Source organism: Electrophorus electricus, chromosome 7, assembly GCF_041902795.1.
Source record: "Electrophorus electricus isolate QZ-2024a chromosome 7, ASM4190279v1, whole genome shotgun sequence".
In the NCBI taxonomy this organism is placed as follows: domain Eukaryota; kingdom Metazoa; phylum Chordata; class Actinopteri; order Gymnotiformes; family Gymnotidae; genus Electrophorus; species Electrophorus electricus.
The window spans coordinates 5,193,046-5,337,224 of record NC_137503.1 but is presented as its reverse complement, the minus strand read 5'-3'; the positions used below and the strand labels follow the sequence as shown (position 1 = coordinate 5,337,224).

At 41.3% G+C, this 144,179-nt stretch overlaps 5 protein-coding genes and 2 long non-coding RNA genes across 42 annotated transcripts in view; 3 read left to right on the top strand and 4 right to left on the bottom strand.

Annotated features, from left to right (window-relative positions):
- Positions 1 to 2,166: 2,166 nt before the first annotated feature.
- kank4 (KN motif and ankyrin repeat domains 4) lies at positions 2,167 to 48,685 on the bottom strand. Of its 4 annotated transcripts, XM_035524436.2 has the most exons (12): positions 48,460 to 48,684; positions 33,406 to 33,523; positions 21,399 to 21,480; positions 18,269 to 18,337; positions 15,629 to 18,055; positions 13,924 to 14,017; positions 11,192 to 11,449; positions 9,673 to 9,757; positions 9,157 to 9,376; positions 8,761 to 8,903; positions 7,957 to 8,157; positions 2,167 to 6,605 (listed from the first exon to the last, which is right to left on the bottom strand). In XM_035524436.2, the coding sequence occupies exons 4-12, from the start codon at positions 18,285 to 18,287 to the stop codon at positions 6,510 to 6,512; spliced, it is 3,543 nt and encodes a 1,180-aa protein (XP_035380329.2). In that variant the 5' UTR covers positions 18,288 to 18,337; positions 21,399 to 21,480; positions 33,406 to 33,523; positions 48,460 to 48,684; the 3' UTR covers positions 2,167 to 6,509. The 4 variants fall into 4 exon arrangements, with proteins under 4 accessions (XP_035380329.2, XP_035380328.2, XP_035380330.2 ...); XM_035524435.2 differs by lacking the exon at positions 33,406 to 33,523; XM_035524437.2 differs by lacking the exons at positions 21,399 to 21,480; positions 33,406 to 33,523 and having other exon boundaries at positions 48,460 to 48,685.
- Positions 48,686 to 50,659: 1,974 nt separating this feature from the next.
- Positions 50,660 to 57,166, top strand: usp1 (ubiquitin specific peptidase 1). Of its 2 annotated transcripts, none has more exons than XM_027026697.3 (9): positions 50,660 to 50,828; positions 51,437 to 51,658; positions 51,756 to 51,879; positions 52,000 to 52,101; positions 52,363 to 52,529; positions 52,730 to 53,448; positions 53,819 to 53,983; positions 54,266 to 54,467; positions 54,638 to 57,166. In XM_027026697.3, exons 2-9 carry the CDS (start codon positions 51,492 to 51,494, stop codon positions 55,383 to 55,385), a joined length of 2,394 nt encoding a protein of 797 aa, XP_026882498.3. In that variant the 5' UTR covers positions 50,660 to 50,828; positions 51,437 to 51,491; the 3' UTR covers positions 55,386 to 57,166. The 2 variants fall into 2 exon arrangements, with proteins under 2 accessions (XP_026882498.3, XP_026882497.3); XM_027026696.3 differs by having other exon boundaries at positions 52,360 to 52,529.
- dock7 (dedicator of cytokinesis 7) lies at positions 56,484 to 98,221 on the bottom strand. 23 transcript variants are annotated; one of them, XM_081716915.1, is made up of 52 exons: positions 97,914 to 98,221; positions 95,063 to 95,165; positions 94,230 to 94,411; positions 92,929 to 92,997; positions 91,861 to 91,990; positions 91,506 to 91,718; positions 91,002 to 91,087; positions 90,837 to 90,903; positions 85,969 to 86,118; positions 85,718 to 85,798; positions 85,372 to 85,534; positions 85,027 to 85,169; positions 84,497 to 84,590; positions 84,104 to 84,266; positions 77,171 to 77,288; positions 76,848 to 76,918; positions 76,109 to 76,247; positions 75,891 to 75,992; positions 75,628 to 75,714; positions 75,273 to 75,504; positions 74,996 to 75,160; positions 74,721 to 74,890; positions 73,663 to 73,755; positions 71,747 to 71,836; positions 71,175 to 71,270; positions 70,736 to 70,876; positions 70,418 to 70,531; positions 70,107 to 70,274; positions 69,866 to 70,017; positions 69,394 to 69,563; positions 68,898 to 69,052; positions 68,160 to 68,342; positions 67,834 to 67,990; positions 67,641 to 67,737; positions 67,242 to 67,259; positions 64,383 to 64,479; positions 64,157 to 64,291; positions 63,878 to 64,030; positions 63,558 to 63,716; positions 63,367 to 63,467; positions 62,980 to 63,172; positions 62,745 to 62,888; positions 62,462 to 62,593; positions 61,766 to 61,780; positions 59,425 to 59,550; positions 59,166 to 59,255; positions 58,777 to 59,013; positions 58,403 to 58,546; positions 57,859 to 57,965; positions 57,609 to 57,776; positions 57,111 to 57,130; positions 56,484 to 56,961 (listed from the first exon to the last, which is right to left on the bottom strand). In XM_081716915.1, the coding sequence occupies exons 1-51, from the start codon at positions 97,949 to 97,951 to the stop codon at positions 57,115 to 57,117; spliced, it is 6,417 nt and encodes a 2,138-aa protein (XP_081573041.1). In that variant the 5' UTR covers positions 97,952 to 98,221; the 3' UTR covers positions 56,484 to 56,961; positions 57,111 to 57,114. The 23 variants fall into 23 exon arrangements, with proteins under 23 accessions (XP_081573041.1, XP_035380511.2, XP_081573034.1 ...); XM_035524618.2 differs by lacking the exon at positions 57,111 to 57,130 and adding an exon at positions 64,843 to 64,896 and having other exon boundaries at positions 94,236 to 94,411; XM_081716908.1 differs by lacking the exon at positions 57,111 to 57,130.
- Positions 78,184 to 83,140, top strand: angptl3 (angiopoietin-like 3). The gene is made up of 7 exons (XM_027026686.3): positions 78,184 to 80,400; positions 80,721 to 80,831; positions 80,951 to 81,068; positions 81,191 to 81,304; positions 81,458 to 81,553; positions 81,946 to 82,215; positions 82,339 to 83,140. The coding sequence occupies exons 1-7, from the start codon at positions 79,888 to 79,890 to the stop codon at positions 82,503 to 82,505; spliced, it is 1,389 nt and encodes a 462-aa protein (XP_026882487.2). The 5' UTR covers positions 78,184 to 79,887; the 3' UTR covers positions 82,506 to 83,140.
- A 1,307-nt stretch (positions 98,222 to 99,528) lies between the features above and the next one.
- On the top strand, positions 99,529 to 111,614 carry atg4c (autophagy related 4C, cysteine peptidase). 9 transcript variants are annotated; one of them, XR_014124613.1, is made up of 13 exons: positions 99,529 to 99,902; positions 100,077 to 100,200; positions 100,417 to 100,500; positions 100,656 to 100,889; positions 102,811 to 103,135; positions 103,403 to 103,473; positions 103,936 to 104,090; positions 105,782 to 105,860; positions 106,625 to 106,701; positions 107,252 to 107,371; positions 107,851 to 108,008; positions 109,922 to 111,290; positions 111,442 to 111,607. XR_014124613.1 is itself a non-coding variant. In XM_081718091.1 (13 exons), exons 3-13 carry the CDS (start codon positions 100,125 to 100,127, stop codon positions 110,238 to 110,240), a joined length of 1,698 nt encoding a protein of 565 aa, XP_081574217.1. In that variant the 5' UTR covers positions 99,529 to 99,706; positions 99,838 to 99,902; positions 100,077 to 100,124; the 3' UTR covers positions 110,241 to 111,609. The 9 variants fall into 9 exon arrangements, 8 of the variants coding, with proteins under 8 accessions (XP_081574217.1, XP_081574218.1, XP_081574219.1 ...); XM_081718091.1 differs by having other exon boundaries at positions 99,529 to 99,706; positions 99,838 to 99,902; positions 109,922 to 111,609; XM_081718092.1 differs by having other exon boundaries at positions 99,529 to 99,706; positions 109,922 to 111,609.
- A 14,834-nt stretch (positions 111,615 to 126,448) lies between these two features.
- On the bottom strand, positions 126,449 to 138,195 carry LOC113587814 (uncharacterized). The gene is made up of 3 exons (XR_003411782.2): positions 138,095 to 138,195; positions 127,097 to 127,169; positions 126,449 to 126,991 (listed from the first exon to the last, which is right to left on the bottom strand). It is a non-coding gene; the product is annotated as an uncharacterized LOC113587814 (long non-coding RNA).
- Positions 138,196 to 142,138: 3,943 nt separating this feature from the next.
- LOC118241071 (uncharacterized) overlaps positions 142,139 to 144,179 on the bottom strand; it is a 21,328-nt gene continuing 19,287 nt past the window's right edge. For both annotated transcript variants that reach the window (XR_014124729.1, XR_004775836.2), the window contains one exon: positions 142,139 to 144,179. This exon is cut by the window's right edge and continues 834 nt beyond it. This is a non-coding gene — a long non-coding RNA (uncharacterized LOC118241071).

Genomic DNA, 144,179 nt, shown 5'->3' with positions numbered 1-144,179 from the left:
ATGCTTGATAACCCTTATTTTCCAACCATAAGTGTGGGACTTATTGTCAAACACAACACCAAGATTTTTATCTAACTTGTTACCAGTTGTTACCAATGGGTTTTTTTTGTCCTCAGGGGAACCAAAAATCATTTATACCAGCCTTATTCTCTTTGGACTGGGGTATGTTTTTAGCTAGCAATTTAACATTCAAAAACAGTCTGTAAGGACTATCCAAAGGCTTGTATGGCAATTATGTTACATAGCTCAGCAGCTAAGGTATTAGACTGGTAATCAGAAGGTGGCCCCACTAACACCAAGTTACCACTGTTGGGCCCTGAGCAAGGCCCTTAACCCTCAATTGCTCAAATTATACTCAGTCACAATTCTAAATCACTTTGGATAAAAGGGTCTGCTAAATGCCATAAAAGTACTGAAATTCCATATATCTGAATGATTCAATCCATTGGATGCATGCATAAAAAGATTAAAATTGCACCTGAGGTTGAGGTCTGAGGTAAGCCATATGTAATAGGAGCTGGGGAGTAAATAAACCTTTATATCTGAACAGCTAATGCGCAATCTTTCAGGGAGGAGGAAATCCAATGTAAGGCATTTCCTTAAATGCCCACCCCCCAGAAAAAAAGACTGATCTTGTGGTCGGTTGATTTGAATGTAGCAATGAGGTTAAATGACACAATTATGAGAGTTAAATGAAAGCAATAAATCATTACATCATTCAACAAACTTAAGAAGAGTCCACTCTTCAGGGTACTATAGTGCACCCTGAAATGTCACCGAACCTTTGTCATGTAAACTTGAAATAGCTTTTGATAGAAACAAAATTTTGAAATTAGTTTGTAATTATTAAAAGGTGTTGGGTCCACATTTGCATTTTTGATGAGAGGCACAATCACAGAATTGTCTAAATATTATGGGAAAACAACACCAGTATGGCTACAATTTATAATAGTCAAAACTGTTGGCTCTACATCACCCCAACTTCTTTAATAATATCCAAGTGAGAAGTGGTAGACATTATATATAGTGCCTTTTTAAACACCATATCGGTTAGATGAGATGGTGATACAGACTCAAACTAAGACAAAAAAGATTATAAAATCCATTCACAGACTGTGAAACAGCAGATCTGAGGGCAAAGGTGTAGCGTACTTTATTATTAGTTACAATCCGGGTTCACAGATTAAAAATTGCATAATAGATAAGTTAAATTAAAAAGGGACTCTCATGCTTACCCATTTCTTGATATCAAAATGCAGGACACTTGGCCTGTGTCACACTGCGTTGAAAAAGTAGAGTTCCACTGTCCTGTGGAGCTAGCTCAGCACTGGAAGTACACACACTGCTAAAAGAGCAAATTAAGCAGAAAGACAGTTCATAAATATTCATATCGAAATAATACACTTCATTGCAAAACATTTCTTAGCTTTTATCCAGCATATTCTACATGTTGTCTCATTGAGCAAGGCACAAACTTGGCAACACTTGGGCTGGAAGGAGCATTGCCTTCTGCTAAATGGGGTGGGGCAATAATTAGATTAAGTTAGATTTATCCTTTTAATGAGCAGTGCTAAATGGTCCTCTGCAAGTGAATTCTGTCAGGGAATGGAAAATATCTATCATGCCTGTTAGGCCGGGTCATCGTTACAACTATGGAAGAGTGATGTATAAAATCTTTATTAAATGAGTATCATAGCAGCCATTCTACATTTTATCTAAGCAAAAGTAAGAAGTTAGAGAGAGACATGGTCTGAAGCAAACTCCTCCTGATGGATGGGTACTTACTGACCTCAGCTCTGAATGCTGCATACTCTTCTGGGATTAATATTGTTTAGTAGTAAGGGTATAGATATGAAAAAGGACTCGAACCCAATATATTACTCTGTTACTTCCTGGTGTGTGGTAATAAAATTATGAGGATTAAAAAGTAATGTTACCGATGTTAAAAATTGCTGCAGTTTGCCAGAGATTAATTATTATAGTCAATTTAAGTCCAGGAGGATAAAAGTTTTATTAGACCTTTTTACATTAGACTTTTACTGCAAGAAAGAAACCAGGACTGTAAAGCATTCGGTAAATTGTAAGCCTGGGTTTTAGGGTTTCTGTTTGCCACATGATTTTAGAGGAAATAAGCAATAAGTAAAAAGATCCAAAAACCATACACAATAACATTCACAGTTCTCTGCTTTATTGAGAAGGTTTCTTTTTTTGTAAATGGTTAGAACATCATAAATACAGATTACATTTAGAATAATATTGATATTAAACTGAATATACTTAAAAAAGAAAACTCTTTCAGTTTTATCCACCTTTCATTCAAATAACGCACAGCTAACTCTCTCCTTTCTTAGGCAATTATCAAAATAAAAATGTATTTATCTGCTTTTAGCATATAATATGCTGTAGGCCTTTTCAAGTTTCCTGTCCTTGTGTAGCATTTCAGGACACAACGGAAGGAAACATTCCAAAGATTATGATGCATTTTGACAAATAAAATAAACACCACAAATATTTAGGCAACCACATTGTTACATTCTCTTCACATTGTTATTCTCTTTTTTTGTGTTAATCTGTATTTAATACTTTTTTTTTTAATGACCAAACTGATTCATAGGATATGTGGCAAGGATGTGACTTGCATTACTTGGGCACAGCACTTAAGGCTGGCTGCATGTATGCAATGATGGATCAAATTCCCCACTGTCTGACGGGAACCCAGGGGGACAGAAAGGAGAGAAATGTTGGCGAAGTAAAGACACAGCGTCGTTGCTGCGAAGCCCTACTCTTAGCACTTCTACTGGAGTCCTACTAGCGCCCCCTTCTGGAACAAATAAATGAATGCGTGAATTACAGCTCACCTACATTAGAGGCGCTTTGCATTGAAGAAAAAAAATCTTCCCACATATGATCAGTTTACCAAAAAAACCAAACAAACAAACAATCAAAAAAAGCATTAAAGGCGACGTTTTGTACAAACAAACAAAAAAAGACACAAACTCACATTCACTTCTTTGATATTGATTATTTTGTCCGTGCATATAGCGGTATGTAATAAAAATATAGCATTTGAAATAAATAATTATTATACTTCAGGGGTTTTAGGCTTATTTATACTGATTTTCACAATATAGTACCACTCTATATTATCTGAAGACATTATTAAATGTCTATCAGTGATTTGTCCTTAAAACATATTTGGTTCACTGTGTCTGATGCCTGTGGATTATTCTACAAGCCAAACATTATGTCAGCTTGCATTTCACAAATCCAATATATTATATCAGATTCCATAAATGCAAACTAGCATAGAAACAACTTTAAACCCTGTAAATGTGCTTTTCAAGTCTATCATATTACTTACCCCTACCATTACTGCCTGCCAGTGAAATTCATATCTGTGCATCGCTATCTTACCAATATGAAGTGGTATGAGAGTATTTGGTGTTAAGTAGCAAGACATATACCATTACCTTAACATATCCCTTCAGACAATTAATACAAATCTGCTCCATCTCAAACCTGACTATGCATTTGATGCTTCATCGTTGCACTTACATGGTTTTTACTGGTGCATTCCTAGTCAAATCTTCTCCATCAGGGAATCTTTGGAATCCCCAGTGCCTTGGAGCTAATGAAAGAACCCACTGTTTTAAGAGTCACTATAAGAGTCCTACACCCACATAACTTTGAGCTGCTCCAATTAAAGTACTTGCCATTTTGTGATAATGTTCTCAAAAGCCAATAGCAAATTAAATTAGATGGTTTTGGTATATTCCAATTTAAAAACTGTTGTTATTTCCATTATTATGCTCATGTAATACCATATCCCATTTTTCCTTGAAATCAAAGCAATCAGATTTCCCTCATAATAAAAGCAAAATAACCATCATGCAAACTCATGTACTATATTATCTAGTTTCCACATTGCACAAAGGTTACACTATTTTCCATATGATAGAAATAGAAGAAGCTGTGTGGGTGCTCATAGCAATAACATTTTCAGACACATAATGGCAGAACGTGCTAAATCTTATTCACAAACACCCAACAGAGGTTTAAGTCAGTCAGTAACACCCATTTCAGATATGTAAGTCCTTAAGAGGAAGACCCAGCACTGCTCCAAACACACCTGAGAGTTACAAAGAGTCAAAGCAATCAGGAGAATGTGAATATTAAAACCAGGTATGAAGCACAAGGATTAGACTTCAACACTGAAGTTTGGACATTACGACAAACAGCAGTTAAAACTATTTTAAATGGTAGAGTGAGTATTACACGGAACACCTTCTCTCTCATTTAAGATGATCTTAACCCTAAAATGATTTTGGGGAACAGGGACCAGAATGGTTCCATTTTGAATGGCCAACTGATGAGATATATACACACACACACACACACACACACACACACACACACACACACACACACACACACACACACACACACACACACACACACACACACACACCCTGCCTGGCCAAAAAAAAAAGGTCACACACTATTTCTTTGGACCGCCTTTAGCTTTGATTACAGCACACATTTGCTGTGGCATCATTTCCACAAGTTTCTGCAATGTCATATTTCATTTGGCCAGGAATCATCCCAAAGATTTTCAATGGGGTTCAGGTTTGGACTCTGTGGTGGCCAATCCATGTGTGAAAATGATGTCTCATGCTCCCTGAACCACTTTCACAATTTGAGCCCAATGAATCCTGGCATTGTCATCTTGGAATATGCCCGTGCCATCCGGGAAGAAAAAAACCATTGATGGAATAACCTGGTCATTCAGTTTATTCAGGTAGTAAACTGACCTCATTCTTTGGGCACATAACATTACTGAACCTAGACCTGACCAACTGCAGCAATCCCAGATCATAGCACTGCCCCCCAAAGGCTTGTACGGTAGGCACTAGGCATGATGGGTGCATCACTTCAGCCGCCTCTCTTCTTACCCTGATGCGCCCATCACTCTGGAACATGGTCAATCTGGACTCATCAGACCACATGACCTTCTTCCATTGCTCCAGAGTCCAATCTTTATGCTCTCTAGCAAATTGAAGCTGTTTTTGCCGGTTAGCCTCACTGACAAGTGGTTTTCTTAAGGCTACACATCTGTTTTGTCCCAATCCCTTGAGTTCCCTTCGCATTGTGCGTGTGGAAATGCTTACTTTCACTATTAAACATATCCCTGAGTTCTACTGTTGTTTTTCTGTTGATATGATTTCACCACATGGTTAAGTGATCGCCGATCACGATCATTCAAGATTTTTTTCCGACCACATTCCTTCCTCGAAGATGATGTTTCCCCACTGTCCTTCCACTTTTAATATGCGTTGGACAGTTCTTAACCCGATTTTAGTAGTTTTAGCAATCTCCTTGGATGTTTTCTCTGCTTGATGCATGCCAATAATTTGACCCTTCTGAAACAGATTAACATCTTTTCCACGACCACACGGTTGTTTATCAAATGAGAAGCTACTCACTGCATCAGTTAGAGTTAAATAACGTGTTGCCAGCTGAAACATAATCACCCATGCAGTAATTATCCAATGGGAGGCTCTTACCTATTTGCTTAGTTAAATCCAGGTGGTGACCTTTTTTTTGGCCAGGCAGTGTGTGTGTGTGTGTGTGTGTGTGTGTGTGTGTGGGGGGGGGTGTATTTAGTATTATTGCCCTGCCACATGTACTTATAATGGAAGCAAAAAAAACAAAACACAACAAAAAAGGTTACATTGGGTTTTTAAATACCAAAATACAAATTTCTAAAACTCGTCCAATAAGATAAAAAAAAACAAAAAAAACAATAAATCATTTTGTTGTGTTAACATAGCCAAGGTTAACATATCCAAGTGTTCAGGGGACACCTGACTAGAAGGTGTGAGAACCAACACAGGACCAAACATTGGTCCATGTTTCTGTGTACTGAGTGAACATATTTGGTATGGAAGCTACCCTGACATTGTATTTGTCTTATATTAAAATCACGTTCCATTTCTATTGCCTGGGAGTCATCGTGACTTGAGCATTACCTGACAACCTTTATGTTGGAAGACATAATGGTGATGATCAGGGTGTAGTCTGACAGGCCTTATACTGTGCGTGTAATATTTGAGAATAAAACAACTCAATACAGCAAAGTGCGATATAAAATAAATATAGTGTATATCTGATATATTTTGGAATATTGCATGTATAACACTCTCTACTTAACAAAAATATAATATGCTGGAGAAGAGGACAAAATATGTAACAGACGACCACGCTTGATCCCCATGAAGGCAGCTGCGCTTCAGAGGAAGTGAAGAACTTGATCTGATGTTTAGCAGAGTTCCGGGAAGTTTGCCTGATTAAAGTCCATTTTTCACAGGCCACTATAGTCAAAACTTTGTTTCAAATAGAATGTTGACAGCTAACTGATCCATTCTGCTGCTGAAGTCGCGCTTGTAGCCAGTGTCCAAGGCAGTGGAAGGGAATATGCTGGCCCCTGGAAGTGTGGGAGCCAGGCAGGCTTAGAGAAGAGCAGCCTTTTCAGCGCAGGCTTTCAGAAGGTCAACTATCTCTGAGTGGGAGGCCCTGATGGCCTTAGACAGTGCAGTGTGCCCGTTCTACAAACAAAGCAGATCACACACACACACACACACACACACACACACACACACACACACACACACACACACACACACACACTTAATTCCCCATTCTAAATTTTCAGGACTCTTGATTCTGTAAGTTAAGTGACATTTTATCAAAACATACTTTTAAAAGGTAAATTGTGATCAAGCCCATGTTAAAAAGACAGTAAAGAAACATCACTTAGATCACCTTTGCACTCTAATTGCCAATAGTTTTAATATTAAGAAACTCACCTCTCCGATGCAGCTTTTCATTGTGCTTAAAATGTGTTATCAATTACACCTTCAAAAATCTCATTTTCAAAAAAATGCAAACTCACACTTGATGTAAGATGTTGAATCAAGCAATCAAATAAATAAGTAAATAGCAATTACATTTCCACAAATCTCATGGCTGCATCTGAGCTGAAATCATTTGTGGTCCAATGAGATATTACTGATATTAGTGATATTCAGGACATGTACTGAATATATACAAATACACAAAGACAAATGTGTCTATAGTGTGGGTTTCCCTGTTTTTTAAAAAAAGGAGATTAATCAGGGTTTAAAGGCTTAAACAACTGTCCCAGTGGATTGTTTTAAACCCAGTGAGGAACTGCAGATAAATATTGAGTTTCTTAGTACTGAAGCTACTATCCAGGCAGTTATTAAGGACAAGAGAGAGCCAAAAGTCAAAGCTGTATTTTAAACATCTTCTGAGTGCTGTCTGTGTAGTTATAATTTTATTTTTATACACTTATCTTACCCTAGCTTCTTTACATAGGTCTACATTTTGCCTTAGATTAAATGAAGAATTTAAACCAATTTAAATAAAAGTTATTTCCATTAGCATTTTCTTTTACTATTCTCAGTTGTCTAAACATAAAAAACTGAGGGTTTGCAAGTACCGATGCATAGACTTACACACTCACCGCCTGCCAAAAATTATCGTTAACATTATCTTAATATTAAGATTAAAAGTTAATAATTATTAATTAATTATTACAAATATGTTTAGTATTGTAATTACCCTAAGTAATTTGAAAATTGGGAAAATAAACAAAAAAATAAATAAAATTTAAATAAATTAAAAAATACAACAGTAACTCCATTAACTTCATTAGAGCACATCAGGACACAAATCAGTAGCAATGAGAGAAAAACAAAGAGGACCTCAATTCTAAGGTTCTTCTTCGTTCTACTTCCTGAATCCCAAGGTGAACATTACAATAAGGATCTTCTTGTTATTTCAGCCTACTAGACCAGGTTACATTAGTCAGTTTGAAACAAGGGATTTATTTCTTGTGGGTGGATGCTGATGACAAGCTCGCCTACCACTTACCTTATCCATGAGGCTGGTGTCACACCCAGGTGTGTCCAGCAGCATTGTGACGATCTCAGTGTGGCCGTGCTCACAGGCACTCATCAGCGCTGTGGAGCCCTCGTGGTCCTGCACGTTCGCGTCAGCCTTGAACTTGAGAAGGACCTGCACCATCGCTGAACGCCCATGACTCACCGCCAGCATAAGAGCCGTCTGGCCTGACTGCAGGAAGAGAGACGGACATGCAGGTGAGACAAAAGATGAAAGAGACGAGACAGGTTCGTCAACATCACAACCAGAACAGACGGGCAATCCACCCATCCACTGAGCGCTTGGTTTGGGTCAACACTCATCCCCATGGGCCTGAGTTCAGTACACTGGGACAGTTCACTGGTCCTCTAAGCGAAACCTCCCAAATTATCAACAGAATAGTTGATCCTTTTACCTTCGTGCTTATATGTGTATAGGCTTTGGAGAACTCTCTCTGATGTCGCACATGAGCTGGAAACAGGACTGAACGCCCACTAATTCTAATGTTAAGAGTGCTTGATTTGTGGGGTTGTTTCAGCACACTTAGTCAGTTTTCATCTGGGTTAAGGAGTCCACGCAGCATGATGTCGAGAAGCGCATCCATGCCCTGCTGCAACATGGTAGCTATTTTAAATCTGGGAAACAATCGGAGACATGCAGAAGGAGCGACATGACACAAGGCAGCGGGGAGGGGTTTCCATGCCAGCAACACAGAGAGACAGATTAAGCCCAGCCTGGATGGGAGCTTAATTTAGCTGGCTCTCGGAGCACAGGATGTTGCCGTGCGGGATATACCTGGCCGGCGCGAGCGTTGATGTTGCCCAAGCTCAGGAGCTGCTGCGCCACCTCCATATCATCTGGCCCCTCCGCTGCAGTCAGCGTTGCCAACATTATCGCAGTGTAACCTGCCTTGTTCTGGTGATCCACCTCACACAGACCTTATGAAAACACAACATGCAAGTAGCTCTGCATTTACCCACTTATTTGGAAAGAGAAAGAGGTCTTTCATAACAGCTTCAACCACTGAGACGAACAACCAGTGTTCGAGATTAAACTCGATGTGCCACTCCTCTTGTATGCGTACGTTAGCAAATGTGTCAGTGTTATCTCATAAGTGCAGGCTTCGCTTACCTTGCTTGTGTAAGTATTTGCGAATATCTGAAATGAATGTTTGCAGAACAGATAACTGACCTGTATCCAGAAGCAGTTTGGCCACAGGGAAGTTGGAGTGAGAGACACTGTAATGCAAGGCCATGTTGCCATTTCCATCTGCCAAGTTTACAACGTAGCGCAGGAGAGTTGGCGTCTGCATCCCCACCTCCCTCAGGTACAGGGTAACTGTATCTGCCTTAGACTCCTTCTGACTGGACACACGGAACCACTCCTGATAGAGCATCATAAGAACCTGCCTCTGAAACGCAGCCAGCGGGTGGGAGGGACACGAAAACAGGATTCTCTGTAACGTCTAACAGCAAACAGTTTTTTTGTGAAAGGGAATTTGAAGTGTCCGAACTGAAATGATAACATTAATAGTGCGAAAGAAATTCAACGAAATATCATGTGTCTGCGTCGATTTCTGACGTTCTCCACAGTGGCCTGCTTTTCAAGGGCTTTTACGTAGCTATTCCAAACCCCTCTAGTTTTTGGAGCCTTTATGCTAGGCGTACCTACTTCTTCAAAGTACTGTACCTACATGTATTTTCTTACCATCTCTTTGTTTGGGGCAGTGACTTCTGCCATTCGGTCCTTCAGGTAGTGACAAGCAGCCATGAAGTTGTTATCAACACATTCACTGCAAGAAAACATTCAACAAAACATACAAACCACACTTCCGCAATAGCTACATTAAGGTCCACATGGAAAGAAATGAAATTCTAAGGAGTTAAACATAAAGTAGCTAGTGGATGGTTTACAAAAATGCTTACAAAAGTGCTTTGTATTTTAAACTTGATGTAACCAACTTGATGTCACCAACACTTATAAAACAGAAGGTCATGCACCAAGAGCACAAGTAAAAGGAACTCATCTTCTCAAATAGAGATTTACTGTAGACCCAAGCCTACAGGACAAACCTCTGTTTGATATTTTATCATTCAAGCATTCAAAGAATGAAATTAAAAATCTTTGGTAACCTTGGTTGAGAGTTCCTAATTCAGGTCTTGCTCCTCAAACCAATTACCAGCATCTCAAATGACACATGGAAATCTTCATCCAGCTCTCGAGCGCAACACATGCTCAACACATGTGTTAGTCAGCTGCTAACTCTAGGTCACGCCTAACCCCAGTCCTGTGTGTTCATACCTTTCTAAAGGGATCATTGTCAGGTCTTATTCATAAGTGGTGAGACACCTACACATATTTGCTTTATCTAACACCTAACTCATCGTCTTTATAGTCAACGTTTATCAAGATATTCTCTTACTGAACATATCAAGACAAGAAAATGTAAAAAAAAAAACAAAAAAAAAAAACCGCAAACTGAATACACTTGGTGGCAAGAGTGTATGCAGTAATTAAAGTGTATGGTGGAGAGAGTGTCCATGCAGACTTAACCTCTTTTTTAAATATAACATCTTACCCTCTCAAGTGGGCTGTGTGTATGTTAGCTACACTAAAGCCTGTGTGTGATTCATAGCAAAGGCTCCCCTCTCAGGGTATATATATATGTGCCATGGTATTGCTGAGAGTATTATAATACAATATTGCATTTTTGTAATGTTTATATATATGTGCCATGGTATTGCTGAGAGTATTATAATACAATATTGCATTTTTGTAATGTTTATATATATATATATATATATATATATATATATATATATATATATATTATAATACAATATTGCATTTTTGTAATGTTTCTATATATATATATATATGTATATGCCAGGGTATTGCTGAGAGTATTATAATACAATATTGCATTTTTGTAATGTTTATATATATATATATATATCTCACATAAAAATATGGTGGATAATACAGTTTAATAAGCATTAGACCTAGCAAAATGTGATGTTTTCAGATTGAGGCAGGAAATGTGATATGTGATAGGTAGAACCTACTTCTATCTACACCTTTGGTCTGATGACACCTTCCTACAGGGATATGGCACAGAGCGAGTGACTTTTGTTCTCTTTTGTACTGGTCATGGTTTGTACTTCCAGAAAGCTGTTCAGCTGTTCGTTTGTCCACCTCTCTTTGATTCTTGGCCCGTCCATCTCACCTGACAGGCTGCTCCTCCTGGGGACCAACACTGGCCAGGAGGCCCTCCTCGCACCTTGCCTCCTCCTCCTCCTCCTCCTCCTCATCATCATCATCATCATCATCATCATCATCATCCTGTTCCCCAGCAGCAGCAGCCTCTTCCTGGGCCGCTCCACTCTCCTCCCCCTGCTCCTCCGGCTCGGAGCTATCCACCTCCTCCTCCCCCTCGTCCTGAATCTCTTCCCCACTGGACTCCTCACTGGAAGTGGACTCATAGCTGGACAACACAGACAGTCTAGGTCATGGAAATCGGTCTTTTACGACAAGCTAGTTTACATTAGCACATGTTTTGTTTGGGTTCCCCCCCCCCCAGTGGCTTAGCCTCAGACTAACTAACTGTGGAGCATAGCTGCAAAAAACACACATAAATAAACAGAAATATGACCAGGCTGGTGCGCAAACAGCTTGGCTTATAATTTTAATTATAATAAAGAAAGCTATTCACATTCCCTAGAAGCACTGCCAGCACTAGCAGACCACTGTGATTCGACAAAAGGAGTGGAGGTGTGTATTAGCGACAGGAACTCTTGAGGTGTGTATTAGTGCTCCATGTGTGGTAAGAACACAGCTCCTTCATACATGTTGTTTTGATCAGGAATAACAGAATTTCTCCACAAGGACACATGAGAAGTACTGTATGTTCACGTTGTGTTTAGCTACGTAACAATGTCATCTATAAAAATGGACAAACTATGTAAATCTTCCAATCATTTTTTTTCGCAAAGAGAGAGAATGTTTTGACAAAAAGAGAGAATAAGTATAGATATCCCAGACTGACTGATGTGGAGATATCTGAATTTGACTGTGGTGTGCAATGTTTTGGTCGCTGAACTCTGAAATAACCAGCTGCCAGCTTTAATAACAGCACTGCAAAGCTTCTCTTAGGATTATCACAGCTGTTTCTGCACAGGCACAAGAATACAAATCTGTTACCACTGCACCAGGACATAAGCGCTAAAACTACATTTTTCAGCCAAACACTATGCCACATGTTTTTATTTATAATTATATGAATCAAAATCATCAATAAATTATTTCACATATGTCTCTCATTTATATATGTATCTGTCTTTCAATACAGTGCAAAAATTTCACTGCCTATATTTGGTTATCATTCTAAACCCAGACACCTTGATTTTGGGGATGTTGAAGTATTCTCCATATCCTGCACCACAGGGTTAGAGAAGGAGACCAGGTCCGCTGACTGTCTTGTCCTCTTCACATCATAGAGCGAGAGAGCCAACTGCCCACTCTGCTTTATCAAGGTAATTATCTTACTGCTGAGGGCTGAGTAAACACAGCTGGGCTACAGCTTTGGACGCTGTCCCATCACTTCTCACTCACTGAGCTTTCACCTCTCCTCACCCACATCTCATCAGCATCACACTAAAACTGACTGGGCCAACACAGGTGCCACCGTGCAAAAGCACTGGGAATGTCAGGAGCACCAGGAGCCACTGTGCCCAAGAACTGGGAACGTCAGGAGCACCGGTAGTCACCGTGCCCAAGCACCAGGAATGCCAGGAGCACCGGGAGCCACTGTGCCCAAGAACTGGGAACGTCAGGAGCACCGGTAGTCACCGTGCCCAAGCACCAGGAATGCCAGGAGCACCGGGAGCCACTGTGCCCAAGAACTGGGAACGTCAGGAGCACCGGTAGTCACCGTGCCCAAGCACCAGGAATGCCAGGAGCACCGGGAGACACTGCTCTCAAGCAACAGGAACTCCCGGATAACAGATGGAATACAGAGAGCACTAATGTCACAGACAAAGATCTCCACTACACTGCCAGTGATGGGTGTGTACCCCTTTAAAATCAATTCCATGTTCTAATCCACTGTAGTTACACTAAGAAGTAAGATGGCTTACAAGGTTAGCCTTAGCACCAGACAATTGTCATTCTGTCCTGATCAAATAAATAAACCCTATGAACAGCCCATACACTCAACCCTTTGGCACCAGATGACTTAGGAGGTGTCTTTGGGCCATCATTGAGTATCAATGAGTCTTTCATGGATGTTGCAGTGGTGCTAAAAACACACACTGTGTAAAAGGTTTGACAGCCCATTACGTACAGCTGTAGTTTAGCAGTACATAATAAACTAGCCAATGAGCATAAAAAAGATCACTAAAACTGGTTGTGATTTACACTGTTTAAAATACATTTGTTTATTTATTTTTGTTTTTGACTAAAATGACTGGATAGGAGTAAATTGTGGCAAACATTACAATGTATTTTAGTTTAAGACAAAAATACATTGATTAAGACTAAATAAAAGTGGCTGGCAAAATTAACCCCGACACAGTGGAAAGACAAAGACAACACCATGTTATTAAAGGATGTGGCTTAAATAGGAATGTAAAGACTTCACATTAAAACAGCACCTTTAAGAATTTAGAGGTACCTTTAAAAGCTAATAAACATGAAGCACTGTATAAAGACTATGTAAAATAATCCAAATTGACATTACAAAATGGACTTCTGCACGTCTTTGTAAAAATGTTCTGGAGCAATAATAGATTTCGTTTTATCTAATAGCATTATAAAATTCACCTCAATCATTTTAAAGATGGTGAAATAATGCAAAGTGTTACTATTTAAGAAGCACATAAGTTTGCAAATAAGTGTGTTGAAAGTGCTGAGAGACAGCAAGTGTGTTGAAGAGACAGTTGTGAAAATAAAATATTTTACCCTCCATTTACGCCAACAAACTTGAGGTTTTTTTTGGCTCCTCCATTCCCCGGCTTGTCAGGACAGCCGTTCTTCTTCATGATGGACTTCAGGCCTGAGAAGTGGAGAGTGGTCAGATGTGGAGCTTGTAGCCAGCCCTGCACCTTTGTCTCTCTACCCAACAGTTTTCATTTTTAAACTTGCTTTTGTTCCATTTTCAAACAAATTTTTAATATCCTGTTAACAATATTGTTATCCTGTGATCCAGTCAAGCAATATTAATATAACAGAAAAGGCTTAAAAAGCTAAAATCACATTTAAAAGAATATTAGAACTTTTATTCAAAAGTATGTTCCTGTATAATATTCTTTGGGAATGACCAGAGACGTAATATGACTGACACTATATGACACCATAACAATTCATAGAAAATGGAGAAAGGGTTGCATTCTTCTATAATTGAAGATCTCAGACAGCGTATGTGGCAAAAGACCACTAATTAGGAAAGACTGCCAACAGGACAACAGTTTAGCCCAGGCTGCCTCTAGAGTTTCTCTTTAGTCATGCGCTTTTAAAGGAGCATAACAACAATGGGTTTATTCTTGTCATTGTTGCTTTTCCTTTATCGTCCGTGAAGTGTATAATAGTACGATTGGTGCTGTTGGCAAAAGTTGGCCCAGTAGACAACCCACTGCCTCTAAATAAAACTATGACTCATCTCAACCCAGTAGACAGAATGGACAGAGAACTAGCAGAGAACATACCAACTCCCATGTGGCTGTCTGTGTTCTGCCAGACATAATGAGATCAATTTGGAAAACAAAGCTGGAGAACTTTACTTTTGTCTATGTCAAACCGAACGCTTTTATATATACATAAATTGCGCTATTAAATAGAGTTTGCTGTCCACAGTGGAGAACTTAACTGAGAAGGCTTGAAGAGGAATCCTAATTGTCAATGATTTTGGTTGAACACATGTATACTGATGCCAGTCTTTTGAGATCATAGTATTTTGTTGGTGCTGTAATTTCAGCCAGATGTTGTAAAATGTCAACATATTCTACCACACAAACAATAAGCAAAGCTTGAAAAGCAGAATGTTTCTCATAGTCTTTGCATGGCAAACAGAGTGAACATGCTCTCTTTTCTCAAATTCATTCCTAGGCAGGGGAATTTAGATTAGATCCCAAAGCCAGCATGATACCATTAGTTGTTTTTTTTAAAAAAACAAAAAAAAACATGTTTTAATTCCTCTGATTGTAAATACTGCTTTGTCAGACTCCTCGACTACAGCACAGCAAATGCACTCTAGAAAATACAATAAAATTCCTCTGAGCTTCTCCTCACATGCCACAGATTTTTTACAGGTGGACATTTTCATGGAGAAATTGCTGGTAGGATCAAGAATATCTGCTTGGGCACAGCTGGGATCAAGAAATCTCAAGCAGTACATCCATCATTGCCTTGTAAGTATGGAGGGATTATTTCACCTTTCACTGAGATAGCAAAAAAAAAATGGTGGCAAAATACTCTCACTAAAAATGACCTTGTCAGATATAATCTTAAACAGTAGTTAACAAACACCTGCCACATGTGATCAAAGTAATCAGTGACTTCAGATTAGCTGAGTGACTCAAGGGAGTTACGTTGTACATGAGCTCTGTGGGAAATAAGCGTGTCTAGCATGTGCGTGTGTGCTTATGAACTGAACAGATTGGGACCGTACCTGACTGTTTAGTTGCACCTCCTTTTTGAACAGGAGAATAGAAGGCAGAGAGGGCACTGAGAGAACCTCTGAGGTGGCTCTGGATGGAGCTGATCTTCGATACCGGCTGCTTCTGCGAGCTCTCGCCTTTTGCTTCCTGGCTCCCACTTCCCAGGCTGGCCCACTGCTCGTTAAGAAGGCCCTGGATGCGATTGACCACATGGCCTATGGCTGCTGGTGATGCTGCAGTTTCGGCGGGTCTCTGAGGCGGTGGTGGAGACTGAGGTGGAGGCTCAGGTGGAGGCTGGTGGTCTTGTCCTTCCCCTATGTTTTGACTTTTTAGTGATGATGGTGTGTCTTGTGAGCTTTCTGTTACCACGCTTTCGACAACCACACTATCTCTCAACTCATTTCTTGAGGATTTGATGCCTATATCCTCCCTGGTTACCATCTCAATTACATCACTTTCTGTCTTTTCTACTATAACATACTCTTCAGCTACATCACTCTCAATTAAGCTCTCGTCTTCCATGTTCTCGTCTTGCGGCGTGTACGTCACAGCAATGGTCTCACCATCTGCTTCTACAGAGTCTTCTCCTCCTTTAGTCTGCTCACTGTCTTCATGCACATGACCACTAGGACCCGTGGGGAAATCAGTCTCGACCGCACGGTGAGACAAGGTAACATCCACACCCACAGTTTTCTCAGCTGTCACAACCTGTGCCAACACCTCAGTGTCTCGTGTTTCAGCTACATCTGTCTGAGTGCTTGAGCACATTAGGTCTGCTTCTTTGGGACCATCAAGAGGTTGAAGTTCAGCCTCGGTTGACACGGCTTTGTTTGAGACGGTCGTGCTCTCTGTGCTGACTGATGCATCGCATGTAATGATGAGTCGAGGAGGTGGCCCAGACTCTGGTGAAACTTGGGTCTCTTGCTCTACACTAACTGAAATGGACTCCTTTATTTTCTCACTAAGTTCCTGAATTGTTATGTCCTTTAGTCTGTTCTCCTCCATCTGTGCTGCAAGTAAGGAATTTGTCTTTTCTATCTCACAGCTGGCCTCAGTTAATGTCTCCTCCAAAGTTTTTACTTTGATTTGTAGCTCTTGGATAATGAGCAGCTCTTGTTTGTCTGTGTCGGAGGTCGTTTTTTCCTCTGCTACAATTGATCCTTCAGAAGCTTCTGTTTTGCGCATTTCCCCTTGGGATGATTGACACTCAGACACATCTACTTGTTCTTCTGTGGCTGACATACCTTCTTTTAGCTCCAAATGTTTATCTTCTAATGAAACCTCTGCTCTCCCCTCTTGCGTTCCCGGTCCTTGTTCTGAAGGGGTTTCTGATATTTCTGTTTGATGTTCAGTTTCCTCTAACAGTCTGTCTGATCCTTCTGAGTCAGTTGGGCTCTCAGCTTTTTCAATGAGTATCACTGGGACAGAGACCACGGCTGGCACTGGTTCTGCTTCTGATATTACAGGGTTCTGTGTCACTAAATCTTGTCCTTCACCCTGCTGCTCTGCCACTGTCTCTGCTTTCGGTGTCTTGGTTTTACTTTCAGCACCCTGAGAAAGTGATGGGGCTTCCTGCTGTTCACTTGCTGTAAAAAGCTCAGTGCTGCCTTGGGATTCAGACTGGGGCTTTTCGGCAGACGCCTGCAGACCTTCTACTGCAGACTGCTCTTGAATCCTCTGGAGCAGTTGTTCCTTCTCCTCCTTTAGTGTGCAAATCTGAGCCTTCAGCTTGGGGATGGTTCTGACCTGTTCCTCCAGCTCTCTTACCCGCTTCAGCGCTGCCGTGATCTGCTGATGCAGGCTGGCCCTGTCCTGGGGAATGCTACCTCTTCTGTCACTGCTGTCCACAGGCCGAAACAGTCGTTCGGTTGAGCCATTCTGTGAATGCAGGCTCTGCTCATCGCTGGAGTCTGAGGCTTTCCTGTGTGGGACGTTAACAGGCATACTGGATGCCCGGAATAGGTGCGGCCTCACGTTAAGGCTCATCTGTTGCTCTTGGGAAGGCTGAATATAGACCTCATCCACATGCTTGGGGGAAGTGAGGTAGCTGCCACCTTGTGCCTTCGAGTGATTTGCAGAAGAGCTTCCACTGCTACTAGCGGCACCACCATCGCTGGCTCTGAATTCAAAAAGCTGCTGGACCTCAGTAACACGTGACTTGGGTTTGGAGCCCAGGGTGGATGTGTAGGCCCATGTGTCCCTGTCAGCAGGACGGGATCCGTGTCCGGGAAGGCTGAAGTTGCGAGGCAGTGTGCTATATTTTGGGCCCCTCGTCTTTCGTTGTATATGCACCCTCTTGATGGTATTTCCCTTCTCAATGTCATCTACATATTTCAAGAAGTCCAGATCAAGGTGAAAGCCATAGGGTGTCTCCACAGAATAGGGCAGTTGTTTTCTCTGTCTCCCGCTCTCAGAAGCCTTGGAGGGAAAGCCATTTGCTGAAACACAAATCATGTTCAATCGGACTTAGCATTTTGTGCCTGCCATCTGGATGAATTCAAACTCTAATTACCATGGAGAATATTTTAACTTTGACAGGAATGAAGCTAAACAGATTACAAATAGGTGGTTGTCATCAAATGCAGGCATTTTTGTCAACTTGTGAAATTATGTTACATTGATAGAAAGATGCGTTATTTGTTGTTGTTTACCACTTTTCTTGTCCATCATTTGGGTTTTTCAGTGTCATGGACTCTGTCTTTCTTCTGAATGCTGGCAGGCTGGCAACAGAAAAATGATATCACTGAACAATGTATAAATGTTTGGCCATCATATAATTGCACTTATTTGGTGAATCAGTGTTTAATAACTTTAAGGATACATGAGGTTTGATGCTTATGCACAGCTACTTTTCCTGGATTTTTAGTATCTTGTCCTGATTGTCAAATATAATAAATACTTTACAACACAGCAAATCACAACGACATTTGCTAAAAATACAAATGTTCCTTTCGGGTGCAACGCAGCTTTATTTATTCCAGATGGGAACGGAAAGAAACTGGTTCAGAATGTAAGCTTGTGTGAAACAGGCAATGGAATACCACTCAGCCATTTCACATATTCATAGATTCTTATCTAATGTTACTACAAATTGCTTACAACCCTATGCTTTTACTCTGCATTGTAAATATGGAAAGCAGACATAATATGCATCCAAATTTAATCTTGTGACAAAGTGGAAAGTAATGTTTATTACAATAGCTTTAATTTTGCATAATTAACAAGAGACCAGGAATCTCTGCAACTTGTGAGAAATGTTTTTAGCTTTATGCATTTGCAAAGCGTTACATTTCTCTAAGTGAAGTTTCCGACTGAATTATCAAATAACCTCAGCTCATGTACACTGTGTAATTTCTACAGAGATGTAACTGCATTGCAATTATTAATACTGACTTCATTGTTAGGAAGGATATCCATCAGTGCCCAGAACATGCAATTATTTTCTCTAATGAAACATAAGATACGAACTTTCAACAAGTGAAGATGATTACATATATAAAGGTTGCTGCAGAGAAACCATGGTGAAAATGCAGAGGGCACGCTTGTGAATTATAATTACCTCCTATGCAGGCTCATGCAGATGTGGCATATGGGACCAATTCTGATTTTGCAGTTTGGGTCAGAGCCTTGGAATCTGAACTAAATTCCAAGGTTTGATCATTTTTTAATTTTTTCTACAAAGCTACAGGATAACAGTGACTGGATCATAGAACAACTGTGTGAGGTCCTGTCTGGAGGCACTGGTTTAGATATAAAAAAGCTATGGCCCACGTTACAAATCACGCAATACTCTTGACCAATCCAATGAAGTTTTCACAGTTTGACATAGTCCATTATCAAGAAAGATGATCTCGGGAGCAGGGTAACTTCTGCGTGCCAGAGTGGATGGATTTCAGAAGACAAGAGGGGAAAAAAATCTCCTAAAAAAATATGCTTTGATTGCATTTTAGAAATGGGCACTATGTCTCAGATCCACGGACACTTCCAGCAGCCTTTCAGGCATCCCGCAAAGAAGCGCAGCTGGTGACCAGGTCATCAGTCATAGCCACAAGACAGCTGTCTCACACTGCAACCAAACATGCTGAAGAAAAATCCAAACTGATAAGATTCCAAAGCAATCACCCCCAGCTGCACATCAGAGAAAGAGCAACGGTGCTTTCAAACTAACGGATAATGAATGATTTTCCATGTTTCAACAGTCAGTATCTTAAAATAATTATGCTTAAGGTTATCAAATACTTCGAAATAAATGTGCAAATGGGAGTGAATATGCATGTTCTTTTTACTTCATCTTAATGCGGTAACCTCATAACAGCAGTGCCACTGCCTAGTTTAATTAGACGCTTCAGCCAATAAACAGTCTGCATTCATTCTGCTGAAAGGGCTGCAGGCAAAACCCTGGAACGGTGTGATTCTGAGATTGACTGACAGCTGAATCCCGAGAATCTGACACACCGCAGCAAGCACAGAAAATGTACAGCTTCTTAACTCGCCAGGAGCGTGATAGTGAAAGGGAGAGGAGCAGGAGCATTCCCTGCCCTGCCACTGCTCAGTGCTCGGTGCCACCCCAACACAGCGCCTGTCCTTGAGGATTAATTAACCGCAACAGGAACACAGCTTGTAATTGCTGACTAAAGTGAAGCTGTCCCCCTCAGTCAATTATCCACACGGAACCATGCATCAACGCATTGTCTCGTTAATTAGACTGGGGGGGGGGGGGGCAGAGAGAGAGAGAGAGAGAGAGAGAGAGAGAGAGAGAGAGAGAGAGAGAGAGAGAGAGAGAGAAGGAGAAAGCAGGTTGTATTTAATAAGAAAGGAAATGCTTTACTGAAGTTTATTTCACACTGAAGATGCCAATTTGTTTCATCACTGATAAAATTAAAAAATTATTCTGAATGTTAAGCTCAGTGCAAAATATCTTCATCATACTGTGGCTAATATCTATCACAGTGGAGCACATAAAGGTGAGCTATAATTGAACGTTACTGTTTATTTAGCCGTTCAGCACAGCCGGAATCAAACTAATGAAACACTGTGGTACACTGAGGAAGCATGTGTGTGTGTGTGTGTGTGTGTGTGTGTGTGTGTGTGTGTGTGTTGTGGGGGGGGGGGGGGGGTTGATTTGTCTGCCCATGACTGCATACATGTCATACAAACACACACACACACAAACATACACACGCACGCATACACACACCAGCAGTCAGGTGCAGAGTCTGTAGGCACAGCAGCAGCAGCAGTGACCGCTGTTCAGCAGTGCTGGGCAGAGGAGAGAGGCAGGTGCATGCAGTGCCGCAGACAACAGCACAAAGCGCATCTTCTGAATGCCTTTCGTGAGTCTTTACTCCACTGTGGCCCTGACATTGACATACAAGCACCTGCTTGTGGGATTCCCAAGGGAATGTGATGTGAAAAATCGCATGCTTAATGTTGCTGAGCAAGTGAATCTCAAATTTATAAATATATATATATATATATATATATATAAAATATATCATGGCTACGAAGAATGCATTATATACATTGAATGATCAGCTTTCGATTTTCGATTTCATTCAAATGATTAAGTTTATTCTATTTCTACTGTGTCAAAAACTTTTATTACTTAGAATTACATTGAATCCTCCTTCTCTTTTCCACAGAGCTTCTCTCTCTCTCTCTCTCTCTCTCTCTCTCTCTCATTAATTTTCTCTGTGTCTCCCTGTCTGCACTCTTTATATTAATGGCAGTAAGGGGGGAGAGGCACTGGTCTGTCTTGTCTGGTAGGAAGCGAGTGCTCACCGTTAACTATTGTGCAGAGCTCCAGACATCTGGAGGAGGGAGATCAATACAGAGCATCTGTTCTTCAGAGATGAGAGGAGCCCTGAGAACAGAGAGCATGCACGTGATAGAACCACCAGGAAGAAGACGTGTATTCAAAAACATGGCTTACGCATCGTATATATGTGAAATATACATGGATACTGCTACATGGAACACACGTGTCCACACATATGCATACACACATAGGCAGACATTAAAAAAAATTAAAAATGAGGCAGAGAGTGAAAGAACAACAGAGAGAAGGAGAGTCAGACAGGGTGAGCGAGAGCAAAAGACTGTCTACAAGTTTTCATTAAACATGTCATGTGACTGGCTATAAATTATTTAGTCTAGCCCTGTGGCAAATGCTACTCCAGCACCGACAGTAAAAAATAACCAGTATTAGCTTCCTATTCATACTCTATAGTTGAGGGAGAGAGAGAGTGAGGGAGAGACAGAGAGATCTCTGGTTAATTAGTACAGGAGGCTAGCAGAGCGTGTGAAGTCTGAGCTATATTTACAAGGTGTTTTCTCTACAGGCAAAAAGGAAGACGGAAGAAAGGGGGTGGAGCCAGAGAGATGTTTGGTGATGACAGGTTGGCTGACAGCAGCCTGAGAGTGGAAGAGTCTAGATCTCATGTTAGAGAGTGACAGCCGGCTCTAGGCTTGTGGATCAATTACTGCACTGTCACATATGCGAGACTGACAAGACACAACAGCAGAGGTAAAACACACACACACACATGCACAATTTTTACGTAGCTAACACGTATGCACTGCACTGATACCCACTGTGAAATCCCATGCCTTGGAATGACATGTTGCATAGAGAAAAAAAAACAACAACAACCCTCCTCTGTGCAAAGCTAAGCTTAACCACTTCCTTCTCACACACACACACCCAGTCATGCACATGCACGCGGCTACCGCTGAGCACTGCCTTGATTCCCGTTATGCACTGAAGGAAAAGGAAAGCAGCTCAGTAAGAGAGTGAAAGTCTGCATGGTAACAACTGCAGCCTACGACGCTTTACTGCCACACAGACAACGCTAGACAACGGAGAGAAGAGCCAGCAGACTACACATTCACACATGGAGAATCACATTACATATATGCTAAATGCTGGTTGCATGATCCAACGCTAGCACCCAAAAACACAATTTCACACGCACACACGTGCGTGCGTGCACACTCACGCACGCGCACACACACAGAGAGAGAGAGAGAGAGAAAAAGAGAGAGGGGGGGGGGTGAACTGGTAAGTGGGTCTAGTGCCATAGAGAATGGGCGTCTTCTGCAGATGGGCTGAAGAGAAAGCCTGTCCATTATTCCTGCACTGCAGCAACAGCACCAACCAAGTCATTCAAAAGCAGAATTGAAAGATGAGAGGGCAATGGGACAAGTCTCATGCACACACACACACACACTCACACACACTCACACACACTCACACACACTCACACACACTCACACACACTCACACACACACACACACACACACACACACACACACACACACACACACACACACACACACACACACACACACACACACACACACACACACACACACACACACACTCACCTGGGATGTAGTAATGCAACCTGCTCTTCATGTGAGGGGGAGGGGGAGAGAGTGAACAAGAGAGATGGAGGATGAGGGAGAGAGAGACAGACAGAGTGGTAGACAGAGAGAGAGAGAGAGAGAGAGAGAGAGAGAGAGAGAGAGAGAGAGAGAGAGAGAGAGATGGGAATTCTCACACCTGGCATGCGTAACAAATGTTCAGTGACTCTCCTCCCACCCTATCCTCACTGGTTACCCCCCCCCCATCCTTCTGATTTCAACCTGACAAAACAGGAAGAAAAGGAAAACAGGGGGATATCATGGTGGATTCTGATTGTCACATTCATTGTCACAATGAAAGAAAAAAGACATGGAGGGATAGAGAGGGAGACGGACACATAGACAGAGAGCATGACAGACTGTGCCGGACAAGCGACTGATAGACACAGCTGACCCCGCTGGATGAGAAAGACAAGAATTGCAATAAGAGGAAAACAAGAACTGCAAAGTACACCAATATCTGTGATCAAACTAGAGAGGGAGAACCCTGGTAAGAAAACGATGCTTACATTCTTTGCAGAGCCTAAACCACTATTGCAATCACATACCAACATCCCCACCCTTGGTGTTGGAAAGTTAAACTCACTAGTGGTGATGCCGCAGATGAAATGACCCAGGGAAAGGTGGACTCTCTGTGCCTCCTTATTGCTCTAGACCTCGTAAATACGGTCGAACTTTGAGTGAACTCCCTCTGCTCAACAGTGTAATCATTATTGCTGGGCGGGAGTCAATCATTAACTGTCCTGCGATAGGTCTCCTTTTCACAAATGCACCTTTATCTCCCCCTCGACACCAAGCTTTGTGAATCTGACCTTCCTTCACTATCGTGTGTGAGAGGCTGGCAGTTCTACAGTACATATTCACCATATTAAACTATTTATAAATATATATAACAACACTTATACAAAAAAAGGGTCCGTATAAAATAGAGATGGCACCAATCCGATATCACGTATTGGAACTGTATCGATATCAGCAAAAAATGCTGGCTCAGATACCGGGGGAGAAATTTTTAAAGGAAACCGATTCGATAATGTCACAAATCAAGCCTGAACAAAACATAGCAGCGCTTTAGAGCAGCACATAGCAGGTCAGCAATGTTAGTTGTAGCAGATCACATAATAACTGTCGGGTTAGTTTGTGCAGTTTATACACCAATGTGGAGTTTAACTGTAGCCTTTTCTTCACATTAACGATTAAAATCATGTTTGAATGCATGCACTCACAGACGTGTGATGATTTGCATTTCGAAAACTCTGTGGGTAACAGGGTATTTGCCTTCTAGTGAGAACATTAAATAGAAAAACAGTGTTTTAGAACTGTTCACCATCATAGATCTGAGACCAATGGGGATTTGTTTATTAATCCGTTCTTTAAAAACAAACAAACAAACAAACAAAAAAACTATGTTGTTTCCCGTTTGTCCGTGAAGTTAAGGAAGTTCATGGTTGGGGGAAAGAGACAGAGCAGCAGAAATCTGATAGAAACTGAGACAGAGAAGATTAAGAATCACCGAACGAGTAAAGCACGCCTCTAAATTCATGAAGCTAAATAGCCTCCTTAATTTCTTTAGTATATTCAAAGCACAATAAAAAGTGGAAGAGCTGCTGAGTTTTAAGATGGACTGGAAACTTCAGCCATGTGCATATATTTTTTCAGCTAAAAGAAACAGACATCTTGTAAAGGTTATCAGATTAAAGTTCTTTTGGTTTTAAGCAGAGGTTGAATGAAGAGAGACTTTTAGCACAGGTAGTACTCCTGGTGTGTTTGTGGGGTGTGTCAGGGGTAGAACATCGATTTACCACTGAAATTCACAAGAAGAGTTATAAATCACTATTAAATTGTGGAGTTACAGTTGTATTCAATAATGAGAAAGAAAAATGAAGACCAATTATAGTGTCAATTTCAGGAGTCAGTATTGATATCAGGTGACATTCAAATGCAAGATATTAGTATCAGTTCATACAGAAATATTGGCCATGTCTAATAGGGTTAGTATGTCTATACCTAATGATACTGTATACAAAGCCCCACTTCACCATATTCAAACTGTGTACATTAGCAGGAGCTCTGGAGTCCTATTCAGTCCAACATGGCCTATTCCAAAAGAGCCTTATCTGGAGCAGTAGTTGAGAGATTTGCCAATCCCAAAGCTGAGATGGCCTTGCCGTGGTTATATTTCACAGCGGTACAGAGTAAGTCACAGGCCTGTGTCAGGGCTATGCTTTAAGAACTAGACAGGAGAGCAGGATGGATAGCGAGCATAGACCGGACAAAGTATGTAGAGCTCCCCCCGTCTGGTGCCTTGATGATGTAGAGCGGTTATAGGCATGGATTACTCACAAACGCCACACAACGCACATGCCCCACAGGGGTCTTGTTGAGGTCCTTTTGCATGTACTGTATTTTCATTTGGATGATTTATTTGCCTAATGAAAGCCCATTTTCATTCTTCTTCTGCTCCGGCTGGCTGGGCGGAACTGGAATTAAGCCAGCTATAAATACCCCCCCCCCCCCCCCCAACCATGGCTCTCTTTTATTTAAGAGATGGAGCACCACACATGTCTTAAATAACACACACAAACATAACCCCTTCCTCCACAAACAGGCAGCGGATTTAGCCTTCTTTCCTAACAGAGGCAGAGAACATGGAGAGAGAATGCAGGCAGTCTACAGCATGGCACCGTTCAGAAAATAGGTCATATGAAACCCCAGCACCAAGCACAAGCATCTGCATCCCCTCCAGAAGCCTGTGGCCTCATGTAACCAAAGAACCATACATTCACATATATGGAACATGTGGCCCCATGTGTGTCCAAGCGTTAGTAATGCAGCCTGATAGTATTTCTGCCCATTTCCTGCCCAAGTTATAGATTTCCATACATAGCACTCGATTCCGCTGCTATCTTCAGACCTTTGCTTTATACACTACACCAGACCTCTGTCATATATGTTGTGCTAACAGTGATATGTCCTCTGTTAACTAAAACGTCATCTTGGCCAAGACTGGAATGTGCCCTACATCCCCTCTTTTGTTCATTTCAAAATGGTGGAGAGAACTTTGCCGGCTGTTCCAGCATGAGAAAAGCTACACTAGGCAAAAGAGACGGGAATAGCTGGATCGTGTGTTCCCCGGCAGCTGCAAAGTCATGAAGCTCAATATAAAATGGATATACAGGATGGAGAGTGTATTTGCTCCCCTGAGGGGAAAAAACGCTTCAGTAAACACAATGCAAAGCAGCGTTCTGGCACTTCCACGAGCCTGAGAAACATCTCACTAACCATATATAGGAAAGGCCTACACATTTATCACATTTCAGACTCTGGAATGACTGTTTTTTTATTTATTTCTGCTCTATCTTGCTGTCTTATGTTTCGTCCTTGTACGTGTTGTCAGATATTGCTAGCAGATTGCTGGAACAGAGGTAAAGGGGACACACCAGAATGAACCTCTAAGAAACTTTCACTCTTAACTACTGTAAATCCCCTGTCTTGGTTAGAAACCACAACAATAGCTCTTTCCTCATGCTAGGCAATTGTGTGTTGATGTACAATAGTAACAGCAGGAGATTTTGTTACATAGAAACTTTTGCAGAATAACAAAAAGTTAAAAAGAAAAATGTGTGAATTTTTCACAACAAAAGTGTCATGACTGCCATGTTTTAACCAGAGGCATATATGAAATAAACATCTCATAGTCTGTTCTTCCAAATGAAAAGTGCAATGATATGCAAGATGTAGGCTACATTGTACTACACTAGATTGTATCAGCAGGGAGCTTAGCCTATATTCATAATTCTAAGGTGTATATACTGTCATTCTGGGGAAATTCAAATATATCCACATTTGATAGCATGATTGTGTATACCAGCAGATTGATGCCAGCTGGTTGGTACATTAAAAGTCCAACCATAATGTGAAAAATGTCATGTTACCAAACCACAACCGTTTAATGGAATTCCACTACAAATCTATTAATGACTACCACACATTTAGCTTCATCTCATCCCAAGTGACAGCATACACTGGGAATGTACTCTGATGGCTTTGATCAAAGTCCAGCATCAGGTTCAGCTCAGCCCACATCACAAGGCTGCACCAAGCCTTGAGAAATGCTGATATTAATTGCCACTCAGAGCCATCTGGGCTATTTAATCACAGTGGCAGATAAGGTGCCATATTATATTGCATTGTCATTAAACAGCATCGCCCGCTACAGATATGAAATGCTTAAGGGGTGGAGCAAACAGAAACTAATATCTCTCACACCAATTAAAACTGTTTCCACATTACAAGTTCAAATGAAACACATTCCTTAACAACCTCAAAAAGCTTAACAGCCAATATTTTGAGAAAGGGGAACAATAGTATAGCTCTGATTTAATTAAAAATACCGTTTGGAAACAAATGGGTGGCATGTAGAGAGAAGGAGAGGTGAGGACAGTTGCAGTGTGTGGTTAGTGTGAGGCCAGCCATCAACTCACCAATGACGAGACAACTGGGATAAGAAGAGCCTTGAGAATGTAAACATGGTAGGAAGGATGGAGGATTAATGGGGACATGAGTGCATGGCACCAGCCTCAAAGAATTCAGAGGACATAGAAGAAAGAGGGTAGCTGTAGAGTGACTAGCACAGTAGAAGAGCGAAATGTTGTGAGGCGAAGCTGCAACACGCATGAGAACCGATGAGTAGGAGGGAGGAAGAGATTGCGTGGAACTACTGCATGTAATAAAGTGAATGTTGAGATCTACGGTTCCTCCGGTATGTTCTGTCAGGGGAAGACGCCGCTGTGTCCAGTTGAGAAAGGGGAGCATGGAGAGAAGTGGGCTGGAGGGGAGCGTGAGCGCGATAGAGAGAAGTCAGACCAGGCTTACTAAGGCAGAGTGCAGTGTGAGGGAGGCTGATAAGGCCTTCAGGGTGTTTGTGTTCAAACTGCCACCTCTGAACCAGGCAAACAGGCCTGCTGTGGGGAACACCAGCTAACGGAAAATTTTACCCTCCATGGGGGGAGAGGGAGGGATAGAGAGAGAGAGAGAGAGAGAGAGAGAGGTGCCCCACTACTGGAAGATGAACTGAAATGTGAGATTTCATAGTTTGTGAAACAGAACATGTTTTAGTGCTAAGCTAACCACAAAAACAAAGCTTCCAAATATACCTCATCTAGGATTTCTGTTTGAAATACCTGTATTATCTTGCAAAATTAATTTTGTTCATTCACGAAGAGATCAGTCCTCTGAAACATGAAACGAGCCAGTGCTGACCTGATGAAATTGCAGCTATAAAGTACACCTGACTTGACCAAAAAAATCAATCAATCCATAAAAATAGCTTTCATTAAACAGAGCTACATTAGAAAGATCGTCTTTAAAGCAGATGAAACTATGCTTTGTTGACCTTCCCTTTAAGGCCTTCTAAAGTTTCAACAAATCACACACATTCCCATCACCCTCATAGCACGGCATTTAGTGGCGATTCACCTTTCCCCTTCACACATGGATGGAGTGTGTGTGTGTGTGTGTGTGTGTATTGGTGTGTGCCTGATTTATGTATGGGTGCATATTGCTAAAGTGGTATTGACATATGTAACGGATACCATCACCCCCGAAGAACAGGGTAGCCTGACAGAGAGCGTCACCGCTGAACAATAGGACAGTGTGATTAAGGCTGTCACTCAGAAGGGTAAGCGTGTGCTCTGGGCGGCCCAGGGAGCCGATTCGGTCTAGTGGTCAGAGCACATCTGTCACCTGGAAGACCTCCCTCTGCCTTTGCTACAACATGATTAAGGGACAGTGTTTGCACGTTTGGAGTCATGGGAGTGTTAGTAACAGGAATATCCACAGACCTTAAGATTAACACCAGTGCTAATTCTAACATGATATTTTAACACAATTCTAGTGCATGTGGATGCACACAAGAACACAGCTAAAAATGAAATCCTTTGCTCGTCGTGCCTGCTCTATAGACTTAGTCATGCACTCTGCATTTCCAACCCCTAAAGATTTTTCTTGCTGTTCATCATTATCTTGAGAATCAATATTATGTGTACAGCACTCTCCAATCCAGCACCTCATTACCTGCCAGACAGCCAAAGGGAGCCGTTTAGTGAACCCGAACGTGCTGATGCCTGGTGGGGGTTGCTCCTTTAGCAGACCTACTCCTGCTCTGTATTGGAGGTCCGCTATTGTGTAAACTCCTCCCACCCTCCTGAACATCTGAGGAGGCTAAATTACTCCCACTGTCTGTAATCTCTGGAATCTATTGGACAAGTGTAAGGAGAATAGCAAAAGAGGGGAAAAAAAACTTGATACAAACCCAATAAAAATCTAAACACCACTTTGAATCCTTTCAGCAATGTGGTCTATCGTGACACCAAATAAATGTGTGCAGAGGCCAACCAAACATGGGTCCTGATGCACATGTATATATATTTTTTTCTCTATGCACCCCTGGTTCTCTTCCTCAGTTTGGACAGAGCACTCTCCACCATTTCACTGCGTGTTATACTGTGTATGACTATGTATGTGACAAATAAACCAAACTTGAACTTGAACATGAGATGTTATGCGCACGTTATGTAAATGCTGCACTGATTATATATATATATTATAATTTCTGATTGTTGATTATTAATTATAATTAGCATGAATGATGTTAGTGACCATGTACCATATGTTCCCTGTTTCAGACAATTAGCTGCACATTTCAATCAATGTAAAGGAGGATCAGTTGATTCAGAGCTTAATGTTGTGTAACTGGGCCATATGGCGCTGGGAGGCACAGTGCCTAGCATAGGTCTCCCAGTGTTCTGGTTACTGGGTTTAAACGAGATTAGACTACAGAAGAGACTATAGATGAGACTATAGAGACTAAAGATATAGACAATACTATAGATAGGCCATATGGCGCTGGGAGGCACAGTGCCTAGCATAGGTCTCCCAGTGTTCTGGTTACTGGGTTTAAACGAGATTAGACTACAGAAGAGACTATAGATGAGACTATAGAGACTAAAGATATAGACAATACTATAGATAGGCCATATGGCGCTGGGAGGCACAGTGCCTAGCATAGGTCTCCCAGTGTTCTGGTTACTGGGTTTAAACGAGATTAGACTACAGAAGAGACTATAGATGAGACTATAGAGACTAAAGATATAGACAATACTATAGATAGGCCATATGGCGCTGGGAGGCACAGTGCCTAGCACAGGTCTCCCAGTGTTCTGGTTACTGGGTTTAAACGAGATTAGACTACAGAAGAGACTATAGATGAGACTATAGAGACTAAAGATATAGACAATACTATAGATAGGCCATATGGCGCTGGGAGGCACAGTGCCTAGCACAGGTCTCCCAGTGTTCTGGTTACTGGGTTTAAACGAGATTAGACTACAGAAGAGACTATAGATGAGACTATAGAGACTAAAGATATAGACAATACTATAGATAGGCCATATGGCGCTGGGAGGCACAGTGCCTAGCATAGGTCTCCCAGTGTTCTGGTTACTGGGTTTAGACGAGACAAGTCTATAGATGAGACTATAGACAAAACGAGACTACAGATGAGACTATAGATGAGACGAGGCGAGGCAAGACTAGGAAACGCAAGGCAAGGCAAAACAGAACAAAACAACAGTAGTCATATATTTATCTTCCTTAGGGGAATTCCCTTTATTTGCTCAGTGCTTTTTAAAGACCAAAAACAACAAAATAAGTTAAATGTTCTAAGCACACATAAAATAGCTAACTATTTAAGGGTTCCCACATGCCCACATGGATAAACCTCAATTTGTTTTTTGGGGTTTTTTTGTATTTAATTTAGATGTGGAGTGAAGCCATGCACAGGAAGAAGATTGATGGATTGGGCATGGTGCAATAATGAACCCAGCCTCAGGCACCTGAAGTACTCACAGTACTGCTAAATCTACACAGACTGTGCAGCTTGTCCACAGTGTATGTTGTACATAGAGCAAAAATCTTTAGACATTTTAAAACTTCACTACATGCAGTTTACTTTAGTTCACTTCTTACTATGTCTATTTTTGTAAGATAAAAGAAAATGTATTCTGATTCTATAGAAGAATGGCAGATAAATAAAAAGAAAACAATAAAAAGACAGACAGAAAATAAACTTGAACTGAACAACAAAGAAATAGCCTATGTAAAGGAAAGAATGTAAATAAATCACAAAAGAAAAAAAATGGCTGAAAAGAAAAAGAAAAGAAGAATCTTGAGAAGACTTCAGAAGAATCTTTCCAGATGTACGACTAAAGAACGCCCTATCTACCCTTTCCTAGTGTTTGAACTTTCCTCCTTTGATTTTTAGTCCCAAAACAATGTGGCTACTGTTACATCAAGTTCACTACAGATTTGTAACGCGCACACACACACACACACACACACACACACACACACACACACACACACACACACACACACGTGTGTACATGTGCAAAATTCACATGCAGACAAACTGAAAAAGCTGTCTGAGAGAGGGGGTTGTCAAATGTCCAAAATAAATATATATGTGTTTGTTTATGATGTGGTCTGGTCTGCCCTGCAGCTAGGAGTAGATGGAACTTACTCTGCACAATTTACACTATTATGCTCCTGTTGCAAATCATTTTCTCTACTGGCCCATGAAAAACTCCCAGTTTCCTACATATATACTGCTTAGAAATATTATTATATTTACTCTTGATAGGGGTCACTGCTGAGCATAATTAACTGTGGAAGTACAGAAGGACGTTTACATAAGAACACTTTTTGCATTGACTTAATGCTCAAACTGAAAGAATGGCAGGTAAACCGCTCTGCACCCCAGTCCATCTCAGAGTAGTTTATATTCAATAGTTTACATGCCTTTCAAACAATCAATAGTAGTGTAAAAAGAAAGAATGAAATCAATATGTGCTTTACTCTGTACATAATTATTAGGAATTATAATTATCAATGTAATTACAAGTATAATAATTAGTAGAAAGTACGTTTGAATGTGTGACTATGGCAGGGAGCAAATAAGGAGTGTCTCCATATCGAATAACGTCAACAAAAGAGCACAGTGGTGAGCTAGACAGTACAAAAGAAAGGCAAAACTCGCTAGCAGTACTGACGCGAAGCGTGAAGAAGCTGAAGAGCAGGCTACGGCTCAGAGCGTCAACGATGGCGCTCTATGGGAGCACAGTGCACAGCACTAGAGCAGAATACCCGTGGGCTTAAATAGAAGAGAGAACAAAGCAGACAAACAATGCACAGGTGCTTGTGTTCAATACTCAGGTGATTGGGAGCAGTGCAGGTGTGATGTGTGTCCTTCGTGCTTGATGCACTGTGACAGAAAGTAAGCAACAGCTGTTAAATTCTATTGGGCATATATCACATCTGCAGCATTTAGCCAAGGCTTTTATTGAAAGTGACTTATAATTCTGACTAAATGCAGCTTGAGGGTTAAGGGTCTTGCTCAGGGGCCCAACAGCAGCAACCTTGTGGTAGTGGGACTTGAACTGATAACCTTCTGATTACCAGTCAAGGACCTTAACCACTGAGCTACCAGTGCCCCCTATGTAGCCCATATTGGTTATGGACCCACAAACACAGAAAAAAGGACACTGCATAAAACCACACGCAGTACACAGTGAAATCATAGACTCATACTCTAAAAGACACCCATCAACTGACAAACACATATCCTACGTGTAATTTCTAACCTAAAATTAGGGAGTAGACATTCAAAAGATGTTATTTGCATACAAATACAGTTTTTTCATACAAAGGCATAAATCCATAACCACCTTTGCATACCAAATATAATTTGATTCACCTACTTTGAAGCCTCACAGCGACAACGAAGTTTACTGCTAATTCACAACTTTCACTAATTTGGACACGAGAGTGAGAAAAAAGAAAGAGGATTAAAAAAAGGATGAGATGGAGATATAGATAGACAGAGACAGAGATAGAGCTGCTTTGGCCTCCCACTCTAGATAAGATAATCTACCACTTGGATTTGGGCTGGTGTCTACACTGCCAGCAGTGCAGTATGTGACTGACGTGCTAATAACAAAAGCAACGCGTAAATGCTAGCAGAAGACACAACAAGCCTTTACTTTGTGACGCTTGTCAGACAGTAAAAGTCTCTTAAGGAAAACTTGATTGTTTTCTTAAAACTAATAAATAAATGTATTGTAACAGGCGCTGTACTAAAACACTTTAGATATATTGTGTACAGATCATTTGTAAGACAAGGTATATATCGTATGGCATAAGGAACCTGCAGGACATGTTCTCATCCTCTGTGAAAGCAGTATGGTCGCTATGGAAAGTTTTAGCTGAGGGTATGACAGGGTGGATTAGGACCTTTGTAAATACCTTGCATGCATCAGGCAATAGGCCGTAAAAAAAGCCAGAACAGCTCCTTGGTTTCCATTCTTCCATTCCAAACACCCAGTCTCTTGTTCCTTTGGGCATCAAAGGCATCAGAGCGCCTCTAAACGATAAAATATTGTCTCAAAAATAATGTCACCAATGAAAATATGCATTAGGTGACATCTACACACATATAAACACACATGATCATGGGACGATAATAAATAATATGGATTCTGGTGACTACACAGTCTCTGGAGGTTTTCCCCGAGATGAAAAGCACATTTTAAAAACATAATTAGATTGGTAAATTATGGAAATAGTCAAATTGTAATTGATCACCCCTAAAACATTCCATTAGATTTGTCTCAGCAGTTAGAGGTGATTTTTCATGCAACTCCATTTCTATGAAATCCAACACAACTCCTAGAAATTCTGAGTGATATCAACGAATGTTTCAAGAGCCTTTGGATGCTCCACCATGTCTTTTGTAATGGGATATATTACTGGACAACAATTCATCTTATAATTTCAACCAAAAATGGGTTGCTTCTTTCTCCTTATTCAATATACTCTGAACAAGGGTATTTTCACTCACACCTGCATGCATACACCTCAGCTAATTTCTATGCCTATTGACAAATGTATTTTAGTTAATGAATAAAGGGTTACATGTTTTAGAGACAACATGTGCCTCTTGCTTCTCTATGTGACCTACTGCAGTCTGCCTAATTCCTCTGGCAGATAGACTATACTGTGTTAAGTTTTTTCTTTGATCTGCCTCATTCTTCCTATTGCTTTTTATGGCTATCTTCAGTTTTTCCACAGATGTAAACCTGCACCAGTGAATCTCTGCATCCTCTGGAGCTCAGAAAAAGGCGAATGTTTCAGCTGGGAAATGTACCAGCTGGTAAAAACAGCCACCGTCTAGCAGTTTTGGATTAATGGAATGTTTTTTTCTTTTTCATTTTGTTATATGTAGTTTAAACAGAACTCACCAGCTTTTTTATCAGACATGAACGCATTCCTAAGGAATCTGGAAATCTGATAAGGAACAGAGCTTTCAGAGAAAATCCTGTGGATAAATACTCAATAGATATAATACATCTAGTACCCAGTATTCTTTAGTCTTTAGATTAGTCTTTACATGGCTTTCTGAAGATAACACATTCTTGCATTTACATCCCAAAGCCTTTGGTATACGGCTTTAGCTTTTACTATGGGAGTGAAATGCAACAGAAATTTAAAAGATAATCCTCAGTTTTGAGTAATTTGTAAAGTGAAAAAAAGGTTCTGTTTAAAACTGTTTTAAGAGATAACAATAAAACATTGTAATCATGTATTAAGTCTGTACGTTCTTAACACATCCTTAGGTCTTAATTCCATGAAAACCTACCTGACTGTGACTGTCATGAAAATGGTAAACTGTCATGATTTTCCTTCAGACAAAAACAGAGAAGATAAGAAAACAAAGGGAGGCCAATCAAATGCACAGCCAAGATGCGCCTCACTCCAATACGAAAGAAGCAAAGCCCAAGGTCACATGCTGACAGCAGGAGCAGCCTCGGAGGTGCAGTGGGAAAGGCTCCTGTTCCATTTCTCCATTTCCCCTGCACCGAGGGCATCTTATTCCCCCGGTGAAGGACAAGCTGAGCCTCACTAAAGACAGCCTCGTGTGTTCCAGGCTCTGAGCCACGTGTTATGAAAGAGGATAATAATGAGATATGATGCTATGTAGATTCATGCAATCAGCTACATGTATGCCATTCATTAAGGCCCCTGAATGGGCCCAAACAGCGTATGGTATCGAAGCACATGGCATACCATTGCTCAAAGCAAATATGCTAACTCTATAAAACTTTCTTTTCATGAACAACTTTCTTAGCAATGTTTCATGGCCAGCTTGTCTCTTCTTCTGACGACAGAAGTTCACCAAAGACACAATCAGTGGTTGTACAGTGAGAGAGAGTGAGTGTGTGTGTGTGTGTGTGTGTGTGTGTGTGTGTGTGTGTGTGTGTGTGTGTGTGTGTGTGTGTGTGTGTGTGTGTGTGTGTGTGTGTGTGTGTGTGTGTGTGTGTGTGTGGCGAAACACAATTGTTCAAAAGGTTTGAAAATCAGCCTACTGAGCATATCATGATGGACATGCATTCATTTTTCTAAGAGATTAATTTCAGCTGAAACATTTGGCAGGAACCAAATGACATTCTGACTTTAGATTGCCTTTTGTTTGCTAGCTCTGAAAAATAAGGAAACACACCATCAAATAACTCAAGAGATGGGTGGCTCTTTATTGCCTCAATGCTACTATGTTCTTAATTGAGCCCAACCTAAACAGCTGTAGAGGGCATTCATAAGAGTACATATACTGATAAACTGTAGCAAGGAAAAAGCATTGCCTTGGAACCTGATGGATGAAACAAACCTCCTAATCAAAATCATGCTGGTCTATACACTTACAATTTAACATCTTTTTTGAATGTACAAGTCCACTTAAAGTCTAAGCTCAACATTTCCGTGCCCATTAGCTACGCAATCATTAGGTTTGGTACAATTTCCCTGAAGAAGGAGTGGGCATAATTGGTTGCACACAGCATGCGGGAAAGAAAACAATAAATTCCACCTGGCCACATTATTATTTGATTCACTGAAGCCTGAGAATATGACTGACTTCTAACTGAGACATGTTGCTTTCCCCAAATGCTGTGTGTTGCACAGTGGCTCCGCTTGCCTAGACAACATTGTCACCTAGAAATCAGGGCTAATGTAGGCCAAATAAAAAGGCTCAACATCGATCACTAGAGGGAATCAATACATTGACATTCAAATAATTAAAAGGAACTGCCCCATTGAGTTCAAATGTTCAAATATTAAACTGGTGGCTTCCATTTTGTACTAGTCACAAGTCCTGTACAAAGGTATGACATACAGAGCAATACAGAGTCAGCAACTTGTACTTTGGATTAATGACAGAGATTTATTAAGTAATCTACAGCAAGACATGCTTCTTTCATATACTACTACTACTACTACTACTACTACTAATAATAATAATAATAATAATAATAACAACAACAAAGACAATAATAATAATTTTTAAATTACATAGCTCTTTTTAAACAAGGTTTATAAAGTGCTTTACAGAAATAAGATTGACTTAATTAAAGATAAAAGAAGATAAATCAAAAGAATATAAATCAAAGAACAACAAAAATGAAATTAATTAAGATAAAACAAGGATGAAATGAAGCTAATGTAAACAGATAGGTCATAAACCTCCTCTCAAAGCGCCTAGATCATCATGAGTAGAATGCCAAGGGTAGCGCTACCTTTCTAAACATATATCTCCTCCCTCAGAGACATATCCACATTTCCTGAATTATTGTAAGCATAGCTGTTTTCTTAAGTGCAGTCTTGGCTTGGGATTCTTACTCTTTCTGCTTTATTGTTGCTCGATTTTGCTTCCCTTGCATTCTTTCCTTTAGCCACAGATTTGTTTTTAAGCTTTGACAGGCTCAAGCCATTGCTAACTCATTCAAGTAGGCAACTCCACCAGCAATTGTTATTCTTTAGTAGGTTATTTGCTTTCTGAATTCTGACCGAAATCTGCCCAGTGGAAACTACTGGAGGAGAAAACACCGTGAGAACGCTGAGAGGTATCAGAGATGTTCTGCAAGATTCAAAAAGTATTACAGTGATACGATCAACATCATTTAAGAACAGGCTCCAGGCTTAACGAACAGTCTGTTATCACTATGGCCATCTTTTGGATGGAAATAATTGGAAGGGCAGCTATGTTCTATTATTCATTCTTTAGCCCTTTAGTCCCTGCATTTCCACTCTCTTTAATCTTCCATTACCTCTTCTCTTTGCACAGAATAAGACTAACGGCTGTGACGCAACTACGACCTGCTCCGTAAGAATCACCTCTGCTTGCTTGAGAGTAACCATGCAGCAATATGCTGTGGGATTAGTTTCTAATCAGTGACAGTACTGGTCCCTCCTTCTGCAACCACATCAGCCTCAGTGTGTCACTTCATGTCAGTGATGTCATTTAGGAATGCGCAGGGTTTTACAAGTTTAATACCACACACACCTCTGCCAGCGCCGTCTTGGCAGAAGCGTCACGCTGTGCAAAACACTGAACAGAAGCACTGACCCGGGGCAGCTGCCTCTGTGAAAGCTTATGAGCATGTAGAGCTTCCCTAAAATGACGTTCAAAGACACTGTGAATATTGCAGAGGTGCTGATTGCCATTGTGAATAAATGCCATGTGCAGCACATCACTGGCGAATTTAGCCTGAGCTGAGTAATTATTGTAATAAAAACTATTTGAATTCCTACCTATGTAATGTTAATCTAAAACTTTGCAAGTTGTGCATTAATTCTGAACTTCAAGACAAAGCTGTTTGGGTAAACTCTTACCGCGAACAAGCCATCAATGTGCTGCTTGATAGATGTGAGAAAGTTTAGACTCGTGAAACAAACAAACATCCAATCAACGAATATAAATTTTAAAAATGAGTCAATTTTTGTTATAATCCACAAAAGTTTCTACATCCTTGTAGTACTTTCCCGTCTTATGTATATGCGTTAAATGCTACCCAGTGTACAGACTATGTATTGTGTAGATCGTGACAAACATAAATATGGCTCAAACACATAGGCCCCTAATTGTTACTGGCCGTCTGACCATAATAAATAAAATGTATTAATATAAGGAGCCATAAACAGTTTTCATCCAGTCAATAATATACAGTTCACAAAAAAGAGAAATTCTTCTCAGGTCAGAGGTCATCAGTACTTGACCCTGTTAGGACATTGGCTTTACCACCAGATCTTATCTAGCTATACCTCCACCAAAGGGCAGAGCTTCGTTATAGCCTGTTCCAAATTACTGGTTTTAGTCTGGACCTGTACTGAATGCACAAAACCCTTGCTATCAGGACAAGTCTCCAGCAGTCTTCTAAGCAACCACGAATCACAATGTGCTGTTGTTGGGCCAATATAATGACAATGTCACTGGACACAAAACACTTTCATTCTTTATTTCACTTTTTTCCTGAAGGTAAATACTCTTGCACCCATCCTTTCCAGAAAAGGTTTGAAATGTACTGAACTTGCTTACATCTGCACGTAAGGTGAAAATCATTCTTCTCAGAGAGTCCAGGTGGTAAAATAGTCTTACCCGTCATATGGAGGATGTGATTGGAAGTGAGAGCTTTTGGATCACCTGGACCATTTGGATAACGGGACAGCTTGGTGACGGTACGATCATTTAAAATGGCTTCTGCTTCACACAGGACAGCGTGGAATTCCTCAGCCATCGATGTCTGCTGATTAAAAACTACAGAGAATGACTGCAACCATCCCTATGATATGTGCTCACACACCACTGCACTGTGAGCCTGCTGGTGACTTAAACGTCCACTGAATCCCTTCCCAAAGTAAGGCCTCATTAGATCTAGCTGTTATTCAAAGTGAAAAGTGCTTTCTTTTTCAGCTCTCACAAAGTTGATACCATTATTAGACAATGTGGGACACAACCTCTCTGACCGATGAAACTGCACAATGCATTAATACATATATCTGTTTCCAGTAAATAGGTTACTTTAAATTAACTGCTCTACTTGACATTCAAGTGAATATCACTCCATAACACTTCACCATGCTGTGTCCTTTTTTTTTTTCTTTTCTTTTTTTTTTACATAAACAGGCCCAAAATAATCTACTCTGACGTTGGTAAATGGAGGTAGCTCAGGTATAACTCTTTCCACAGGTAAATCTGCCATTTTTATGTTCAAGTACCTTTCCTCTATAATGCCTAGAGACGACACAAATGGAAATGATCCTTGTTGCAACCGAATTAGCACCTGTGATGCAGTACTCGGCTCATAGCCTAGACAACACCTGCCTTCTCCCACCATGCCCCAATGTTTCATGAATATGATATAGGAGAGATGAAATGTACATATCTTTACACAATATGACTGGTTGGTTGTCTCTATAGGCACTGCTATCTTTCTGAACTGTCTTCCAACTCTCAACACTCCATCTTCCAGCCTATAATAGACCCATGCTTCTTGACACTAGAACTGCCAGTCATTAATGCCACAATCTCCTCTTTATAGTGCTCCTGTTGATTGAAACGAATAACAGAACTCTCATCTTCTACATCACCAGTAATGGAGAAATGTGTTCCTGTAAAGGCTGCATGGCCCTCTTCCATCTATTATAGTTCAAACTATAATGCCCATCTTGGAACTGCCCTTTATTTGCATGAACTTCAGGTATTCTCTGAACATTTCCTCTTGATCGCTGCATGTCCTTTTCTTAAAATCATGAATGTACTGTTCAATAAGTAACTCCAATTTTCTTACTGAAATTTTGTTAGCAGTGACAGAGGAACGTTCTCATTTTTCAACTACTTGCTTGCAAATTACCATTAACATCCCTTCCTAACAAGATTCTTATGACATATGCTCCATCATCATGGTCATTGAACCCAGGGTTCCATTACACTGGTGGCATTCAACAAGTCAATATTGGCTTGTGTATGTGGAATTTGCATACAGTCTACATATGGCCACCTAGAGGGATCCTCCTGAGAGACAAAACACTCTGCAGTAAGGGGCATCTTCTTCTGTGTATACACATGAGGGAGAGAGATTTAAAAAAAAAAAAGTTTATGCCGCTAACCTCCAAGCCAGTAACCTTCAAGATGCTGACTTCTCTTGCCCCATTGTGCATAGAAGGATGGCAATTTTTCTTTTTTTTATTACTCTATTAAATATTCTTAACAAAAACTCCCAGGATTTCAACCGGACAAGTATAATTGTCATAAAAAAGTTGTCGCTCCTGGCCACTGCGTAGCCACATGTCTGAAAAGATACAAACTCAATTACTGAACATAACTCCTCTGACTACTATTCAGCAGATTTGGTCTCACCACATTTGGTCTCATCTTATGAGGGATATGTAAAATTGTAGGTTGGGTATAATAGCACATTTCACGAAGTAAACAATTTTCACATGCCTTGCTCCTGTGGCCCATAAGAAAGGAGCTGAAACCGATTCCCTTTTCATGATGAGATTTCCCTTGTAATTTAAAACATTTCTCCAATAAATGTTCACCTGAACAGAACAAGCAGGAACCCTTCTGGATTTCCTAATATCTTTGAAATCTTCACCTATATTTGAAACAATGGTATTTACTAAAGTCTTTCCTCTTATATTCTTTGTCAGTTGATCCTTATATTTGTCTGCAACTTTGTGATTCACTATTTTAATTTGTCTTTCAATGAACTCCACCAATATCTGAGATGCAGAAGACCTTTAGCAAGTGCATAGCCTTTGCTTGGTACTAGATGTAATCTCTTTTGTTGCTAGTCTTGTCCTCTACACCATGTCCAAACACTCTGATGAGGGCTTATTCTTTAAAGGATCACGATCAAAAACTGGTATCTTTCTTTTTGGCACGGTATGAGAATGAAGTGCCGTTAATTCACCTTGCCTATCAATTATCTTTAACAATGATTCAGATTCAGACATGGTGCTCTGAAGGCCATTATCCTCCTCAATATTACCGCCATGCATGTGAATCCCATAACTTGATCTATAAGGTTCGGGAACCTGATGTCTATGAACCCATGTTATTATTTGCTGAGCAGTCACATCCTTTACAGCCATCAAACTCATAAGGTTGCATGATATGAGATATGTTATTGATCAGTAACTGATCAATATGCATTTTTGACATCTTTTTGACATATCTGCAGAGGATCAGCAAGGGATCCACTTCATCCACTGCAACAACTATGTTTACTACATTTGATTGCAACATTTAAACACACTACTATCAGGACTTATTTCTTTACCCGTTTCCCACATAATAACAGCTTTAGATACAGACATTCCCATGGTTAATGATGAGTAGTTCCTCAAACGAATCAAAATGTTAAAAATGAGTCAATTTTTATTATACTCCATAAAACAGAAAGCTTCCATATCCTTGCAGTACTTTCCCAGGATGTGGTCAAAAAAACCTAAGAGCTTCCCCATCAAGCAACACTTCATTTCTTGCTCCCATGTGCTGCCTCACGTGTACATGTTAAACGTCACCCAGTGTACAGACTGTGTGTCACAACTTACATAATAAACATATATGGCTCTGACAAAAGGTTTACGCAAAAGACCAAAGGCTCATTTATGACAAGTGCACGAGCTCTTCAGCTACTGTGCACCTTTCATCATACAGCAGCCCTAATGGAGCTCATGAGATGAAGGACTAAATTACATACTAAAGCCTGAATTCAGGAAAACCCACCAAACACCACTGTTGTTTCACCACTAGCATTACAGCCTTAAGATGGGTAGATATGGTTTGCTAAGTACTTGCAATAAATCACATCAACCTTATGACTCAGCATGAACCCCCCCCCCGCCCCCCAAAAAACAAATAATTACACCAAAAGATGCACTGGCTGCAACTGAGAAAGAGAGCAGTAAGTTTATACTGAATACCCATTTTATTAGAGACACTTATCTATTAAACACATCTTAGGCGTCCAATTAGCAGCTATAGTCCATCTGGAAACAGGATTAATGAATCCTCCAACTCTTCGTTAATGATCATGGGTGTTTTTCCTGAAAGCTTTGTAATGTCAAGATGTTCGTTAAGAATAGGTGTAAAGATAAGCTTGTTCTAGGCATGAAATCAACATCGACAGCAAAGATTGAATACCATGTATTAAATGCATTGATCTGATAAACATATAACAACTTGATAAGTCATCTTTACCAGGGCAGCGGTAGCTCGGTGGTTAAGGTACTTGACTAGTAATCCGAAAGTTGGCAGTTCAAGCCCTACTACAGCCAAGATGCTGCTGTCGGGTCCTTAAACCTCAAGTTACAAATACAAGAAGTGCATGTAGAAAAATAGTGGCTAATGAGTATAGGCAGGGGTGACTGCACTTCTCAAGCAAGATGAGAAACTAATTTGACATTTAAATAATTATACATGGTTATGCATATCTAGATGTAGACATGTAAACCTAACATTACGTGAGTGACACATACATTACAGTCATACGCTCAAGTTCAGGATTAACTTAACGCTGAACTAAGACGTTTTTGGATGATAAGTTGATATTTAACAAACACGAAAGGACCATACCACTGTCACCTGTCTAGTGGAAGAAGGTGCTAATGAGGAGTTTATGACTGCAGTAGCACAGATCCCAACCCAGAACCAGACCGGGAGTCAAATTCAGCTTCGCCCGGCTCTGCTGCCATTGTTTGTGTTTTTATCAGTGATTGGTGAGTTGTTTATGTTTATTTTACAATACATTGAAGGCACAAAGCACAGAGGGCACTGACTCTTCTACTGGTTCGTACTTTTTAGATGGCTTGCAAGAATGTGTAACCTGAGGCGCATCAGTTCATTGTTAAATCTAGAAAGGCATCACATCAGATGGGGGTTTCTTTTTTATTAATGACTTCTTACTGTGTCCAACTCTAAGGGGGGTATAAATCATACGAACAGACATAAATAACATGGGGGAAACAAGGGAATAGGACAAAGAGGGAAAAATAAGACGGATAGAGAAGAACAGACAAACGCGAAATGTATATAGAATATTTTTAAATATTAGCTACCTGCACCATTACAGGAATTGTGTGTGTGTGTGTGCGTGTGATATATATATGGGATTTCTAATGAAGTAGTCAATGTAGATGTAGGATAGGGGTTTCTAATTAAAGGGCTGCTGAGTGAATATTCAACAGAACCTTTCAGAAAATTGACTGACTAGGCCCCTGTAACAAATCAACCAAGATGCTTACAAAGAATTATAAATGAACAAATCTTTAGCCATCTTTGTGAGGAAAGTATGAGACATCAAATGACTTAACAGTTCTAAATTCTGCTTAATCTGTATCACTCAGTCAGCAGAATGATTAACTACTGGCCCAATTCAATATAATTTAACATGATACATCACACGCATAGTATTGGCTCATTACCGCAGCCAATGGTAGCAGAGAAGAAAGCCTTGATCCGTCAAAATGAAAAAAAGAACTACAAAACAGGCAAGATTGTAGGTTTAGCTGTTTTCTAAGCCCATACTATTTTATGAACATTGTAAATGAGATACACTACCCCTTATGATTGCATTTCAGTGTACTGCTGTAGGGAGGAGGGTCATGAATACTGCTTACACAAACAAAAATTTGAGATGGTAATAAGGACAACAAACAGCACGGTGCCTGTACCACCAGACTCTCTCTCTACCTCTCTGGAACAGATATCTACATCGGGAGGCCATTGTACTCTGAATTTTAATCCATATAATTATCAACTGACTTTAAAATGTTCAGTTCAATAAGAAATGTTCAAATGTTCAGCATGAGTACAAGTGCACACACTCAGAAACCAAGTAGCCATGCACCGGTGATTGCATGCATGCCAAAGCAAACACACACACACACACACACACACACACACAGACACACACACGATATACTGATAGAGAGCAGATGATCTGCTGATATGCTGCACAATTTATCTGCATTCCTTTACAAACTAAAACACCCTCAGCTCACCTACCCACACATTTCCAGTTCATCTATTTCACATTCTTGCTGCCATGTGGAATATTCTTATGGTATCCTTCAGGTTTCACACATACTTTGTGGATAAAAACAAAATTATATTGCTCAACTAGAGACATGTGAGAGGAAAGAAAATGGCATCCTCTAGTTCTGTGTGAAGAGAGGGCAATAAAAACAGCTGAGGATAGTAAGCAAATTAATCTGAAAAGCAAGCCACAGTTTGTGTGAGTGAAGTTCGACTGAGCCCTTTATGGTCTAATGAGTTTAATCAGTGTCAAAACACATTCGTGCTAGAAGTGACAGAACTTCATGCTGAATCCATCCAAAATTCCATGCCAGAATGAGCAGCACCAACTAATTTCTCATCACACTTTCTACTGGATATTTAAAACAAAATACCCTAGAGTGAAAACCAGATCCTTTCCAAATAGTATGCCAATAAGACATGTGCTTAACACTTCAGCCAAACAAAGCACAGCAGTTCATCACCAGTATGGTGTTTAGTTTTCTGGAACGTCTAAATTGTAAACTGCATTTCATGATGGCCAACATAAACGTCTAATGGTTTGCTGTCAGTGGGTATCCCTGAGGTACTCCTTTTACCTGCACACTAAAAGCATTTGAAGCACCAAATCCTGTCCTGTGAACCTCTGCAGAACACCTTGTTAGCTCACACCATTCTCCTATGACACAAAGAGCAGTCAAAATGACTATCCACAATAAAGATATTTCTTTGTCTTCTGTCTGGCTAAAGTTCTTCTACGTGAAGTTGTTCAGCTTCTCCTTGTTTTCTTAAAGGGGACCTAATATTCATCATTTTCAGTGTTCATAGTTTTATTTTTGGAGTCTACTAGAATAGATTTACATGATTCAGTGTTCCAGAAATATATTATTTTTCTCATACTGTACATCTATTTTACCCTTAATCTGAAACATCCTGTTGGAACTCATATATCTTTAAACTCCCCCATCTTGAGGAGCCCAATCTGCTCTGACAGGTTAGCTTGCCCATTCTGTTCTGATTGGTCAACTGCCAGAGTAGTTCCGCCCCTACACATTCCACCTATCTTGCAGTCTGAAGAGTGCACTTCAAATGATGCAAAATTATTTGTTAGGTTTATCCATGATAATTTATCCAAAGTTTATGACTGAAGAAGGTTTAGACTGAAAATTGGCATACTTTTCTAAAGGCTTTTTAAAATAACTTTTGTGTGTGGTTTCTTTATAGACACAATTTATTTCTTAGTGATACTTTGCCTTAGAATTCATTAGTGTCTAGTGGTTTCCAAGCTGTTCACAGCCTCACAACAGTGGATTGTGACCAATACATTACAGCTTCTAATCATAAATCCTCGACATTTGGTGACTGAAAAAGAAAGCATATTTCAACACAAGTTTAGGGAAAAGTGAGCCTGCAGCTGATTAGTAAGTCTATCATCACACACCAAGATTAGTTGTCAAGTTATTCTTGTTAGCCAATAACTCTAGCTGAACACTGGGTCTACAGCTTAACTACATCTGAACACTCATGGTAGCTAGCATGTTTGGTTTAAACATCACAATCCACAAATAAAAATGTATAATTGCAGGTTGTGGATCTGAACCTTCCTCTGGACCACACAAAGTTGACTGCCCCTTCCTTCAGGAGTATGAGATGTAAAAATCCAGCACTGAATTTGCATAAAACAGTTCTCTAAAAAGCAGTCCTCTGTGAAGTGTAAAAGTAAGATCATTGGAACAGTGGAGTTAACAGTGGTCTTTGTGATTCTACTTTTGGGAGAGCATACAAAAGAGATTTCCCTTCACAACACAGAACACAGCATCTTATCAACAAAATTGAACAAACTCTTCCCAGCCTCCAGAACTTGCAGTGTGCTGCATGAGGGAATGCCAAGTTTGCTGGTAAGTGGGCAATATGGGAAGTGTTACAATATTGCGTCAACTTGTAACAAAGAAAATAGCTGACATTTCAACAAGGCATTTCAGGCAGCTAAGATAAGTGTTTTCTTTGGGAGAGTGTTGCACACTCTGGCATGTACTTTGGGCTTTGTAAGTTTGCAGACCATTTACATGCACAAAAAGCTATACAAAACACTAATAGAAAGAGAAAACTGGAAAAACACAATAGGTTCCCTTTAATAGTCGCAAGATAGATGCATCTAAAGGGTGGGTGTATGATCCAGTTTTCCTGTCTCCGTATTTTGAGAAATGTGCTTTAGCAGGAAACAAATGACAAGGAATCGCCCCCACAGCAACTCACATAACCCCCAAGAGACATCGCATTCCCTACTCCAACAGAAGTTCTGCTCAGTGCCTTAACACCCACTATGGTCTCATTTCCATTCTGGAACAAGAATACATAAAACTGCCTTTGTCCACTTTGTAGAATTGAAAATGCAATTAGCAACGGAGAAGAAAATGAAAGCATATTGTTGTTCACTATGATGTCATTCATAGCATCAGTCCTTCCAATGAGGGCATGTCAGTGAACTGAACCACATGGAACCCCAGTTACAGAGTAACAGGGTATGCTGGCTTTGATGCTACAATAACAATGAGATCCACATGAAGCCTTGCAGGCAGACAGACCTATCCGGTCCCCCCTCTCTCAGACGTGTGGTGGTTTGCTACATAATGGAAGGAAAAGGGAAAACATGCCTAATTCCACAGATGTAAATGATATTCCACACAAAGCCTCTCCATTGGCTTGTGGTCCACAGGTTCATGAAGCCAGATCACACCGATATTATGGACTGTGAAAGCGAAGTAATACTACTTAAGATATAAAACAAAAACAATACAAACTCATTCTTTTCTAACATAATCAAGTTATAATCAATTGAACTGATTGTAATGCTTCTTTATGGCATGTGTTAAACATGGACATCAAAAAGCCAAAACGTACAGATGGTCACTGAACGGGTAAAAGTTGCAGTTTGAGTACCAGTGTGTGCCTTCATCTCATTGGGAGAAAGAATGGGAGGGTTCTGCAATTCCACTTCTGCCCAGATGCCCAAAAGAGATGTGAAGTATACCCAAACAATGCTGCATCACCAAGTTTGGAAAAATGCAGTGAAATATTACTATTAAAGAATTTTAATTTAAAACCATTAAGCCAATCTGGCTCTCCAGACATAAAACTCTCAATGTCCATCTGCATCTAAATGCTGTGACGTAAGCAGTAGTGAGGATCAGAATAAAGGAGTTTGCACAAGTAATTATCAGAGGGCTTTATCGAGTAACATTTCTTTTACTTTAACAGTATATTCTACAACCACTTAGAACCATACCAGAATGTGCTATGTGCACGGAACCTGCTAAATACAATCACGCTAGATAATACCAATGGCATATAGCTAAATATGTGAGCAAAAAGTCTCACATATGGCTAAAAGCATTACAAATGGAATTAGAAAGGAAGGGGAATATTCCTGGTATGTTCAGGATAAGACAGCAGCATAGACGAGCCCAGAATAGTCAGCCGTCACGCTGTGGATAACATCAAAACCCCTGCGTGGCCCCGTGAATCACATGCCTTACAACCATGTGCCCATTAAACTGTTAACCTGGAAGATACAATACATTTGCTTGCAGATATGAACTATGGTCAGACTTTTAGGATTTAATTTAGATTATCCGAATGGCTGATGAAATGTCTCATGGAAAAAATAAAAAAATAAAAATTTCATTAGAATAAAATGGCTGAAAAAAAGTCCATTCCACCACCCGACACCAATTTAGAACCTGTCTGCCTGACATGTTGCTTTTCTCACTGAGCAACCAGCTCCAAAGCTGCTACAGGAAACCCCCTCTGCAGCTCTCCCCTGCACAGTCTCAGGAGAGCAGCGCGATCTCAGTTAGCCCCTCTCCCCTTCCACAGCGCTCTGGATCCAGTGGGCACTGCGGACGGAGCTGTCCATCAGCTAGTGAGCAGCAAAGAGTGTCAACATGTGAGGAAGCAGTCTGGCAAAAATGACGATGACGCTTCCCTAAAGCGTGATGAAAAGCAGCTCTCCCCACAGGGGCGGCCCTTTGCTCTGGCGGCCTGACACGAGAATGGCCAGCTGGTCGACATTACCACAGCCCGGCAGGGGCAGCAACCGAAACACGGTACAGCTAAGCATGAAACAAGATTAAATATGGAGGCTAAATAACATTATGAAAATAGTGAATGAGGCACATGGATAGAAAAAGACAAGGTAGAGACTAGGACTTTAATTATGGCTGTATGGTGAACAGTGTATATGTGTACATATATCAGTGCATGTGTGAGTGTGGTTATCAGTTGGCTGATAACATAAATATACTGTGCAGTCATCCCGATATGTAGCCACAAAAGAATGAATATAAGACAAAGAAAGGAAAGGAAAAGCAATGCAGGGAGGTGACCACAATCAGCAAGGCAGGGAAGAAGCCAAATAACGGAGCAAATAATGTCACCTGCCTAACCTTAGTCTCGGAGGAGCTCTTCTTTTCCAAGCCTGCTGCAGAGGCGAGGCAGACTGTCAGTACAGCGCAGCTCAGAAGTGGATCAGCAGTGCTAGTCGCGTCCCTTCCTTCTCCTTTCGCTTGTACACACACGGCATCTGGAGCTGCAGTACAGTTGTTGTCGAGGAGCATAGAGGGGGATGGACGAGTGTGCTCCCATAACACAAGCACTACACTGTGAAACTGAACACACCCCCTCCCTTAGCATTCACCCAATGGGAGACAGAGGGTTAGCTACACATACATACATACACGTGTGACCACCACTCCCTATACCAGCGCTAGCATACCTAATGCACATTTTGGGGTTAAGAAAACATGGATACGCTGAAGGGAATTTTTGAAGCTCTTGAATTTCAACATAGTGGACTGCCTCTAGAATATAAAGCTGTTGTCCACCTTTTGATATCAGTAATAATTACTCTTAGAATGTGTAAAGGTGACCTGGTCAATAAATATCCTGTAAGAAAGAAGGTTCTACCATTCTACCTAATGAAACGCTGCGCTGGGAGAGTACTAGTTTTGACTGAAAAGGCAGCACACATCTCAGTGGGGGCTGACAGATTCCAGAACATGCCTCTCATTCTTGGAGCATGCTGGTCTATTTCGCTGCATTTCCTCACTCAAACGCTCCATCCCCGGGGCTCAAGACTAGCCAATGCTACTTTGCCTCACACACAGCATATAGAAAGGTCCAGTCTTAAGCAATAGGAAGGGGTGTGTATTTCCAACAGCCATTCTCCCACAAACACAGGCTACGTGATAACATCCGTTTCCTTGAGTCAATGCGTGCACACCTTCCCTCACATCGTATGGAGGCACAATTCACGGCTATCCGTTAACGGTTTGAGGGGGAAAATAATAGGCACACGGTTATTTTTTTTGAGGCGCTGACAAACCAAAAGGTTTCCACTCAGCCCCACGAGTTGTACGAACTGTTAAAAAAGTGTACGAACAGCATTTAAATAATACCATTGCTTAGAATAAAGAAGCAATATTTATAATACGATTCTGCACCCATTACATCTTTTTAATACGTCAGGCTATAAAAGGCGAGTATGCAAATAATCCAAGTGCATGCTTTACACAATACACCATTCGGAGCATGCTTATTACATTCGAGACTAGGGTGAAATATTTCACATCGCAAGATAAAAGAAATGATATCAGCTGGGCTTTACAGGGCCTGTGTCCTGAAGAAACAAATCAACTAGAAAAATCTCTCACGTTACATGATCAAATAAAAGGTACGGGGTTGCAATCTTACTTGCTTCTCTTCACAGGATGCAAGTATTTTTCATGCGAATACTGGGACGTTCGAGAAATAACGTTACAACCCAAGGCGAAGGAGTAATCATTTTCCTCTAATACAATTGCCTATATCAACAAAATACAGACCATTGTAGGCTGTTGCAATTTTACCATTTAAAAACCTTATTAGATTGTTTTCATTCCTTGCGCCTTTGCTACGTCTACGGATGCTGAGTCCCCCTGCTGGAAGGAACACTGCATTCGCCTTATTAGAACATTCATTACATAAAAGCGTAGTGAATATACTTATACCCCTTTACAGCTAAACGGTGTCGACCGTAACCTAGTTCATGACCAAGTACACCGCTTCCACCGTTCCTGCAACACGTTTTATACGGTTTTAAATATGCACTTTGCTTTTAGTTCATAACATACTTTAGGCACAAACAGAACCAGTTACGCCAGCAGAGTTCAAACTCGATTAAGGCAAACGGACTCTGTATAAAATGACATCTTTTTTTAAATCAAATCTCAGTCTTCTTTGTGTTAATTAAACCAATGACAAAATAAAATATGGAGAGGAAATAAAAACATCTAAAATGGTTTAAATGTATAACAAATCCTATGCAGAAATAGTAACCTAGAACACAAAACTGCAGACACGAGGATCAAGCGGGGTTTACCCCCGAGTAGATCACGTGGCAACTGGTACGCTGAAATTTTGCCTGCAGAAATTGCATTCACCTTACCTGTTTTATATTTAAACATTTAAAATGGTACATGCCGTGACTACGGCCATGTATTTGAATTCAGAAAATGCAGTTCTAGGGTTTAAAAAAAAAAAAAAAAAAAAAAACCTGAAGTCGCTAATCAAGCCAACGCCGTCTTGTCGAGAGCTGACGACGGCCAGTGGGCGTGTAGCTTTTGGAAAAAGCGCCAAGTTCTACGTCGAACTCTGCTCGACGAAGTTGTCCGTCTGTTTACCGTTTACTGTCGAGCCCTTAGACGTGCGGTTGGCACTGCACGAAAAATGTAACCGACGTCGTTTAAGAGTCGTTAGCGCGAACATTGCGCTGCAGGTTCGTAACCATGTTTGATACGCGTACTATTTAGCTAGCAAGCAGCGTGTACCGGTGCTGGTGGTTGGCTAGGTAACCGCTAGGTGAGCTAGCATAGCTAACCCAGTTGGACTGTGTTTGCCAAACGTACCGATGTGTTAACGTCGTGTTAGCTACTTGTATGTCACTACTGACTCTCTCTTGTGAGTATAACCCTGAGATAGATAGATGGCCAGCTTGCACCCATATGGGCTTGTTTAGCCTGGTCAGTGGTGTTGTTAGCTGGCTAATTGCTGACTAGCATATCTTTCTAGTTTATAGGCCCGGTTGGGCAAGTTATTCGGCTATCTAGCTGTCTAACGCTCCCAGTAAAGTCAGATCCGTCGTGACTTTAAGTAACTTTAAGCGCTCGCTGTTTTTTTGGGGTTTTTTTTTGGAGGTTCGTTTTGATAACCGTTAGCCAGGTTGTTAGCCTAAGTTAGCTAGCTAGCTAAACATTGTCTAGGGTTAGCTAACGAATTATTCTAGACTGTTATCATTAGGAAATGTCAGCGGAGACAAACATTTGGCATTGAGTCTTAAATGAATTGCAGTTCTGCTAAAGCTCGATTGCTTTCGCTTTCTCAAAGGATTGGTATTTCAGCCTGATTTCGCTCCGTTTTGGCGTGGGCGGGGCAAAAAAAAATGCCCGGCCTAGACGGCGAGGGAGTCGTGGCTGCGCTCGGAAGCCCCTTCAAAAAGAGCCGCCTCTCACTGAAGTTTTTTCAGAAGAAGGAAGCCAAGAGAGCGCTAGATTTCTCCGAGACTCAGGCTGAGGAGCCCATTGCCGCAGAACCCGAAGAAACCACAAGGTGGTGCTTTTGGAAACTAGTATACAAGCATATACCAAAATTAGTGTTGTAGCTGCTTTGCAGGATATCGTTTGATTTTTGTTGTTGTTGTTTTCAGTTGTGACCACGTTGTCCCAGTGCCTTGTCCCTCATCGATTCCTTGCGGAAAAAGAGAGAGTCTTGTCCCCTTTGTGGGTCTTAACAATCTGGGAAACACTTGCTACCTGAACAGCATTCTTCAGGTTTGTTTGGTTTAATGATTTTAGTTAAAGGCTGTGCATAATTTAGTATTGAGTGATATTACAAGTATTATTTTTGTTTTTATATGTTTGTGACCACTTGCTGTTTCTTGCACATGGCAGGTCTTGTATTACTGCCCTGGTTTTAAAGATGCTATTAAAACCTTGTATCATTTGTCTAAATTGAAAGACAAACAGAAAGATGATGATGCTAAAAGTAAAGAGGTATGTTTTTCCTGCTATTAATCACAAGTTACTATTGCTATGTAAAAATTTGACTAATTAATTAATAGCAAAATAAAAAGCTATTGTTCAGTGTGCAGTTTCTAAGCATCATGTCTGTCCCCCACTGTGTCAGCACTGTAGTGGGTAAATCTGATAGATGAGGTTCATTGTGAACATGACTTTCATGGCAATTTCAAAATGGTTGCTCTGTCATATTGCATCGTAACCATGTTTAAATGGCACTTGATTTGATCTTAGCAGGGAGACCCTCATGTTGAGTCCATGCGTGTTCAAATGGAACTCCTGAGCAGTTTCTACAGCCTAATCACCTCAGTGGAGCAGCTGCAGTCCAGCTTCCTTTTTAACCCAGAGAAATACAGTGAAGGAGAGCTGGCCACACCACCACGCAAAGTGCTCTATACACTTAGGTACTACTGGCAACTGCTATCACAGGTTTTTGTAGAGAATGAGTGCTATCTTTTTTTTTTTTTTTAATAATTCAAGATGACAAGTAAGATTTATCTTAATACTTACACAAATCTTAGTTTGAATTTACCAAATAACCAAGCAAAAATAGGTAATTATGGATTACAGATGAACAAAACTAAACATCCTATACCTACCGCAGGCAGCTGAATCCCATGTATGAAGGCTTTCTGCAGCATGATGCACAGGAGGTTCTGCAGTGCATTCTTGCATACATCCAGGAGGCCTGTGACACCATTAAAAAAGAACTGAATAGCAACCAAGATAAGCCCAAAAAAAACACTGGAGAGGGTGACTTAATTAGCACAGGAGACAAAAAAGCTGATCTGCTCACAACTACCCAAGAGGAAGAAGAGGGTTCTGACAGCCAGCTGAGTGGGAAAAGAAAAAGTGATACAGAAGCGGGCAACGCCAAGAAAAAGCCCAAGTCTCAGAGCAAACAAAACAAATGTGAAGAAGGGAGCAAGCCTTTTACCCGGTCAAAGAGAAAGTCTTCTGGTGATGTCATGAAAAACCCTGTTGGTGAGCAGAGGACCGAGGGAGAGGGGGAAGAGAAGGAACAAGGCAAGGAGAGAGCAAGCAACACCGAAGAGGTGAAGAGTGAAGGGACCCTGAAAGAAGTGAATAAAAGCAAAAAAAGAGCAAAGCTGAGCTGGCTCAAGTCTTCAGGCAAGCAGCCCAGCATCTTCTCCAAGTTTCGCAGCATGGGTAAAATCAGTTCTCACATTGCGGAAAGAGCCGATGGAAAGGCAGATTACCCCAAGCCCAGTGATGATCAGAGACCTCAGGGCCAGGAGAAGGCTGCCCCTGAAAAGGAGAATCCCACACCCATGACACATCAGTATGGTGCAATGAGAGAAGGTAATTTTTCACACTGCAGTGCTTTTATGGAATATGTCGATAAACATACTTCTGATAATAGTGAGCAGTTTTAATTCCAAACTGAATTTTACACACTTTCTTCTAATACATACTTCTGGGGGATTTGTGTAGATTATGGAGTTTTGACCTGTGCTTATTATGTGGCTTTTAAGGAGCATCATTGTGAAGCCATGGTTTAGATTTTTATTTTTTATATATATATATATATATATATATATATATCTATATATATATATATATATATATATATATATATATATATATAATATAAATGCAACTATTCCTATTTAAAAGCTGCAGTGATTAAGTACATGAGTTACACCACTCTTTTTCTTCACCAACTAAACAGAACTACATGCCTTGGACATGCTAAAGCAGCTGTTTCAGGGTCAGCTTGTGCTGCGGACACGCTGCCTGGAGTGCGAGTGCTGTACCGAGAGGAGAGAGGACTTTCAAGACATAAGTGTACCAGTCCAAGAGGATGAGACCAGCAGCTCAAATTCCAGTTCAGAAAGTGAGTGGTTTCCATGCATGCTCTTAAACGTGTATCGATTAAAATAAATACGGATATCTCGGTAAGCTTTTAACTAAAAACATCTGTTGCGAGACCAGCGGTCAATCAGCAAAAGTGGCCAGTCTCATAATTAAGCCAAGTCTTAATTACATTTATCACTTGTTGGGGGCCTAAACTATAAATATGTGTCAAAGGGTTAATCAGCATTTGAGAGCATTAGACACAGTACTGAGGGCTTGGAGGAATGTCCCTGTCATCTTCTCAATATTCTCCTTTTCTCAGTTTCTCCAGATCCTAAGCCTGACCTAAAGACGCTAAAGTGGGCCATCTCTCAGTTTGCGTCAGTGGAGCGGATCGTTGGGCCAGATAAGTACTTCTGTGAGACCTGCCGTCACTACACAGAGGCTGAAAGGAGTCTGCTGTTTGACAAGACCCCTGAAGTGGTTACAATTCACCTGAAGTGTTTCTCGGCCAGTGGCTCAGAGTATGATTCTAAAATTCTATTATTATTTACATGAAGTTTGGGTATGATTTAGTATCATGCCTTGCAAACCTAACTCACCAGTACACGGGATGCAGTTACTGAATTACTTGTTCCTGAATAAGTCGTATTCATAAACGCTGTCACTGCTCTCCCACTACCCTTTTCGACAGGCTGGACCCATACGCTGGACTGTCCAAAGTGAACACTCCTCTCCAAACTCCTCTCCAGCTCTCGCTGGAGGAGTGGTGTACACAACCCACTGCCTCAGACCAAGGGCACCAGTACAGGCTTTTTGCTGTAGTCATGCACAGTGGGGTCACCATCAGCAGTGGACATTACACCACCTACATCCGCATGACAGACCTCCATCACACCAACCTCAAGTCCCAGCCTGCGGAGGAAGACGACAGAGACGAGGGCGGAGAGACAAAGAAAGAGGCTTTTGAGCCAGACTACGACGATGGGGAGGTGTCGTTTTGCTTAAGCCGAAGACTGACAAACGCGACTAGTGAAACCGCAGCGGCTGCCGCAGCTAGCAAAGCAGGAGGGAAAAGGCTTTCAGAAGGCGTGGGCCTCTTGGGCGGACAGCGGAGCGTCTCCAGCTACGAGCTTGGCAGCAGCAAACAGTCCGTTTCAGAGAAGCCTGGTTGCTCAAACAGTGCTTCTGTGCAGAATGAAGGCCTGAAAAAAGAGGGAGTGGAAGAGGAGGGAGATGCCAGGAGACAGGAGAGCAAGGTGAGCTTTGACTCAGCTCTGCAGAACCTTGTGCACTACGAGGGGAAGTGGATGCTGTTTGATGACTCGGAGGTGAGGCTCTTCGAGGAAGAGGACTTCCTCAGAGCCTGCTCTCCTGAGACCTGCTCCACCTCCACACCTTATCTCCTCTTCTACAAGAAGATTACAGGAGAAATAAACTGATGGCTTCAGTCCATAACCATGACATTGTATTAGTCACTTCCGTCTGTTATTGAAGATTATTAATGCAGAAGAAAGTTGTGATGGGTTTAATGCGTAATGCACAGAGGTAGACACATGCCATGACAGCCTCTTTTTGAGGGGTTCTCTTTCAGGCATTTGTATATCTTATGTTCCCCTTTCTTTGTAACCAGTCTGACATGAAGGCCACCGACGTTTGGACAGCCCTCACAAAATGCACCTTGCTGGCTGTAGTGTACTTATTGTTTCTGCAATTCAAGCTTTTCGTGTTTGACTGCCTGCTACAATTAGTTTGCTTATGCACTGGTCTTTATTTTTTGGAATTTCTTTTAAAGAACACTTGTATATTTCCTTTTAATCCTGCATTATTGCTTCAGGTTATTTGTGAAGGGTAGTTGAGAGTAAACAAAGCAATGTATTGTTTAATCAAGGGTGGATGTTCTTTGATAAAGCAAGAAAACAAACCCAGCTTGGAGTGTTCCTGCTGCTTGCTGGACTGATTGAAAACAGACCAATTGAGTTTAGATTTGTGTTGTGTGTGCATTGTCTAAGAGTAATGGCATAACTAACCTTTTCAATACCTCATTCCTGTGAAAGCTTTTTTTTTTTTTCTCCTTCTTTTCAATGTGATAATTAGGTATTATGCCACAGAGCTAAACCACTTACCTTTAACTTTTAATAAGCTTGATCCAAGTCCTTGAGCACAAAAACAGCAGATTGACTATTAGATATATAAACAAGTTATATAGATTGGAAGCAGTACTGCACCAAGAGACAGCTGTGTAGCTATTCAGTAGGATGCTCCAAGGAATTAGTCCCTGGTTTCCACTGCAGTCATTGGTGTAAAAGCTGAAGCCATTGTAAAAGCAATAAAACCAGACTTTATATTATTTTATGGAGAAGGAACTACTGACTCCATTAAAGCTGTTGCAGTACATGTGGGGAGAGGGAAATGAATGTAAATGTCCTTGACTTTTCTATTTTTTCCTATTTCTGTAGATTTTCTTATACCTCTATTAAATGTTAGCATCTTTAAAAAGCTAACTAGTATTGCTGTTGACTACATTAAAATAAAACACATTGCATTAAAATATTTATTTAATAAAATACTTAAAGGTAAACAAAAGCTACATAAAAATTCAAGAATGTTTAAAACATTTCAATAAGAAGTGTAACCAAAAAAGATAGTGGTACCTTTTTTTGCATGTTTTTCATTCGGATTAAATAGTAAACTTTCAAAGTTGTACCATGTGTTGTAAAATGCATTAGGACAAAAAAAAAAAAAAAAAAAGTGCACACAGGATATTGAATACAGTTTTGACACATATGCTTTCAATCTGAATGACGAACAGGCCCTTTTTGTAAATGCATACAAAATTGGAATGACATTCCATCTCAACACTTTAGCTTTTTCACTTTGTGGGAAACACTGATTTTTTTTTTTTTTTTTAATGATCATTGAATATTTACAAACAAATAAATAAAAATCAGGGTCTCTTTAGAATTTCCTCTTCTTCACATTTCAAATTTCCGAAGGCTCATTCTGCTGAAGGAGTCCCTGGGGGGGAGGGGGTAAATAGACATTTCTGAATAGGACAAATTACAATGATCAGATTTATAGTCCGATCTATACCTATGCCTGATAAATGGTACACTCAACATTGATCAAATACTACAGTAAGCACTAAATTATTTGGATATGGATACCTTTTCAAGCTGTCCGTTTGCTGCTTGTCAAAAATAAAGGTTTATCAGACACAGTACACGATGCAAGAATGGGTTTGTTATTAACTTATGATGTAAAAGGAAAAATATTTATCCAGTCAAGATTTCCAGTGTAATCTACATTAATTATTAAGTGATATGACCATTATTTTCCAGTTGTGGCTTGTTGCACAAGTGAAACTCTTGAGCTTCAGAGTCGTAAACACTAAGCATGATGCAGTTTTTGTGGTCATCATTTCATGGAACCTGGGAGTCTAATCAGATTTCGTGTCTGCAAACCCTTCAAAAGTGGACACGCCTTTCTTTTTGCCACCATCAACTTGTCATTTTGGATTTTTTTTAAACGCCCCTGGCCCCTAAGGTCTGCTTCCCTTTAGTTTCCCGGATTCTTTTTTTTTTAAATTACCGCATATAGTACATGTTGCCATAAAACCTTGCAAAGAGAGTGTGTCCAGCTGCTGTTTGGAACTGCCTGCTCACCTATGAGAGTTGACCTGGAGCACAGGTTTGTAGAGTTGGGGAATCTTCCGGTTAATAAGAGGCTGAAGAGCTTCCTTCAACCTGTGGTAATTCCGCTCCAGCTCCCTCTGGTACTCCTTTTGATCGGGACCTATCAAACTCTTATTTTTGCGAAGGGCATCTTCACATCTAATTATGGCAGGATAGAATAATGGTGATTAAAAAGTACCCAAAGGCAACAAAAACAAAAGACGGAAATTATTGTTTTTACCTCTTGGTAAAGTCTTTAAAGCAAAGCCTCAGTTTATTATGGTGCCTATAGAGTTTAGGATCACTTGGAATCTCAGACAGGAACACCTGGGCAACCTCAAGTGGACCCTGTGGAGAAACATGAAGCAAGTAAGTGATTCTTACAGGTTTTGCATCAGGACATCAAAATCCACACACTGGTAAATCTGAGTGACAATATGTAGTAACGGTTTCTAGTTGGAATGGTATCCAACATCCAGGTATTCGAAACTGACCTTTTCCAATCAAAATCACACTGCAAAAATAATCTGAGCAGTTTCACACACCCATGGGTGCATCTTGGCCACACGTTTGAATACATTTTGCATCAGAAAAATGCAATTCTCAGCAGCAGAGCAAAGAACTGTACTCGAGTTCAGTTCCAAGAGAACTGTTAGCACAGGTAGAAATGCAGCCTGCAACACTGGCTTGCAATCATTTAGCGAGCAACACGGCCAGTAAACGCACTCGGCGTGAAAGCCACCTCATCCGTCCCTTGCTGAGTGAACGCGTGCTTTGCCCGTCACCTGGTTGACAGTGGTGCCCACAGAGCCCTGCAGCACCATCTGGAGCATCTTGGCGTCTGCCGGGTCCTGGTGCGTAGCAAAGGCCAGCTCCTGGGTTTTCTTTTGCATGTCCTCAATGGCCACCTCAATGGGCATGGAGATGATCTGAGCACAAAAAAATAGCTCGTTTAGACAACCTGTACTGCATTTTTCCTTCTTTGGCGCAACTTTCTGGTGAGGGGCCAGAAGTCATTTTTATTTTGTGACTACCCTTTGCTTCAGAGCAGTCTTAAGCACTCTGCACCACGCATGGATTCTACAGAAGTATGTGCGTTCTGCTGACAAAATTCAAGCTTTGTTTCACAAAGAGGAAAGCCCTGCTGTATTCCGGTTACCTCCTCCTTGTGTATGATGTTAATGCGGGTCTTGATGTATGGGAAGGCATGGCTGGTGGTGAGGATGGTCTTGCGCTTGTATTGCTCGTGCAGGTCACCGTGTGCCCGGCCGTCCAGCGTGAATGGCGTGCAGTAAACAAAGCGCCGCAGGTTGTAGTTCTTGTCAAAGTACGTGATGCGATCTTTCATCTCGTACGTGTCAAAGTAGGGTTCCACGTAAGTGATTTGAATGAAAGCCTGTCCCGGAATAGCACAGTCACTTCAGATTATTTATTTATTTTTTGTAAAAGACACACGCGCACACACACACACACGAAAGACTTGTGCCGTATGCTAGATTTATTACTTCCTCAGTCATGGACCAACTCAAATATAAATTAACTAGCTACCTTATTTGGATCCAGTTTACATTTGTCCACTGGATTGGAATCCTTTATGACTTCAACTTGATCTTCCCCAAATCTCTCACCATAGAAACCCTAAAAATAGCAATATACAGTTTGTGGGGCAGTGTGTGTTGACACACACACACACACACACACACACACACACACACACACACACACACACACACACACACACACACACACACACACACACAAGAACACAAACACAGAGTTAACTGGATAGCTTCAATTAACTGTGTACCTCAAGCCGATGCGAGATTTCAGCCAGCTTGGTGATGGCTGGCTCTTTGTACACAAACTCTTGCTCATCCAGGTCACCAAATTTAGAACCATAAAACCCAACTCTGAAGTAAGTACCAAACATCCGCTTTCCATCCTACAACAAACAAAGTCACCTTTCTTAGCATCACTCCAACTACATACCTACAGAAGAAGTGTCAACATTATTACCTTTTTTAAAGCTTTTGGTTTTTAATAACATTACTAAAGAATCATTTTTATGGCATTGCAAGATTACTATAGTAACTCTGAAGTACTTGGTTTAACGTGAACTTGACAGGAAAAAAAGTTCATGTTGACTTGGCAATAAGTTATTAGATTAAAACAGCAATGTAAACACTCCCTGGTAAATGAATACATGTAAGCATTTAGTGAGACGGCCTGCAAACGCAATACAGCAGAGATGCAATAATGAGCTGAGAAGAAACAGGCACACAGTAAAGCAATCCTAAAACGTTCAGCATGCAGTCTGATCACTACTCTATGTTGCCATGTATACTGAATTGTTAGATATTTTCAAAAGGTGAACATGTGGAACAAACTGTAAATGAAACATGGCATCAGGTCTGCTGCCAAACACTGCTAGAGTTAGACAATAAATAAATAAATAATTAAATTAATCAAATCAACCACACTTGTCTTAGAACAGATCTGAGCAGAGTGAGACTAAAAGTGAGTCTGTGATTCGAACTGCTACATACATAGTAAACAGAATAACGTTACCACAAAATAGAAAGAGCAGACTAGAAGAGAAAAGGCTTGCACAAGACTCTGTATGATGGTTCGTCTGAATGGCCTCCACCTCCTTCAGACCAAACCAGTTTAGTCTTAGCTATTGGCTCGGCCCAGCACGACTCAGTGCGATGGTAAGCATGGAGAGGAGCCAGGGAGCCAGTGTGCTCGGGTGGCATACAGACAAGACGTCTGCAGTGAAGAGTAGGAGTGGGTGACATTTTGTGTGCCAATCAAATGCAACTCCATACTGAGCCAAAAGCAGGCCTACCTTCCATGGACTGGATGAAAATACTGACAATTCACTGTGTGCCTAAAAAACATGAGTGGCTCAGCTGTCCGAAGCGCCCCAGCCCAGCTCTGGTTCATTGCAGTCAGTACTCTCATTATCAAAGCAAAAGGAATAAACCCTAAAACTAGAAACTTACCACAAGACACAACAATTAAAGTAGGAAGAGGAGGGGTCAGCAACCAGGGCAACGGGGAAAAAAGGAGAGAACAAAAAAAAACACATTTAATCAGGGAACCAGAAACCTTGCCAACATACAAACAAAAACAAAACCCCACACACAGACACAAACAGAAAACAAAACAGCAATATGACTGAACACAATAACTCAATTCCAACATAAACAGAGACAAAACATGGAAGAACCCCCAACATTGCACACATGCATTGAGGTAGGAGGGAGAAAAACAGAAGAGCAGGAGGGAGGAGTGGTGACAGGCCTCCCCGTCACCCCACAACGCAAGCAGTTATGGGAAAGGACGGCTTCATGCTATACAGTCCATTTAGGAGGAAATGGCTGGTTTGTATCATGCAGTAAACAATTAGAGAAATAAGCCACACACGACAATTCAGACACAAAAACTATAACTCAGGGGTCGATTTAGTTCTAGTTAAAAAGCAAGCGGCTAGCTCTGCTGAATTCCAGAAACATCCTGAAAGAGCACGCTAACTGATCTTTGTGAGATCTTGCACCCAGAGAAGAGAGAAAAAAAAAAAAAAATGTGGAATGTATTCAACTACTATAAATTAAGAGTTCAAACAGGCTGGACAGAATATTCCCAATTCAGTATCCAATCTTCACTTGGTGGTGGGTATTGTTTAGGCTGTCAGTAATAAATCGAACCCTGTGCATTGTGATGACTCGCGTCGAGGCCAGTGCTAATGGAAGACAGAAACAGACGGAGAATAAATGAGGACGATGAGGCAAATTAAGTGATGCATTCCTCAACAACTCATCATTAGTGTAACATGGCGGATCCCATGCATGTCCTGCCAAAATCAGCAATGTTAACAGCACTGCCTCTCCTCGGGCGAGAAAGGAACTGAGAGAGAAAACGATGAAGAAAAAAGAGAAAACGGTAACGAGGGGACGAGGTTGCTGCCGGCAACACGCGCCGACAGCGGTCCCACGGGCGGAGAATGAAGGGGTGGACAGAGTAACAAAAAAAAAAAGGTCCATAAAAAAGGTTAATGGATCGAATTCACAGCAGAGAGTGCCAGGATAAAACGCCCACAGCTTGCACACGTGGGCTAAGCATTAACCATGAGGTTCGCCACCTACCTCCCAGCCAGTGCTCTGTATGACAGAAAGGATACAGGACAAATCAACAAACAAACAGACACAGTCAAACCCTGCAGAAGCTCAACACGGCTCTCCGCTATGGGCAGTCACGGATATACTTTCCCATAGGACATTATTCACAACACCCCATGCAACACCCCTCCAGCTGTGCCTGCACGCAAGGCCTACTGAACGCGGTCATGGGAAGCACCGTTCCACACTTGGGAACAAGTTCCTACACATGCAAAGCACCTTTCATTTAACACCTGAGTGTGTTAAATATCAGCTGTGGGTGCCAGTGGAAAAGGCATCGCAGGCAGAAGTGTACTTTTACAGTGCGCCTCAGTGAGAATGAGAATGTGTCACATTCATATCCAACCACGATGTTTAATTCCTTAAGCACGTGTAATTCTTTAATTGACTACACAGTCTGGAAACAGGTTAAACATTCAAGTGCACTGTTGTGTACATAACCATCTTTTCCCGTGTGTAAGTGTACGTATGTACAGACAGGAGACAGAATGAATAAGCTCAAACATACAGTGAATTTGGTAGATGTGGGTCATTAATAATATCTCAATCCAAAGCCCTAATGTCATCTGTGACAGCCAGCCAGTTCATTGACCAACAAGGGTTAAAACCAACAATGGTCCCACTAGCACTGCCACAGAACAATCAGACAGTCTGAGCATTTACCTGGTGCACGATTTTGCCAAAGGCTTCTTGCAGTTTACCATGAATGGTGGCCAGCTTCTTAGCGTCCCTGTTGGCTTCGTGAATGGGGATGAGCACTTTGTAGACTTCGTTCACCGCTTCATACATGCCAGCCTGCAGCCAGAGCGAGTGAGTGAAACCAAGGTCACTTAAATGTAGCCCACCAACATGAATCATTGCCTGCTGGGAACTGCAGTATTTCTTTAGTAAGCCACCTGCGCAGTGCTCATTAGGGCTCGAAAAACCCGCACTGCGTCTTCCTCACCATGGAGAAAGAAGCTGCAGCTTGTTCAAGCAGCCCCACCAGGCCAGCCTCGGTGAAGTACTTCCCTGAGCAGATGCCCTCCTCATCTGGCGAGACCACGTCATCAGACACGGCGGACTCCTCCAGCACGTTGGATGAAATGTTCTGAGGCCAAGGAAAGAGAGAGACGTGGATAAACGCGAGTCGTTTCTAAAGAAAACCAGCACGGATCGGTGACTGCGGATAGGCCGGGTACCTGGAACGTGACACAGCCCACAGGCAGGTATTTGCGGTCCTCCAGCATACTGAGGTACTCTGCCACCAGGGCGGCGCTATGGACCAGGCACTGGGCCGCCTCTGCGTGGTTATTCCTTTCAGAGTGCTTCCCTGCCATGTTCTGCAGCCACGTCAGACGCAGGTCAGGAGACGTCTGATAGCCCTTAGCAATTCTACGTTTCAAAGAGACACTTGACTGTTATGGTATGTACGTGTAGATGACTTTTTTAAAAAAAATTTACATTGTTTTATGACAAACTCAGTTATTTGCAAATTGTCTGCATTACAACACACAAAGAAGCTCAAAAATTAGGACTGAAAGTTACTGTGTGTTCTTTTTAGCACTAAAGAAGTCTGTAATCTGTACCTATACATTAAGTCAATAAGCATCTCTGGATCCTCTTGATGTTCCTTCATTTTTACTGTGTCTGATAAAATCATATGTAGGTTAAAAACCAGGTCTTGCACCTGAAATGGGGAAAAAATTAAAAATTAATAATTGTCAAATAAAACCATAGATAAAGAACATCTCAGATTCAAAGGCAGTCTGGGACTGACCTGGTCAGGAAAGGTGGTCTCTCGGAGCTCTAGGTCCTCCTCAGCGTAGGTCAGGATGGTTTTGAGTGAACGTCGCAGGAACTCCTCGTTGAAGTTCTGGGATGTGCCCACCAAAGACGACAGGGACATAGTCACCTGCATTTTCACTCGGGCAAAATTCTGCAGGCGCAGACAGGACACCCACACATACACACAAATGTGTCATACTGTCTCTCTGTCTGCCCGAGGAGAACACCTACATCAACTCTTACAGCCCAAGATAAAAATTTATTTTAGAGAATGAAAAAAACGAGCACTTGAAGTGTGTTTGCGGAACTCACGTTCCCGATCTCAAAGTTCTGCCGCATGAGCAGGTAAAGGGAGGCGCCGGCATGAGAGCGGATGGTGCTGATGCAGCTGCTACAGTTGCGGAGCAGACGGAGGCACAGGTCAGCACACTGCTCCGTCTCCTCTTCGAACAGCAGCTCGGGGAACTGCGCAGAAACAAACCAGTTAAGCAACACGCAAAGCTTTTAGGGGTTTTGTATGTAATGGCTCACAAAATGTGTCCTCCGAGAACCGGTGAAAAAGACCAGGCCACCGTGTGAGCACGTGCTCACCTTTGAGACGAGAGCTCTCTGCGTGGCAAAGCAGTGCTGCAGATAGAGGGCGCTCTGGTTGCACGCCATACTATGAAGCAGGACTTTGAGGACTCCTCCCAGAATGCTCTCCTTTGACTCGGTCACAGACACGGTCTAAACAGAAAGTAGCGATTGAACAGAACCATGTTTAATGCCCACTTGAACCATCCATGAAAGAGTGTGGTTCAGCTTTTGAAATATTTACCTGCACTATGATTTCCAGAGTGTCCAAGATGACGAGGTTGGCCTCGGTTGCCAGATTGCCATCTATAAGTGCCTCATGCTCGAGCTCAGCCCTGGTTCTGCCAAAGTGAAAAGGGCACTTTTAGAACTGTTTTACGTTACATTTACGATAAAGTGAAGGCGCCCCTTGAATGCAATAGCGTGTTCTGCACAGACATTCAAGTGATTATACGAAGGCTATGTCTGTGTGTTCACAGGTCCAGGGACATTAAAAGTAGCCCTCTGTACCTAATGTTCAAGTGTACACAGCATACACGTAGCAAGCACAGGAGATGTCTCAAACAATTCTAAGCTGCTTCCAATTAATTTCAAAGCAGACAAGGCAACCTGTCCCTTTGAGATGCTTTATGCATGCCTTCCAGTGAAGATGTACAAAGGGCCCGTGAGAGGATTTTATACAAACATCTACTGAACTTACAGACCTAACTACTAAGGGATCCTGGCTTCTCCTATTGCACAGTAGGGTTTCCTTAAACCTGCACAGCACACCACTCATTTAAAAAGAGGCCACACACACACACACACACGTCAGTATGGGACGAACCGCACCAGGGCCTCGCAGACACAGTGCTGCGAGGGGTGTAGCAGCTGCCACCCCTAGCACAGGGACCCGTGTTAAAAAGGGGACCGCCGTGGGCGCCGGTTAAACAGGAGTTTGGGGAGAACTCTTGAGGCTGATGCGGTGTGCCATAAGCAGGAGGATGTACAGCTATGCATGTTCGAGCTGCCTTCCAACTCCAGCAGCTCACAATGGCTTTGTCTACAAAGAGCTCAAATAAAGCTGCCTGTCTGCCGGCAGGGGTATCCTCGTCTGGCCAGGTCAAGCATGGTCTCTTATTAGGCCCGGCTAGTAGAAAAACGGGCGTGTTATTGAAGCAGCAAATGTCAAGGACGTCGCTGTAGTTCATGCACATAAAGTGCTGAAATATATTGTTGTAAAACTTAACAGATGGCTTATTTTAGTAAACAAATAAGGCGATGTTTAGGTAGCCCTTGACGCATTTGATTTTGGAGGCACTACTCCAGAATGCTCATCACAAATCGAAACAAGATTAATTCAGTCATACTTGTTACAGTTTTCAAAGTACTGCCACAAATGTGAGATTCGTGTTCATCTTGTTCTTTGTTGCTGTAGGCAGTATGAACACCATTTGGTACAGGCAGTACACCTGGACAATGCGTTTTAGACCAAAATGGAACAAATAATATAGAATTAAAAATCACTTGTAACCACATGAAACAGAACAACAAAGCTACACAACTCGCTGCTCTTACCGGATTGGTAGGCATACCAATGTGTTCATTTGCATCAAAAGGTGCTTATTTTCATCACTGCTGGTGAACATGAGCCCTTAGTAACACATGAAGACCAAGCAATGGCAAAAGCAAAGCATCAAAAAGTATCAAAATCGAAAAAAGAAAATCCAAAAAGGTGTGAAATTTCACAGCTACTTTTGTAAAGACTAAAAACACACATCTCTCTTTCTAGACAAAGCCACTGCAACCGTGGTTTCTCTAGGCTTTTAGACACCGCTCCAATTACAAGGAGGAACTAGCTTACAGCTAGATTTGAGGGTAGAATCAGGAAGCATCAGCACAAGGAAAGTTAGGGGGCAGGTTATAGACTCGCTCACACAGACATCCCGACTAACGCCCAATCATTTGAAAACGAGCCTCGGTAGTTAACAGAGGTCACGACAGGTCGAGGTGGTTTTCCAATCCCGCTGACTGAACAACCAGCCGTGTGCTTTGATTCAGGGCTCAGCAGTTCAAGAACCCTACTGTGTAAAGCTTCTCAACACGATATTCACAGCATGATCTACCTGACTCAGTAATCACATCTGTGATGTTCCCATCTGTTGCATCACCACCATAAACACAAAACAATCAATTACTCCAAGCCTCCAACAGACGGATGGACCAGTATTACACCATCTGTATTACTGTTTCTAAAATGCTACACAGAAATTGGGTTATAAACCACAGAACACTCAGACACCCAAGCAGAATGAAACATTTATCAGGGCCCAACATGCTAACAGACATGCCTCTTAAAACAACAGGGCATTTTGTCTAGGATAATACTATACTGTATTATGGTGGTCTAAAATGACAGATAAATACAGATAAAATGGGGGGGGGGGGGAAATCTACTACTAAGATGGGGCAAAAAAGGCTTTATTTATTGGTAATAACTGCACTATTCCAGATACTTTAAGATCATGTTGAACCATCTAAGAACTGCTATTGCTAGCTTGCTGATTTCTTCTCATGTGGGGTGTGAACCAGGAGATTTTAGACAGGCATAAGAGGACAATCTGATTTATTTTGTAACGATCCTTGATGATCATAAACTTCATATAATCCTACACCCTGGGCACTAGCAGAGTCGAACGGCCGCACTGCAGAAGCCGAGTACAGAGGCATGTCGGAGATTTGCAGAGCATTAGATAAACTACACAAACATGTCCGCCACAGGAACGTCTGCCACAGCCTATGGCTATACATCGTAAAGCAGCGCCTTTGACCCAGTCAAAAGAGCCAAGCCTAGATCATATTACCCCAGAGGGAGATCTCTCTTTATGCTGGTTGATAAGGACAAAGGCCCACCACCCAAGCAGACAAAAGCCACACCAATCCCCAAGCACACTGAAGCCCCTGACAGCAGTTATAGAGGCACAACAGTCCAACACCAAACTGACCACTCCAAGCACCAGTATGTAAGAGCAGGGGAGAGGAAGGAGGGAAGGAGGAAACCCTTCCGGGGCAGGGTAGCAGAGGGGGTCGTTTTAAAGCACAGCACACTCCAGATGTACAATACCTGACAGATCTGTGGCCCCTGAACACACAGTGCATGAAAGAACAAGGTGAAATAGAGGGGTTATTTCATACCAAATGGTTAATGAAGTATAAAGTGTTGCGCTGGCTGAACTGAAAGGACACAAAAAAATGAAGTAGTAATGGATGGATATATTGAATGAACAGGCACATTACACATAAGGAGGGAGATCCACGAACCAGAACGCAATTCCCACCGGTCTTAAGGTACGACATGTCAGGATTCGATTTTTAATTTAACAGAGTTTAAAATCCTTAAAGACCTGCTAATGGGATGTAGTACTACAGCCAATAAAAAAGGGGGCAGCCTCTAATTAGCAAGCGGTAACTTGAAAATAAAATGATCATGAAAACCATGAAAGGTTGATGCGGGTGGTCATACTTGTCCATCTTTTCACTGTTCTGACGCCAGTGAGTCATGTCTTTCCTCCAGCGCAGGTTCTCCTGGCTGCCAAAGGCGCTTCCTGAGGGGCTGCGCTCTGAGAGAAAGTTGCAGGTTTTAACAAAACTCCATGATGAACTCTACCCAAAACAATCCTAAGTCAAGTCAGAAAACTACAAGCCCCAGCACTAACCAAGTTGTCCTCGGCTGCGTCGTACCATCTCCTGCCTTGCTCCGATGCTGCCCAGAATGGCCTCCTCCAGCTTGGCTTTCATGTCTTTAGACTTCTTAAAGGTTAGACTGTTCATGCGCTCAAATGCCTTTTTCCCCTGCATGAACAAAAAATGGGTCTTTTTTTATGAGATGGATGGACAGGAAGAAAAAACAAAAACAAACAAAAAAACACCTTAGCTGGTTAATCTCACATCATGATAAATTGACTCACATATTGAGGGGGAGAAATTAATGAAATTCAACTGCTTGTGTGTGTGTGTGTGTGTGTGTGTGTGTGTGTGAGACCTTGTACTCAAAGCAGGATACACAGAGGTAGAGCATGTCCAGCAGACGGTTCAGCTGGGACACAGAGAGGTCAGTGAACCACTTCTGCAGCACCAGTTCATCTGCGTTCTTCAACACCCACAGCAGACAGATGAGCAAACTGCGACTGGACTCAGGAGAGAAAGTTCCATGCTGACGGGTGGCCTGGGAGAGGGAGAGAGAGGGAGAGAGAGAGCGCGAGTGCATGAGGGGCAGAGGGAGAGAGAGGGAGAGAGAGAGCGCGAGTGCATGAGGGGCAGAGGGAGGGAGAGAGCGCGAGTGCATGAGGGGCAGAGGCAGAGGGCGTGAGAGAGCGCAAGAGACAGTGTGGGAGTGTTTATTACATCAGTCTTTCTAATATACAGAATCCTTGCTAAACACATTAAATGCTGCCTAAATCTTTTTTTTTCCTTGAGCAAAATGGATAAATCAATAAATGTAAAAAGCAGCTGTTAAATGACATTAACTGAAGTCTAATTATCTTCAGCAAATTGGCTACAGCTTGTTTTATTAAAGCAGACTACTCTGTTCGAATCACAGTATTGATGATTTATTCCAATAAAGAATAAATATAAATATAGACACTGGGTACTAAAAAACAATGCCAGACACTGTATGTTTGTAAAAATATACAAAAAACAATGCCAGACACTACGTTTTTTAAAAGATGCAAACCAGGCAAGGTAAACTCCTCCCTAGCGACAGGCTAGGCTGCATTACCTGTGGGTTCAACAGGAAACTGCTCGGCCGTGACATCTGTGGTACTGAAGTGCCTGCTATTGCCATGGCTACGGTCTGACTGATCATGCTGTTGCCCTCCGTTTCCTGCTCATCTGTCGCTGAGCCACCAGGGCGGCCCCACTGGTTATGGGATTCTGTAAGAAGGGTCAAACCACATCAGCAAACTCCCATCGCATGCCTTGCTATGAAAACATGCACCATGTTTTGTATAAATTTAGCGCAACATTCTTGTGCTTAAATTAAAGTTACAGTAACATGAAAAATTAACGGTTCGAGTAGAATCTTTCTGATATGAAAATCAAGCAGTGCTGTGTGTCAAGTTTTGCATATTCCACATTGTGAATACTAAAGTAGGCTATATACCTCTAGCTGATATGCCAATGCCTGGATACATGGAGAAATAACACACTACATTATAAACAGCCTTGTTGGTGTTCAGTACAGTAATCAGAACTCCAAGAGTTTCCAAACCTACCCGTGAAGTCATGGAGCTGGGGCAGGGTTTCCATGACGATGCCTATGAGTGGCAGGTAGAGCATGGCCACCCTGGCTTTGACTTCAGGGTCGGCATATCGGGGGTCAGAATCATGACTGGACAGCAGGTTGTGGACAACACTGATCACCTTTTTATGTAGGCCAAACATCCTACACGTAGCGGGAAGGAACGATGCAAAAAGTGAACATGGATAGGCACCAGTTCCCATGATGCAAACCAGAGAGAGCAAGAGATGGTACAGGTGGAGGAGAAAAAAAAAAGAGTTAGCAGCTCGCTTCAAATGGATTTCCTGAGACATCTGAAACTATATGGAATGCTTTTCGTGTTCATAAAGTCAGCTGTTTCAAGAGGCACACTAGTTCAAGTGTCTAATATGTTGATGGATATATGACGAGGCAGGGTTGAAAGAAAAGTGATGAGATGAGAGGGGATGAAATGAGAAGACACACACCAGTGTACTGACCCATCAGCTTCTGGGTCCAGGATCACGGCGAGCTCAGTCAGAACCATACCAGCAAGGTAATGCTGTTCTCTAAAGGGTACTGATAGCTCAAACATGTTAGCAATCTTCTGGTCCTGCACATGGGTGGAGAAACCAGAGCTCTGGAAGGAAAGCGAAGCAGAACGAGATAAAGGCAGGAGAGGGGCAAGAACACACCACTTCAGGCTCTGAGCCCGATTGGCCGTCATACCTGCGAGGTGGCAGAAGACACCGAGGGGGATGGAGAGGCCGGGGGCGTGAGCAGGCTGCAGGGCAGGTTCAGGGTAACATAGTGTTCATGGCTACACACGATCCTCAGGAAGTCCAGTCTCAGGGACTCCAGCGTGGGGTTCTGCAAGGCGTACAACTTGGTGGACACCTGGAGGGAAGAGAACCGCAGCTTCAAACTAGATTCCTTCCGTTTCCATGGCCAGCTGACCACAGATGAAAGCCAAAAACAAATTCCAGCATTTCAATGGATGAAGATTTGAATCCAGGTTAGAAACAGGCAAAGTGAGGCACCTGTTTCCAGTACGCTTTGATGAGGGTGAAGACAAAGCCCCTGTCCATGACAGACAGCAGGTCATTAAGGAAGAAGGCCAAACTCGTGTTGAGCCGCTCCACCAGCTCCAGATCCTGATCATACAGAAATAAATCCATCAGACAAAATCACAAATTCTCTCAAATAAGAAGTTACCACCACTACACCACACCCCCACAACTTTATACAAGGTTTGCCTTTAAACGATAGTAATATTCAGGTATACAAAGGAACATTATATACTGGAAACCCAACAGTAATATCTAAAAATAACGAATTATTAAAGCTAGCCGTCTTACCTTCTGGAAGCGGGAGACGATATCGCCTGCAATGGTACTAACAAGAGCAGTGATGTCATCCATGAAGCGCTCAGGGAAGCGGTTCTTCCTGGGGGACTCCAGACGGTCAGTGAAGTACAAATGGTGGATTATGCTTTTTACCTGAAATCAATTGAATTTCACAATTAATAAAAAAATTAAATAAGTTCCTTTTGCATCAAAGGAAGAGGCCTAAAATACAAGTATACTGTTCTTTCTGTGATTAAAAATTAGAACCTACAATGTATTATCTACAGTTTATTATAAACAATATACATCAAATTTAATGTCAATGTATCAAAAAAAAAAAAAAAAAAAAAGATGCAATGCTAAAAAGACTAGGTGGCTTAGAAGATGTGCCCTTTAAAATGGGCACAGGTTTGTTTTTTTTCCCCCCTACACGTCCCTTTTAAACACTCACCATCAGTTCAAAGAAGAACCAGGCCTGCTGCAGGGCTCCCTCCCTCACAATGCCGCTGCTCACGACCCACTGCAGCGCCAGCTCCTCATGGAAGAGCTGAGGATCAGCAGCAGACCATCAGACACCGCCACTACCAACTCACGCACCACAAATGCACCTCAGAGACTTAAGCATACACCACTGCGCCTTAACGACTACTACGGAAAGAAAATGTGCTCCTGTGCCATACAATCCCTTTGGGTGCTGCAAGAATGGAGCCCTGGATCAAATAGGGTGGAGGTGGTGGGTGTTCATCTGCATACACATGGATATAAAATCCCATTCAGACACAGTCTCCAACAAGCAGGGACATATCGGACAGCGGGCTCCAAACAGCACGTGTGCGACATCATTCCTTCATCACAATCACTGGACGGCATTCTCCACGAGATGGAACATGTACTCAGCATCCAACAAGACCACAAGCACTACAACAAACTCCATCCAATCAAGAAGCACGCATCCACAGACGAGACAGGTGTAGGGAGGGTGAGAAGGGGCTTGGTTCCTCCCCCATGATGTCGGGTCTCTACCTTTTTGGTCGGCAAGCGTCCTGTTAAAGTTTGCAAGAAACTGGTGCTCTCAGTGTGCGATGACATGCGATTACCACTGCGCTCCATGGCCTATGGGTGGGGATGGATGGAAGGGTGACAACAGATTAGTATGAAGGACAGAAGTGCGTGGGGTCATATGCTACTCAACACACACACACACACACACACACACACACACACACACACACACACACACACACACACACACACACACACACACACACACACACACACACACACACACACACACACACACGTTATTACCACCTCCTCCCATATGCTAAAATTAAAAGCAATTTTACAACCTCAGTGATCCATCCTATGAATCTAAGTAACACTTTACAAAATACATTATTATTCATGTATCAAAGAAAAAAAATTAAACCAATATGGCAAGTTGTGTAATAGTTTTTTTTCCTCTTCTCAGAGGTATCATCATCCTTGTCTAAATAAATTCCTCTTTTTAGCCATGTTAACAGCATATCGGACACGCAGATCGACTCCAACTGTGTTGGGGAGGCAGTCGACAGTAAGAAAGTACTCTCAACTCTTACATGAGCAAGAGCTTGCAGACTTGTATTGTAATTAACTGTTTAATGACCCATTATTATGTAGCCTTATGTAGGAAAAATATAATGTAAAAATCTCTAGCAAAAAAAACAAAAATAAACTTGCAATAACCCAAAACAAAAAAAAAAAACCCCACGAGAAACAGATAGTCACGCATAGCTAAAAAAAAGAGATTTACTAGTGTTTCATTGTAACTTAGTGTCAGTTACATAAGCAAGACCAATATATAAAATACAAAATCTGTCCTATTTTCTCTCTCTCACACACACACACACACACACACTCTCCTGACATGCCACAGTGAGAGCGTGAGCTAAGCGATTGGATGGCCATGCAGTGCTTACTACATCATGAAGACAATGGAGAAGGGAAAGAGGAACAGGAAAGGAAAACTTTGGAGAGATGGCAGGGAAAATACATAACCTCAGAAGCACTCTTAAAAGCGCTTAACTTCTCAACTACTCTCAACAGTGCTTAATCTCTCAATGGAGCTTTCTTAACGATGGCCTAAAAGTGCGCTAAAATGCATTTATTTATTTAAATATAAAACACTGGCTGACCGGAGCTGTGTTTGGCACAAGCTCAAGGACCTTGGTTAGCTTTACACAGAGGAAAGAGTCGTGCCTCGTTCAGTGAGCGCTCAGTGCACTTCCTAATACTCTCATTTCTTTTAAACTTAACAACCTGCAGCCATTACCCCTTACTGCAAAATCAGCAGTAAAACCTGTTTGTAAAAAGCCCTCAGAAATGGCTTTGTACATTAAGCCATGTTTGTACATTAAGCTAAGTGCACTGTGCAGCACTCTCAAGAGACCAGGACAAACACCACAACCCATCAGATGCAAATCGAGCAGATAGCGGCCAAGTCGCCTGTTGAAAGCCATCCTACATTTCAGCGCTTTCCCTCTGTTTTGCTCCATGAAGCCAGTGTCGCCAAGAGAGCCATTTTAAAGTTGGTCCAAAGAAACCTAACAATTGCTCAAGCTCTTGAGAAGAATCCTCGTTCTAGACCCCTGATCTCAACGAGACCTACTGGAGAACTAAACACCAAAGTCCGCATAACCCACCAAGGCGACAGCTAATGAGATTCAGGATCATCTGTACCAGGCTGGTAGTTCTAACTGGGAGTCAACGAACATTACAGGTTTGGATGAGGGGACACATGATTGGAAAAATAAAAAAAAAAAATCAATCAATCAATCAATCAATTAAAAGAAATTCTAAATTATATAATTTAAATAAATAAATTTTTGGGTGGTGCTGGACAAGTACGCATTTTTGGTTGTGTTTTTATTTTTTTTAAAAGGGGAGGATTTATAAATGACCTGCACAGTATGAGATGCTGAGCCAGGGCTGGACCCCCAGGGGCCACTCTTGCAACCCATGGTGTGCACCCAGGAGTTGGAGCGATCTAAGCCCTGCCAGCCAAGGGGAAGGGAAGCAAAGGGGTCACAGGGTCAAGGCAGGAGCAAGCAAGGGAACAATGACAGGTGAATTGTTACAAGTCAGTGCCTCAGGAAAGCGAAAGGGATAAAAGACATTTAGTTCAAAAGAAGGTCATTTCAAATATGCAACATGGAGCTTACTCAAAAAGCAGGCAAGTCAGATTGTTAGCGATTATTTCCAGCTCATTAAAACAGGATTACAGATTTAGCATGTCAGCAACATGAGCATCATCACGAGATTCAGTGAATTTAGTCACTGTAACAGATTATTCAAATTAAACACATTAGAAGGAGCAATAATAAAAAGGATTTCACACCACAGAAATGTAAAGGATTTATATTTTAGTTCCTTTTGTTGTGTAAGCTTTTACTGTATCAAAAACCCATCAAACAGTCTGACCACAGAATTCTCCCACTATACTTTGAGACTACATTCGAGCCACTACGTTTCTCAAAGTGTACATCCATGTGATTAATCTTTACATTATTTGTTGCACTGCAGTTGATTTTAACTACTTTTTTTGGTGAGTTGGTGAGTTATATGGTTGAAATGTAATGGTGTTGAGAAATGCTGTAGGAGTGGTCAGCATTTCAGCAAGAGTCTATTCCCTTCTGTTAGTACAATATCTGCTTGGATTCATCAGCACCCAAGATTTAAGAGGAGTCACAGCACGGATTCCAAAAGGGCTCAGCAATAAAATGCCACTGTGAGCTATGGAGCGTGATGCTATATCCAAACGAAACTTTTTAAAAATCACTGTAACGTGGACTTTGGCGACAAGCTGATGTTAGAGGCCTAATGAAAAACGCAGGCACTCAATTTTCTGTGGGGAAACGATCAAGTTAAGACTTGTGTTGCCTGAAGCTGAATGGCTTGGCCAGCTAGACACAAAAAGAAATTCCTCTGGACGTCAACCCAAGACATACGCCCTACCTACCTTACTGCCGATGATGGAGCGTACTTCGTCGTCCGGAGACGTAGGCGTGCCCGAGATATCAGGGTTACTGTTGCTAAGGCTACGAGAGCGGTTGAGGTTGAGGCTGGCAGGTCTGACAGCAGATCGGGCCATGGTGGCATAATGCACCGAACCCCCCAAGCCTCCGGGGCCTGTTACCATGGATACAAGGCATAAAGAACAGGAGAATGAGGAGCGGTTTCTCATCCTTGCACACGTTCACGTGCAGTCCAGCTGACCAAGAAAAGGAGGCGTACCCGGGGAAGGAGAGTTGGGATCCATGTTTGGTAGACGGAAGATGTAGTAGATGTACGAGGAGAGGAGGCTGTTGCGGCCATGCATGTCTTGACTGGTGTCCAGATACTTATGCAAACGGTTCACTATGGACGCCATCGCCTCAAAGGAGGCCTGACCAAGGTTTACTACAAGAAGAAGGAAGAGGAAGATGGAGGAGGAGGAGGGGAATAACGTAATTTGAAATGGCAAGTCGACAGAAGCACCACGCCCGTTTGGTAACGGTAAAGAGTTAGGTACCAATCTGCCCTGCGATCACAGGTGGCCGCACTGCCAGCAGGACCAACTTGTCCAGGAGCAGGTGGAGGAAGCGCACCACAGGCTCCAGCTGGGAGGAGCTCAGCGCCGCAATGCTGCCCTTCAGCTCCGCCTCCAGGTTGTTCTCCATGATGCGCATGTCTCCGATCCTCACCGGGAACATGTGCTCATCCAGAGCATGCACCAGCGCAAAGAACTTGTCCAGATACTGGTCCTGGGGAAGGGAGGAGAGATCAGGTTACTAAGAGCTCTTTGCTTGTCCCTGCCAAATATAATAGAATCAGTAAGACAGGAACCAAGAGCCTCGTTAGAATTGTAATAACTAGAGTTAAGCTACCTGAGTGTGGATGGTGGACACGGCTACAACTTCCACGTTGAACACTCCTCTGTGGTTATCCACCCACTTCATACCAGGAAGAGGAACCTATAATATTACATGAATTAAACTGCATTCACAGTCTGCTTTACTTCTTAGATAGCAGCAATGAAATAATACACCACAATAATATACCATTTTTAACAACAGTAACATGCACAATCAAAAATATTCTAAGACTCTAAACAGAATTTTGAGTATTTGAGCATCTGAACGGGTCTTACGTCTGGAGAGAGAACGGAGTAAGACTGAGGTGGTTTTTCCAGAGACACCGGCAAGCAGAAGTGGCCTGTTCTTAGACGGCCATTCTGCAACATCGGGATCCACTGCCGGGGAGGAGAGCAACGGGCAAGATTCTTAAAGCGGTACACACGTATTTGAGAGTGTACAGGTATTGCACTGAATAACCATTAGTCTCGCTGTGCTGGGTGCGTCTGCACACCGTGTAGCCGACCGGCGTCTCCAGAGGAGTGTTTTGCTTTTGCTGGCAGCTGATGTGGTAGAAGGTTAAGAGGAGGTGGTGATGGTCCGTCAGAGAAGGTGGAAGCTTAATCTTGATCTCATCATGAAAATCTGGGGATCTAGTAAGATACAACACATAGCCAGACAACTAGTAAGAAAACTAGACCACTAAACCTTCATCTCTGCGAGTACTGATGACTCCTGAAATTTAGGGACATAAATACACAATTCGCTGGTGTTTTGAAGTGTGGTAATGTGTTTACCTACTGACCCAACCAGAGATATTAATTAAGACATCTTAAGACAGCTTTAGCTCTGGTTGGGTCAGTGGGTCCCAATGGTCATCTGGCCGACACTGTTGTGTAACGCATGTGCAAGTCTGAGAAGAAAGAAAGGATATGGAGCTTTATACAAACTGTAATCAAATCAAACCGTGAGTGGTGGGGTGATTTTTTACATTTACTGAGTGTCAACATCCAAAGGACACCAGACTTTAACATCAGCTGACGTGGCAGAAGTTTAAAAACCAATTACATCATCTGTGATATAGGTACCAAATTACCAGAGATGGGGGAAATCATGCTCAGAATTCAAGACAAATCACTTGCACCAATGTGAACACATAAGGGACTCTTTGGAGTACATAAAATGGAAATGCCCTGAACGTAAATCATCATCATTTTAGCGAATGGAAAGTTAGCTTGGGGAAGAGAACTCACCGGTTGTGATAGACCACAGACGTGTATGCCTCTTTTGAAAACTCTGCACAGCTGGATTTGCCAAAGATCACCTTAGGAGAAGGCAGAAAAGTGGTGAGCATGCATTCATACACTGAGAAGTTCCCATTCGGTACTGCAATGCAACCCTGCAGGAACAGACTTGCACATTACTTCACTGAACATCCAGTTCAGTTCTTTACACAGTGCTGTAATTTAGACAGTGCACATAAACATGACGCCACACTGCCTATGCCTTGCACAAGCTGTGCGTCAGCGTGTATGCAAGTGCCCACTAGAGGGAGGTTGTCCATGCACACACTCACAGGCATGGCATTGCTGGGGTCCTCCCCGTTCATAAACTGCACTTTCACAGTGATGTTGCGGGCAGAGCCTTGGCGGTTGGCAAAGTTCAGGCTCTGCGGGTTCACATAGAGCAGGTTCCTAGCAGGCACATGGGAAGAGAGCAGATCAAAAAGCAACTTCACACTGAGAGTCATAGCTTGTGGACACCCCTTTATCTGCTTCCTCCCCCAGAGCTAGTAACAGAATACATACAGTAAATATGGCCAAGCCAGTTTATTGCATTCCTTACTTCTGGACAGTGAATTCTAGAAACATTTGCATTTCTGAAAATGTCTTCACTGTAAAATGAAATGCCATAAATACATTTCCTTTCTAGTCTGTAAAGGCCCCAGGGAAGGTCAGATTTACCCTGGGGCATGGGTTCATTTAGAAGACATAAGACTCATGGGCTTGCCATATATACTCAATAGTCTATTCGTGTGTTAGTAAGGTGGAAATACCAGCATGCCTTGATCATTTTTCTGATAGCAGTAAACACTAAATGTGTTATACATGTAATTTATAAGAAAGAACCCAAACAAAAAGAGCTCCAAACTGAGCTGATTTCGTCACTACTCATAGTGTACAAATAAATGCAGCAAGGCTTTTAATTAAACACAGAACTATACTAATTTAACCCAAAGCTAGGAATGACTTCTCCTCAGTAAGGTAATGATAACACTTCCGTTCTCATGTAAAAGGCTTAAAAGGGGGGAAAAAAGAGAAAATAAATAAATTAAAAAAAATAAATAAATAAACCACAGAAGAAAACAAAAAAAAACACACACACACACACACACACACACACACACACACACACACACACACACACACACACACACACACACACACACACACACACACACACACACACACACACACACACACACACACACACACACACACACACACACACACATCACAAATGGGTCACCAGCCACCTATAAAGTCCAGCTGGTTTGAAATAGAACTTGCGGTTTATTGCCCTGCGGAAGAGTAGATGGCTTTAGAGCAGACCGTGCTGAAGAGGAGTATCTGGCTGGCGTGTCATGCCACAGTGGCTGCAGTGACGTGGAGTCCAGTCTCCTGGGAGCAGCAGGGTCACGCTGGACGCCCAGAGAGCGCACCGCTCACATGCACCCGCTTGCTCAGTCTCGCTCTCCCTCCCGTGGATGCCGCCTTGCCTCTTTTCCGATTCTCTCGCTCTCTCACGCTCTTGCTGCTCCAGCACTCCAGCGCTTGCGCACGCACACAGTGGAACTTTCTCGCTAATACTGCACAGCAGATTCTTTACATGTTTTAAATGATGTCAGCCGTGACGAGCGCACGACGGCGACCTTTCCTAAACCCGTGTTTGTAATCTTAGGATTCTTCTTACATTACAATAAAGCAATTAGAAACAAATTCTGGAAAACAAGGTTTCTATGACTCCAATTCCTCTTTTAACAGACACATGATTAAAGGCTTGCAAAAACTAAATCATTCTTTAACCCGTCTGCCTGCTCGCCTAAACCCACAGCTACACCCAGCCAGGCTCCCATGCGGAGGATGGCAGTGTTTGCTCCATCTACAGCCATGTACCAAGGGCAGACTGCAGTCACACGCTGAAAAGGGCTCATTCTGGATGCCCATGTAGAGCAGAAGGCATTAGAGCGCACAGGAAAAAGTATTATTATATAAGGAGAACAATGACCCAGTATCACTAATGCAAAAGCCACTGTGTCAATGTTCATCACCACAGTCCAGCTCAAGGTCGCACGTATGTGTGTGTGTGTGTGTGTGTGTGTGTGTGTGTGTGTGTTGGGGCCGAGTCGAACATTTCTATAGGATCCGTTTTAACAGAATTGTTGTAATGAATGTGGATGCTAGATATTTAAGCAATTAATTACTTCCCCATGGTTCTCAAAGTGAAATCTTATGGTTTTGTCTACTCTTCCATACAAAGAACAAAAGTGAAGTGAAGACAAGAGAAAGATAAAATGCAACCTCTACCGAAACCATTTGGTCATGTAGCTGTTGCAACTCTCATAACCCCCTCTGACTCCCCACCCCAAGAGTTTGGTTCCTTTTGTCAAAAGCCAATCTAAAACGCAGATATGCCTAGCACACACTACACATTTTTCTATGCCACCTCATATCTTGTCCTGAACAGTAGCACAGGTTCTCACACGCAGGCGTGCAAAGTAGCACCGGAGAGCTGATTCAGCAAGCCATTAAATCAAACCAAGGAGACATTAAATTGCACACTTTATTAATTCCCACCTCGCCATCAGTCAACTGTGGCCGTGCTGAAATCGATTGGCCGAGTGATTCATCGTCGCCCTGGTGACACTGTTCGTTTCTGCGTATCCACAGCAGGACCAGAGGGCTGGCAGACTGGACGGTGTCTGGTGGGTGGCCATGACGGACTATAGCAGGGGTGGAGCTGCTGTGCACATTGCTATAATTTGTTTGCCCTGTAGTTGCTTCCTGGGAGGTTTTTTGGGGGGCAGATGGGGGTTAGCAAGCATAACCAGTTTAATGATTAACTAACCCTTCCTGTCCTCCCTGTGCAGTACTGTGTGTCTATATATATATATATAAGGCTGCTGTGCTCTCCAGTTGTCATTATCCCATCAGGGCAAGGGAAGAACAGAAGGCAGAAGCAGGAGGAAGAGACCAGGACAGGAAAAAGCAGCTGAGTCCCTCTAAAGACAAAATGAAGTTGGCATGCTTAATTCTACTGGGAAGCTTGTGCACCATTAACGCAGTGCCTCATTTGACGCGGACAGTCACGGAGACGCCCTTACTCAGAACTCCGCAGCCGACAGAGGCCAGGTCTCGCTTCGCGATGCTGGACGACGTGCGACTGTTGGCCAACGGTCTCCTCCAGCTGGGGCAAAGCCTTCGGGAATTCGTGCACAAGACCAAGGCGCAAATCAACGACATCTTTCAGAAGCTGAACATATTTGACCGATCCTTCTATCAGCTCTCACTCGTGACCAGTGAGATCAAGGAGGAGGAAGAGGAGCTGAAGAAGACCACCACCTTCCTGAAGGCAAACAATGAGGAGATCCGGAATTTATCAATGGAGATCCACTCAAAGGTCAACAGTATTCTCCAAGAGCGTAGCCAGCTGCAGACCAAAGTGGGGAGTCTGGAGGAGAGGCTAAAAGGCCTCTCACACACCATGGTTCCTCCGGAGCAGCTCCAAGAGATCTCTACACTGAAGGTGAGTGGACCAATTTCAGAACATCACACTGCTTGGCTTTTTACCTGCCCAGTTCATTCAGACATCTGTAAAATGTCTAATATCTCCCTATAGCTATTTAGATTTTTTCAAATATATGATTTTAAATTTTAAATCGAAGGTATGGTGAATCTCAGCTGTTGGTGTTTCACATCTGATAAGCTGATAAGTGAACACAGCTGACAACTGATAGCACATTTAAAAAGAAAAGGTCCTGTTGCATAAAATAAAATTGGCCAACAAGTGCAGTGCAGTAGTGAAAAGCTCATGGTATGAGCATTAATAAGCAAGGTTTGTTGCAGGGTGTGATCGACACTCAGGAGAAGACGATCAAAGACCTGCTAGAGGCAGTGAGAGAGCAGCATGAGCAACTCAACTCACAGAAAATCAAAATCAAGAGCCTGGAGGAGAAGGTACAGCTTTCACGTGGCATGAAAAGATCCAAAACACTTGGGTTTCTTGAATGGGTAGATTTTTATGTCCCCAAGACCTCACACAGCTAACTCTCTCTCTCGCTAAATTTTAATTTCAGCTTGGTTCCGACTCTTTTCAAGAAACTGCTGAAAAATCTACAAATTCAAGTCCAGAGCAACCTAATGTTTTAGAATACCTGACAAGTAACTCAACCAATTCAACCATGGACACAAATGGTGAGTATCAGAGGTGAAAAATACTACTCTTGATGATAGTGTCTGAAATGTTATAAATGTAAATGTAGGTGAAAGTCAAAGAAATAATCCCCAGTTGTACAACGATTTCCTAATTGTTGCAGACTTTCCCTCAGACTGCAGTGAAATATTCAGGAGAGGCCAAACAAATAGTGGAATTTACTCCATCAAACCTAATCAATCAGAACCATTCAATGTATTCTGTGATATGAGTTCAGGTAAGAGAAACAAAAGTGCATTTGAATCGACAAATGTTATCGGCAAAAAGTAGCTAAATGTTTGCACACAACCTTCAGCTAAAGGGTCAATTAGTTGCTGGCCTGACAGTCACAATTATTTTATTCATTCATTCATTTCCCTTGACTTTGCAGATGGGGTGGCCACAATTATTCAGCGGCGAGTGGATGGGTCTCTAGATTTTGATCAGAATTGGGACAAATATGAGCTTGGATTTGGTAGTTTGGAAAGTAAGTAAACAATGCAATAGGTATGCAGGAAATGACAGTGTTAGAAATGTAACAATCAAGCCTAGCTGATTATACACTACCACTACTTTTACCCACCATTACATAGACTGACAGGATAAAACGGCACCAGAGTGAACGGATTTTAAGACCTCTCCCAAGGTCTTGATCGCTCATGATTTTTTGTGCAAACACGAAGCATCTTGCACTTGTTGGGCTTGACTGTTTTGTTTGTGAAACCTTAACAATGTTGAACAAAAGTATCTGACCCAGAGTAAAGCTAGCAAAGTACATGAGCTATGTATTGCCATTCTTAGAAAAGTATCAAGTTTGCTTGTCAAATGAACTTTCAAACACAACACACCCATGTATTTGCTTCTTTCCCCATATTTTAGAGGAGTTTTGGCTGGGCTTGGCCAAGATCTATTCCATCGCCTCACAGGGAGAGTACATCCTCAACATCCAGCTTGAAGACTGGAAAGAAGAGCGAAGATTCGTTGAGTACATGTTCACCCTGGATGGCCCTGCATCTCACTACACCATCCATCTTACACTTTTGTCTGGCAATGTGCCAGACGCCATGAGTAACCACACGGGCATGTTCTCCACCAACAACAAGGACAACAACCAACACAAGGACTCAAACTGTGCCCCTAACTACACAGGTAACAAACTCTCGTCCACATTATTTGTACAAATTCTTTATATCCCATTTTATCAAAATTCAATTTTAAAACACAACCGTAACATTTCACAATCAAACGACTATTTTAACAAACAATTTTCAGGTGGCTGGTGGTTTAACGCATGCGGTGATACCAACCTAAATGGACCTTACACCTGGATGCGATCCAGGAGCCGTACTCTGCGCAGGAAAGGGATCTACTGGAGACCTGGCAGGCGAAGCTCTTACACCCTCAGATCTACAAAGATCTCCATTAGGCCATCATCCTAGTTGCAGGGATCACCGAATCTGTTGCTCTTTATCGATCCAAAAAGGTCGCGCAGGTAGCAGCGGCTGTGGCCAACTGGCATTTTCCCATTCCCCTCCACTCAAACCAAACATGCGGACTCCACATCAGAGAATTATGTTGCTGCATCAAGTCATCAGTCTCTCGGTAACAGATATGAAGTAAATGTTGCACGTGAAAGCTTACTGCTATTAATTTACCGCAGACTTGTTGATGGAGAACACAGACACAGCTTAGCGCACTTCTAAAGTACATTTAAAGACCCATCGCATGCTGTTATGATTTGTGATATGTTTTCAAAAACACTTCTATAACTAAAGCACCTACAGAAATCAACTAGTATACAGAAATGCATACATGTCTAATAGTCTAGTTTTTATATTGCAGTTTAACTTTATTATATTTAAACAGTTCATATTTGAGCTGCATTAGTCCAGAAATGCTATGAAATTGCTAACTGTTTGCTCCTTTATGTTACTGAGTCATATTGACTCTTAGGTACACAGTGGACATACCCAACTGTACAGTGCATGTTTTCTTTGGATTTTTCACGGATTTGTCTTTAGAAACAGTCTGCTAAACCATTTTTGTTACAAATAAATACAAACTTTCTACTGGATCATTTGTAAGTCCATGCACTGCAGACAAATCTGAGGAGACAAGTGAATGCTCTGGATTATCATTTTAAGTCTTCAGTTAAATTAAAAACTTATTGAACATTAACTAAACACAATTGCCAATGAAAGGTGAACTGCTCCTTGTCAGTAATCATTTTAAATCTGTGGAATGTGGAAGAATTTACACACTGCACAATTATTTATATTGGGGTTAAAAAAAAGCATCATCTGAAAAGTCTTCCAGAAAATTCTTCTACCATAAAATAAGTACTTCAATTACAATAAAGTTCAGAGAGAGAAAAAAAAATTAAAAAATAATAAGAAAAATCAGGGACTACAAGTGGTACTCCTGTTAAAACAATCCCTTCAAGCTCTTACTTGGCCTACATGTTCTCACCTACTATTTTGGTCCTCTTTGTGCATCCTTAGCATAAGTACACACACAGACACACACACAGACACAAAACACACAGCCACAAAACACCACACACTGGCTGAGCAGTAAGACAGAGGCATGTCCAAACATCTCCAGTTAACATGCCTGAAATCCAGGCTGACCCAGCATGATCTGTTTTCATGCAGTGCCAACCATGTTATCTACCAACAGACAAACATGTCCTTTGTAGAAGGTTATGTCAACACAACTCCTAGATAAAAGGTCTTTGCCTGGGAGGCCATGACTGAAATAGCAGTTTGAACCTGTCAGATTAGGCACCAAGATTTTCAGCATGGTCATAGACTCCCTACTGTTAGCTGTAAGCGTATCGCAGTTACTCGGTTTGAACTCGGTTTGAAACGTGATATCACTACGTGTCTTTTAAAGTGCAACTCATTATTTAAGTAACACAAAAACGTATGCGTGTCTCAGTGAACAGCCATGGTGATGTTGGAACAATGCATGTGTGACCCTAAGTCGAACTGCTGGTGGATCAGTATTCGGTTGGAACAGAGCTCAGCTGTGCTACCTGTACGTGGTATTGGGCACATAGATGTCCTTGGCTGGGAACTCCAGAATCTCCCTGGTTGGCCGCACTCGACTGTCTGGGTAAGGTTTAACCTGAAGGAGCTCTGGGGTCAGACAGTAGTGGGGGTTCTCAGGTGCAGGAGATATGTCAATCTTCAGTTGAGCTGTAAGCATGAAACAGAATGGAAATGTACTTGCAACTAAGGACATTTTACTAAATTCTTTTAGCCATTAACAAACCTCCTTCAACGTTAAATGATGCGAAATGTTTTTTAAAAGTAAATCAGGAATCTACCCAACTAGCTAATTTCTTAGTAAGACAGTGTAGGTTTATTACTACAAATTAAATTAGATTTTTTAAAAGTCTCATAACTTTTTGATTTTAAAAACCTACCCGTGATAGGTCTAAGTCTTCGTAACACAGAGGAAGGGCGTCTCATGTCAGCTAAGAACTTGTACAAATCTTCATCACTTAGCCGATCTCCCTCCTAGCAAATGGAGGAGCATGAAATAAAAGATCATTCATGATCTTCATGAACTCTCATGAATTTCATTGCAATAATCATTCTATACAATAAGGCAGTGTTCAAACAGACATTCATTCAAAAGAAAGTGTTATTTAGGTTCACATTACTAACCATTCTACAGACAGCCCTAATGTTTGCCAAACTGTCACAAAAATGTCAATGTAAGGTCAATGAAAGCAATCAAATACTTCTGCTACACAAGGAGACGCTCTGTACTTTACACCGTACCTTCGGTATGTCGTAACCCTTAGCATTGTCGATGAATGAAAATAAAAAAGGTCATACACATTTCCCCCGGTTAGATTTCCCTCACACTATAGTCAGTTCCCAAATAGAGGGTCTCTAATATCTCATGGCAGCATCAGCCGCTGATTCAGAGGCTACGGTGAAGGCTGACCTGCTTGAAGAAATTAGTGACTGTGAGAGTTGCAGGCCTGAAACTGGTAAGATTGCAGTACTCGTCTCCACTGGTGGTCCTTTCCAAGGAGCGACGACCCACAATGCTCGAGTTTCTCCGCTCTGACCACGAACCCTTCCGTTCTACTCGGGCAAAAAATAAATAAATAAATAAAAAATTCATTAGCTCTTATGAAAATGTTAGCAAGCATTTTAACTAATACATTATAAGTTTTCTTTATTCATTTATATGTACATACATATCTAACTGGGTCTTTTCAGTCTCAACATCAAATTCATTTTTCATGCACAGCAGAAGTGTCTAAATGCCACGGAGCAGACTAACCGGGCAGACCTAGCTCCAAGTCTGTGTCTCTCTCCAGGCTGCCTGCACTGTTCACAATGTTCATCAGGTGGATGGCGGTCCAGGCAAAGGGCATGCGGTAGCGGCCGAGACGCTGGCAGAACTGCTCCGACTGAGCACGAAGCTTCTCCAGCTTCTCCTTATTCTGCACCACACAGGAAAGCAGGTCATTCACTCACAAACACTGCAGCTGCTATGCAGCAACAGCGATCACAACGACAGTAGTGCTTTTATTCATATCGCGCCATTCTTGAACCCATGGCTGATTCAGAATGAAACCCATCCATGTTCAGGGGAAGATGACGGTTTGGTTGGTGCACGGTCTTACTTTAGCAGCATCTGACTCTTTGAAGACCATGTAGGGCTCTGCGCATTCTCCAATGTCCCCCTGCTGTAGCACCTTTTCAAGCTGCATATACACAGATCAGGGATTAGCAGTAATAATAATTCAATCACCACTTAATAATAATTGCTACTTTTTACAGCGATTGAACCCGAATTCACTGTATGCTAAACAATAAATAAACTACTACATCTATGTCTAACCCAGTGGGCAGTCAGCAGTATACAGCCTCTTACCCTGATGACCAGAAAGACATCTTGGGAAGGGTAAGTGATGGAGAAGATGGCAGAGCGAGCTAGTGTAGAGATAGCGGCAGACTGGGTGTGAGGGCGCAACATAGCCTTGGTTTGCTCGGAGTTCAGGTCAAAGAAGAAGTTCTCCGATATCTGAAGATTAAGGGCAAGGCGGGTGAAGGGTCACAAATTAATAGCAATGTCTGAGCAATGAAAAGCTTCTATGTGGTGATTGCTGCCCTCTAGTGTTAGTCTGTTGAGAAGCCACATGAGCATAGGTACAGCCTCTCTATCACATTAAGACAATTTAAACAAAACCTAGACAAACAATGCAGTCTGTAAATAACTGAACATGTGCTCTGGTTCGTCTCGTTGGATTATCATTTGGTTGGTTAAGGTAGGCTATGAGTTCACTTACTTTTGTCTTAGATTCTGTGAAATTCAAGGCTTGTTGTCTAAACCTAGTTGTTAGTTGCTTGGTAGTGGTAATTACGCACTACAGGTGTAGTTTCGCCCTGACCTTAGGTGTAAATTGAGGGGTGGGCACAGCACTTATTGAACTGAGTTAAATTAGGACAACTCAACATCTGGAGAAGGTTTGCTGGTGTTCTCAATCAAGTTCATCTACAAGACTTCACAAACTCAGCCAAGTATCTTCTCATTATCCCAATCCTTTATCTCATATAGCCACAAATCAAGCATCTGAAATATGCTTCACAATTCCTGTCCTCAGATCTCCTCGACACAATCATAGACGTCGCAATCTCAGCAACCTCGCATCGCTTCACACCATCACATGTCGTGGTGGCAGGAGGGCTCTGGAACTGCTAATCTGCTGCCCAGAAGGCTGACTTCATCTCAGCATTAGCATCCCTCCACTACTTCCACTTCCTGGCTCTGACAGAAACATGGATCACCCCTGAGAACTCAGCGACTCCGACTGCTCTGTACTCTGCCTTTTCATTTCCCCATTCTCCGAGGCGTCTCGGCAGGGGTGGTGGCACAGGTTTACTAATGTCTCGAGAGTGCCGTTTCACTCCACTTTCCATCTCCTCTTTTGAATTTTCATGCCATTACAGTGTCTTTCCCCACCAAACTTCTTATCATTGTCATCTACTGCCCTCTAGATCACTTCATTGATGAGCTCGGCATCCTTCTGAGTCAATTCCTCATTGAAGGAAATCCATTCACTCTTCATGGTGACTTCAACCTTCCATCAGACAAGCTGCATTCCTCCTGCATCCTTCTGCTGTTGACAGCATTTGACCTCACCCTCAACCACTCTGCCCGCTTTGTGAGTAGGAGGAATGTTCTGGACCTGATCTTCACCCATACCACCACAACGTCGGACATCGTAGTCACCCCCTCCACCTCTCGGACCATCACTCTATCCTTCTCTCTCTCCCTTCCTTCTCTTTCCATCCAGTCTCTCCAACATGTTCCTCCTTCCTTCATCAGAATCTGCACTCCATAACTCCCTCTTCCCTTACTACTTCTGTTTTGTCCAACCTTCCTCACCCTGACTCTATCCTCTCTCTCTTTGGATACAGTTACAAATACTTTCATTTCTACACTCTCCTCATCAATGAATCTTCTGTGCCCTCTCTCCTCTAGACCCACTAAGTCCTCCCCACCTGCCCCCTGGCTAACAAACACTTCGCTGCCACAGGAGAGAACCAAGGACTGCAGAGAGGCGGTGGAGGAAATCTCAAAGATTCAGATCTTAGCTCATACAAGTTCTCACTGGAAGTAACATCTGCAAAGTCATCCTACTATAGAGAGAAATTCGAATCATCATCATAATCATCATCATCTGATCCACACAAGCTCTTCACTATTTTTTTTTCCTTCTCTCCTTAATCCTCCCCCTCATCTCTTACTGTATCAGCTTCTTTGAGAAGGTTGCAGCAATCCGCCAGTCCTTTTCCTGTGTTCCCACTCCTCCAACCAACATGCATTCCCCAACATCAAACTCTCTGACTTCTTTTTCTCCTCTCTCTACAGATGAAATTCTTCAGCTCCTGACTTCCAACAATCCGACTACATGTCCGCTGGATCCAATTCCTTCTGCTCTGTTCCAGACAATCACAAGAGATCTGCTTCCTTTCATCTCTGTCATAAACAACTCCTTATCTTCTGAATACGTGCCTACTGCATTCAAAACCGCCAGGGTGGTACCAATCCTCAAGAAGGCCACACTTGACAGCTCCAGCGTTACCAACTACAGAACGGTATCACTTCTCTCTTTCCTCTCAAAAGCCCTTGAGCGAGCAGTTTATAATCAATTGTCTTTCTCACCCAGAACCAGCTGCATGATCCCAATCATTCTGGCTACAAACCGGCACATTCTACAGAAACGGCCCTCATAGCAGTGACTGAGAAACTTCATGCCGCTAAAGCTGCCAAACGGTCATCTGTTTTGATTCTTCTAGATCTTTTGGCAGCCTTTGACACAGTGAACCACAACATTCTTCTCTCTGTTCTTTCCAGGCTTGGTGTGACTGGCTCTGCTTGGAGATGGTTTCAGTCCCATCAGGTGACATGGAGAGGATCCACATCCAAACTGTGTAGACTCTCCACTGGTGTTCCACAAGGCTCAATATTGGGCTCTCTTCTCTTTGTATACTCGTTCTCTTGGTGATGTAATATCATGGTTTCTCCTACCACTGCTATGCCGATAACAATTATTTCCTTTCTTTTCCACCCTCTGACACGCAGGTCTCCAGACATATCTCGGCATGCTTGACTGACATTGCGTCATGGATGACAGCCCACCACTTGAAGCTCAACCCCAGTAAAACTGAGCTTTTGTTCATCCCAGGTACTCCCAACCCTTACCATGACCTCACTGTTTCCTTTGAGAGCTCCCTGGTATCCCCATCCGAAGCTGCCCGTAGACTGGGCGTAACTTTGGACAACCAGTTGCCTGTTCTCCACTCATGTTTCTAATCTAACCCGTTCTTGCAGATTCCTCCTTTGTAACTACGAAGGATTTGACCCTTTCTTTCGCAGGAAGCTACCCAGGTGCTTGTGCAGTCTCTTGTGATCTCAAAGCTAGACTCCTGCAATTCGCTACTTGCTGGTCTTCCTCTAAGAGTCATCAAACCTCTACAACTTGTCCAGAACACAGCAGCATGACTGGTCTTCAATCTTCCAAAGTTCACACGTTATTCCACTGATACGCTCCCTTCATTGACTCCCTTTAGCTGCATGCATCAGAATTAAAACCTTGATGCTTGCCTACAAAGCAAAAAATGGACCAGCCCCTTCATACATGAGGTCAATGGTCAAAGCCCAATCCGTACCTCGAGTACTTCGAACCTCAACTACGGCCTGGCTTGAAATGCCTTGCTTCAGGTCTCGTGGACGACCAAGCATCAATACCATTTTCTGTCCTGGCTCCAAGACCGTGGAATGAACTCCCGCTTGCTGTATTGTAGGGCACTGTTTGTTTTTTTTAATAAACTCTAGCACTTATTGTTTATAGCACTTATCATTGTTTAAGATAGAAGTGCAAATTACATAAGGTCTAGGTATCAGCATTCATCCCTGTATTCTAGTGCAGTGGTATGTTTAATTCTAACCTACTCTACTGTACTTGGATATATTCTGTGAGTAAATGACAAAGCACTTTTGTAAGTCGCTCTGGATAAGAGCGTTTGCCAAATGCCGTAAATGTAAAAGTAACTTTTGGTGTTGTGGTTGGCCATATTGCAGAACATCAGAGTTAAAGTGAAACACTGATTATGAAGGTAAAGTGCAAATTGTTGGCTTTAACTTGCATGGGGTGTGTAAGGGCACTTGCATGTTATTTAAATTGGATGAACCATTCAAGAAACTTGGTGTACACAGTAATTGAACAACGGCCTGCTCAGGAGTTACTTGACAGGTTCTTTACCAGAGAGCTACAAAAAGGTCTTGCAACAGGAGTCCATCACTGCTGAATGAACTGTCGGTAAGAGCAGGCCAACAAGAGACTGGAGGCAAAGTGTTGTGTCAAAATGTTTAGTTTTTGGGGTTTTTTTTGGTAAATGGTTGAGGCACAACAATGCACTGACAAGATTAAGAGTAGCTAGAAACCTGTGAGACCAGGGAAGAAAAACAGTAGTGGGTGACTGAGGAATTCTACCAATCTTGAAGAAAACCCATTAAGAACACCACCCCAAATGTAGACATACATCTATCTGTTAGAGCTTACCATAAAGAAAAGAACACATCACCTCTGTGGGCTTACAAAAAAAATTTAATTGTAAAACAAGCGGGAACCGGAAATAGCTGAAAAACACAGGACTGGTGGAGTAACATCAGGGAAGAAAGAAACCCAACATCTGTTCTTATATCTAAAGATCCGACACTAGCCAATAATGGGTTGCAAATGATATGCAACACCAAGTACTAAACATGACATGATCGATACAGCATTATGCATAAAGTATAAAAGACTATGTATAGAAGCCATGACTCCTGCATGGTTCAATTTAAGTGTCAGTAACACTGGATTAAACCTGACATTGTGGAGTCTAACATCCGCTACTGCTTAATTTCAACATCCAATTACTTATGGACTGCGCTGTATGCAAATCATTGCACCAGAGAAAATAAATTCTATTTGAGGGCAACCACCACTAACTGCCCTCAGGTATCATTCCCAAAGTGCAATGCTTATAGTGTTCAGTGCACACAAACTGTGTGAAAAAGAAAGAAATATACTGCATAAAGAAGAAAGCTGATCCATAGCCTTAGCATTCATGCGATACCTCCTCTGAACTTTACAGTACTTTAATAACCCAGGTTAAGGTCAGTTTTAACGATTTTGCAGAAGCATCCAAGTTTTCGAGCAACAAAGCGCAGAAGTAGGCATAACAGCTCACCTTTTTCTTTTCCTTGACATCGTATAAGGCCAAACTTGCGAATATTGGCTCAATTTCAATCTCAAACCTTTGAAGAAACAGCAGAGTCAGCAGAAAGGAGGAGTTAAGTTTTAATGGGAAGAAACAGAATGGAGCACTTTAAAGGCACTTTCCCCCTCAACTTACTTCAGGGACAAGCATTTGACGAGTAGCCGCTGTCCAAAGTGTTCCTTTGGGACATCAGGCACACAGTGCCGCTCGATTGGTTCTTCCTAAAGAAAGAAAAATTATAAATAAACCGAATATTAAAAAGATATACAAATAATTAACTTGGAGAGTCTGCAGTTCAAGAAAATATTTTTTTAAAATGCTTCAAAAGCAGTTCAAGCAAGTATAGCAGTGTATAAAGCAAGTCAGGTGCATTTCCTCAAAGTCCTTTGGAGATTTATGTAAAACATTTATTACACTTGCTTTTCCAGAAATTTTTTTTTTTGGCCCCAAGCCCGTTAACGTGAAATTTTAATTCTGTCGTATTTTAGTCAGGCAGAAGGATTTCAAAAATTAGTAAAAGCTTCATCAGGTTTTTGCCCTATTCGTCACAAAACTTTAGTCAATATGTTAAATGAACAAGTGAGCACCATCTCATAGATGCTATGGAAAAAGGTGAAAATCTCAAAAAAAGGTGCACACCTCCTCCAGAGCAGGGTGCAGAGCGAAGACCTCGCGGTGTCGGCTGGCTTTGCGATGCTCCTCATTGTGTCGGTCGATCTCCTCGTTGGGTGCTCGGTCGAGCAGGTGAGGCAGCAGGGCATCAGGCTGCGAGTTCTTCAGGTCAAATATGCTGCATGCCCAGCTACCCCGCGGAGTGTCATCGATGGACATGGACCTGCGCTTCAGCTCGTCCTGCGAGACAAGTGCGCATGCAGAAACGCACAGCGAGGAGACAAATTGGAAATACGGCAGCACCTCAAGCGACGTGACGGATCTGAGAGGCGGCTGCTGTCACTCAGGACGGCCGCGTCTGTGGAGGTAAGCAAAGCCTTACCTGATCATCCTGATAGCTGCTGGAATCTGGCAGCTCGTCTGACTCAAAGACCTGCTTGGGTAAACCTCTCTGCCTCTCCTTTTGCCTGTCCAGGGTGTTGGGGTTGAAGCCTGTACCTAGCTTGTGGTACCTGTGCCACCAAGACCAAAGGGCCAAAAAGACGCATTAGACAATAAATCAATCAATCAGTATAATCAAGGAGGAAAAGGGCAGAGTTTGAAATGAGCACTGACAAAATAACCCCAGCAAACCGAAATGTGCAATGTGTGACATCAGGACTACGAAAACTTTGCTGTCATCTCTTCCTGTACCAAACTGCACATGCTTCATGGTATTTCTGGTCATAACTATTGACAAACAGTTAAAAGCAACTACTAACGTTAGATAATTAGCAAGTTACAACCAGATATGTTTGTGCCAGTTCACGTAAAGCAGACTAGAACGACGTTCTTCATGCAACCTGATGGCACAATGGCCCTCAAACTGGGCAAAGCTTTTCACTCCAGAACAATGGAGGGCTTTGTGAGGCTATAAATGACCCTGTATCTGTGAGAACTGCAGCTTGTACTGGTCTAGTTTGCCACTGTTGACAAGCCATAGCAGGCTGTTTACAGTCTGCTACCAGAGTTAAGCGTTTCAGAGAAGAAGTACTGCTTTTCCAAAAGAAATCAGTATGACCTACAACTAGATAGAGACTGCAAGGATACGCCAGGGGGGAAAAAATAAAAAAATAAAAATAAAAATAAATAAAATCACTGGCACTTGATTAATAAAAAACCAACTGAAGTCCAAGTCTCAGCACGTCACTTTTTCCATCACAAAAAAAGGAAAGATTTTAGAGAAAAGTAAGAGCAAAGAGATAATCATAAGGGCATAAACAAAAGAAGAGTCACTTAAGCTTTGTAGGCACATGTTCAAGAGTAAAAAAGCAAAACAGGTCAGTTTCTCAGGAAAACAGTGCAAGATAACCTTAACTGCTAGAGAAAATGCTCAACATAACCCAATAATTTTACAATGAGCCTTGTACAAAAATGGTTTTGCTAAAACGCTGAAAGCTGTGTGCCTTACTTGCGGTTGACCACAGCCCAGTCCTCAGTGTAGGACCTGATACAATCTCGGACATGAGCATCATTGTCCCTGTAGAAACACAAGACGTGGAAATCAAACCCATCCATGCTCACAAATACAAATAACCCGCAGACGATGCAGGACCTGAGGATAACAAAGGGTATCTGCTGAACAACAGGAACATGCAGTAAACGCAGATGGAAAATTGGAAACTGCAGAATAAACCTAAAGCTCTGCTGAGGTATATAAATGTAAACAGATGATGGGTTTCATCGGATTCAAGCATTATTTACACCAGGAAGCTTTATTCTACTCATTAGTATGATGAGAGGATCTAAGAATATAACCTGTCTGAAGTTCCCACTCATATTGCAATACTACTCATCTGCTCCTTAAGGAAATTTTAAAAATAGACAGTGAGATTTTTAAAAAGCTTGTATTCCTCAGTCCTAGTTTGTCCAAAATCAAAACATGTTGAGAAGCCTCACTGTCCTGAATCAAAATAGCACAGCTTTGAGGTTAAATTCTGAGGATTGTGCCCTTTAATTTCCATGTTTTCCTTGCAATTACATGAACTCCACATATTTTTGTTCTTGCTGTTGTGCTATCTGCTGCTGACCAGAAGATGGGTTCCCCCTTTGCGTCTTGGTGATGATTCAAGATGTGCTGATAGTGTCCAGAGTGAACTTTTGCCTAGCGGTCACTGGGATGGTCCAGCCTCCCCACAAATCTCTACAATGACCAGTGCACTGTGGAACTAAGAGGAGCCAGTCTGAAGGAAAGAGTAAATCTCACCTGACCAAATCCGTTTTCCATTTATAGAAATATCCATGTGTAAATGTTCTGTATACAGTACATGTCAATGCCTTTTCTTTTGTGCATTAACAAATTCTACTGCAATGGCTCTGTTCATCCAGACAATCAGTCATAAAGAAATCAAGAGCACCTTATAGCTGGACACAACAGAGAACAACTATGTTCAGATTTTTATGTTACACGATAATCTGTTTTATTCTCTGTCTGCAATAAATAACTTAAAACAGACCTTCATCTTAATACATTTCACCTTAGGAAGAAAGTAAAACATAGATTGCACCCCCCAACCTATACACCATTCACACAATCTGAATAGGGAAGATGTAACTATTAATAATTTAACTGTGAAGCAGCTATAGTTTCATCTTTGTCTTAAGTGTCATGTATCCACAAATCCATTAATCATTTTGTGATTGCAATCCATTCTGACCCATCATGCAGGGACAAAAAAAGAACATGTAAGCATCCCTAGCCTGGACACGCACACGCACCCTTCCTCTGTAACTGCCTGGCCCAAAGTGCGACACTCCCTGGGCATGTAAAGAACTTCAATGTCATCTGGAGGGAACTCAATCAGATCTCTCAGAGGTCCTGACTCCATGATGGGCGGGTGAGTAATCAAATACTCCTCAAAGTCCACTGGCTCCACGGCCTCAGTCAAAGGGACCTACAGAGAGCAGAAAAGGACATGTCAAGTGCAGCCGAAACAAAAAGACAACATGCCCAACCCAAAAATGCCCAACCCAAATCAACCCTTCTGAGTAGAGCATCTGAAATGCTGCAGGGTCCGTTGTTTACCACCATGGCTTAAACACACCTCAACAGGCGGTTTAAAAGGCACCTTGCTCGTTTCTTCTCACTACACAAACAGGTCCTTTCATTCAAAGAGCCCTGTACAGACCACAGTACTGTGTGGATAGCAGTGAGAGACACCATTCTTTTTTAAGGCTGCGATTTCAAGTGAAACCACCAAGTTCTGTTCCTAAAAAGCAGTCAGTTTTGTACTTTCACAAGTCAATTCATCATCTCAAGGCATCACAAATCCTCAAGGTGACAGCAATATAATGCACCAGAGGTGCATATTTAAACACTTTATAGTAATTCTTTTTACATTATGCTAGATTTTATGAAGGATTTTTTAACAACTTCATAGAAAGGCACTTTATTATAATGAATTACAAAGCCCATAAAATACCTGATTAGTAATTGCAAAGTGCTGAACAAACAGAAAATCAATTTAGTAAGGAACATGCTCATCTCTCTGGAAGCATATGAAGACAAAAAGTCAGACTACACTTTGTTTCTGTATCGTACTCACTGAATTGCTTGCTGCATTCCCACCCACGCTGAGGTGTTTGAGGAGCTGAGGAGACCCTCCATACTGACCAGCAATCTGCTTTCTCACCTCAGCAGCTACGGTCCTGAACAGAAGACAGACAGGGTCAAGTGCGAGGATCACGCATCCGAGAGAAAGTGCAGTAGACTACATACAGTAGTCAGACAGCAATTCCACGAAACAGCAATGAAAGTGCAAAGAAAACATGAAACAGGTAAATATCATTAAACCAAATATCATTAAACCAACCAAAGGTTGTGGACAATGATTAACCTGTACATGGGCCACAACAGAAGAGTTCATTCAGCTGAGAACATGCCTGAATCTACATCGTATACGATACGGAGAAGCTACCCGAAGCAGTGCACTGAGGAGTAAGGAGAAGGAAGAAAGGCTTCTGTGGCTATTGTTTATTCAAGAAGGCTCCATTCTGAATAATCCAAAACATATGAAAAGGCTTGTAAAGGCTTCATTTACAGGATCATTACTACAGCATTACTATTAGCACTCTTGGCTGGAGTGACTCACAATAGTGCTTCATTGTCTCCATAGAAGAACCCCCTCATGCTAGCACATTAGACCGCAGTATAAGGAAACCATTAACACAGAAAAACAAGAGTACGAAGACTACCCAGACTACATCCAGCAAAACTGGGACTGCACAGAAAAGCAAGCGAGGCAGAACAAAAACCATATTTATATTTTTAGTTGCTGATTTCACAGCCTTCTAGCACACAGAGCCATCCACCCCCCCTTTAGAGTTGCCATTTTAAAAGATGGCTGTCAAGATGTAAAGACAGTGTTCTAAAAATATATTGTTTACAGCACCCTTATTCTAGTCTACTGAAAAGATTTACCCATCCCCCCCCTCGCACAAGATGGGCCATGTTTCAGGGCCACTAAGCACAGAGAAGGCGCTTACAGCAAAGCACTCCAGTCAGCAGTGCCAAAGGGCTCATTTACAGTGGCCATCAAAGTGACTCTACCAAAGAATCTCCTTGAAGGAAATTACACACACAGCAACTGGTCTTGGGTACTCTCAAACGAAAGATTTAATCCTATGGGAGATTATAAAAAAATAATAATAATAGTAGTAGACTGCATCCCAGACAGTGAGCAGACAGCAACACCCCTGGCATCTTTGCTAATTGTGGATACACCTTTATTTACACTGCGCATTCCTCAAAGGGGGTGAGAATTACCAGCTTGTTTACAGAGAGTCTACAAGTTTTTCACAGATTAACTAGAGAGATTTGTACATTAAAACCCAAATTAAGTACAAAAAGAAACAGTAATTATGAATAAGGCCTTGCTTTGAGTTACTGTCCAAGTACTTTTTGTTCAATATGGGGGGGGGGGGGGGAATCCAAGAACTAATGTGAAGAAAGCATCAACACTTGGTTTCACTTTTGACTCAACATTGTGCTTCAGATTTTTGTATTTCAGTTTCCATGTACATGCCCACCATTTCACTGCGCGTTATACTGTGTATGACTATGTATGTGACAAATAAACCGAACTTGAACTTATCCATATCATAGTATTTATGATTTAGTATTATTTAGTCAAAAACACATGAGTCAAACAGAACATCGAGGTTACGTCCATCCTAACAATCCAACATGAGAATTATTATATTAACACAAAGCTGGAAAAAGATACTTTAAGAAACTCAAGGTAGTCCATATCAGTAACATAACAGACTACTGACAGACTCAATTGCATACCTGAATACCACCCTCCAATAATTTCCTGGTATACAACAGTTGCAATGTAATCAGTGATAAAAATGATCAATGTTGAATACACATCTTAATTATTACTTAATGCATGAAACGTAATAGTCCAATGAAGAAAGCAAATCGACTCTTAAGTTTAGGCAACGGTGATATGATGAAAGATTTGATAGATTTTACATATGTAGAGCCACTGACAAGGCAGCATTAAGAAAATAACTTACAGTATTTCCGCTAAAGCCAACTACAGGCTTAGCCAGCGGTGATTTAGAGGGATGAGCACAGGCGTCTACGTAGTTCCCTCTTTTAAAAGCGCCACGCTTCTCATCCAAAGGAAAAAACGCATCACTGGAATCCTGAGATCCGCCAGCTATCAATACAGCAGTTATAGCAGCAGCTGCTCCAACCCCTCTCACGCCTATTGGTTTCATTATTAACCAGGCTACAAAAATCTCTACAAGAGATTAAGCGCTGGAAATAAGAGTGCTTACAACTCTCCCGTTTAATAGATGTTTTGATTCTAGCGACCCAATTCACTGAGTACATCAACATGAGCAACGTTATGGCATGCAGCTAACCTCGCAGCAACACCAGAAACAAACCCCTTCTGAGTGCACTGCAGAGCCAACGTACTTCTCCAATCACATTAAGACGCAAGGTGAAATTAAATGAGATGGTGATAATAGTTAAGTTATTGTCTAGTGGTAACATGTAGATTGCTTGATAACGATGTGTCAGGACCTCAGGCAATCTACAAATCACATAAATTAAATTCACTAGCGGGATCTAGCTACTAATCCTGATTTGGTCTGTCGAATATTAAATCTGAGTAAAGTTGTCTTCAAAAACCATCTTAACGTGTACGACAGAACAAACATATAATTCCTATCTTAGGGTGGGTCACTCGGGCATCTTTGCAACCTACAACAGCGCTAGGCTATGTTAGCAGCCATAAAGCGACTCTAGGCCTTATTTGGGAACGGTTTGCATGCTCACAAAAGGCAGCAATCCACGGGATCTAACCAAAAAACAGAATAAACCAGAAAATTAATAGCTCCCAACAGGATGTTACCTTCCAAAGCCGTACAAATCCTTACCTGCTTATTTTTTGGGCGAAGGCGCGGCGCTCAGCCATTGCTGTGGCCGCTGACTACTCGAATTCCCAAGCGCTCCAACCGCTCCGATGCTGCTGAAAGGGATCGACCTAAAGAGCGCAGATATTACCGTAAAACACCGCAAAGCGTCGCACACGGAATCTCGGACTCGGTGGGAAAATCATTTAGTCTAACTCGTGGACCATTGCGAACAGAAGCAATTGTATGGGCATCATTTTAAAAACAAAACGAACTAAAGCGAAAAAATATTTATAGTATAAATTGTCTGCGTTTCAATTATCTGCGGACACTGGAGGCGCATACAAAGGCGAGGTGAATGGATTCATATCCTGTGTGCACATTACAAAACAATGGAGCAGGAAATTATAGACCTTTATTATGTGTGAAGTGTATCCGCTCCTGAAATTTGTCACTTTCCCCCAAGGATCGCATTTATAATCTACAATTGTTGATGTAAACAATAAAAAAAATTATAGATCGCATCTGAAAAGATTGTCTACTTATAAGTACATTAGTAAAAAAGAAGATAATCTTAGATAAAAGTACGATAAATAATTAGATTAAATAAAGCAAAATAAAACGGCAAAGCAATAAAAGTATACTAAATATTTATTAAAGTTAAAATATTTAGAGCTGCTTTGTTTAGCTGTATGTAACGTCGAAACAATGGATTGCTGCTCAGTTTTTTTTCTGTCTCACTTAGCTATCCTCAGTCATGGGCATTTTAAAAGACAGCATTTGATAATAGGCAATTAGGAACACGACCAGGAACTCTTATGTGAAATGCAAAAATTAAATATCAATCTTAATTATGAAATTAATGAACTATAATAATGTTTATATATTTGCTATGTAACTTACAAAATCTTATAAATCGTAATAATATTTTTAGAGTCCTTATAAGATTAGCCAAAATTCCACAGCTGACAAATATATGCATTTAAAGTTTATTTTTACTTATATTACATTGCTTTTTAATTTGAATTTGTATATAGGCTATTTTTAATCTGTATTTGTATATAGGTTTGATCCCACAGATCCTATTTATTTACAGTTAAAAATAAGTTGTATTTTTGATAAATGTATCACATAGCAAATAAATGTATCAATTATCTACCATATTAGTGCTTGAATGATTGTCTCTGTTAAAGGCTTTATTGTCATTTTCATAAATTACATTTTTTCTACTATGAACAGAGAAAACTATAGGTTAAAACAACATGCTGGAAAAATGACATGAAAGGGGCACAGGTCTAGAAAAGGCAGCAATGATTAAAAATGAAAAAGATGCACCCTAATTTAAAACAGATTATGGAAGTGGCACATTTTAAAATCAAACTAAATTAAATGCCTTGGTCCATAATGATCCAATATATGTTGATATTATTTCTGAGAATTAACTAATTTCTTAGAGTTCTGTCATTATGTAACATGGAAATTCATTGTTCACCAAAATGTATGACATAACAAAAGAAAATCTGTGTCACAATGCACTATAATTACAGTTTCAGACAAATGTCTCGCAGTGTTAGGATGTTGCCAGCGTGTGCGACGCTCAAACGTACCGCCCACAAGTTACTCGGAAACACCGCGAGACCAATAAAATGAGAGGATACTTCCTGAAAATGTAAACAAAAGTGACGTGCAGGAGAGTTGATAAATGTTTCAGGGAGTTTGGTCAAATAGTTGTTTGTTTCCATTAGTTAGTATATGTATGATACCTGAGTGTTTTTACAATCGGTATTATCCTGTCGCTGTTCCTATGTTTTCCTAAGGTCTGTATCGCCAGCTAGCTTGCTAACTGTTTACTTATCCACTAGCTACTAGCTCGCTGTCTTAACTAGCTAGAAGATGGCTTAACCTAGAGACAGATACTAACATGCCCTCCCAACATTGTTCTGCCAAGAATGTAGTCGACACAGGAAACTAAGAATTCTCCTGCTATAGTCGTCTGGGTTTTCAAGCGTGGAGGTAGGCAGTTAGCTAATTGTTGAACGTTTAGCCAACTTTTTTTTTTAAGTAAAGTTTCACAGAGAACTTAAACCAACTCTTTACACCTAGCTCGCTATTTAGCTAACCTATGGTAGCTGGCGAGCTACCTGGCTCTCTTGGCGAACTAGCTAACGTTGTGTACGTTTTTAATAGCACTAGGAGACATTGCATTGTGATGGGTTCTACTCTGTGGTGGATGAAATGGAGGCTAAAGGGACCGACGAGGTGGAGAAATTAAAGTCGAGGTTCATGTCAGCATGGCACAGTGTGAAGTACAGTAAGTTCTGGGGTGACTGACTCACCATTCTCAGGTGTACAGTCTTCTAACGGGTTTACTATATAGCCAGTAAATAGTTTACGAAGGGTTATCTTCCTACTAACAGCCTGTGCTATGTCATTCCTCATAGATGCCAAGCAATTCTGTTGTCAGATAATTATAATAACATACTTGCTGTTTTAAAACTCACAATACAGCGCAGCTGTTTTATTATAGGTTGGGTGCTGAAAACAAAAACTTCATTTAGTCGCAATTCTCCGGTATTCCTGCTGGGGAAATGTTATCATTTTAAGGCAGAAGGTAAAATAAACGCCACACTCACACCCACACAGCCACAAACGTACTCCATTGTCTCTCACTCTGCAATGCCTGATTAGTATTTCCTCACAGTTGAAGTCCTTGACAAATTACTGCATCAGGCTGTGCTGGCACTGATTGCTCTTTGGTGTCCGCAGATGATGTAAGCCCTACAGAAACCTGTAGCACTGATGCGATGGATGGTGACTCTGTCTTGGGCAATGTCGATGGATTTCGAAGTGACTTTGCCTCCAGAGTGTGGCTAACCTACCGGGAGGAGCTTGCCCCCCTGCCAGGCTCAACTCTTACTTCAGACTGTGGTTGGGGCTGTACTCTCAGGGCAGGACAGATGATGCTGGCTCAAGCACTTTTACTTCATTTCTTAGGGAGAGGTCAGTTCAAGTGTTAAACATTTTGGAGTTACGATGCTCTTCATCTACTTTCTTTGTTTGGATTTGTCAGAGTCTCATTGTGATTCTGAGAAACTTGATGTACTCAGATGGAATGGGTAAAGTAGAAATTAAGTCATTCTCATTGTTTACTTGAGGTGAAACGACCATATTGGTCGTTAGATTTTTTAATGCATTTTAGAGTTACTGATCATACTGGTCAGGAGGAAGTATTAAAATGTTAAGTCAAAGCTGCAATTTTATAGAGTGCTTTGTTAACTGGATAGTTATGTTGTTCCAAAAACTACTGTAATACAAACAATGGTTTAAAAAAAAGCCTAATACTGGATTAATATATTCAGAAAAACAGGGTTTTTTTGTAGTGTACATTTTAATAGGAAATATTTGAAGTCCCTCATTCACTCATTTAGAAACGGAAAGTTTCTTAAAGGTACAATAAATGCAGTTTTAAATTACATACAATACCAGAACCTGGTAGTTTCCAGTGGAGCTAATCCAGATGATCAAAAATATTTCTAAGAGGAGAGAGCTAAATGGAGAAAAAATAGAAGCCCAAACATTAAGTTTCTACAGTGGCCAACACGACACAGTCATTGCTTCCTAATTTAAGTGTTGTAACAAGCCATCTGTTTAGCAGTGAGTGAGTAATATGGAATTTCATCCAATACAGGCCCGTCTAAAACATAAGCATTGCCTAAGAGCTAAGAAGAGTTATGCAATCTTGGTTAATGGCCTTATTTATGTATAATAGACCTATTACTCAACTTCAGATCAAGACCCAAGTAAAATTCAGATATGATCATTTTAAGAACCTTTAAACTGGTTCAGTAACCATTTTTGTAACCGATTAATTGAATCAGAACTAGCTCTATATCCAGATAGTACTGTCTGTAGGGTTGTACCACTAAATGAACTTGGGACTAGTGAGCATGTTTCAGATACAACTCAATAACTTTAATGCATTCATTTGATTACAACAGGAATGACAAGGCAGAATTTTCTATTGTCAGCCAAGTCTGTTTAAAAAAAAAAAAAAAAGCAAGTGAACAGAAATCACTATTCAGATCACTATTTGGATTTGCTGTTAAATTCATATATGAAACCATACTTGATCTAGATATTCTTGTGGAATTCAAAAGGGTTGAAGTTGAGATTCATTTTCAAATGGTAAGTAGGGTCTTCTATTACTGAGCTCAGCTACATTTAAGATGAACAGGTGATCTCACCTTACACTTTAGTGCCTCTATTCAGAAAACAATATTTAAGCTCACTTGGTGCCTGTGAGTAATTTGAAATATGTCATTACAAAAATCTTTCTCTATAAAGTAACTGATGGCTGCTAAATCACATTTATTAATCAATTACATGATCTGACACTTAGGAAGGTCATTACCTTAATTCTTCAGAGCCAAGCCTGGCACCCTTTATGACCCCCGTCACTCCTACCCATGCCAGTTTAGGTTCCCACTATGTTTGTAAGGCTAAAATGCAGTAAAAATGAATTACTGGTCGCACTGAATCTTGTAATTGGACTGTTCTTTAAGTATTAGCTCTGCTCATTAAAAGTCAAATGTGACTGTAAAATACCTCTGCATGATTTAGAGAACTTTATTTGAGGACTTCTGAAAGACATTTTTGTCGCTCCTCAGTGCACCATATGGACAGTTCTAGCTTTTTAATTGACTAATTATTAAAGTAAAGATTACCTAATTAAAGTACTCATAATTACATAGGTTTTAGGAAACTGTAAAAAGCATAGACATCTGTTTTACTTGTGTCTATCCTCCAGCAAGGTTTGTAATATGCAAATTTACCCCAGGAAAAAAAAAACAATTATTTAGGCTACAGGTCATCATATTTATTAGATATTGTAAGGACCTTTTTGCATTCCATTTTTTCTCAGAGTGGATTTGGCCCGGGGCATTGAGACTAGAGCCTATGGATACAGAGACAAGGACCAGCAGCGCAGCACGGCGACTGGTGGCCTCACTCGAGTCTTCGTTCCAGGGAGAGAGGCCAAGGGCCAGCCAGCCCCTCTACCAGTGTCCGGGTGGGGCAGAGGAGGCAGATGCCCACCTGAAAGAGGTGTACCACCGCACTATTGTGACCTGGTTTGGAGACACACCATCTGCCCAGCTGGGAGTCCACAGGCTGGTACATCTGGGCATGACTTCAGGAAAAAGAGTGGGCGATTGGTACGGACCTGCAGTAGTGGCACACATCCTCAGGTTGGTGTTCGTTTATACCTGTGGCCAACGTCTGTATCCTGCAGAGATGGACGTGTTTATGTAGGTCAGTCAGAATTTAAATGTTGTTTAGCTCTGAGCAAGGGCTACTTAATTAATCATATATTATTTGTAAGATTACAAGTCCATGCAACCTGATAAATTGAACGTGTTCTGCAGAGTGCACTTCATCTCTGTTTTGAAGTTTTGTCATATACATCATAATTAAAAGCCCTGTCTTCTGCCATATGGTAACTGTGGGGTGTTTAGGAAAGCTGTGGAGGAGGCAACAGACCCGGGCCTACGAGGCGTGAACGTTTATGTGGCACAGGACTGCACAGGTGTGAAAAATGACTGACGGGTCTGGGGCTATCTAGGAGCTGTAGGCTGAGATAGATAGCTCATGCTTGAGTTAGAGGTTCTGAATTATTTTCATTTTGCAATTGTTTGTCTTGATCCAATTAACTGGTGTTTTTATAAATACTTTGACAAAATAAGTGCTGAAAGGTTTTCAGCTAGATCATTGTCCTTGGGATGCTTGAATATATATTTTTTTAAAGTTCCAATTTTTGGAGGTTGTTGATGGTCCTTTTTTTTATATCTATATGTATGCACCAATTAACTAGCATTTTTACTAATTCTCCTAGACGCGTGTGTGGTAACTAGTGCTCTTTACTCTTGTTTAGTTGCGTTAAATACAAGAAAGAGCTAAGGATATGCACTCAGACTCACACGTTTGCAGCTGAGCATGAGTGGCAGATGAATGACCTTAGCATGACCTCAGTGTTATCGATTAACTGCAGTGTACAGTGCTGACGTTGTTGAGAAGCACTCAGCACGGGCAGACGCGCTCCGGGGCCCTGAGGGGTCTCCTGCTGACAGCACGGCAGTCATCATCCTCATCCCTATCAGACTGGGTGGAGAGAAGATTAACCCCGACTACTTCAACTTTGTCAAGGTGAGGAAGGTTATCTGCAGTGCTTCTGCTCCTTCATGACGATAGCGCTTATCTAGTCAGTGTTTATCAAAGTCTGGCAATCATGCGTTTAAGTAATGTTGTATACTGTCATTTAAATATACTGTCCACTCTGACTGTCTCAGTGAAACCTTTTATTTTATTCAGAAAATACTGATGGAGTTGTGTGTCCATGCTAGATCGTTTTCTGCTTGTTTGATGGCATCTTTCAGATGACGTGAATATAGTACTTCCATCATAAATTCATGTTTCCTTTAATGGCCGATCTGGAATAAGCCATGCATGTAAAGTGTCTTCTTTGCTCCTGTGGATATAGGAAGAAAGACTGTGTAAATTGCGGCAGAGAACTACACATGATTATCATTGTTCATAAGTTCATAAGACATATAGAGAGACTTTATGGCTTGACTCTCATACCATCCCGCATCAGGTTCCTAAACATTGCCAAAAAATGAATGAAACCTCCCAATATATTCATTAACATGCCAGTTTTTTTCTCAGCACTGAACTCAAATCAGAATGTCAATCACAGTGACCACTGATGATAAAGTGCCTAGTGTCAGTTGCAGTGATAAAATAATTTAACAAATTATGTTTAGAAATTCAAAAACATTTCAAAACCATTCATTTACATGACGCTTTTATCCAAAGCGACTTACAATTTTGACTGAGTACAACTTGAGCAATTGAGGGTTAAGGGTCTCGCTCAGGGGCCCAACAGTGTCAACTTGGCAGTGGTAGGGCTTGAACCAGCAACCTTCCAATTACAAGTCAAGTGCCTTAACCACTGAGCTACCACTGCCTGGATTTCATAAATTCATGGAAAGACAAGCCAAGGGAAAGTCATGCTTAGGTGGTCGGTTGTATAGTGTATGTATGTTACGATGTCTTTCCTAATGACACTCTGCCTATACTTTCAAAGGTTTTTAGGTTTTTTCTTTTTTTCCAATTTGTCAATATTAAATGTATAGTCTCTTGTATTTGCATTACGGTATAAGCTTTGCTAGACTATAATTTCCCAAATGACAGTTTCTTTATTGCCAAGTCACTGTTTTTATAGGGCTTACTTATAGAGGTGAACCAGTTTAGGCATAGGCAACCAGCCATACACACACACACACCCACACACCCACTCAGTCACAGTACACTCATTTATGCATCCCATCATAGTAGGACTTTGGACTATCAATTGGAAGGTTGTGTGTTTGAATCCCGGATCTGCCATGCAGCCACTCTTGGTCTCTTGAGCAAGGCCAGGAACCCTTTTGGCCCCAGAGATGCTGTACAATGGCTGACCCTGTGCTCTGACCCCAGAAAGAAGCTGGGATATGTGAAGATAAGCATTTCATTGTACTGTACATGTGTATATGTGTGTGTATATATATGACAAAGGCATTCCATCTAGCATAGTTCTTCTAGTAATACACCCACATTACTGTTTCTAGTATCGTACTAAGGTTCTCTGTATTACTTATATCACAGTGCAGATTTTCAAGCAGTTTAATCTGTAAAGGATGAATTTATTTAATATTCATCAGGGACAATATATTTACATTTTATTTATGATTCTTCGTGCAACTGCAAACTCTTATTTTAACCATGAGTGTCCTTGAAAAGTTAATGATGAAAATGGTGTGTGTTTATTAAGTGCCAGCATCACTTATTCTCACCAGGGCATTTTAAGTCTGGAGTACTGTATTGGTATCATCGGAGGTAAACCCAAACAGGCCTACTACTTTGTTGGATTTCAAGGTGAGTCTCTTAGTCTGAAGCTCATTTTGTAAAACATTTTCCAAGAGTTCAAAGAGAACAAGCAAGTTAATACATTCTACAGAGAAGTGAGCCCTATCAGTGAAAGAGTGCTTATTTTATTTTCTCTGACCCATCAAAAATGGTGCCCCATTCATCACGTATGAGCATCCCAGAGCGGAGCCGTAATAGATTTCCATAAGTAGTGTGCATAAATGTCTGTGCCAGCCAGAGTTGCTCACTCTCCATCACCTTCAGCAGCCTGTGGGAACCTTCAGTTGTACATGCTGGCAGTCAATATTTACCCATTTACATTTTAGCAATTTGAAGTACAGCTAGCGATGATGTCTAAATGACAAGCAATACATTCTCCCTGTCAGAGCCGGCCTGCTGCTTGCATTTATCATATGCAAATAACTGAATATAATTGCGTGTTTGTAAAGGTAATTCCCTTGCACCAAAATTAAATAACAGCCCCCTTTTGTGCTGTAAAGAATATGCTTGGTGCAACCAGATTTGATTATGGAGGGTTTTAATCCAATACAGTTCAGGAAGGACTAAGCGGAAGAAAAAAAAAAAAAAAAAAAGCAGAAAAGATCAAAGAAAATCCGGCATATTCGGGTTAAATCGTTAAGAACCTAGCGGAATCTGGGGATGACTTTGTGCTACTCTGCATAGGAATTGAGAAAGCATATGCATTATAATAATCAGGGTGGGTTTTTTTTTTTTTTTTTTTGAATAACTTGTCTTTTGTTTTGTCCTTGTAGATGACAGCTTGATTTACATGGATCCTCATTACTGTCAGTCTTTTGTGGACGTCAGCAAAAGTGATTTTCCTCTGCAGGTAATGTGAAATTACAAAAAAAAACCTGACCGCTGTCTAGTGTTGTGAATTTAATAGTTTCTGTTAGTACTTAAGGGTATGAATCTTAAAGTAACCCTCAGCACTCAATTACTGATCACGAGAGTGGATTTACTTCTCCATCTGACAGGACGCATCTCCCACATTCTGAAATATGTACTGTTATATATATATCAGCGCCAGCTTACAGTAGTATAATATCCCATTCCTTTTTTCCCCCCAGCATCATAACTTATTTTTATACTTTTACATGCAATATGCGGTGTGACGGACTGAAATATCGATCCATTCCTTTGGCTTGTCAGTCGTAGTCATCTAATACCTAGAACTGAGCATAGGTTTAAAAGAAACACTTTGGGGTGGGACATGTTGAGACATGTTTGATTCGTCTGGTTCACGCAGGTGTCAAAAGCCTGTTCTGTGAGGCTTGGAGCAGCTGCTTGCATTAATTTAGGTCTGTTGGATATAATTTTTCTATTCTACAAGATGGGTATTTCACTACTATCAGAATTCGCATTACTTGTTGTTTTAGTCATATCACTGCCCGTCACCAAAGAAGATGCCCTTCATCAAAATGGACCCCAGCTGCACTATTGGGTTCTACTCAAGAAGTGTTCAAGACTATGAAAGAATCAGCAATGAACTGTCCAAAGTAAGTGAAACTTGGCACACGTCTACTAGTTTTAGAATACAAAATTTAATTGTAACTGTTTACTGTGCATATGACAATACTCTTGAATCTTTAGTGAGATTTACAAGCAAATAAATACATTTTTGAGTGTGTTATAGTAAGACTCGATGAGACACATCTGATGTTAGATGATTTGGACTACTGACTGGTGCCTTGCTTAAATTAGGAACGATTGCGGTGTATATAAAACCTGCCAGCAGGTGGCAGCATTTAGCTGTGCAACAATAACAATCAACATGCTGGTGTTTGTGATCCGCTGGAGGAATGGCCCTTAACAGGGAGTGCAGACTTTTGCGGCATTCCTGCCTCATTGTCTACATTTTAGATTAATTAAAAAAAAAAAAAAACTGATTCATTATTAACTTGAAATATAGTTTCAATGGCTTTTGTTTCTCATAAATTCTTTTTGTACGTGCCTCTGTATGGGATGTGTGGGATAGGTGCTGCAGCCGTCACCGAAAGAGAAGTACCCAGCGTTCACCTTCATGAAAGGACATGGCAGAGATTATGAACTGTCTGTGCCTGTGGAGAAGAGAGAGTGGCCCTTCATCCAAAGCACGCAGAAAGCAGGGGCCAGTGCAGGGGACTTTGTGCTGCTGTGAGTTAGGGCCAGGAACCTTTACAGAGTGAGAATGCTGTTTGGGATGTGGTGTTTGTTTTCAACACACTGATTTTAAAGACTGTCCGTGGGGAATGTCAGAGAAATATTACCCATTCTGTGGTTATGTTGCTTTTTGCCTAGTGCACTCCATATCACAAAGACCAGGCAAGACAAACCACTCCTAAGTAGCACTCCAAGACTGACATATTCTATGAATATGAACCCTGATTTCAAATCAAAACACTTATTTTGGCTTGCATAGATGTTCCCATTCAAAATATATGCATTTCCTATGTATCAAAGACATTTTCAAGGCTTTGTTATGATGCCATCCAATGATCACGTGTGTAACAAGCTTCCAGTACCTATGTTACTGTTTAAAAAATGAGATAAAACTATCTGTTTTTCTGGAAGAGAAAAGGCTTGGCTGAAAGTGATAAGCTTGTCATTGTACAGATTTACAACACAGAGCACTATGTGCTCTGACTGAAGAGAAGTGAAAAAGTGTGTACTTGTAGGCTTGTAAAATCTACACAGCCTTTAAAGATATGTAAAAGTGTCTTTTGCTAGCATGCAGTATGAAATGCTAACACAAAAGTTTTCAAACTCTTCAGTGCGTCTTGATGTGTTATGGAGATACGAGGAAAATGTAGCATTCTTACACATAGATATAAACCCACACACACACACACACACACACACACACACACACACACTGTAGAATGGTGAGTAAGAGTGTTCCTTGTATCATAATGAATCTATAATGTGTATGTTTAATTACTGGGGGGTTTTCTGGCTTTAAATTTAACCTCACTGGGTTCAGTATACCTAAAAATTGTGGGTCATCATTTGATATCAGTGCTGCTAAAACCATGACGTGAGACTTGATCCCCATAAATCAGTGCCATAGCAGAAAGATTGATGGTCAGTGAAGGTTTTATCCAGTTGTCTTGCCTATAGGCATGTTTAATTATGTCATAGTCTCAAGTTCTCTAGCTTTTGTATTGCTTTAGAACCCCTAAAAACTTTTAGTTGCAACAATTAAAAAAAAATGGTGAACTTAAAAGTTCTTATGATGTCTGTCTTAATATTGTAAAGGTTATTCTGAAATTACTTTGGTAAAATTAATTGTATTACCGGTTGGTGCAAACCAAAGTGTTTGATACGACATACAGCTGTAACACTAGGTCTTTTATATTTTGTTACTTCCTAGGTTGTGTGAAAAGAAAACATTAACATTTGTAGAGAAGGCTAAAACCTTTGCAGACTTCGAGTTCACACATGCTTGTTTTATCGAAATCAGTTTTCACTATATTTATTAATATTTTGGTGTGCTTTGATGGGCTGTGACATAGAATAAAGGGAAAAATCTTGGGTAGATTTTTTTTTTTTCTAGTTTCTACTTAAGTACATAAACATTTTGCTTATAGTAGCCTACATTTGTTATTTTAATTGTTTAAGTAGCTTTCTGACAGTTGTGCAAGAATACAAATAGCTTAAAATGAATTGTACCGGTTAACTTCTCACCACAGTAGGCCAAGAAGGGGAAGAACTAAAATTTGAGACAGACAAGTGGGGATTGTACACTCTTTAGAGGAAAAGAACATTTCCTTGTGTTGGATTCAGTGTTGCCATGGTTAATCCTTCTGTTTCTGTTCCGTTTGAGCAATGCTTGTGCTATTTTCATGTTAAATACAAATTCTTGTATCTAAAAGGCCATGGCCTTCGATTCTGAGCCGTTTGGGGGAACAAGCTGGTCTTCTGAGGGCCAAAGCAGAAGAATCAGCTTTCTGTTTATGCCACTGCATGTCGTGAAGACAGAAGTTGTGGAGTACAATGCGGCCATCGATTCGAAATGCTTTTCGGCACTTGTGCCTGTGATCAGTAAATTCATTCTTGGCTGTTTTTAGGAAACGGCGCACAGAAGAGAGGAAAGGCGTGTTAGCAAAGAAGAATGCAGCAAGATGCCGACCATTCTGTGAGTGTTGCATGAAAGGGCACTTGTGCTCCAGGGCATCAGGGCTTTGTGGGGACTTAGTGTTCTGCCTGAATTTACGATGCTGGCTGTATGAATATTTGATTAATGAGCCATGCTCTCCGGGGGGTAAAAGCTGTATCCCAGCAGGGGCTGCAGCACAACACCGGGCCTCGACACTCCGTTTTAACACAGCTGCCAATAGAGGCATTGATTGCTGCAGATTCCTGAAAAATCTAATCTGTGCTGCCTAGCAAATTCCACACATGAATAAAAGCAGTAATCCTATGTAAGACATTGAGGTCCAGGCAGATAGACTAAATTAATTGATCACATGTTGAGAAGAATTCATTGTTTTCTCTGATTTCGCACTTATCTTTGCATTATCTGTTCATCAAGACAGTTTGGTCGTTGATCTAGGCTATAGATCTCAAGTCTGCAATGCAGAAGTGTGTTTTGTTTTTTGTTTTGTTTTTTTATTTTATTGTTTTTGTTAGTTTTTTTTTTATTTATTTAAATGATGTAAAAACTAATGTGATTAAACTAAATGGTACGAAATCAGAAAACCCCTGGACATTTTCCCATATGGGACTTTGCATCCTTCCAAGGCTTGTACTTCATAAACTTGTAATGCTGAAATAAAGATCTGATGTGAATATGAGAACCAACAAAAGAAGCAAAACCTCAAAATGAGTTCTGTATGCACAGATGTACAGTATTGGAATCTTGTATGTTAATTGATGTCCACCACACTAAACGTCTGTCGAACACTAATTCAGACCATTCGAGCTATTTGCCAAGGTGGATCGGAGAGCAGTACATTTATTATGCAGACTGCCTCTTAATTAGTGATGGCCATCTCACACTTAGCGCTGCCCAACTGAGGCTCTAATGCAGAAAGAGAGAGCGAAAGCCACCCATGATTGATGAGCCTGGACATGTGCATCGGAATTAAATTTGGCCTGCTCTAGATTACCTATGCTGGTTTTTGTCAGTGTCAAAGCACCAGTGTCAAAGCACCCTGACTCTATGCTAGACCTCAAGGTTCAGTTCTGTCATTAAGTTTGAAGGAACTGGCTCCTGCTTTTTAAGGTTGTGTTTTTGGCTGCTTCTTCAGTGGCGTCTGTCCATGGTTTCACTATGGGACATTAATATGCACCTCCACCTCTGTGTGTTGGTGGTGTTTGAGGTGAGGCATACGTGTGGCAGGCTCAGGTGGCAGGGCCAGACCTCTTGCACCAGATGCTCCACTGTGTGATTTATTCCCCTTCCACTCTCATGGAATGTGGGGAATCTTCAAACAGGTACCTCACTTTGAAATCTCATCCTGGCGTGATAAGGCCATAGCTAAATATATTCTCTCCCTCTTGGCAGAGTGTAAATACTAAGACTCTCTGTGTGTGTGTGTGTGTGTGTGTGTTGGGGCTGTGGGCCTATGCATGTTATGCTTATAAGGAAATCTGGATGACTGAAGACTGATTCTCCTTCCACACTGTTCCTGGTTACACAGTGCAGTTCACGACTAAATGTACAGAGGAACTGTTTTTGTATTGTTTTGGCTTTGTACACCAGCACATTGCTTTATACATTAAAATGAAAAGTAAGAGAAAAGTTGTGTGTTCAGTTGTTTCCTGGCGACTTGTAATGTTCATATTCAAGAGAACTAACAAAAGGTGTAGAGTCTAGATACTCGATGTGGCATTTGCACTGAATGATGAGTATACAGAATGATGAAATGATGGATTCAGCATGCTAAATTCTGAAGTGTACAAAGCCATCTTGACTGTAATGATTCAGCAAAATGGCTCAAAACTCAGTGGATGTTGCTTCACTTTGCAGCATAATGTAAAGTGGCTGTAAAGTTCTTGACTGGCCAAGTCAGCCCCTAACCTGAACCCCACTGAGCATGTATTTCAAGCCTGAAGACAAAGCTAAAGGTAATAAACAAACAAACAAAAAAAACCAAAAAACCACAAAACAAAGAGGAATGGAAAGTGTCTGCATTACCATCAGCGTATCACCAGTAAGATGCCCAACATTGGGCAGTGCTTGTGGAAGTCGCATTAGCACATCAAATGGCTACAATTTTATGAAGACAATGTTAATATCACCAATCACTATTGATCACCTTAAATTGCAGGGATTATGTATATTAAGGGCTTATTCCTACACTTCAGCCAATATAATTAAAATACGCTTGAATCTGAAGCCATAGTTTAAACAGCATGGTTTAATTGCACACAGTTATTTAACATTAGAATCAGTGTTTTGTTTGATGTTGTTACCTAGTTACTTATGAACTGTACTGTACATTAGATCCTAAAATGGACACTCTTCTTCCTTTTCCGCGATTTCTGTACTGTCAGTTTCAGGAGCTGCAGTTGCTGGGTGCATCGTTAGGTTTCAGGGCTGTTATCTACCACCCGATCAACTCTGCTCCAAGATTCCTCCCTCAGGTGAAACATTTCCCTGCCGTTGCCCAGCCCCCGCTCCATTCACCCTCGTCACTCTGACAACATGGCGAGCCCCGAAGTTAACATTTGGATAACAGATGTGTGTGCCTGTTTCCATTTCCTTTCCTGGTGACAGGAAATCTCGCTGGCGATTCCTCGTGTCTCCCGGGTGATGCCGAACTAACGGCAGCTTCCTCATTCCCCTCTCCTCTCAGGCATGGCCGAGCCCCCGTCACGTTTTACTAACCAAATCCATCGTGAATGGCCGTGAGCGTGGCTTGAAGGCGGGGGATATTGCCTGCTGTTGGGCCTGTCGAGTCAGCTATGTGTGCTTCACTACTGAGATGGAGGCTCAGGGAGTGGGTGTGGGTGTGGGTGTGGGTGTGGGTGTGGGTGAGTGTGAGGAGGGGGTATTGCAAATATACTCCAAACATCCCGACACATTCCAATATGAGGAGACACCTTGCAGCACATCTGTCTCTGAAATACTCTTATTGTCAACCAGTGTTGCTTTATACACATAAAAAAGTGATCCCAGGTGTGCTGCTAGTGCCTGCAACGTTTGCTGGATGTTAGGATACAACTGAAAGTAGAGGAGAGGCTGTCAGGGGAGTTCCCTGCAGCTACACAGACTCTGTAGTGCTGCAGATCTTATAATGGACCAGGTCACAGTAAACCTCCAGCTGATTAATGGACATTTGTCTGTAATTGCAAGAGAATTAGCACAGTGATTATAACATCAACCCACCTGATGTGACAATCAACTTGTTTTAATACAATGGAAATGTCAGTGATAAATTATGCACATGGTTATTAATTATTTGGTTGTAAAGTCTTTTTTGTGTTTGGGTGAATAATATGTATAGGAGATGACATAAATTGTAACAGTGTTTGTTAAATAGACTTTATTTGACTTTATTTTATTTGGAGAGTTTTGTTTTCATTTTTCATTGTATATCAGTCTTATGGAAACATTGCACCACAATTATGCAAAAAGAACGCACCAAAAATATGCACAAAGAAAAAAAATTACATAAAAATTTCAGTCATTAGTCCATATGCTGCTAAAGTACAGGGCTTCTTAACCCATATACCTATATTTGAAAAAAAGCCATTTAAATTGATTCAGTGGCCTGAGTGAACGCATTAATTTTCTGTACTAAAAATATATTTTTAAGAGGGTCTTCAGTCCTACTTTTTCTTCTGTGCAATGCATAATGGATTCCCATCCAATCCATTATGGCTGTGACTCCTTACTTCGCCAAGGTTTGGTCTTCTTTAAATGAAGTTTTAATAAAGCACGACGGAGGGTGTCCAAGATCAATTATAAGACACTGCCTATCCCCAGATACAGATACTTGTGCTTAGTTAACCATAATATCTGTCAGTCATAATCCAGTTATCCATATGTAAATGTATGAGGAGTCAGCTGAAGGTTGCCTCACTCTAACAGCACCATGTGCGTGTTTCCTGCTGTTGACTATTTTTCCATGAGACCGGCATGTAAGGTCACCATTTCTGTGACAGGTGGACAGGAAGGCGGACTTCACCCTCATCATTTGAAGTGTGTGTCTGCTTTGGAGAATGTCTCTCTATGTTTCATGAATATGTTAAGAGTCACGCTTTAGAATAGGGAAGAGATATTAATTTAATATTGTGGCAGGAAGGGTGTGTAAGTTTGGTAAGGTGGTCCAGCCCCCTGTCTGAGGTGACTGTGATGTAGTAGCCAGAGGGCTAATGTCTGCACTTATGTATTCATTTGAGCAATAAGTAGCAATGGCCACAGCTGCACGCCAAAAACAAACTGCCTTGCATTGGCCAGCCATTTTAATTAAACGCCATAGTTTTGGCAAATTTATCGATTCATTCATCTGGTGTGGACCCTGATGGATGGTGCAGGCTATTTCCATATTTCTACTATTTCGATTTAATGTGAGTTAAGGGAGGCAGAGATAGGAATGTGCTGTTACAGCTTAATGTATGTGCCCGAATATGTGCATATGTGTCCTAACTTTACATATAGATGCTGTTTGGCCCAAAATAATTGGTGGTGAAATGGCTTGTGTGTTTGTGTGTGTGTGTGTGTGTGTGTGTGTGTGTGTGTGTGTGTGTGTGTGTGTGTGTGTGTGTGTGTACATGCGCGTGTGCGTGTGCTCTGGGTATAAATGATGGACTTGGTGTTTAGCACTCCATCCACACCATAGAAACCTCTTCTCCCTCACCCTCTCCTCTCACTGCTCCAAGCCACATACAGATGGGTCTTTGACAGGCCTACAGCTGTTCCCCTAATTGTTCATTAAGTGTTCTATTGATTCCCTGATTCACAGTACATGTGTCTTTCAGTCTGGCTCTTGTGTGAAGAGGCAGGCACACACACACAGCGCCCCTGAGATGACAGAGGCGGCTGATGTCGAAAATACGGGCTGCCACTTCCAATCGAGCCAGTCCCCCTCGGAGGACCCACTCCAGCCTGCTTCTCATCGCCTGCTAGCTTTTCTATTTGCTAAACTTTTAGCATCAATCAATTAAAGTGGCGGCAGCTACATGAAGTGATGTTTAATTCCTTGTTAGGCCAGCATTGCCCTCAAAGCACACCTGGCAGCTAGGAAGGATCCCCAAAGGTTCATCAGTACAGAATATCAGTAACAGTAACTGTATGTTGTAGTTAAATGCATTACTTGCAGTATACAACACCAAAAATGTGGCAAGAGAGAAAGTGAAATGAGGAGTGGACTAGAGAAAATGGATGAAGAGAGATGGATGAAGAAAGAAGAGAAGCCAGGAAGAAAGAGAAGGGGGAGAAAGAGTTCTTGTTCAGCATCACCATTGACTCCAGGCGATTTTTTAACAGATAAGACCATCTGCAATTGTGGATTATGGCAGTCAAGCAGGTCTCTCCGCAGGCTGATCCAGATTTAGTCTCTTGACAGCACAGATCAGAAACGCAGAGCCGCTTGCAGGCTAGGCATAAATCTCCAACCTAACAAATAGACCCCGATAAACTGTAAAAGTTATTTAAATTTTTCTAATGGACATCCATGTGGATGCTTTGAGTTGGCCCTGCTCAGTCAGGGATCAACCTCACAGATGAAAATCAGAAGCAGGCACGTGCACACCTAAAAAAGACAGAAGGATTTCTTCTGGTTCAGGCAGAGCATACCTAGCACTTAATGACACGCCACTGAAAAAGTAAGCAAGAGAGATTTTGTTTGCAAATATGGTCAGGGAGGGAGGTAAAATATGGCCTGGACATCCTGGAACCAATTATGTTAGTTATAGACCACAATCTGGCTTTGCAATCCTGGGCTTGGTCTGTGTTGGTGTGTATGTGTGTGTATTTGTATGGTGAGGACTCTAATGCCACTGAGGGACTGATAATGTTCTCTGTAAAACACAATCACTCTCCCCTGCCTCCACTTTAGATAAGCCTCTAGGACCCCAATCAATACTGCCCAGCTTGGTGACTTATCATTGTGGATGTAGTGTGGAGTTGGGAAGCAAAACCATCCTAGCCCTTGCATTAAAGATGTAGAGTGTAGGTCCTCCTTGACCACCTAAATGGTCCCGTATAACCTGTGAAACGAATCATGAGTCATTTTTGCAGTAGACGTAGACAGGTTTCTGAAGACGCAGCAACATGGACCCTAATTATAATCATATCTGTTCTTATTTGGACAGCTACTACTTCAAATTTTAGCAACAATTAGCATTTATTCCAAGTTAAATATATTGGCATTATCACTTTTTCAGCAGAGAGGAGGGATGGACATTTTAGCAAATTTAATCGATAAAATAAATCTCCAGGAGAGCACGTGAAGCGTTTCCTGTTGTAACTGAGGTTGTTACAAGTGTGGTGGGTTTTTTCTCCCTCAGGGCTGTGACCCTTATGCTACTAATGTTGACTCCAGTGCCCAAAGCTGACCACACAGCGAATGCTGGGTGGTGAGGAACTACAGCTCCTTGGCCTTGCTTGCCTTCGCAGCTTCGTTGCGGTACCCTAACCCTAACCCTACATTCAAAGAAAGTGATGAAAGGACGGAAAGCAAAAATCTCTGTTTTGCCACATTATGGGAATCAATCCATTTTATTAACTCTTATTTTCAAGTGTGCTTATTCTTCAGACATGATCTATGATACTCAGGTAGGGTTGCAGCAAACACAGAAAAGTCATTAGCCTTGAATGTGATACTTGCCTGCGAACTGACCTTGCATCACCAGTGATACTGCACTAGTAATCTTTAGCAAGTGAGCTCTAATGTATGATGTAGTCATTTTACAGATGAGCACTGTTGTGCTGGGCATCTGAGAGAAAAAGCATCAAAGCCCTGAATGCACAAATTGAGTTTATAGAATTTATCTCATTTGAAGACAGAGAATCTGCTGCATACCATTTAAGCTATGCCTTTAAATATAAGCAAGCAACATAAATGCTGTTAAAATAATTAAATTGCCATGTAAGCAGACAACACCCCCCCCCACCTCCCACCCCAAATGTTGAGTTAAAAGTTCATATTTATGCAGTGAGAGTGTTGTACTCATTTGACACGTTGGATAGATATTCTCACGTAAAGGAAAATGCCCACAGACATGAATGTGCACCCAAATGCAGCCCATCTTCTCGCTGTGAACACTTGAGCTGATTAGGGATGATTTTAAAGAGAGTACTCCTGCCTACTGTTTACTAACACTTCAGCCTCTATGGCTCATCTGTTAGAGGCTGGAATAAAAACTGGTCAGAGGGGTGTTCAGGTTGTCTTTAACCTTGATGATGCTTCCAGTAAGGCCATGTAATGGGTCCCTAATTGCTTTCGCAGAGAGCGGGACATGTTGACATTTCCTTTTGCGCTGGCAAAAAGCCGCAGCTCCAACCATTATGCTAATCCAACCATTATATATCCAGGGGTATTTATGGGCCTGACACAAACGATGTTGCAGGTAAAGGGCTGTGAAATGGTCTGTAAACAGAGGGAATTGATTCCCAGGCCCTGGCGATAGTCAGAGGCGCTGCACAGAGAAACATCCCATGTCTCGCCATGTCTCGCCATGTCTCGCCATGTCTCCCCAGTCTCCAGTCTTTCAAATTACCAGCGACAGTTCCACCACCCTATATGGCACTGACATCAGAAAACAAGTGAGAGTGAAATTTGATTGGTTCACCATGTGTAGAACAAGCATGATTCAAAATCAATTTTTCCATATGCAAAAAAAAAAAAGCCTGCATACATTACACACATGTTCTGAAGTATGCTGGGGTAGAAGGGTCAGAAAATGTGTTTTAAAAATTATTCTTACAAGTAATTGGTGTATTTGTCATATAAATAAAAAAAAAACACTGTTAAATTGATACAATCAAGCACAAAAGTAGGATAATTGCTTGGTTACTTATTAATATATAAAAAATTGTGCAGAATGTGAAGCATGCAATAAGAGGATTTGGTATCCTGCTGCTCCAGACAGTGATTAGAATGAATTCATTAGAAACACATTTTACGGCCATCTTGTAATAAACCCTATGAATTCTAGATTCATTTAGCACAGTTTCTGTTCATTGCACAGGGAAGCCTAGCTTACTAGTGCTGATAGGAGAATCTAATTGAATTGCCTTTTCCGTTGGGTTGTCATTAATTCACTCCACAGGTTTTCACGACCAAAAGTAAATATTACTTCTTCATTTTTGCAATTATACTGCATGCCAAGACAATGGCATTTAATTTTTTTCAGCTCTTTAAGCACTGAACATAAAAACGTTTGCTACAGTGTAATTCAGATTAACATAGTATTCAGTATAGGTTTATTAATGCCATGCTCAAACATGAGAAATTAAAAATTATTTAGGATCAGCCACTTATATCAAAATGTAAGAATACATTTTTAAACAAGTCTCACAATAATCCTTCACATCCAGTAATTGTCCTTGGAAGCCATTACAAGACCAAAGATTATCACAAGATGACAGAGTAACACTTTTAACACTTCAAGACTGATAATGAGGTTAATTAAATAATCTTCCAGGTAAACCAACTCTGGACAACTATATTTATGTGAGTATTTAATTGTGCAATTTTATTATCAAAGGATATGAAAAAATGACAGTATTCACATTTTACCCAGTATTAGGGTACAAGATGATTTAATTATTTTAGTTATTTTATCCTTCCAATTAGCTATTTAAAAGGCTGGCCGCACATTTAAATGGAAAGCACTGCCTTATTCAATGTCAAAAGCACAGCCCCTCCCTTGGTTACCCCAATCTATGTATGCTAAAATAGTAAATCTCATGTATTAATCCATCCAGAGTTCTACCTTGTTCCCCTGTAAGATAGAATTGTAAAAAGTGCAACAGGGCTAATAAAAGATAGCGCCGTCGTAATGAAGAAGTTTTAAAGTGGGAGCCTTTTCACGCCGATTTGTCTCAGGTGGAAGACCTGGTGGAAGATACACTTCCCCAGCTGTAAGTGCACATTTTTAGAATGATACAAATTGGACATGCCGAAAAAGCTATGTTTAAAATGATACATTTTCATTTTTAGCAAGGATATTGATTTACATGCCATTAATGAATTTATACGAGAAAACGACACGAAACCTTTTTCTGTACATTTATCTGTACACTGTCTTTCATTCATGCTCTATAGATCCTATTAGCTGCTAGTTTTAAGATTCCTGAACAAACATTGCAGCATGACATGCAGGTAACTAGTGCATCCCCACTGCCATGGTGGCAGGAACCCCTGTAGCACTGCCACGACTGCCAAAGCCCCCTAAATCAGCTGATGCATATTAAGAATCAGTGTACATTAGAGCTACTGACACCGAGCAAGGTGTAATCAAAGCACTAATATGGTAATAAAAAATAGTCTCTGTCTTCAGAAACTCTCCAATTTGAGATTAATATCTGAACTCTCATTTGCAATATTCAGCACTGGCCCCAAAGGGACACAAGATAGATCTGCATATCTGCCATCCCCCTCTGCACTATCTGTACCTGATCCAAATGTATTGGTGTAGAGAAAAAAAATCAAACTTCTCAACAGCAAGCTCCCGCTATACTCTGCAGATAGCAACTTGTAGGTGCGGGCCGATACCTGCCCAGCGTTTCTCACACAAAAGCCCTAGTTCTATTTTCCAGTGAGTCAACTCCGTTTCTCTGCACTCGGGTGGGACTCGGGTGTGATCTCTTTAAGTCATAAGTTAAGCAAATCCTGAATCAAAGTGCAAGTCAGCGTTGTGTATTAAATCTTACTGGGAAAGATAGAACAAGCTTTGCGTAGTTACCGAAGAGCCTATTGTGTAGTAATGAGGTTACTTGAATATAATTTTGCATTCAGTTCTATGTAGCATCTATCACTGATAGGTTGGCATGGCATCCTCCAGCATTTTCATAAATACAGAGGAACAGAGAATATTTTTCTGGGTTTAGTCTGCAGCAGTAAAATATAGGTAGTTATAACTGATGATTTAAGAGTAACCGTGCTGTTCCTGTACTTTGCATTTAATACCATTTGGCAGCAAACACATAAAAATAATGTAACAGTAATAAGTAAAAAAAATAAAAAAATTCTAATATTCTAAATGAGTTAGCATATGCATCTATATTGCTAAATAATTTTTATGTGGGCAATACACACACACACACACACACGCACTTCTCCTATTTAATATATATGAAATAATATGTAATATTTTGATTATGTAATATTATCAAAATTCTATACAATTTATTTACATTATATAAATTCTATACAATTTAGGGTAAGCTAGTGATAAAAATAGTGATATGTGTGTGTATGTGTGTGTATGTGTGTGTATATATATATATATATATATATATATATATATATATATATATATATATATATATATATATATATAAAACAGTAAAATATAGGTAGTTCTAAAGGAAATTCATGAGTGTGAGCTTGTTTATAGCTGCCTAGACGTAAGTGTGTGATGATGTACAGAGGTCACTTCAGGTCTCGCCCCTCACCTGTCTTTGTCCTCTACATGACTGGCCCAATTCCACTGATTATCTATTATCATCTTATTGGGCATACATTTTACAAGCTGTTGAGAGTGCGGCAAAATCAATACCTTTTAAATGATGTTTATATGTGATTAACTGTTAATATCCTCACAAATTATTTAATATAATAAGGTCATTTGTCTTTCACATGGGCTTGGTACCTGGCAAAGAATAATAGAATAATAAATGAGGACACTAGTAAAGGAGAGATTTTCAGATGCTTCCCCCAGCTAGTTTTATCACCCATATCCTCTTTACAGCCACAAAGCAGCACTATGGTTATTTTATGCAAGTAATAAAATTAGCCTGAGATGGAATTAGCAGACTCGGGGCCCTTTATAGGTCAAGCCGGTGCTTTATGTTCCTGCGACTCCCTAGCACTATTGTCAAGAGGCTAGTTAGCAGGGTCTTTAAGCATGATTTAATATGTCCATGCCTCAGAAAATAGTTAAATAGCTAATTAAATGGAGGAGTTAATTTACATATTAATTGACCTTCCAGTAATATTTATATTGATACCTACACGAGAAGCCCTTGTCTTCATTGCCTTTCATCATAGTTAGTCTGAGCAAATATGGTGTAACTTTTTTTGTTTAAACTCAAGTTGCTTTTTATCGTCGCCGGAGAGAGACGGCGCAGATATTCACGGCCAGGCTCTCATCACAGCTGGCTCAGGCTTGGGTGGGCCTGCCCGTCTTTGTTGTGAGATAATGGAGCAGTGCCATAAACAGCCTTGTGAAGTGGCCTCAAGGGTCTCTGCGAGGGGAGGTGGAGAGTAAAAGGAGGGTGAGCTGGGACTCTCGCAGAAGGAGGGGAGATGTCGAGCGGGTTTTTTGGAGCACTGCCCGTGTCACAGCGACTCTTAATTATAACACTGATCGCTAATCAGGCTCTGAAGAACAGTCCCCCGAGGCACTGCATTATCCCAACATGTCAAGAATTAGCATAACATTTTATCTACACTTATATGCCAAGGTTGTCAACTGCCCTCCTTGCTCCCATTTTACTCTGTATTAGTTGGCAAAAACACAAAGGTATAGAGAGTGCTCATTTAACCGAAGTTACACCAAACTGGACCAAGTATTTTGCATTGGGCTACATTTAAAAAGTGGAATTGTAGATGTTAATGTGTTCTAGAAATGCTAACAGTGTCATGCCAGCACTAAATAATGGTGTAGCTTTGTTTGTTGGGAAGCCAACCCACTTTGCCAGACATATTGTGCTCTTGGCTTCAATGTATTGCACCCTACTTTGGGGAAGGATCATTTGTCAACACTTGTCTTCCTTTTGTGTACCCTATTCTCTTCACACAATGAGTCCTGAAAAGGATTTGCATGCTGGCCATATTGGACAATAGTGTGTCTAAATGGATCCTCCAACCCCGTGTAAACCAAAAATGTGGCGACAAATAATCGAGACTACAAGGGACAGTAATTAGATGTGGCTCTTTTGTAGATAACATCTAGCCAAAGGAACATTTTGTTTTGTATCTTATGATTCTAAATAAACCGATGTTTAAATACATATCTGTGTTAGTTTAAGACAGCCCACTTTTTTTTGCTTGATTTTAATAAATATAAGGGCAGGGCAATATCTCCAGGAATCCAAAGATGGATGAACTTTGGCCTTTTTGTTCAAGTGTGGGAGACTTAGCCGGTGTTACTCGTCCAGCACTTGACTGAATGGATTACACTCCTGCTGGTCTGTACAAAGAACAGCGGAGCCAGGTTCTCTGGCATCTGCCTCAGTCCCTGTATTATAAAAGCTACTCAGCAAGTAATGGTGTTATACACTGCCATGTGAATTGTACATGTGCATGAATTTGTGTAAGATACATGCATATAAATAGTTACAAATGAGAGGAATAATTCTAACCATTGACTAGAAAATGACTGTCATACTGATTGTAGAAGAAAAAATTAGTCACCAGTTGGTGTTCAGGCACTGGGATACCATCCAGACCTGAGCCCATGACAGGTTTGTTATTGCTGTAGCGCACACTCTTAACAACAGGGATGCTAACAGTGCTTGTAGGGGAGTCAGAGGTTTCTGGCCAGACCAGGCTCATTGGGGAGGGTCTGGGATGCATCATCTGCACAGAAACAATAATCCAGGGTCTGGTCACCCAACCAAGCATCCAGCCTTGTCCACTGAATAACTCTATAAAATGGACACCTGCCACGCTGGCCACATGCATCACCGGGGGCCTCAGAGAACGCAGGCCAGCACAATCGGCCAGTAGTCACGGCTAGTTGCCCGCTGATATATCAGACGTGATCTGCCCTGTGCAGGGTTCAGCACCCCAGCCAAATGTTGGAGTTATTTGTTCTTGTCATTAAACTAAACTTTATTGTGACCCTCTGAGGCTGTTATTGCACTGGTAGCACTTCTCCCATGCTGGACTTTATCTTTCCCACTGTCTATGAATCTCGCAGGTTTTGCCATTGAACTTCAGTGAGCTATAATTCCTTGGGTGCCCTCATGCAGTGGAAGGGCAGGACAGGAGGTAAGAGGAGTGCAGGGCAGGCTGAACTGATATGACAAGAGCATGCGTTTTTCAATTTGCTCTCATCCTGATTTGCAATTTAATAAACACTTTTCCAGCATGCACACGGTTGGCCTCGAGTCAGCCGTTTCTCCCACTGCATCTCTATGTGCATATGCTTAAACATTTAGCCTTTACTAAAATGTATACTGAACAGTGATAGGATGATGATGAATAACGACAGTAACTTTTTACATTACATAGTCACTGTTATAGTATAACTGTCCTGTATTGCAATATAATGTACTGCAATGTGATGAGGCAATGTGATACATTGTACTTATTTTACATTCATGGGTAATGTTGTTTGTTATGTAGGTACATAGTATCAAATGCACCTTTACATATCATTACTGAGAATATTACACTATAAATAATGTATAAAATATATACCTTTCAATAGTGGCTATGCAATGTAAAATATTGCCATAACATTTATTTGATGCTATGTTTATTATCTCATATTAGATTTGTGTACAAGTCCTTTTATATGTGCATATATTGTACTGTTATTAGGGTTTACTTTTGACATTATACAACAATGCTATCCTTTTTTTTAAATGCTACCCACACTCCCCAATAGAAAAGTAACTTCCATTTGCAGGTTGCAGTTTTCATATATATATATATATATAATTTACTACAGTTTTGCAGATTGTAATTATATAACAAATTGTGATTATTTTGGATGAGCAGCTATTTATGCAGTTCATTCTTTGTTTTCCTTTTGAGTTTATGTGTTAGTTAACTAACACTGTAATATTTGTATTTTCATATTTGCACTTTATTTTGAATTCCATTGTGCTTTTTGTATTTTGCTGAACATACTCTATTGCATTATTTATTCGCTAGTCAAATAATTATAGTATTATGTTGTCACCACATGCTAAAATACAAAAGCATGAAACTATTAATAGTAAACTAAATTCAGGATGGTGGGAAGACTAATTAAATTTTTCAAATGAAATGCATTTTTAACATGAAAGTTTTGAATTTAGCACAGAAGTCATCAAAACACGGGAAGTGAAATGTGTGTGATTATAATAGGGAGTGTTATGAGGTGTGGAGTGTCTTTGACTCACTCCTCTTCATTGCTCGTTCTGCTGGCATCCTTGGCAATACTTTTGTCACCCATCCTCAAAATTCCATCATCACTCATATTTTACAACATAGCCATTTTAAATTATGATGATTTACACATCACTGGATGTGAAAATTGCTTGGATTAAATGAATCTTTGTAGCCAAAACATGTATATCCATCAACTCATGGCCCAGGCAGTTAGAAAAACATTAGCATGTTTGGGGTATACTCTGGACAAGAGGTGGCTGTTTTTACTGCCAGTGTATTTCTGAAGGTTCTTGAAAGAGACAATGCGGTCATAGAAAATATAAACTGCAGATAAACGAGGTGACATAAAACTGCAGTCCATGTCCTGTCAAGCTTGGGTAGCTTCCAAGAGAGAGAGAGAGAGAGAGAGAGAGAGAGAGAGAGAGAGAGAGAGAGAGAGAGAGAGAGAGAGAGAGAGAGAGAGAGAGAGAGAGAGAGAGAGAGATTTAATTTAACCCATACAAATAGCTTTCACATTCCTTTCACCTTTGCCCTTAAGATTGCTGGATGACTGGAACATGCCTTCTCCTCTGAGGTTAAATATAACAGCAAAACAACCGACTTAAGGTTAAATTGACAAAACCACAATGTTATTTAGGTTTTCGTATTTCACAGTTTATTAACCATTTTACTGACATGAACATTTTCAAAAAAAATCTTTTATATAATGTGACATCAAATAAGTGCTGATGACAGCGCCATTAGATTCAGAAAATCCTAGCACGTTCAAAAGCTGAGTTAAAGTTCTGGGTAATTAGGACTGCTCATGTGGTTGGTCAGCCTTGCGTTTACTGGGTGGCCTTGGCAGATAGACCATCTCTTTCAGTCACCTCTGTGCCAATGAGGTAAAAATGGGAAGTTTTTGCTCTTTAAGATGGCGGGACATAACCTGTCCATGGAACATAAATGTGTCGGAGCCTCTTGGCAAAGACAGATGGAGCCCTGCATGCTTGCCTTCATAAAAAGGTCTTTAAACCCCCATCCAGATCCCTTTTTCAGGGAAGCATGAGATTAAAGAACAAGGAACTCTGGCATGGGAAATGTAATGGATTGCTGGGGAAGGTTTCAGAGTGCCGTCAGTTTGTGGTGGCGAGGAGGAAGAAGGCCATTATGCAAAAGAGGACCGCACAAGCGACCTGCATCTCCTCTCTCAGCCGAGAAAGACAAAGAACAAGCAGGCAGATGGCCCTGATTGCACCAGGAGAAGCCCTCATGTGCCATCACGTGCCAGCATCTTGATGGATTCCCATATTTTGACTGTTATTACATTTGAATGAAAATGATTTCTACATTTTAAGCAAGAGTTGAGCACCTGCATGGTGATTACTTCATAGATGGGATGGGAGGTGTGGAGGAAATGTGTGCATCAGTGGCTGATGTCTTCTCAGATTAGGGTGTGGTTTTAGTTCAGAGAGGAGTTCTGCAGGGAATAGTGGGCTCGATCCTGATCTCTGAATAAATATAGTCCAGTAACGTGTGTGACGTGATAGTGAGAGGTAGGTAATTTGATGTTCCTGAAGAAGAGAGCAAGAGAAGAGTGAGTGTTTTAATCCAGTAGCTGATGGAAAGAGAATCGCAGGTATAATGTCTTCCCATGAAGCATTCAACACCAGCACGCTGCAGCAGGGAAGCAAAACCGGGTGGTGTGTGTGTGTGTATTGTGGAGATGGTGACACACATGAACAGAGTAAGCTACTCTCGTCCTCAAATAGACTGACTCATCATGTAGCAAAATCACGTATATTTAGACCGATATGTCAATGGGCATGATGGACATATTCAATAAGAAAATGCAACTGAAACTATATTAACAAAACATCCTTGAAAAGTAAGGTTTTATTCCCCCTCGTATATAATAAAATTATGGCAATTTTACATAATTAGTATCATGAAAATCATGTCATTTTATATGTAACATGACTTAAAACATAGAATAAATCTACCACATCATCTATCTGGATATACTTAGAGCACCAGAAATTACAAACCCAGACAGTCCCTACTACTGCCCCCCAGTGGTGTCAACCTCTCCACATACCCACCCTCCGCCCATTCCAACTCAATACCCCCACCTTCCATATGCCCACCCTCCGCCCATACCAGCTCTGCACCTCCACCCTTCACCTTTCTCCTACACTATATCCTGACACAAGACAGCCCTGCAGGCGGCACAGACTCCATCACCACACCTCCCCCCACACACACCTCCCCTGACAGACAGAACTGCACTCAGCTTGGTTTCTGGGCTCAGGTTTAGACCTGATTTGAATACAGGCTTGTTTTATGGAGGCAGGTAATTGGAAGCAGGTGATTTATTACAGTGTATACAGGGCCTGCATCCAACAAAATATCTGGAAGCAGGGAATAATCACTTCCCCCGCCGTCATGACATTTATCTGGACACAGGTATATTTTAAACACCCCGCATTGACAGTGTTGACTATTAGCCGTGAAATAAATTATTCACCACTTACAAGGGGAGAAAAAATGAGAAAATTCTCCTTTCACCGGCCATAATGGGACAAAGCAGCATGCCCAGGAAAAGAAGAGGCAGTCATTTTTTGTTCAATTACAAAAGGCAAATATTTATTATTTATAAGTACTTGCCTTGTATGGGCTTAAATGTTATTTATGAACCTGTTGCATAGTGATTTCCAATGTAACTCATTATTTTTCGCCAGAGGGTGTTGTAAAGGAGCAAGGATATATTTAATGACACTCTGCTAGTCGGCGCAATTACACTGTAATCATTATGTAAAATGTGCTATTAATTAAACCAATTTTCTGCAGGGGAACATTCTCTTCTTCAGGGCTTCATCTTCATCACTCAGCATTGTGGTTCCTGTTTTTCTCCCCTCCTGTATAATGTTGTGACTTGGGTGCACAGATATTTATGAAAGGAATTTTCATTAGTTACTCATGATATGTTGGCAGGCCCACATTAATATGGAGATGTTACAGACCATAATTAAATCTTACCTAACATATTCTCTGTGTCCTCTGTTGTGTTGGGATGGCAGAGCTGAAAAATCCTGGTTCATTCATTTTTTGCCTAAGAAAATGTAATAAAAAAAGTTAAGGAAGAACATGCAATATGCACATCTTAGAGATAAAATTCTATTACATTCATTATTCATTAGCCAATTTTTAATTCAAAGCAGTGTACACTGCAAAGCATGAAAAATTATGAGAAATATAAAAGACAACAGTGATATTTCTATACGTTTATTTGACCTTGCATTTGCTTGCATCCTAGATCTTTGTAATTCATTAAAAAGAATCGTTCAGAGCTAATTTCCAATAGACACAATATCTTCCAAAATCACCAGTCATTTAACTCCATGTTAAACTTTCGTTATCATGGTGTGAAATAGCTTGCACTGTTTGTGGTAAATTTGCAGTCAGACAACAGCCCCCAATAATCCCACATGGAAAAGGCTATCGTGCTACTATATGATCTGTAGGCCTATTATATCCAGTAGATTGCTTTTTGTATGCTAATTGAATATTCTGTGTCATTTGCTTGTTTTATAAAAAAAAACCTACTGCTTACATATGTGAAGTTACTACAGATGTTCTCTACAGCAGAGTAGTCTACACAACACAATAACAACATTATTGATGTTCTTCAGAAAGAGACTTGTTATGCTTTGTCTTAATAATTAACGATGAAACATTGTGTCACACATCTTGTTGATGTATCTATTTGGATGTGTGACTATATATATATATATATATATATATATATATATATATATATATATATATATATATATATATATATATATAGTATACTTGTACGCTCTTGTATACTTCACTACAATTTAGAAATTTCTAGAGAAATTCTAGAAATTCTAGAGAAATTTCTCTGTCTCTCTCTGTCTCTTTCCTCTTTCCCTCTCATATATATATATATATATATATATATATATATATATATATATATATATATATATATATATATAAGAGTGAGAGAGACAGATGCTCCAAAAGAAAATATCTGTGTGGCTCTGAAGCATGTAATGCTGTTAAAGTAGCAGTTTCTTGGCATGGCTTGTGTTTTCAGTATCTGTTACCTTTACCTCTGACTGAAATGGAAACAGAAACAATTCAATACCCAGAGAGAAGGCATTTACAATGCAAATGTGACTGTTTGCCATTTGGGGAAGATAGGTGAAGAGCTTTGAAGACAGAGATCACATCAATTTCTACGTAAAGACAACACCTCAGCCTGATGTTTATTTATTTGGTGTCATATAAATAGATTTCTTTTACACTGATAAGAAAACAACACTTTGGATCTTGGATCTCTGCACAAAATTATGCGTTTATTCACCAGGCTTGAGAATAAATATTGAAACTCTGTCAGGACACTATGAAGTTTATCATATGAAGTTTTGCAATGTGAACAGTGGAGTTATTGTATGATTATTGGAGGCTGCATACTTGCAAAAGTCACACTAGAATATTTCATCACTCATTACACTGGAAAAAAAGATCATTTCTGTGTTTTCAAGTGTTGGAAAAGTGATGTTAACAGCACACTGTAGACTTTGGTTTGCTTTATGTTATAGCGCTGAGGTTTCTTACATTATCATTTAAAAGCTCTGGGGTTTCTTACATTATCATGTGCTTGCAAACATGAGTTTTTGATTCTTGATTGCATACGTACACAGTGGGACACACACACTTTACAAAATGAAAGCATGTTTTAACAGCCCCATCGTCCCTTCCAAACTTCTTTTCAATCTGCATAATAGCACCATTTAGATTACAACCATCTGAATGCTAGGAAGCATCATGCTTCCTCCTACTGATAGGAATTGCAATATTTATTCTGCCTAGTATATTACAGCTCACCAGATGAATGAGCTGATCATCTTATACTCCATAACCCTGCTGCCTGGTGTCACTAGAGCCCATTCCATTAATAAACTAACACCAAGATCATTATGACTGGCTCCTCTGAGAGAGAAGGGGCATCATTGAATATCAAAGCAAGATTATCTTCACCATCTCCTTTCTTCGAGATGAGCAAATTATTACAACACACTCCTTATCTGTTTGGATAAGTAGGAGGCATGCCCCTGATAGATGGCACTGTTTACACATGAGCGGGGATAATATTAGGGCAAGCTACAGCACCGATCACAGTAATGAACCCCCGGCCAGTCACACGCACGAGGGCCAGATAGATTATACTGCCCACGCCGTCAGATTAGGCAGTCTGTTCAGACGCTACACACAGAGAGAGGTACTTGTAGAGTGTGTGTGGACTTGTGATTGCAGTTATTCTCTCCTGTGCTATAACATAGCAGCCAGTCTTCCAAAGTGCAGAATTTAAACTAACCTTTTGCCACTAAGCAGTTTATTCTGTTTTATTGTTTTTTTATCTATGGAAATCATTTTTTAAAATTAGACATCGATTTTCTGTGTTCTCTCACCTATCACATTGCATCTTGACAACTCTCAGAGGATGAACACTCCTCCTCTATTATGAAACTCAACATTGTCATGCAACCAGGTTAGTTGGTACTTAACAAGGACAGAGGGGCATCGCCATCTTTCAGTTCGATAGAGGACATAGTCAGTTTTCACTGCCTGACACATATGCACTATGTATCACTATTATAATGGCAGTGAACACACCCAGCTTTGAACCCAGGATGGCCCAGTGGTAAACATGTGCTTTGACCACCAGACTAAAGATCACCATTAAACATTACGTATCATGACATGATGTTACCTGAAAATCAAATGCCACTTAAAGATGTTAACCATGTAACAAAGAAAGTTTACTGATACATGTATGCTTGGATTCAGGACAAAAGTAGACACTTTGCCTTTCCCCCTTTGCCTTTTGATGTTAGTTGAAATTAGACATGAGTATTTGAAATATGGAAATAAACTAAAAGACAAATATCAACAGAAGCAATAATCCAAAAATATTTTTAGACTTCAAGAACTTTTAGTCACATGTTTATGACTAGTACATACATTTCTAATATTTTTATTATCTTTTGAACCTTACTTTTGTATGCAACTTGTTGTATGCTGACATTGTGTGCAAAATGTGCAATTATTCAAAGCTTTTGTGTGAGTTCTTCATTGAATTTATGTCTGTTAACACCAACTTACAATGCACTAATCACATCAGATTGCATTCACAAAGACTGTGTCTCCTTGCACAGCCCAAAACAAATAGAGGTGGCAAATACTTCTTGGACAAAGTAAGTTTAATCAATAACACAAGCACCTGTTTAGGGCTAGTCAGGTTGAATAAATCAATAGGTCTGGAGAAAAATGGTAGAACAGGAAAGGTTAAGAGTGTAGATTAAAATGTGTTCCCTGGAGCATGTAAAAGAGTCACAGAAAGATTTCAGGAAGGGTGTGTGTATGTGTGCGTTTCTGTGTTTCTGTGTATTTGTGGTAATGTCTTGTGGGGTTGCATTCTTGGCATGCGTCTGCGAGGCCCACATCATCGTTCTCTATGTGTCACAGGAAATGGACTGATAGATCACTTCCTAGTGTCACTGCTTGGTACTGGTGACAATCAGTGAAATGATTGTGTCTGCCTCCACACATAGGCTCATAATTGATAGCCCAAACCGCAAAGACTCTCTTCACGCGTTTGCCATGATGGAACATTAGATTGAAATCACTCCCGATGAGGAGGAGCCACCACCATTTGTTATTTACTTCCTCCAGCATATTGCCTTCTCCCCCCCCACCCCAAACCACCACCCCCTCCCACCAAAACCCGCAACTGGAATTTTCACCACAAGAGCACATTATGGTAATCAGACAGTATGTGTGTATAGGAATCAATCAACAGGAAAGCCATGGCAAAGAGTTATGACAGTGCAAAGTCTGTTTGTAACTTTTGATTAATGGAAGATTTGCCATGGGCTAAATTGAGAACGAGGCAAGCTAGCGGAAGACTTGGGGGCTTAACCCCCAAATTTCCATTTAAATGCAGGAGGGGAATGGGCCATGGAGTTCAGCTCACGAGACGTATTCTCACAGCCGAACCAATTTCTAAACACTGCTTGTAGCACATATTGGCTTGACTGAATAATCGAGACCCTCCCATCTTCCTGATCATCATCATGATCATCAGTAGTACCTTGTGGCCACACTGCTGATTGATAGAGCCGTTTCAGAGATTCTGTTTGTATTATGGGCTTCCGTACAAATATATACTATTACATCTCTGTACAGTATGTAGTTTCAGCAAGCAAATGAAAGGTAATCATTGGTGAGTTGTGGGGTTTTTGTGAAGGCTGTACTGGGAAGCCGTAACGCTTCAACATAATTTATGTACAATATATATAATTTATAAAACAAGGAATAATGTTGCCACAGTGTAATTTAAATGTAAGAATCTTCACACTTATCTTTCTTAACTAAAATAATAGAATGTGCCTCTGGAATTAGGTTAAGAAAACTGTTAAGATTAAGATGCTGTGAAAAGTAATATATTTTGCAACATTTTCTCTATAATAACAATTATACTTTACATCAGAACAACACATGCTTTATCAACCCAGCCATTTTTTGCATTCAAAACAGCAGATATTAGGTTTGCAAATTCAAGGTGCAAATTGTTTGTGGACTACCCATTATGCTCTTTCTAATGTTGTCATTAGCAATCAGCTCACTAGGAAAACAGGGGCATGAGAGGGTAGGAAAATCACTTGAACTCACGATCCACCATGGATTGGCCCGAGCAGTGAGGTCACCCGCAGGCTGGGATGACAGTTTGGGTCAATAACTGAGGCCAGGGGGGAGCCGAGTGGGACTCCAGGGGCCTCGCTCAAGGGCTCGTCTGCAGGATGCTGAGGATTAAGGCTGGTTCTCAAGACGTTGACAGTTTTGTTTTTTTTCCCCTTACTGCTGAAGGAGCTGCAGTGAGCCGGGCTGTCGTGGGGCGACAGTGAGCTGGAGACTTGCTGAGTGTGCCAACTCCAGCTCCTCGGGTCAGCCTCCCAGGCCCTCTACTGCCACAGCCAGCTCCGTGACAGGATGCTGAGGTATGGAAGGGGCTGATGGGCCGTCAGGTATGCCCCCCCCCCCCCCCCCCGCCCCAAACTCCTCCATCTCTCGCCCTGTGTTTTCAGCCCTGTCAGAGGGCTCAGACATGGCTCCTATGTCGCTGACGCTTGAGTATTGAGTTATTGATACAGTAACAGTGAGAGTTTCAAAGAGCTTCATTGATCTCAGTGGAGAACTCACAATACACTCTATGCATACTGAAGACAAAGCAGAAGTGTTAAGATAAAACCGGAAAAAACAAAACATGCTTTACATGTATAAATGTTTAATTAAAACATATTATTATATTGCTTCTATTGTGGGAGAGAAAAGAATTGTAAAATGTAGATGTTGGATGGAACTAAAGAAATAGAGTTATGAATGGGGCCTATCAAGACATCTCATTTTGACACATTCAATCCAAGCAAAGGCTTCTCGAGGGGAAAAAAGTAATAACCTCCACCATTTCTTACCTCACCTTAACCCCCGCTTATGAAAAATCACTCCTGAACTTGCGCTGGCTCACCGGCTTAGGGGGATTTGGTAAGTTTGGCAACTTGTCAAACAGATGGATCAAACAGAGATATGGAGTCTGGGTCATTTCTCTCTCCCTCCCTCTGTTCAGCATGTAATATGTGTCTTGTAAAAAGCCTTGTGCCTGATAGAGGACTTAGACTGGCTGAGCTGCTTTAGATCCGGGTGTCACCTGGTGATTCCAGAGGTCACGCATTAGAGCTGCCTATGTTATTCCACATTCCGTTTGCTGCTCTCCAGGTTTAGGAACGACAATGCTTGCTGGGATGCTAGCAAAGCCTGCTAGGCTGACTCCATCACTATCAATTGTCTTTGAACAGCTCCGATCATCACCTCAATTATCTGCTGTTCCACCTACCTGATGGGTTTTTGCCAACTATAACTTCTCTGTCGATGAACATGGAATAATGGCAGCTGATAGTAGTCAGGTAGAATACACCAAGGCATTTAGGGTGTCTCTAATATACACACACACACACACACACACACACACACACAGACACACACACATTGCAGCCACAGAAGCCCATTCCCCCACCTGCAGAAAAGCCATTTACTGACCGCCAAGATGTCAGGAGCTTTGGCTGCCTGTGGGAATGGAAGTGATGTGCATTCTCTCCTAAAGCTGAGCGATGCAATGGAGAGAAACTCATTTACGCTTCAAATACAAATACACGCATGCAGAGAGCAACAATATTTGGGCCATGCTTGATCTTATTCCAGAGGTTACCACGTGAGAGGCTGATATCATAGCACAGAAACAGCATTTAGATTAAGTTATCTTTACATGACAGAAAAAATATGAGGAAAGAAGTAAAATAATACTTTCGGAGCAAACTGTGAATGAAGCTGTCTACTCAAACTTACAGGTTTATTAGCCATGTACAAATATTTTAGAAACGTACATTTAAATATACCTCTAGTCACAGACATTATCTAAAACGACTTTGTATTAGCATTTCCCTCTTGGTCGACTATTTATAAACATTTTGGTTGACTTTAGGGTCATCTCTGCATTGCTCTGCTTCTGTTGGCCATAATAAACGAGTATAATTACAGCGACTGATTGGTTGGAAGGTCATTGGTAATCCTGTAATTTTTCATGGATGTTGGGGTTTGTTGGTGATGAATGTTCCCAGCCTTTGGTGGATCTCCTCACACTGCCCTGTGCATGGAAATGTAACTGCAAATGAAGCTGTTCTTACCAACTCCCTCCCCTCCATTCCTACAAATGAACAAGTAAGATATTTTATCTCACAGCGTTAGTGAAAAGACTTTGGTATTCCATTTCATATTCCATGCCATCTCCTAAACAGATTCGTTTAGAGTTCATTAATGAGCATCTATTTAGTAATAAGCGCTACATTACAAAACAAGCACTTTTAGAAGCAAATTAGTAGCATCTTATACTATAGCATGACTTAAATTTTGGTATTGCATAGACGGCGTTATAATTTATAATTGTATTAAAATATCGGCATATTATGGAGTGTTTCATTATTTCTTTATATGCTGTTAGTCTTGGATACTTGACAGTGTGGCTAGTGAACACATAACGTGCCACTTGCATGCAACTCCAGATCACTCACAAAGACGTGCTTTATCAGATGGATCTTTTAATATTTTTATGGTACTGATACAGAGGTGCAAATCCACTTTTAAAGTGCCAAATCAATCAGTCTAACTCTCAACAGAACTTCAAATATGGCAATAAAACATCCAGCGAGTGTAATTCACCTCTGTGAAACACTCAGCATTCTGCCTGTGATTTAAACCACCTTGGGCATGGGTGCCTATCACAGTTGCAACACATTTTCTCAACCAATTGCGCATTACAGTCTTCTAATGGTCAAGTCAGACAGAGTAACTTATAGCAGCTCATTAAAAGGCTCCTCTGACACTCTCTCTTTATCTCTCTCTGCCTCTCTCTCTCTCTCTCTCTTCATTTCTCTCGCTCTCAGTGGACACAGTGTCTCCTGCCTATTTGCAGTGATTTCCGCAGGTTAAATTAATGTGCTGTCAGGCCTGTTTCGGAGGCAGCTACTGTGGCTGGCAGGTTCTCTGCTACTTGGCCGATCAACTACTCATTCGGAGCAGAGGTGTCTGGTTAGCTAGTCAGTGAGCCAGTCAGTGGACATGAAGGAGACAAAGGACCTGGGTGAGGAAGGTTCTTCTGATCCATGTGCTCGGCTGCTAGCTGACAGCCTGGGAGAAGTCATGATGGACGAGGCTCATTCAAAGTCAGACAACATTTTCTCTCAGTCCCAAAGCTGTGGCCTGCTATATACTTTTGCCAGTCTGGCCTGGCCCTTTCAGCCTTATGGGGCCCTGCGGGTATGAAACTTGTGGAAAGTTGTCTTTAATAAACAATAGTATCAGCACTGGTACACCTTAGCATGCTGGTTCCATACAGAACCAGAACCAGAAACAGAAGCAAATACTGCTTCTGAAAAACAAAGGCTCAGAGCTTTAAAGAGAAGGCTGCCATGTTCACAATCCAGTATAACAAAATGCTTTATAGAAGGGAAGGTCGTTACATTGTGTCTTGTCAACAAGGAAACAAGCACGCTATAACGATCAACGTTGTCTCAAACCTGTGTAGAACCTCTTCACAATGAGAATTACAACATGGACATAACTACTCACCTAAAATGAAGAGTAAGAGGACTTTAATCTAATCTCGTTCATTTAGTAGAGCTTAATCAATAGCCACGCGACGTCGAAAGGTCTAGTTCAGCCATTGATTACCGTCTCTCGATTCTGTCTTAACAATAAGCTTTGTGGGAGAGATGGATTGAGAGCAACTTAGCATTAACAGGCTTTTCGCTCTTTAATCTAGACTTCCTCTGGTGGCTGTGGGCTTTCTGAACAGGCGGTAAGCTGAAGCTTGTCTTATTACAGCCGTCAGCTGGTGGGATCAGGCCCTATTCCCTAGCCCCATGTCCCAAACCTTAATCCAATTTGTTCAGTCTTCTTGTCCTAGCCTGACGCAAAATTAAAAACCTCGCTCCACAAAAACACTTCGCATTTCCAAGGTATTGGCTGCCTCTGCTAGACTAGAAACTTCATTTATTCTGGCTAACTTCTCAATTATCTTCCCAGTAGTGGAGACGTGTAAAAGTGCAAAAATCAATAGGATTCCATTCCCCTCGTATTGGAGGGGGAAAAATTAATGAGATAGGACACTCTCTTAATCAGAAATAAATGTTTTAATTCAGATAATGACATAGTTTTCCCTTGCAGAAGGATGACAAATGCCAGGCCAGCAGCCCCCTTGCAAGAAGCCGTTTCAATTTTATTGTAAATATAAAAGGTATTGATCGGTGAGATGTACAAACCCTATTGCTTACAAAAGCCATTTGGGGGGCCTGGGAAAACTATTAAGCGTGGGGTCAGAAATCAATAAACAACACTAAAATGTGGCCACGCTTGCCCTGGCTGGCACATTGGAAAGCAAAATGGCAGACGCAGTGACAGAAGAGTCAGTGGTGGGAAGCGGGCAGGGATGAAGGGGTCAGGTGTGTAATCATGGGGCCTCTGACAGCCACCTCACACAGACAGTCTACTGGGTCAAAATGCACCGACTCATCAGCCTGTCAGCCAAGTTCACTAAGGCTCTGGCCTGACACATCTCGCCTATTCTGTACCATATCTCATTCTGGTGGGCTTTGGCCATCAAACACAAGAGTTTATTTTGCTCATCTTTTTTTGGTTGTTGTTTGCAGACACTAGCAGCCTCACAATTGTTGTACAATTGTCATGATAAAGAAATGTACATTTCTGATGACAGAACAGACACTAATATTTAGAAAGTTTGTGACTCATTTACAGTCGTTAAAGATCTGTAAATCCCGCCTCCATGCAGTCGCCGAGCTCCAGTGGAAGAGTGCAATATGGTCTCAGACACAGGGCAATGACATGAACCTTTAGTGATGGATTCTCACTGACTTCTCCTTGGAAAGTTGATAAAGTTGTAATTTGTGTGCAGTAATTATTGTGAGGATGGGAGCATGAGCAGGGCAGATGACTTAACCCCAGATCTATGGACTCCATTGGACAAGCTGTGGTTCACAACCTTGCCTGCACTTTGCTCACTCCTCCCATTGACTGACCCTCCCAACATGCCGTCTCCTCGCAACAAGTGGAGCCAGGCATCCAAACCCTGCCCAGGGACAGCAAAGCCATCTTAATAAACATTGCAAATTGATAAATCATTGGGAACCCCTGAGAGACTTTATCTGCAAGAAATCTGAGGGACTTAAGGAGGGTTTGCCAGTGAATATTGCCATCTTCAGCGACATCTGCTTGGTAGATAAATAAATAAATGACGGTACGTGAATCTGTATACAAATGAGAGTGTCCCCTCTTATGCATGAATAGAGGTTACAGAGGGCTGCTGTGGATGGAAATGGTTCTTTTCCTGCCCTTTGGAAAATGGGATTTAGGAGAGGTCACTGTCGCCTATCAGAAGGTGAATCGTGGGGCGTTTTAGGAGAGGTTATGGGGTCCTGTGGATTTAGATCTCTGAGCAGCCCTCCTCTGCCGCCGTTCTTAGTAATGTCAGTTTCCATGTCACTCTCATCTCCCAGAGTGATGATGGGGTGGGCCTGATACGGCCCCCTGTTGGTGCGGCCACTCGACCCCGCGTGTAATTCCCCCTTAATGCCGTCACAGTGAACAAAGCAGCCCATCCGCTGCACACAGACCCCTTTTGACCCCTTGTAGCCTAACACAATGCAATTGGCCATGTCATTATGGCTGCCTGGACGTCCCATTCCCTGTCTCTGCATGCACGCAGACTGTATAAATTGATTTTTAGCTGTCAGTGGGACAGGGGCCAACAGATCTCCTGGCCAGTGAATGAAAATGAGGGAAGAAATGACAGCAAAAGGTCATCTGGTATTTTTGAGGATATCCAAGAAAAATGGTTGCTAAAGAGGGAGCAAAAATTATTTATCCACCACCTCTTCTGAATTTCCATGTACTTTATCACAAGCTTAGTCTGCGGCTAGCCACAAATTGTGCTTGTTGGTAATAAAAAAAATATTTAGTCATTTAACAAAACAACTTTTGTGCTAATCGTTGCTTTCCAGTAAAATTAAAAAATGCTGCATGATTTATGATGTATTTATGATATATGAAGTGTTGTACTGACCACTGCAAGAAACAAACTACTTGAGCCATTTCTTGAAAAAGTCTAAAAAATGTAATTCGGTGACCTGCACACTGTGACATGGAAACCCAGAGCTCGTTGGGCATGTTAGATTTACCTGCACACCCTTCCAAGCCTTCTGTTCCAGCATATCATCATTTACATTAGGAGTGCAATCCCTTCGCCTTGGTGAACAATGCCAATTTCTTACATACGGGTGTCTGCTTTTCTTTTGCTTTATAGCAGAACAAACTCACCATTTTTCACTGGTCTGATGTATACGCTGCCTGTGACTGCTCCATAATTCAGTCCAAAGAACAGAGTCACTTTTTTTCCCACCACTTTGTTGTCTCGTGAAAAGCAGAAGAACCTTGCATGTCGCTGAACAGCACCGAGCACGGGGAGGGGACAGCGACGATTTATGATTGGGTGACACCGGCAGAGGGGGTGATTTATAGTTTAATTTGCTGTTGTAATGGACAGAGGATAATAACATGTAAAATATTAATCAATGTGTAGCAACAGCGGACATCATTTGCTAAGCTTGTTATCTGCTGCTCTGCCCCTGACAGTGAACAATTAAACTGACACGTGAAAAACAAGTTGCGTGTGTTCAGGGAGTCCGAGAGGGCCGCGTGCGCATGCGGGTGTATGCACGTGTGTGTGCGCGTGCGTTAGCGCTCGTGCGAGCTGTGTGGGGAGCCTCAGTGCCCCAGGTGGAGGACATGTGGTCAGAGCGCAGGGGATTTGTGTGTTAAAGAGCAACATCAGTCCCCCTCAGAGAGGAAGAGAGCCTGAAACCACAGACTTGTCCAGGGGACATTCTCTCCCTTCCCAAGGCCCACTGATGAATGAGGCATACGGCTACGTGGCATGCCTCTCAGCAATAAGAAGGGTGTTATGAAATATGTGAAAATAATAAGTGGAGCTTAATCACAGTTCATATGGGGAAATTGGGCAAATTAAAGATGCTGTGTATCACCCAGCTTGACTTGTGTTTTTAAACTTAGACTTGTTCTCTTAACTGTCAACAGAAGGCTACAGTTTATTCATGATTTGATTCTTTTATTACAGTGGTGACATTTACAAGCAGTAGAGATAGTCAAAAACGTCCCTTTATACATAACAAATTAGGTCCGCATCTGATGATTTTACAGGCATAGAATATTATTTACTGATAATCTCTCTTTTCTTTCTCTTTCTCTTTCCAAAGATATACTTCACCGCTCATATTCTGTCCTCATCATTCCTGCCAAAGGCTATCTGTGGGCAGAGAGTCCAGGGAGGATGAGATCTATGGGAGGTCAGTGTGGCATGCGAAGCCAAACTGCAAGAGCTTTAACAAGAACCTTTCAAAAATTCAATTACAGACCCAGAAATTAATAAATCCTTTCACTCGCTATGGAGCAAAAATTTGTCAACCTGTCCATTTCTCGCTCTTTTATTTTTTCCCTCTTTCGTCGCCCGGCATCTCCTCCTGACCCCGGTCAATTACATTGCTTGTAAATAGTTTTTATACATGTTCAAATAATTGCTCATCCTAATGTGCGACGATCTGTATTCGTCACGCTCGGCGAGCCGCGGCCCCATCAGCACTCTGTACACCAGAAGGCCCCATTTGCCAGGGATGGAAGTGAAATTGAAATTGAAGTTATAATTGATATCGGGGCCCATCACCATAATGGGTTCATCATAGCGCCATCTAAAATATTAATTTTCTAATTATGGATAAATGATCAGACAAGCTGAGGCAGTGGTGCTGAGGCAGCCCCTGGGAGCCGCACGGTCTGTGGATGGGAGGACAGGGCCTCGTAAAGCCCACAAATCTTTCCTAATTCTCTGCTTCTGAGCAGCACCCGGGCTCCATTCGCTCCCCATAATGGATAAATAATAGTTAAGAATCAGGCTGTTAGGCTCAATTTTCTCACCCTTGCACGCGCTCTCTTTCTCTCTCACACACGTTTCGTGTTTATGGGAGCATGCGGATATGTGCCGGTGTTCATTTTTTACCACCCTCCCCCCCCCCTTTTCTTTTTTGCTGCTTTGCTGTTTTTTTTCTCCTCTCTCCCTCTGTCTGATAATGGAGGCATGTGAGAGGCAGGAGAGAGAAGGATGCAGCACCGTGTAATGATTATTTACAGAGATGATGAGGCTACTTAGCAACACATTTACATACAAAATTTCCACACTGAAATTATTTGTCCTTGTGGTTGATATTACGTGGGCCTAAAGTGAGTATCTGTTAGCAACATTAACCTTTCACAAATGGCATACGCTAAATATAGGGCTTGTTAAATAGTCTTTTGTGAAAAGATGTAGTTATTTAGTGGGTGACTTGCACCCAGATGAAGTGGGGAATTAAATATGCTCCGGCAGAACGTACGTTTCTGTTTTATGTGGCGATACTTCGTGTTAATTGTTTCCCTGCACCTTGATCCTGTAATTAGGACCTTGCTAATTATCTAATTAGCTGATAGCAGAAGGGCAGGTTGACGGCAACATTTCAGCCATCGTTCAGTGGCTCATTATCCTTGAGAAAGTCACTGCATGCCCCAACCCCCTCCCAGCAACACTCTGGCCAGCAGGCGCAGGGAACAGTCTGGAGAAGGACCACACTGCTCTGCCACTTCCTCATATTTGTGAAACTGTCTGTTACGATGGCAAGTTTTCCACCTCATGTAAGCTCTCATGGCGGGCAGGTTTACACTGCGGTGGAGGCCCGTATGACCGGAGGAGGCGGGCCGATGCAAAGCGAGTTCAGAAAAGGTTGAAAGTGATATTTTATAGGTTGCGATCTCCGGTTGAGGATAGAGGACCTGCTGGAGGGCAGGGTTTAAAAGAAAGCAGCTCTCCACTGCCCAAGGCTGACCCCTGGCTCGCTCAGGTGCACGGAGCCATGCTCATTTCGCAGCTCAGTGGGGGAGACAGGCAGGACACAGCTAGCCCCCTCCTGGGACCCGGCACTGGGACACCCCCATCATTCTGTTCATCCCATTCCCTAGCTCCAGCTCTCAGGGCATCTATGGCAGTAGGGAGCGCAGACCACTGGGACACTGCACCTTTGTGCGGCTTCTGCTGGTGGACACAAAAAAGGCACAAACACAGTTAATCACTAATCCAGTTTGGGTCCTTCTCTCCCTGCTGTGTGAGAGAAATGCAGAGTGATGTTGTCATGCCTTATTACGGTGATTAACAGCTATCACCTTTTGTTTTCCAGGGCAACTGATCTTTCTCCTGCCTGCTGAAACACTGTCAGGAGTTTACCAGTGCGGGGCGCTAGAGAGATATATGCTTATCAGCATTTTTTTATGTGAATCCTTATTTTTTTAATTACTACTGAATGATTATATAACTAATTTTTCAATAAAATTAAAAGACATATTGGTTGTTAGTTAACTTTGCCCTCCCAGGAAGATAAATAGCAACTAAGATAAATATGTTAGTTGCCCTGGTTAGGAGTGTTTGCTGTATAAATGCTGTAAATTCTGCAAATGTACGTTCAGGTTGAGAATATATAGCCCAAAAATAGCACATATGTCTTTACATATGTAACTGTATAAATCCAACTTAATGATGATATCTTGGTATTTCATTGTATTTAGTTATTTACATTTTTTAAGTCGAACATTATAATGGTTTAAATATGCAGCATTTTTTGTCAAACAGAGGAGCAAATACACTGTGCCAGATAACATGGAAATCCTTCAATGATAATGTTGATAATGATACCAGTACACCAGCTATATACTCACTAAACATTTTACAATGCATGGAAACTAAACATACTGTAGTCTCTCTAACAACCTGTCTGGGCTTAACAAGGAAATCCCTTCATAAACTTTCAGAGCTCCCACAGTGATTCAGTCTGGATCGAGTATTTGCCTCTTTGACAATTTAAGAAATAAGCAGACTGGTCTGGTGTGTTACGAGTAACGCACAGTGAGGTGCTGTGGGAGGGAGCATGATCGGGTGCGCTACAGTGGAGGCATAGATGAATATGCCGTGACTACTGCTAGCGTCCTGACCACATGACATCAGAGGATGCATGTGGTGCTGTGGTGGGGGTCCTTATACCCTGACGCATGTCTAATTTAGAGCGACACATGCACGGCAATATACCAGAGCTGTAGGCACTGTGTACAGGGTTTTCTGTGTCTGCTTTCCTGCATAAACAGACCAGGAGGACACAATATGCAGAATCCAGGAAAAGGGTGCACAGAGAATAGAAGTGAATGAAGCTTTACCTTTCTCCAGATAAAGAACCACAGAATTCACAGAACAATAATTTGTTATCCATTCATTGTAGAAAGGTTTTGATTTTGGCAAGAGTACTCTGTCTAAAATGTACAAATACAGTACAGGTTTACAGAATATAGGATATGAAAACCATGTATGATTATATCACTGTAGTACTGACCCTTGGTGTTGTGATTTGAAAATTTGTCCAGTCTTTTCTCAAGAAATTATCTTTTCATTGTCATGTTAGCTTGTCACTATGTTTCAAGTTCTTAGCAGCAAGAATGTTAGGTAAGAGTAAAGAATATACAAATGTGTGATCACAGAAAAATAATGATCATTTATAATATGACTTTATGATTTCTTTGGTTAATGTATGTAATTAATAACGTATTTGTGTCATTTCTACCCAGCATAAGAGTGAGGAAAGGAAATATTCGGACAGAAAACGGGGGAATATTCCATTTATGTCGACACATAACACGGAAGAGTCCGGTTTGTAGCCTTCTACATTCACACCATCAGCACTGCTCACTAAATGCGATGTTTAGTTGCACCTTGAAGTTGTTTTTTTTGCCTTTATTCCCTTCCATCTTCGCAGGCGGGACACACAATAGGGCCCTTGTCCTTCTGTTGGTAATTGAGTTTTCGAGGTATTAGGAGAGCGAGTTGTAAAACGCATCCATCTCGCTGAGGAGCTGATCAATATGAGGAAGAAGAGAGGAGTGAGGGATTGATTTGTCCCCAGGCCTCTGCTTGCTTAAGGCAGCGTCACGCTCACAGCACCGAGGCTCCTCACAGCCAGATTAGCACTGAGCCTTATTACCAGGCGCGTAAATAAAGATGGATGGCCAGCAATATTCCCACAAATTTGTTTTCCATTACAGCAGGCCGGCCGTAATTGTGGCTTGTGACCGGAATCCCCTCAGTGTGTACAGTTACATACATATTACTGCTTCCCTTCCAGCTTACAGATCAGGCTACTTGCTCATTGGCAGGTAAATTTTCATCTGGGCATGCGAGAAAAAAAAGTCTCCATAGACTAATGTAGAGTCAAGGGAGTGAAAGAGTATTTCATTTTATGCACTGTGTGTTGGCAGGTACATGTGTGTGTGGTGTGTGTGTGTGTGTGTGTGTGTGTGTGTGTGTGTGTGTGTGTGTGTGTGTGTGTTTTTAATTACAGGTTTCTGGGAAAAAACAAAAAAAACAAAACAAAACTAAGGCATTCTTTAGAATTGCCTCTAAAAGCCCAAAAAATAAAACAATATTGCTGTACATGAACTGGTGGTGTCTCATAGCAAGTCCTAAAAGCTGGTAATGTCTGAATGGTTAGACAGGGCATATCTAGGAGCACCTCTTCTGAGCTGTAGTAAATATGTGACCATGACTGGGCATGCCAGGCAGATCAAGGTTTACCAGCTGCTTTTTTCAATGACACAGTGATACAATGACACAGCATTTAATCATTCAACAGTCTTGGTAATACACATGTTTAGAAGATTTCAAGAGGTTTGGTTTCTATTGGTAAATGGATGCCAGTGATTAGACAGAGGTGTGTATAAAGCTAGTGCTGTTTTTGTATGCTTAGGAAGCCTCTTCCTGATGCTTGGAGAAGAGGGGAAGAACTATGTGGCCTGGCTGAACTGAAAAAGCTTCTTCACTTCTCATCTTATTGATTTCTGCAAGAAATATAGAACCCACATTCCACAGAGGAGGGAGCGCTCCCCTGGCAATTGAGACATTCTCCCAATCTTTTCCAAAAATCTTTAATCAAACTTAAAGTGAAATACTAACATGCCACTTGACATGACCTTTTAGCCTATTATGAATCACTGTGTTTTGAAATGGTGCTGGTGACCATCTTTTGCCTGCTCTCATAATAGATAATTCCCAATCACTACAGCATTTTAGGCTTTTAATGGCTAACAGAGGGCATCTCCCCTTTTGACCTTTGGCAAAGTCTGAACAACAAATCCATATCTAAAACTTCTAACTTTCAACACGTTTTGCCTAAAATGCCTGATTCGAAAGCAGGCTGATCGATAGCGGCTACCATATGCACAATCCAGCATCTTGCCATCACACACATCGTTCAAGTACACCAGC

Bases quoted from the DNA above. Each gene is read 5' to 3' on its own strand.
- kank4 (XM_035524437.2), bottom strand. The intron at 14,018-15,628 runs GTACGGTCCCAA...TCCACTTCTCAG, and splicing joins AGGTGCAACTAAACAGTCAG to GCCTGAAGTCCATCATGAAG. The intron at 9,758-11,191 runs GTGAGATGGACG...GTTTTCTTGCAG, and splicing joins CAGGAGGAGCAGCCTGTCAG to TGAATGTGTTGATAACAACT.
- usp1 (XM_027026696.3), top strand. From the start codon at position 51,492: ATGCCCGGCCTAGACGGCGAGGGAGTCGTGGCTGCGCTCGGAAGCCCC. The intron at 52,102-52,359 runs GTATGTTTTTCC...ATTTGATCTTAG, and splicing joins ATGATGCTAAAAGTAAAGAG to CAGGGAGACCCTCATGTTGA. The intron at 52,530-52,729 runs GTACTACTGGCA...TACCTACCGCAG, and splicing joins AAAGTGCTCTATACACTTAG to GCAGCTGAATCCCATGTATG.
- angptl3 (XM_027026686.3), top strand. From the start codon at position 79,888: ATGAAGTTGGCATGCTTAATTCTACTGGGAAGCTTGTGCACCATTAAC. The intron at 81,305-81,457 runs GTAAGAGAAACA...TTGACTTTGCAG, and splicing joins ATTCTGTGATATGAGTTCAG to ATGGGGTGGCCACAATTATT. The intron at 82,216-82,338 runs GTAACAAACTCT...AACAATTTTCAG, and splicing joins CTGTGCCCCTAACTACACAG to GTGGCTGGTGGTTTAACGCA.
- dock7 (XM_035524618.2), bottom strand. From the start codon at position 97,951: ATGGCTGAGCGCCGCGCCTTCGCCCAAAAAATAAGCAG. The intron at 75,715-75,890 runs GTAAGACCCGTT...GTAATATTATAG, and splicing joins ACTCCGTTCTCTCTCCAGAC to GTTCCTCTTCCTGGTATGAA. The intron at 67,738-67,833 runs GTTAGTGCTGGG...ACTTTCTCTCAG, and splicing joins ACGCAGCCGAGGACAACTTG to AGCGCAGCCCCTCAGGAAGC.
- atg4c (XM_081718092.1), top strand. From the start codon at position 100,125: ATGGAGGCTAAAGGGACCGACGAGGTGGAGAAATTAAAGTCGAGGTTC. The intron at 105,861-106,624 runs GTGAGTCTCTTA...TTGTCCTTGTAG, and splicing joins CTACTTTGTTGGATTTCAAG to ATGACAGCTTGATTTACATG. The intron at 106,702-107,251 runs GTAATGTGAAAT...TTGTTGTTTTAG, and splicing joins AAAGTGATTTTCCTCTGCAG to TCATATCACTGCCCGTCACC.